Genomic DNA, 144,179 nt, shown 5'->3' with positions numbered 1-144,179 from the left:
GTTGTTTCAATTTGCATTTCTTTTATGGCCAGAGATGTGGAGTATTTCTTCATATATCTATAGGCCATTCTTATTTCTTCTTCAGAGACTACTCTCAACAAAGTTATAAGTCTTTATGAGAACAGAATCATTCAAAAGTCCACTCTTTTCTATTTATATGTTAGAATTTATGTGAAGTCATGCTATGCTAGATGAGTATTGCACATTAAACTAAAGAGGAATTTGATAGAATAAATCCTGTTAAGCCACCTAATATTTAGTAATGTAAGAGTCACAAGTGTAATATGTACATCTTGCCAGCTTCTCTGTGCCAATGTTAGTTAAAAAAACGGGAATCCTTTATGTGGTTTTGCTAATTTCCCAAAGCAATATCATATTAAAGGTTATTGGAAATATTGTGTTCAGATAGAACTAAAGACTACAGGTGATTGTTAATTGGCTGGGAGATACTGAAATTCTTCCTTATTTTCTCAGAAATAACAACTGACATGTCTTGCTCCTCTAGTTTAGTCCTGTGTTACACCTGGTCTACTCTCTGGCATATAGTTGATACTTATGGACAAATATTCCTTTTATATTCTTTTAGTCAGGGAGCATGGATTATGCTTCTTATGTTGATGAACTTATGCTTTAGAAATACACAAATATTGGCATCTAAAAATACGTTATTTTGGTTAATGGGAGGATAAATAAGAGGCACTACTATGATTTCCCTGGGGTGGGTGGTGTGACAATTTTTTTGCTAGTCTGACATGAAGCTCACCTACCATCCATGACATGCTTTGATGGCTATTCAAATTGGAATCCTTCCATTATCACTCTTTTACCGCATTCTCTCACATGAAGACATTCTTTATCTTAAGCTCTCTTGTCCACCAACATTCTTCTCTGACTTCTGAAATCTATACTTAATGTCAAATAAGCATCTATAAATCAAAACTGTTGCCTAACTGAATACAGTTTTCTTCACTTAATCTCTTTAATTAGAATTGATTCATACCTTCAAACTGTGATTTTCTGTTTTAGGGTGAGCTGACTCATTTTCTCTGGTAAGTGTGGGGAAGTGGAGTTTGTCATTATTTTGTCTTCTTAAACCTTCCTTTCTTATGGAGAAGAAATTTTTTCTTTTTTGGTTGTAGACAAAATGAAAAGTATATGCAAGTATATTAATGGGAGTATTCTCCACATGATTAAATTTTGATTTCAGTTTCTCTATATTCTTCTTTCCTACCTAAATTCTTAATATTGTTATATTTCACATGGTAGCAAGTGTATTGATTTCCTAATATGTGTTTCTATCAGTGAGACTTTTCCTGAGTTCTAAGTTTTACAATTTCATAATCTAAATATATTGCTTTAAATCTAATTTCTCTTTCATTTCTTAATATCAAGTACATAAACCCTCAAGTCAGGATACTAAGTTATATACATTTATATATATGTACATATATCTTATACACACATATATAATATATTTATTTAAACTTCTTTATGTATTCTGTTCAATTATTTTAAAATCCTATTCAATTCATCTTGTATTTGTTTATCACATCCATTGTGCATTGTATCTCTCAATTTATACTACCAACAATCTGTTGTTTATCATTGCCAGCTATAGTTCTATAATGCCTGAATTTGTTTGAACATTCTCTGGTTTGCCTTATTCTGATCTTCACCTTCTTGATGAAATGTCTTAGATAGCATTGTAATTGTCATTAGAAAATAGTAGCTCAGATAGCCTGAAAATTCTCCTATGTTTGTACCCAATGGACACACCAATTGTTTGAAGAAAGAAAACAATTTAAAAGGCAGTTATTTTCTCCATATAAGCCAAGAAATTACATGCTTCCATTCCTGTAAATGTTTCACAATTGAATCCCATTGAAATAGGTAGTGCTTAACCAATTGCAGTCCTGCAGGAGAGATGGGATTGTGTTCACATTTTCTGCAATGGTAGTGGAAGGAACAGCAAGTTATGGCTGCCACAGAGCATCACCTCCAAGAAAGGAAAGCAGTTCACTTCCTTCCTTTGCACAGGTGAAGAGAATATGTAGATAGTACTAATATTTCCAATAACTCATTGTTAATTAGTGGAGAGATAAAATTCTCTGCCTATTTTGGGTTTCTATTTGGACAGAATAGAGAGAAGGTTATCTGAACTTACTTGGGAACATATTTCTTGAGTATGTGGCACTTTGAACTTTTACTCATTGTCTTTTACCAATAACATTATTGATCAGCAATCTCTTTTCAAGCAAATTACATTTTTAAATTTTTTTCAATTATTTAAAAAGAAATAGTGTGGAAATTCACTCATGTATTAATACTTGTTATTGTCAAAATTACAATGCTTGTCTTTGAGAGGATCCACTAGCTTTCAGTAAATACAATATATATGGAGATCAATATCTATACCTATATCTATCTATATCTCTATATGGGTCCTTGAATGATATCTCAGGATATATAACAGTCCCAGTAACTCTGACCTTAATTCATAGTAACGCATAAAATTTATGTTCCTCTTCCATTTTCTCATTAAATATACCTTGGAAGAAATGAAGTAGTAGTTGAAGTGTCAGTTCAAGCATTAGCTACTCTATTAAGGGTTCCTATTCTACTTCCCTAGAGAGTTTATAACAGTTCTATGTAACATTATTCTTTATTGTTTCTTTGGTTTAGATGTTTATTTATATTAGTTACAATTTTGAGACTGATTGCCTACATCTTATTTCATTATGCTTCAATCAGCTTTAGGAGATATATTCTTCACAAGAAGAAATATAGCATATTATTTACACTTATAACTTCACAGTGTAGCACAGAAAATGATAATAAAACTAAATAATTCATTTTAATTACATAATTATGTTAGTTACACATTCCTCACTACAATCTGTAATGATTTCTGTGGACTACTGACATTTTTTCTGATATTTTCTAGCAGTTACAAAATTAATTGAATGTGTGGCTTACTTTTTCTGGAGTAGGAATGTTTGATCACATGATGAGCAAAACTGATGAAGCCCTTTCTCGAAACTTCTCCTCTGTTGGACAATAAGCAAAAAACACATAAACATAAATGTGCTGGGGAGATCTATGGATTCAGATCAGTGGGGAATACTTTTCTAAGAACTGCAATATCTCCAGTTCAATTCTAGTACAGAAAAAAAGTTTCCTTTAAAAAGTGTTCATAGAATATAAAAAATGCTAGTGCAAGGGTATAGAATCAGCTCAAATGCCTTTCCATTGGATAAATGGATCAAGAGAATATGGTATATATGCACAATGGAATTGTTTTCTTCATTAATTTTTATTATTATATACATGATATATAGAGGAGGTACAGTTACATAAGAGAGTATATTTCTTTTTTGGCAAGATCACCCCTTCCCTTGTTCTCTCCTACTCTCTCTTTAATTTATAAGTTCTGTATTGAAGGGGTAAATTATACAACACAATGGAATTTTATTCATGCATTAAAAAGAATGATATTGTACTCTTTGTAAAGATATAGAAAGACCTGGAAAAATTATGCTAAGTGAAGTAAGTCAGGTGCAGAGAGAAAAGTATGCATATTTTCTCCTTAGTGTGAAAGCTAGATTTAACTTATAAACTTATAAGTAAATAAGTTGGGTGGTAGACATGTGTATACAAATGTATTAACTGAAATAGGGAGATTCAGGAAAACCCAATCAGTCTAATTGCTTAGAAGGACAAAGTCAAAGTTCAACAAAATAAATACTAGGAAGCAGGTATTCTAAAGGGATAGGGTGGGGTCAAATGGGAATGGGTAGAATAGGAGGGGAAGAGGAGAGTAAAGTCAAGAATGCAATGTATGTCTTGCAAAATTTGCTCTAAAATTAAGAAAAGTGAGGGAAGGGGATTGGGGGAAGGGATGGTTAGGGGAGAGACAATTTGGAAATGAGTGACAATTTGGAAATGGGTTATCTTGATCAAAATGCATTGTATTCATAAACTGCCTTGTTAAATGACAACTCCTATGTGCAACACCTTAAAGATATTTTTTTAGAAAGAAAAGAAAATAGGCTTTCTATAAACAGCATTAGAATTGTTTTTGTTCTTTTTGAAACATTTTTAATATTCCGGCCTCTTAAAGTAAGCATTTTTCCCTCAGTGATAGAATTTTTAAGTGGTATTTTATATTGGGAAAATTAGAAGAGTTATCTGATAGTTTAGATTCTATAAGTAAAGTTATTAAGAAGTAGGCACATAAATAAGAAAGACATCAAGAAGATGTGATACTATACACAATAGAATTCTATGCTGCTATCAGAAAGAATGACATCTCCCCATTTGTAAAGAAATGCAAAGACTTGGAAAAAAATCATATTAAGTGAAGTAAGCCAGACCCAAGGAACACAGACTCAATGGTTTCCCTCATTTATACTAATTAGTACATCATTTATAATAATTAGTACATATCTAGGACTTTTGTAGCGGAAGATTACAAAAGTTCAAAAACCTAGGTACCTAAAGTCAAATGGTAAAAGACTAAATAAAAGGATCTCTAGGATATGGAAACAAAAGCTTTAACTTGTGTGATTGCTGTTCTTAACGTACTATGGTATTTCTCTTTTCTTTTTTTTTTTGCTCTTATGGTTCATCTCATATTGTTACTGTATCTGGCTTTGTTACCTGGCATATTTTATATACATTTATTTGTTTGCTTGAAATAGGAAAGGAAAGGGGAGAAAACAAAATGATTGGGAGGGGTGGAAGAGGGAAATGGAGACAAAAACATGAAAAGGGGTATCAATGTGTGAAAAGTAATGCAACTACTATCTGACGATTGTAACTGTAACCCCTCTATACATTATCTGGACCAAAAAAAGTGAAGTATGTTATATTCAGAATATTCATAACAATAAAATGTACAGACAAATGGAAAAAAAAACTTTTTGGCAAGAAATAAATATGTTAAAGGCATGCAAAAAAAGGGAAAAAGGGAAAATTAATTTGACTTACCTTTAATTATTATGGCTTTTCAAGCCAGTTGTGCCCATGCATCTAGGATTTTTCAGAGACAGTAGAGGATAAAGGGGAGGGGGCCAGATGGATGAAGAGAGGAAGAGTAAGAGGGTGTATTATTTTGTTTGCACAACAAAGACATTTATAGGGGCAATTCTGAGTAATTTTTTATGTCCTCATGCAGTAGCCTTTGATTTGCAATGTATGTCATCACAAGCATAACATGGTATCTATTAGATATCAAGATTACTCTCATTCCCACTAGTACCAAATCCACATGGTTTTCTATGCTACATTCTAAATTTAAAAAGTAATACAGCACATGTTTCAATTTTTGGTTCATGAAATAAGATGTGTCTTACCACACAGCAGTAAGAAACTGATAATTTAGTTATTGTATTTGAGTAGCATGGACATCTTTAGACAGTTGCTAAACAGCCAATCTAGCAAACCATGGAAAAAATAGGGCTTACTACAAAAGTAATAAATAATAGTAACTATTACATTTCTCCCTCTTACAGAGATAATAATTTGTTTTTAAAGACTTTATTAATAAAGTAATTTTAAATCCAAGTTAAAAAGGTGAATTTGTTGTAAGTCATTGGATTTTTAAAAAATTGAATGCTATAACTATGTATTTTCATCCATATATTATGTCCCCTATGTGCCTAGGGGAGTAAGAACTTATTAGGGTTCCTCTGAATGGGTCATTAGTTGAGAAAAGGCATATGGCTCCGAAAGTAATTTACTATTTATTCTGGCAGAATGCTTTTTTTTTAAATGCATGGTGCAACCTGGAAACACAATGGGAATGATTTCAACTTTCATTTTCTATTTTAAAAAAAAGAGGGAAAGTAAGGCTTTAAAAGCTGTCATTTTAAAAGTATTGTTAAGCCTACAGTTATTCAGAAATAGTCTTTACCATAATTATTACATAGAAAGAGCAATCCATTAGCTCTCACAAAAAGATGGGCTAAATCAAAATGGATTACTTCACAAATACAATTTATCCAAAAAGAACAAAGGCAATTTTGTTAGATGAACTACCCTTTCTTCAGGAGTTAAAAAAATTGCTTCTGCTTCAACAGAGATAATAGAGTTGAATGAAAAATAAATAAACAACATGAATTTTTTATTAGAATATCTCATAGCTACAAAACAATAAGTGCTTAAAATTAAAACTGAATCGCTTCAGTTATGTCAAATGTCAATATTCCCCTTCAATGTAAAATGGTTTGCTCATTTCCCAGAGCATGCTTTTTATTTTTTAAATGAATATGAAGATACTTTTAGCACAGAGCTAGTCAGTTCAGTTCAATAGAAAGCAATGTGCCTATATTAAGCACTTAGTCTGCATGAAGGAATGTTAGATGAAATGGGATAGGAAGATACCAAAACCTGACAGCTGGCCTCTAAGGGATTACAATCTAGTATGGGAGAAAAAGGCTTAAAGTAATTAACCATAAAGTAAGACATAATGTTTTAAGTGCAATAATATAGATACAATGTGACAGAAGAGTAGAGTGAAAAGGAGGCAATAATTCTGACTAGGGAAGGAAAATAACTTCTAAAAGTGTTACCAAGTTAACTTTTAAATATTCTTATGGTGAAGGAAGAAAAGTTAGAAGGAGTTAAGGTAGGTAGGAAAGTTCAAATAGAGCACAAAATGGAGGTCAGAGAAAACAGGGTGGGCGCTCCTAGAGCTGATACTGAATACCAGAAAGACCTTTGAATGCAACCATAAGGAGTTTTCACTCAGTGTAATGAGAAACCACAAAAACATTTCTAAACTAAGAATGCTACAGGAACCAGGGAAAGATAAGCTGTTAAAAAGAAAGGAGAGACAGAGAAAGAAAGAAAAGAGAGAGAGAGAGAGAGAGAGAGAGAGAGAGAGAGAGAGAGAGAGAGAGAGAGAGAGAGAGAGAGAGAGAGAGAGAGAGAGAGAGAGAGAGAGACAGGGAGAGAGGAATAGATTGCAGAAGCCACCCCAGTTTGGGTACATATATTCACAGAAATTATGTGAGATTTTACTAAAAGATTAAAGGGATACCTATGATGCAAAATATTAGAAAGCATGTGAAATCTGATTGTTCTTGACATTTAGTAAGAGCTCAACAGAAATACTTTAAAAATATTGGGGTCTGAAGTCTACTGCCAGAGACATTTACCCATGTGTTGCATCTATGTGTCTGTACAGTTTTAAGATATACTAATAATATGAACACAGGTTTAAGTCTGTATGATACTTGTGTGTCTTGTAAAGATTATTCTAATATTCAGTGAGATTTGGATATTTTTAAGAGGCTCCCTTTCTTTGCAGATTTTGCTACCGTTGCTGCTCCCTGGGATTCTGACTCTGGTCTACATTCTGGTCCAATCACATCCTTACATGTTGTCCAATGAGTTCTATCAGTGAAGTGGCAGGCATTATTTTAGGAAGTGGGAATCACATTTTAGGTGTGAACAATCACATTTGTACATAATACTCTTGAGAGGTGTGCCTAGTTCAGTTATTTCCCAATACCCACAAGCAGTATTTCTAATTTACTTATCCTAAATTCAATGATGTCACTATAAAATCTATGATCCTAAATTAATTTACCTTAACTCCAAATCTTCATTACAAGTCTCACAAATATATAATGAGCTCATAATAGGCAACTTAGGCATACAAAACTGCTCATGTCTTCATTCAAAAGCAAATGAATGTGAACGTTTCTGCCTCTCCTCTCTGGTCTGAGAGTGTCTCCAGGCTGTCTGTAGTCACAGGGTGAGTACAGGCCTTAAGCAATCCTGAATTATCTCTCTTCTACCCACTTACTGCCCCTCCCTGTGCCTTGAGCCCAGGAAACAAGATTCTCAGCCCAGGGGCATTTCCATCTGCTTTCTCTTTTACCTTCATTTGTCACCCACCACATATTCACAGGTTCCTCACTTGGGAGAGCTTTTCTTTACCTCAAGCGAAGTGATGAAACATGGCATGGAAGAATACTCTGTGGCTAAGTTTTGGCATTTTTCCTTTCCCCAAAACCAGTTCCTAATGAGATATTTGCTAATATAAGATTTTTTTATAATTTTTTATTGTAATTAATAAAAGGGTTACATATTTGCCAGATAGAAGGTGCATTAATTCACATACATTGATACCCTTTCACATGTCTTGGTACCCATCACCCTCCCCCCCACCCACCACCCACCCCCTGTCTTGGTTTTCCCCCCTTCCCTATCATATTTCAAATAATCAAATACAAATAAATTCAATACATCAGATAACAAAGTGAGATACTGTAACAATATGAGATACCCAAGAGACAGCAAAGGAGATGAAAGATAACATAGTACATTAAGGACAACAATCATTCATTATATGGCTTTTGTTTCAGTATCCTGGAGGTCCTTTCAATTAGCTTCATACTATATGGCCTTATGTATCAAGGTTTTGCTCTATTGCAGATCTCTGCTAGAGAGCCCAAGGTTTCTACTGGTTATGACAAATGAGGGAAACCATTGAGCCTAAGTTCCTTTGAGTCTGGCTTATTACACTTAATATGATTTTTTCTCTTTCCATTTCCTAACAAATGGGTCGATGTCATTTTTTCTGACAGCAGCATAGAATTTCATTGTGTACAAATACCACAACTTGTTGATCCACTCATCAACTGAGGGACATCTAGGTTGGTTCCATATCTTTGCTATGGTGAATAGTGCTGCAATGAACATTGTTGTGCTAGTGGATTTAGTATGTCCTAGATTTTGGATGGTTGGGTAAATGCCAAGTAGTGGAATTGCTGGGTCATAGGGGAGTTCTATGTTTAGCCTTTTGAGGCACTGCCATACTGCTTTCCATAGTGGTTGAACAAGTTTGCACTCCCACCAACAGTGTAGTAGTGATCCCTCCTGGCCATATCCCCTCCAGCATCTGTTATTATTCATTTTCCTGATCCTGGCCATTCTAATTGGAGTGTAGAAACTTTCTTAATAAGGACCAAGAATCACAACAAATCAGAGAAAGGCTGGATAAGTGGGACTGCATTAAACTGCAGAGCTTTTGTATGGCAAAGGGCATAGCTAGTAAGTTAAATAGGAAGCCTACAGAGTGGGAGAAGATCTTCACCAACCAAACAACGGACAAAGGCCTCATATCTAAAATATATCAACAGCTCAAAAAATTGAATCACTCCAAAACTAAAAGTAACAACCATCCCATTAAAAAATGGGCCAAAGACTTAAAGAGAGTCTTCTCTGAAGAAGTAACAAAAATGGCCTACAGACACATGAAGAAATGCTCAACATCGCTAATATAAGATTTTGCCACAATCACTGCATCACTAAACTTAGAATTGAGAACACAAAAATACTAGGCTAGCTATTCTTTTTTATTTTTCAGCTTGTAGTATTAAGTAGGAAATAATAGAAAATAATTTTGATAACTTTGCACTCAGCCTAGCTATATTTTCAGTTCTTGTATTTTATTTCCTTAAAAATACAGAAATATTTCCTTGGAAATAAAATACAGATTATCATAGCTCTTATGGGTAACAAAAACACTAAATGACAATAATTCATAAGAAGAAGTTGATAGTAAGACTATTATTTTCTCTAGTGGTCATAGTCTCCTTTGACAACCAGTGAACAGCTTTTTGTCCCCAAAAGAAGTGAGCAGGTAACACACACACACACACACACACACACACACACAGCTATGCATATATGCTTTGGAAATTAAATATCAACTTTAAATTCATGTGAGTATTAATACATCTAAAATACATTTGCATATTAGTGAATCATGGATTCTTAGTGGCTCATAGTGGTAGATAATGGTGGTAACTGCTCTCTGTAAAGCAGTCTTGGAGACTTGTCAGATGCTCTGATTAATCACCATTTCTGAAGCAGAAGTTGAGAGTATCACAGAACAGTGAATAAACATGAGACATCCAAATAAGCTCCTTCTAGCACAGCTCCATGACAGCCAAGGAACTCAGCTGTAAACTGGAGGCACTTGCTTGCCTTCTAAACTCATCAAAAAGCTTAGCCAACCAGCAAATGATAACAATAAACACCTAACCGTGCATGAAACAAGAAATCAGAGTTTTCTACTTGTATGCATGCTTAAGCTAGGAGAAATGTCAGTCAATATACTTTAAAAAAAAAAGAAAAGGAAGAAAGAAAACAAAAGTAAGTAAAGAAAGAAGGGAAGGAAGGAAGGAAGGAAGGAAGGAAGGAAGGAAGGAAGGAAGGAAGGAAGGAAGGAAGGAAGATCAGAGCAACAATAAGATGGCTACTGGAAATCTGTCAAGGACTAGGGAATGCTTCCAGTGCTCATTGTAGAGTAAGCTCTGTGGCATTGGATGGTCCTCTGAAAGTAATGTCCCGAGGAAAAAGTGCCATTGTCAGATGCAGTGTAGGGAGCTGTGTTTTGTGAGGGTTTAGGAAATGAGTTGCTTTAATAAACAGAAAATTTAATCTAAATTATCTTCTGACTGCTTTATGTGAAAGACATTTCCTGGTTTTGTTAGGCAGAGTTTACTGGTTACTTTAGTTGGGATTTTCTACTCTACTTTCACTTGTCAAGTTAATCTGCTGTTTATGGCAGACAGTTGGGAGGATCTTATTTCTGTCATTCTGACTAGGTGCAGAGTTAGGCAGAGAGGATCTGGAAGAGCTATAGACAGGGTAGAATTGAAGAGATGCCACACTCCCTTGGCGGGAGACTGGGTGGTTCTCCTTATCTCCCCTCAAGATTGCATTTTTCTCACAGTACCATTATTTACTGAGAACAGGAGACAAAAATCATGAGCGTTAGCCCTTGATTAAAGAGAAGATAAGGTTTTGTTCAAAAAGTCTGCTGCAGAGATTCCGTCTGCATGGGTAGCTGCTGCTTCTGAAAGGTTTTGATTTGTCTAATCACAGAGGTCTTTCCAGAATACTAACGAAGGATTCCAAGCAGAACAAATTCATTCCTGATGAAGTCTTGCAGCCGACAACGTGGAATAATTCGAGTCACAGACCTGTGAAATTTGATCAGGATGGAATTAAATGACTCTCCTGAAGTGATATGGCAAACCTTTTTTAACCAAGCAACTGCAGTGAAACTGGGTAGTCAATGATGGGTTATTTTTAATTTGAGTTTTATTTAGGGCTCTATATCAAGAGGATTTGGAGGTGTGGATTGCATTGGTCAGTGCTTGCTTACCTAAAGGATAGCCCTCATAGCATCCATTGCTATCGTGTACTCAGACCTTCCTAGGACTCTTCTCTGTCAAATGGCTTTCTACATGTATTGCCATTTGAGCAGAAGATACTTTCTTAGTTCTGCTAAACTTTCTATCTCATACATTCATCAAGGGTAGAAAGTACACACAAAGATTGAAAATTTGAAGCTATCATGAACTATCAGCCTCATTTGGAACAACATTTACCCTCAACCTAGAGATTGACTTTAAGTGGTATCCTGATTAAATAACTTGGATCCCTCCATGGTCTCTGCTTGCCAGTTGAGTGCAGTCAGGTGGGTCTCTGAGCATAGGGTAGAGGGTGAGAAGGTCAAACTGAATTTGGAGAAAGACTCATCAAATTCTCTATATGCCTGTCAATTCTGCTTTAAAAAGAAATAATTTCAGAAAAATGCTGATAAACAATTATGAAAATACTAGAACACAAAAAATGGAAGATTTGAAGCATGTTTTTAATGTTCTATTCTAACACCTTGCTTCTTGGACAGTAGATATAGTGGGGAAGCTTATACAGTGTGCTATAGACAGTGCAAATAATTAAATCTTAGTACTGTGTGGTACTGTGTGGTAGCAAGTATGAGATTAGCAATGTGACAGCCAACTATAAAGGAAAGATGTGGAAAGAAACATCTGAGATGGAACACACACACACACACACACACACACACACACACAGAAACACATCATTTGCTTTCAAAGAAAGGAAATAAACAGAAGGTTTAAGATGGCTGTTAGGTGAAGATGGTCCTGCTTTTATTACTGATCGATATTAAATGTCATAGAAGTGTGGTAAAGAGAAACATTATTTGTAGGGCCAGAGTTAAGCAGCTGCAGGCTCCTCCCAGCACATGCAAGGCGCTCTCTTCTTATTGTTCCACCAGTGGGTTTCAAGTCAGTGTTCATTATGACTTAGCTAGTGACAGTAACATTGCAGACACAGGTCAGAATGTGTGGCCCTTACCTACAAGTTTATACAAAATGCCCGTCTTCATTTAAAAATTTTTTCTAAATTCAGGCAATTCCTTTGAAAGTGAGCTTTTGCTCTTCTGAAGTATTGCAAAATTGTCAAGGTAAAATGAGAGATCTACTTCTTAAAACAGAATTCATTATGCAATAATGTATTCTGATATTCCACACCAAAAATGAGAAAATTGTGCCAATTAATATGTAGCATTTTTCTGTTGCATTGTGTTAAAAGGGAAGATGAGAAATAAGTTAGCTCATTGTATTTAAACTCATTCCTTTTCTTCAAATTCAATGGCATAAGTAAAGGATGCCACAACCTTATTCTAGAGCTTCTGTGCTATGGCTTCAAATTTTTAAAAAATCTGTTTTTATATAATTAAAATTCAAACATGTGTTTTGTTTTGCCTTTTAGAATGAGTTTGACACAGCCTCACCTGAGCCATGTCTGCAGTACTTTTTATTTTTTGCTTTACTGTAGTTAAGTTTCAAATACAGTTTTGTGATTTTCTTACCCTGGCTCCTCTTGAATTGTGACCCTCTTATGCATGCCCACCACATAGCTAGGTTTCAAATCTGAAGACCATGCCTCGCTTATTGTGTGAAATGGGCTCTTCCTACTTTTCTCTGGGTTAGCCTCTGACTGTAATCCTCCTACCTCTGTGTCTGAAGTTGCTATAAAGTTTTCAATGCATTCAGTCAGGCATTCCACTATTCTGAACTAATAAGTCATAATTCTATTTAAGAAGTCATGCCATTCTTGCCTGCAATACATATATTATGCACATATATTTCACAATATTTCTGTGGGACATGACATTTGTACAGGAAATGAATAATGAAAAGTGCATATTGTTGAGTCATAGTACACTGAAATACTAGAAGAAGATTCTCTCATCTACTGACTTCGTAAGTCAGTGTCAATTTAAAGCAAAGAAAGTTGATTTAAATAAGTTTGGAAGTCATTATTAGCCTGTGGTTTGTTGGGGACTGAAAGTCTGTGTCACTCTTGGAATCTTTATGCTTAAACTTGACCTGCAAAGTGATGGTATTGCTAGAAGGTGAGGTACTTGGGATGTGATTAAGTTACAAAGATGAAACTTCCTTAAGTGAGATTAGTGCCCCAAGAAAGAGTCCCTGATAGGTCATGGCAAAGAGTGAGAGACTCAACCCTGTGAGGCTATAGTAAGAAAGCAATTTTCTGCAAAATAGGAAGACCTTAACAGATTCTTAATCTGTACATGCTCTGATCTTAGATCTCTAAACTCCCCAATATCTTAGCCTTCAGAATGATAGGAAATTGTTTAAGCCATCCAGGATATGATCTTTTACTATAGCAGGCTGTACTGAAATACCATTATATTTATTTTCAGTAATGTGCATATTTGTTTCTGATTTACTGGAAGGAGTGTGGGAAGTCATGAGGCATCTCCTCAGATTGAAAGTATGCAGCTGGCTATAGACAGATGGATATCACACAATTCAGAAAATATTTACATCTCCAAAATAACATTATTCATTTATTTTCTTCCATACATTGTGATTCACATCAAAACAGAAAGTCTTGAGTTTTCGTTTTTGGAGAAGGGGGAGAGGTTCTTATTTTTAAATTCAATCCATAGATACTATTAGGGATAAATTGAACAACTTACGAATATTTCAAAAATACTTAGGTAGGCCTGGAGCGTATGGAGCCCTGGATTTGATTCCTTGGTACCATATACACAGAAAAAGCTGGAAGTGGTGCTGTGGCTCAAGTGCTAGTCTTGAAAAAGTCCAAGGACAGTGCCTAAGCCTCAGTATTGGCAAAATAATAAATAATAAAAAGTAAATACTTAGTATTATAAAAATCCCTGGCAAACTGATTCTAGTCTCTAATATTGCCTTTAGGCATGATAAAAAGTATCTGATCATATCTTAAAAGTTATCAGATCATACCTTAAAGCACTCTTCCTTCAAATGCTGAGAAGTTGTGTTTTCTTTGATTATTTTTTCCACTGACTCAGCCTTGTTCATTACCTGATACAGATCCTCTTTCTTCTTTTATTCTGTAAATTTGGCCTGGAGAAAAGTATGCATTTTCTTTCTCTGTCCTTTTAACTTTATATAGTTTGTATATCCATGCATCCAAGTTTTACTACTAAGTTGAAATTTAATCATTGTTTTCTTCCTTCCTTCCTTCCTTCCTTCCTTCCTTCCTTCCTTCCTTCCTACCTTATCCTTCCTTCCTTCTTTCCTTCCCTTTTCTTTCATTTCTACCAGTGCTTGCTTGAATTCAGAGCCTTCTTGCTGCCCCGTAACTTCTTTGCTCAACTGGTGATAAGTGTAACCTTGCTTTGAACCCATGATCTTCAGATCTCAGCCCATTGATTAGCTAGAATTACAGGTATGAATTATCATTTCACAGCCTAGACTAATTTCTGTAGGTATAGATTTCATTCTGGTTTCCCATAGAAATTTTAGCTCTTCACCTATAGGCTCTATGACTGCATACTCAGTGCTATTTTTAACATGGCATTTCTTGACTATTTTAGATTGGAAAATATCTTTACTTTGTTGCATTTGCTTTGAAAGTGCCACTCTTGAATACTGAACACTTCTCTAATTAAACTCTCTTTCTCCCCTCTCCCTCCCATCGTTCCTCCCTCTCTCCCTTTCTGCAGATCAATACATGTAGTATATTCAGCTGATTACGTAATAGTCCCAGGCTAATGTCAAATAGGTATAGTAACTCAATTCATTCGACACTTGAGTTATTGATCCACTACTCTCTTCATCTGATCCTTTTTAGGTAACTCTTCCCTTAATTAAGGATACCACTTTACACATTGTTTTACTACCCAGTAATGTGCTGTAGACCTGTCAGATCTAACAAGTAGTGCTCTCCACCATAAAACAGGACATTTAACAGGTGTTAGTGATCATTAATAAACAATATTTTCTAAGACATAGTTCATTAGAAGTCTAGATATTGGAATCTTAAAAAAGTAACAATTATTTATGACATAATTCTAGTTTGGAAGATTCAAACAAATTCTTTTAATGTTCCTATGAACTATTCAGAAGCAAAGTTAATTTTTGCATAGTCTTTTCTATATTATATAAAGTACATGGTAAATGATATATTTTAAAATACATATTACTGTAATTCACAGACTGATTCTAGAGACATTTAAATTAATAAATGTCATCATTCAGGCATATCTTGTAGATAATACAACATGACTCAGGGAAGAGAAGGAGAAAAACAAGATGATGGGGGAAAGGAAAGGGGGAGAAAACATGAGAAGATGTATATCAAGGTTCAAGAACCAATGTACCCAATACCTGACAAATGTAACTGTAAGCCCTCTGTATGTTACTCAAATACAATTTCCAAAAAGGAAAAAAATAGAACATGAAAAAATAGAACTGTTTGATAACACCACTCTTGTTAAGACCAGGAGAGACAAGAAGGTATGACAGGGCCTGATGGACCTTCCAAATCACTTACACCCCTGTTTTATCTTCTTAGAGAGAACACATGAATCCATTTAGCTGTTTGAATTTGAGGGACTGTGAATCTGTCTGAAAAATTCAATATATTCTCCAGTGGCAAAATCATCCATGTTTCACAATTTTTTTGCCGCATAAAGGAAAACAAATCACCAAGTGAGTACATACACCACAGTCAGTTTTGTTATGCTTTCAGTTCCATTAGTGGGAAGCCTATTGAAAGGGATCTGCTTGTGAGAGCCATGAGTGTGATAGATTGTACCATACATAAAGATCCTAATGCACCTGCAATGGCCAATGCATTTGTGGAACCACAAGTACTATCTGTGCCTGGTAACATTATCATGGTTTATTTTGTGGTAACTGTTGGGGACAGAAAATATCTCAAAGAGCTCATTTTGTTTGGAGGTTGGAAGGTGAGTGAATGCTGGTGTTTAATGGGACTCTGGGTGCCACTACATAGTATTTCCCAAATACGATAACTGTACTCATAAAGAAACATTGCTCAATTCCCATTAGAAAGGGAGCCTACAACAAACTGTATCTGAAAACGAGGCCACTCTCAGGGCCAGGCATCAGGAAAGCTCTCCTAGGATGGCCTCTGTCTGACTTTCACAGACTAAACTTCTCAGAACCATTCCTTTGTCAGTGGCTGATGGCTCCTCAATTTTCAGCCTCTTTCCTTTCTTGCTTGTGGAATACCTTGTAATGAAGACTGTGATTGATTACAGTTAACATCTTAGCCTGTATAATTGTAGTAGTTACAGTGTTAGATAGTGCTGTAAGTATTTCATAGAGTATTATATGCATTTAGCATCATATGTAAGTCAGAGATAGTTTTCAATTTTTGAAAGTTGATGGGATTTCTGTTTTGCTACCAGAGAATAATAAGCTGAGGGACAAAATTTGAAAGCATGCTAGATATGATTTTCCTACAAAAACAAGGCTTTGTGTACATTACCTACTATTTCTCAAGATCAAAAATATTCTAGGGATTTAATAATGGATTTTTGAGGGAATTCAAGGAACATGATAGAAAGACTTCTGAAAGATGACCTATGTCAAAGTAGAAGGATGAGCTAGGCATCAGTGGCTCACATGTATAATCCTAACACTCAGGAGTCTGAGGTCTGAGGATCTCAGTTCAAAGTTAGCTCAGGCAGAAAAGTCTCTGTGAGACACTTATCTCCAAATAATAGCACAAAAACCAGTAGTGGAACTGTGGCTCAGTAGTAGAGCCCTAACCTTGAACAAAAGAGCTCAGGGACATATCCCAAGTCCCGATGTCGTCTCATGACAAACTTAAAAAAAGGGGGGCAGGAGTATGGATTAGTGGTAGAGTACTTGCCTAGCATGCAGGAAGACCCAGGTTCGATTCCTTGGTAACTCATACATAGAAGAAAAAGCCGAAAGTGGTGCTGATGCTCAAGTGGTAGAGCTCTAGCTTTGAGAAAGTCCAAGGACAGTGCTCAGGCCCCGAGCTCAAGTCCAGGACTGGCAAAAAATAAAAAAAAATGGATAGGGCTGAACCACGGAAATAAAATAAGTGGCCTGTATAAGTGAGTTGGTTTAAAAAAAAAAAGAACTAAATCTTAGGCTAGACAGGGAGTTTATTGAAGAGGAGAATAAAGTAGGATGACAAAGACACATAAGGAAGATTTTATAAAGCAAGTGGAGATCCTTGGATTTGTACAAATATACACGGTGTGAATATTGTTAGCCTGACTTGGAATCTACCTTTGTGTGAGAATGGAGTTATAGATTTAGCAGATCTACATAAAGGGTTTTATTGTTTTCAAAGTGAAAAAATACAATTCATGATTAATAGTGGCTAAAAGGCTTGGAGAAGAATGTATATATTCAAAAAGTATTTAAGGTTTCATGACTTTTTAATTAATATTTGACTGTTCATAAGGCCTGAAGAAGATAGATGACTCCAATTATTGGTCTAAGTAACTGAATGAATAATACCTGTTTAGATTGGAAACGTTACATGAAGGAATGGAATACAAATGGGAAAAGACTTCAGAGGCTGTTATATATGTCAATAGGCAGTTGTGGCTATGAGTCTTGAAGAGGCTAATTTGGGCTGAAAAGGCAGCTTTGATGGACAGTAATACAGAGGACACCATCTTAATCACAGAAATTGAGGGGACTGTCTACAGGGAATTCCAGCTCAAGAAGAAATGAGGGAAAGTTGTACTGGTATCAGTGCATTGCTCACTGAACTCAAATGCACTTATTCAATGGGACCCAAAGTAAAATTTGATTAAAATTGTATAAATACTTCTTAGATTAAGGGCTTTATAAGATCGATTATAGACCTTTGTAGATTAATCATTTTTTGAGTGAGTTTTGAGTGCAGGGCTTCATGCCTGCTGGCTAGGTATAATACCACTGTGTCATACCACCAATGCTGTTTTCTTATTTACGTTCACAATAATGTCTCACTTCTTCCGATTAGTATAGGCTTCTCATCATCATTCAGTGTCATCTAGCTTCCAGTCATGTGAACAGTCTCACAATTTATTTTTTTCTAATGAAGGTGGCCTTGACTTGTGATTCTTCCACTAGCAGCCTCCCATTTAGTATTAAAAACAAAAATCTGTAATTGCAGCGTTTGACTGAAAGATTATTTTTGTTAATCAATCATGGAGCTTGAACTCAGGGCCTGGATACTCTCCTTTTTTGCTCAATGCTAGTGCTCTACTTTGAGCCACAGTTCCATTTCTTGTTTTCTGGTGGTTAATTACAGATAAAAATTTCACTGACTTTCTTCCCCAGGCTGGCTTTGAATGGAGATTCTTAGATCTCCACATCCTGAATATCTAGGAATTCCAGTCATAAAACAACAGTCTCCAGAAAAAAAGTTTTAAAGATTGATGTTGGCCTTGAATTTGACATGGCCTTTCTCTGTGATGCAGCAGTTCGCTGGCAATGGCTAGACTGTATGTCACAGCTTGAAAGGCAAACCACTACTGTGGTCTGGGCACAAATGTCTTGGTAAGAAGTACCTGCAGAAGTTAGATTCTTCAGTAAACTATACCTTCTTGAAAATAATAAGTTTATGATTTACTTGATATTTAACACTTAATAAATGTTCAATGAATAAATAGGTGCCTGTGAGAATCTCTGTTTTGGTGACTTTAGTCAGACAAGGAGGAAAGTAGAAAGAATAATTTGACATCTATGGAAAATAGAAAATAATTCAAACATGCCAGATAGAAATGACAGGGGAGATAAAAGTTCCTTAGACCTGAAACAAAAAGTTAATCATTGAAATGATTCCTCTTTGGGTGTAAAGAATATCATTATTATAACAAATCTTCCTTTAGAATCCATTGCTCTACTACACAGTAATTTTATTCACAGTTTATGTTACCTCTATATTATTATTTCAAAGTGTTACATGCTGATTAATTTTTAAACTCTGTCAGGTTTTTCTTGTCACCTCAGAAAATAGGTAGCCCAATTACCTCTTGCCCATGTTATTGTATCTGCTTTCTTCTAGAGGGACTGCCATGGCAAAGCAGTCTCCTCTGACACCCCAGAAACACATTGCACTCCCCAGATTCATGTATTTAAGATGTCTTAGACATTCCAGTACACCGGAGGACAACTTTCCAATGGTAGGCAGCATGCAGAAGCCTGTTGTATTTTCACACAATGCAGGCTTTGATTGTGTTGTCACTTGCCATGAAGAGACCCTGATAGAGGAAGTTGACTTTATCTGGGAACCAAGGAGCTCTTTTAAGGAAAGTCACATCTTGAATTTCCTAACCCAACAGAGCGACATTTTCACAGTCTACAGAGCTACCACACATTTTCCAAGTGTTGGAAAAACGGGGTAAGAGAAACAACATCCACACTGTCCCTTTTATTATTTCTTGTTATAGAACCCCAAGCTGAAAATAGACTCAGGTTGATTTATCTTTTAATGAAAATCACCAGGAGGTTTGAAGTCAAATATTCTTATCTTCTTTCTCAGGCCTCCAGTGGAGAGCTGACCCGGCAGTATCATTCAAGAAAGAGCTACCATGACTTTGTGGACTGACTCCATTCACAGGGGACATTTCAAAGACACAATGAAGCCCCATGTCTCCTTCAAATCTGCTCTGTCTGGGGTTGTGTGTGTCAGCTTTTCCAGAGAGCAAAAGTTAGACAACTTCAGTGCATTGTGTAAGGAAGAAAAGAGAGGAAGTTCTGAGGACAATGGTTAGAAGCTGCTCCCGCCTATACCCCCTAGTGCTAGGAGGATATCTGCAGCACTACACTGTGGCTTCAGTGGCCATGTTAGCTGAGGATGGCAGGGTTGCAGGTCCCTGTCACAGATGCTCACATATTCACGTTGCCACTGCCTGCACACTGCAGAAAACAATGAGGAAGCAAAACCCAGAGGCAGCATTGCATTTTTGCTTGGCACATTGCCATGTAAATGTCTCTCGCAGCCTCAGGACATCTGATATGAGCTGAAAGAAATGCCTGAATATAAGAGATTAATTTCACCAATCGCTTCTATTTAATTTGTCTTACTTGCTTTTCTTAGGCTTCTTTTTCTTCATGGCTTCTTTTCATACCAATCCCCAAATTCACAACTGAGAATATGTGTTGATGTAGGAGAGATGAATGCAAATGTTAGAAGGAAGAGATGACATTTAAGGAAAGATGGTTGTCACTCCACATTTTGCAAATACCTCTGAAAACAATTACACTTGGGATATAGAGTAACGAGGATTTAATGTCAAAATGATTGTAATTTTGTGTCTAAATAGATTTGACATAACCAGGAATTCTCATAATCTTAATTATAAATAAATGGAGACATTTACTTTTATGTTGTCTAAACAAAATAGTTTCTTGAGTTAACGCCTTTTCAGAACAACAGACAATGGAGAAGCATGGTGACAACACCCACTGTGATTAAGAGAATAACTAACTCCATGCTGATCTCTAAATGCCCTGAACAAGATAGACCTCTCACCACATCCAGAAATATGTGAAATTCTGCTTTTGCTGCACTCTTCAGCTACATTTTCATGCTTAATTAGAGAAAAGGTTCTCAGAGACTTTCCAGCTTGGGATGGCTTCAAAGCATAACCTTCAGATCTCCAAATTCTAAGAATCTGGGTCTGGAAGCATGAATCACACTGGCTCTGATGTCCTTGACTTTCATTTTCTTATTTTTATTTTTAACCAGGTTATTACTCACATACAGAGAAACATAGAATTGTATGTTTATTTTGGGTGGTACACCTAACTGAATTCAATTAATCCAAAAATAATCTGAGTCGCTTTTTTTCCCCTTTGGAATTTCTGCTTGTAGGTGTCATGTCATCTGCAAATAGATTTTATCTTACTTCTTTGGTTCTGGTTTGGAAGTAATGTATGCCTTTTGCTTGTCTGATTGCGTTCCATAGCACTACCAGTGCTATGTTATAGGAGTGCTGAAAAAAAAAGAAACAAAAGAGTAGTTTTCTCTCATCAACTATATTGATAGCTGTGTTTTCATAAAAAAATCTTTATTATGCTGAGAAATTTTTTAATTTCTATCCCACCATCCCTCATGCTCTCACTGAGTTTTCTTGCTCATAGCTGGTGCTCCAGTATTTGAGCCACACCTTTAGCCTAGCTTTGTGCTGGTTAATTAGAGACAGAGTTACATAGGTTTTCCTATCCGGGATGTCTTTGAACCTCAGTCTTCTGGGTCTCAGTTCCTGGGTAGTAAGGATTTCGGGAATGAGGTGTTGGCTAAGGTTAGGAATTTCCTTCTTGATATAACTGTGAAGACATATTATCAATAAAGAATAATAGACTTTACCATGTTCAGATACAAGTTAAGTGCAGCCCCTCTCTCCAAGGTTTTATGTGCTAGAATCTTGGTCCCCACTGTGGACATCTCAGAAGTGATGGAATCTCTGAGTTAGGTCCTAGTGAAGCTGATGCGATGTGAATCAAAGCCTTGGAACTGCTGCTTCTTCAGGATGTACAGCCTCTCTGATGGGTTATAGTCCTTTGATAGTTTGCTGAGGGTCTCCAAATCAATACTTGGCATTGCTTGGTCATTTTTTTTCTCCCCCTCTCCCCAAAGCAATCTTACTTTTGTGATGTCTATACAAAATATCAAGCTAATGCTGACTTAATAAACTGAGTTTAAAAAAATTCTCTCCAGTTATATTTTTGAAGTCTTCACTAGGTATTTTTATTAGTTTTTTTTTCCATGAAAATTTGGTAGAACTTGGATGTAAAGTCATCACGTACTAGGATTTTCTTTGTTGAGAGGTTTTTAGTTACTCCTTCAATTTCTTTGTCACTAATGTCTTCAGAATTTCTTTTGCTTCCCAATTCACTACTGGTAGATGTAGTGTTTGAGGAGATTTTTAGGGAATTCATTTATGTGACTATGACATTTATTGCCAAGTAATTGCCATATAGTTTCTTATGAACACTTTCTTTACTGAGTCATCTGATGTGATGTTCATATTATCATTTTCAGTGTAGCTGAGATTTTTCTCTGCTTTTAGAAGAAACAAAAAGTTGATCTAAATATGTATTAATTTTGTTTTCATAACTGTTATTGATATTTATATGTTCTCTTTAGGTTATCATCATTGTTTTCTTAGTTTTGCAAATTTAATTTAGTCTTTATCAAGTTCCATGAAGTAAATGTTAGGTTGTGCCCGGTGCCTGTGACTCAAGCCTATAATCCTAGCTACTCAGGAGGTTGAGATCTGAGGATCAGGGTTCAAAGTCAGTACAGGCACAAAAGTCCATGAGACTCTTATCTCCAATTAACCACTGGAAAAATGGAAGTGGTACTGTCATTGACTAGTTCAATCTATTATTTATAGGTAAGGACTTACTATTGTTATTTAGTTCATTGATTTCTGATCATTTTTAATATTTTTGTTCAGTCTTGCATCCCAGGTTATTTTTTTTGTTTGCTTACTTTCTCCAGCACTAAGTTTTGATTCCTTTCTCTTTATCCTTTGAATATGTAATAACATTATTTATTTTTAAGTTAATATGAAATTTACTTCAAATATTTCATGCTGATAGCAACCCAATTTCACTTGCTTAAAAACTCTAAATTTTTATTCTCCCTCACACAATTTATGTTTATGTCATAATAAGGAATTTTTGTCATTTGTAGTATTTGGAGGCTTCTTCATACTAATGAAGTACATGGTTTACAAAGTATCACACCGATGCTAGAATTTTCTGTGAATATTAGGCTTTCTTGTATTTTCCTATCTGCAATTAGCATTCCTTTGCTTCCACTTCAAGAATTTCTTTAAGCATCTTTGTGAGGGGGCTTAACATCCAAGACACCACTGAAACTTAAATTCCATTATGGCACAGAAATTATATTCACAACTAGCCCATATTGAAAATGTTTATGCTTCTTAGTTGAAGACACATGTAAACTTTTCATCATACACTGAAATTCCCAGGACATATCTGTATAGACAATATTAGTTTTGATACTAATACATCTTAAACATATCTAAAAATAAAACTGGTGATAATATTTCTACATAATTTAATTAAGTCCGCATCTTTTTAATTTTTTCACGCAAACCATTAGATACTGATTTCTACACATGTAGACTAGTGTGTAATGTGGTGTTCTTCATGTATAAGTAGCAGATTTCTGTCCACTCCTTCAGTATAAGTCTTGAGGACTGGGAGATGATATCCATTATTAGGAAAAAGAAACATATTGCTAAGGTAAATACACTTTATATTGTCTCGCATTAAAATCAAAACATTTAAACATTTATATTTTCTGTTTATTGCTCTACTTTAAAAGTTGTTCATGAGCTCCTTTTCTCTTTTTCCTTCCCCTCTGTCTCCACAAACTTCCATCTCATGTGGGCAGGCAGTTTGCTCTCCCACCAATGAACTTTTAAACTCTTTTCTGCCTGGAAAAATGAAGTTGTTCATTTTATAGCCCTATGTGAAGAGATGAACATGTGAATGAATATCTTCATAACTTCTCAAATTTAATTTATGACTATGGCTATGTGGTGAGTTCATGTAAATGTAACATTTTAATGAAAAGTTTTAGATGCACCTAAGTAAATATCAAATTGCACCAAATTTCTATGTACACAATTACTGAGTTTTAGTCATAAATAATGGGATTGTTGAAATAGTCACATGATACTTTCCACTTCATTCCTTTTTATTAGCTACTAGAATTATGGATCTGAATATTATGGTATCCATCCCTAGGATTTACATTGGTTTTAATTTCCTCTTGAAATCTATTTTATAGCCTCAATTATGTTCTAGGCATTGTTTGAATTGCAGAAGATACTGCAGTAATTAACCAAAATGAACTTCTAGCTTTCTCAAAGAGAAGCCAACAACACATAAAAACTAAGTAACACATAGTTGTTAGCTCATCATGAGTGTTAAAGGGAAAATGATGCAGGAGAGAAAAACTGGGTCTAAATTTAATGTAGTGTAGTTAGGACAAGCTCAGTGAGATGATGAAAGCAGACAAGTGTACAGGAGATGAGGAAGCGAGACATGAGCTGGCCACACTGGACAAAACTCCAGGGGTGGATAGAACATTTAATGCTCTGTGTGGAACTGGGCCTGGTGGGTGAGAGGACAGGGCAGCCAGTGTGGCTGTCCTGGAGTAGAGGAGGATAGTAGGTGGTTGGGCTCAGAGCCCTGAATGTCACTTGTAGCCTCAGTTAGGATTGCCCTGTTTAAGTGAGATGGCAAGGTTGAAACTTTTACTCTAAATAATTTATTTGGATTTATGCATTTTTTTACTATTTTTTATTTGAGTCTCCCTCCCCCTTCTTTCCCTCTCTCTTCCTCTGTTTCTCTATCTCCTCCTCCCTCTCTCCTTTTCTTCCTCTCTCTCTCTCTCCCAGTCCTGGGTCTTGAATTTAGGGCCTGAGTGCAGTCCTTGAGCCTCTTTGTGCTCTACCACTTGATCCATAGCACCCCTCCTGGCTTTTTCTGAGTGGTTTATTAGAGATCAGTCTCACGAAATTTTTTTCGGTATAGAAGGGTTACATTGTATTCACCAGATAGAAGGTGCACATACATTGATACCCTTTATCATGTCTTGGTCCCCATTTCCCTCCCCCACCACCACCTCTCATCTTGTTTTCCCCCCTTCCCTATCCAATTTAAAATAACAAAATATGCATATATACAATATATCAGATAACAAGGCGAGTCTCACAGATTTATTTGCCCAGCCTGGCTTCAAACTGTGATACTTAGAGCTCACCTCCTAAGTGAGTCACCTGTGGTGCACAAGATTTTCTCATTTTTTTGCCGTGAGTTCAAAACAAAGCTATTCCCTGAGTGTTCAGCTCAGGCATGTTAAGGCATGTTGTCACCAATCCAATTATATTGAAAACATAGATATTGCAAATGAAGGAAAATGAAATTCAAGCAAAGTAGTTGATGGTATAAATTAGATTCAGAGTTTTTTTAATGTTGAAAATCATGGCTTTCTTACACAGGATACTGATAAGAAGACTATGGAAGCCATGCTCATGTCATCAGGAATTTTACCCACAACTGGATCTGGACCTGAGACCAAAAATGGGGACAATCATATGGAAGTAATAGCTCAGAGTCAGAAAACCTGCACTTCCTACCCAATGAGCTGTGAATCACCTAATAAGGTATTGGTAGGGGCCTTTATCTCCTGGCAGAACTGCAAAAAGAGCCTGCAATATCAATTTCAGAAGTAATGATGTAAATACATAAACACACATGCATATATATATTTAGTTTCTTACTTATAATTGAAAATAATTGAATGTAGATTTGTTTTTTTAATTTTTATTGTATTTTATTGGTGGGGTAATATATAAAGAAGCTACAGTTATACTTCTCAAGTAGTGGGTACATTACTTCTTAAATATTGATGCCCCTTCCCAAGAATACAGATTTAAATTGTACTTTTTCAGTATTGCCTAATGGTCCTCATCAATGTGAGATTGCAGATTAGGAAATTACTTTTACAGTAATGTGCTAATTGAATTTTATTTGTTAATTTGAAATAGGAAAGGGAAGGAGGGAAAACAAGATGATTGGGAGGGAGAGGAGGAAGAGAAATGGGGACAAAAACGTGAGAAGGGATATCAGTGTCTGAGAAGTAATGCACCTACCATCTGGCAATATATATTACCCAACAATAAAAAATTAAAAAATAGATTGAAACATTGGAGACTGATCTTATTATTTTTCCAAATATTTTACAACATAGGAGTTCTGTATTTTTTATATAGGAAGAACAACAACCTTCTATGTGTAAAGTCTCTAAAACTTTTAATTATTAGTTGGATAACGCTAACCAGATTTTCAGTCTCAGCTACTAAGATTTTCTTTGCAATTTGATATTATTTACAGATAATGCTTTTCATCAAGTATGTTGAGTTCCTTCTGATTAAATTTTGGAGTGTGACAATTTATAATATTCAAACAAGCTAATGTTGCATGAAAGAAATATTCATAACTTGCTTTGAGAACTCAAAGGTGACAGAAAGAATCTAATCAATACTACTTTATAGTTATTAGCACATCTTCACATGATTATTCTTCTTACTATTTATTAAATGTCAAAAGAAATGAGAAAAGATAATTTCAATCTTCAGTCATCTTAATCACCCATTACCATAATTTTTGTAGAATCAAATCCTCAGATGTAATAAATATATATAAACTTTCCCATTATTCTGTCAGTATCACCAATGTTAAGGAGCACTCAGATTGAGAGATGTCAAATTATTAAATGTGTGTGACACTTGTATTTTGGAGTCAATATAACAAAATCATTAAATAATTCATCCAGTGAAAAGTATCAAGGACTTACTGTGTGCTAGGTATAGTGATAAACTATCTACTCACATGAATGTGAACTGATAAAATGGAAACTAAATTCCAAAACAATCAAAAATTAGCAGTTGGGGCTGGCATATAGCTCAGAGGCAAAAACGTTTCCCTAGCACGTGCAACATCCTGGGTTTGATCCCCAGTATGAAAAAAGAAAGAGACAAAAAAAATTAGCAATCAACAAGCTCTAGTGGTTCATGCTTGAAATTCTAGCTACTCAGGGGTCTGAGATCTGAAAACCGTTGTTCAAAGCCAGCCCAGGTAGAAAAGTCCCAGTGAGATTCTCATCTTTAATTAGCCACTCAAAAAGCAGTAGTAGAACTCTGACTCAAAGTGATAGAGCATTGGCCTTGAGCAAAAAGCTCGGGGGTAGCACCCAGGCCCCGAGTTCAAATCCTATGAAAAAAAACCCATGCTGCTGTCAGAAAGAACGACATCACCCCATTTGTTAGGAAATGGAAAGACTTAGAAAAAAATCATATTAAGTGAAGAAAGCCAGATTCAAAGGAACTTAGGCTCAATGGTTTCCCTCATTTGTCATAATCCTAGTAGAGATTTGCAATAGAGCAAAACCTTGATACATAAGGCCATATAGTATGACGCTAAATGAAAGGACCTCTAGGATATATAAACATAAGCCATATAATGAATGATTGTTGTCCTTAAGGTACTATGTTATCTCTCAGCTCTTTTGCTGTCCCTTGGTTATCTCATATTGTTACAGTATCTCACTTTGTTATGTGATATATCAGATATATTTGTATTTGGTTATTTGAAATTGGATAGGGAAGGGGGAAAACAACATGGGGGGGATGGGGAGGAGGGTAATGGGGACCAAGACATGAGAAAGGGTATCAATGTATGTGAATTAATGCACCTTCTATCTGGCAAATATCATGCAACCCTTATATTAATTACAATAATAAAATAAAATAAAATATTTATCAAAAAACCCTTAGGAATAATAATAAAGTTTAGACAGTATTTTAAGAGTGGGAAAATAGGCTAATATCTGAGCTGAGACTCAAATTATAAATAGATATTAGCCAATCTATTTAGTAGAAATGAGTTAGAAAGAGAAAGGTCATGGTGATGGAGAGAAATAGGCCAGAAGCAATAGCAAGTATATCATGCATTTAAGAATTTGAAAAAAGAAAAGAAAAAGAAAGAAACAATAAAAACAACATACTGCTTACCTTTGATGAAGTTCAGGACATGATACTATCCAATACAGCAATATATCATCTTCACATTTGACAAAATGGTAGATACAGGAAGGCCCCTATCATTTTTTTCCTCTTCCTTGAAGTAGACTAAAAGATATAGAAAGACTACCCTACATTTTCTTCCTTTCATTCTAGATGATCCTCATCAGGATATATCCTATTTCTATCAAAAGCTAAGGAGCATGTTCACTATTGAGTTACTGAGACAGGGAAAAAAAATCTAAACAAATTGTTCAAGTCCCACCATATCTCAACTCTTCAGTATTAGATCATACTCCATTATATAACCATATTTCCTCATGGCTGACCACTCTTCTATCAAACTTAACCATAAAACTATACAAGTTTCCTCTTTCTTAATGTTTTCATTTCCGAAGGCTCATAAATCATGCAAAACATGGAGCAAAAGCATTCATATAAACTTGTACATTTTTCTTTGTTACAGATGTGTCAACCACGAATCTAATAATGAATAAGAAAAAGTTAATCTTTTGTCCACTATGAGCCCTAAAATTTAAGAATCAAATAATACAATTAATGAGATTAAAAATGAGCTCTTGAAAGATTGATGAGCCGAAAGTAACAACACTGCATTTAGATCTGTAATCACTGTCATTTACAACAGTCAGGATCCTTGTTACTTTCCGTGCAGGTTCTTCCTAAAGTACCCCGGCTCCTTTGCAGCAAATAGATTTAAATACCTGTGTGGTAGAAAAGTGTTTACCTGAGGAGTCACCCTATAATTAACAAAACTTCTTTTTCTTTGAAATATGCAGGTGTGCATTTGGAGACATCTTGACCCATACAGAAAAACTAACTTTGAATCTGGAGACCTGGAGTTAGGATTTAGTATGAGAATTTTTTTTGAATATTATAAGAGATGTTCAGTTTTCAGTTTTTAAATTGCTATTATAAAGGTGATAATACAGAGAAATTGTAGTTACATGTCAGGTAAAGAGTATCCTTCTCTTTGGATGATGCCACCTCTTACTTCTCCCAGTTTTTTCCTTACATCCCCCCAGCCCCCACCACAAGCTGTATAGTTCATTTCAGGCATAGTGTTTACTGAGTACCACTGCTGCATTTGTTCACTCTGTCCCTCTACTTCTGGGCCTTCTCTTAGCCTTGCAGACAGATAAATGAAAAATATGGAACATTTCATGAATCTGTGTGTCATTTTTCCTCAGGGGCACAGCTAATCTTCTCTGTATTATTCCAATTTTAGTATATGGACTGCCCAAGTGAGCATTAGAAAAAAATTTTAACATGTAACATATTCATACAGTAAAAATGTTAAATAATACTGAAGGTTTCAAAATAATGTTTAATGTATTAATATCAATATAACCCCAAACACGATGGCAAGAGAAAAATCTGGTGGTAAAATTATTTATTGAGGTTAAAACTATGAGAAATAGGGACTGGGGATACGACGTAGTGGTTGAGTGGGATGCATTAAGTCCTGAGTTAGATTCCTCAGTGCTAAAGTGGTAAAGTGCTAACCTTGAGCAAAAGAATTTCAGTGACAGTGCCCTGAGTTCAAGCCCTAGGACTGGCAAGAAAAAAACCTGATGCACAATAAACAATATATTTAGTAATACATACATGTAGGAATTTTTTATGGAAAAATAACCTACTCTGTAGTGATACTGCAGTGCATTTTGTTGTAATAGTCAAAATGTTTACATTTTCAATATCTAGAAATCTCACTGCATTACAAAAATTTTCCCATAATTTCAATTATTTTATATCATTTATTGTAGCTTAGCACATCTAAGTTTCAGACACCATGGGGTATTATTATCTCCAGTTAACAGATAAGATGAAAATCAGATTTTATAGCAAATTAGCAAGGATGCCAAAACAAGCCTGCTTTCTTGTAGCTCTGTGAACAACTTTACATAGACACTACAAGCTATGAACTTTGTAGAGCCTGCCACTGTTTAGCTGTGCTGTATCAGTCAATAGTCATTAAATCTGTGTTGATATGGACTATTATCCTGTTTCAGAAAAAGAAGAACATTTATTTTTAGAAGCAGTCATCTACATGTCAAATTCTCCAATTTAAAATTTGCCTGTTGTTGCTTTTCCTTCATCAAAGACTCTGTTTGATTTATATTTGTTGGAGTTGAGCTACTGTACTATTTATGTACTTTATTTAGGGCCTGGTTTCTCAACTTTCTGTGCCTTTCAAGTGCAAAAGAATAAGATAGCTGGATGAGACTTCTGAGGGATCCTTTAGTGTACCTACTATTTTTATTGCCTATAAATTGGCAGTAAATTTGTATTGTCTTTTTCTAGGGCAAGAGTTATTGTGCATAACAATAGGTATTCAATTCTATGTTGTACTTCTATTTCTCCTACACCAGTTGGATAGCAACAGTGTATCATCTGCATTCAAGAATGATATTTCTAACAATTCAATACTAATTTACCACAGGAGATATCTGTGTTCTATGTCCCAGGATTAATGAAATAGTTTTCCCCATTTCCAAGAAGTAGAATCTTATTACTTAATTTCTCTTCCACCTTTGATACCAATTACATGTTGAATTCTCATGAAGCAGGCACTGACATAGAATTGTACAAATTGGTTATGTTAAGAACAAACACAGAAGAGGAATGTTGCCTAGTGGTAGAGTGCTTGCCTGGCGTGCAAGAATCACTGGGTAAGATTCCTCGGAACCACATACACAGAAAAAGCTGGAAGTATTACTGTGTCTCAAGTGGTAGAGTGACCTTGAGAAAGCTCAAGGTCAGTGCCCAGGCCCTGAGTTCAAGACCTAGAACTGTCAATGCAAAGCAAAACAAAACAAAACAAAATCTAATGCTTATGAACTAGTAAATAAGAAAGAATGAGCAGAACAGAAAGTGAAATTTTAAGAAAGGTTCTCATTAAACCCCATGGGATCTGGCTAGTAAGTCAAGAACTTATGGGTTCCATCATAATTCTCCCATTCTCCCATTCACAAGCCCATGAAGGTTGTGTCTTCATATAATTTCCTCCATCGGTCAGTGAACACAGAAGGTGCTACATTTGGAAAAGGAAATCTATTTAACTGAGGTAAAAAACCAAGACAGGACATATTATGTCTTCCACAATATTGATTATTTAGCACTGCCTTTTTCTTGAGTTCTAGACTCATATTTCCAACTCTTACTTTGATGTTCTCCTTCTTCCAGCTGCTCAGAACAAAATCAGAAGCATTATCTTTGACTGATACTAAATTATATTTAAGTTCCAGAAAACATATTTGCCTCTAAATTTCTTGAGTATGTGGATAATGCCTGAGTATATCTCTCCAAAGTTGCTACTCCCACACTAGAATTATTTAAAATATTGCTCTATGACATTAATTTTTATCTATGCTCAATATGGTCTATTCATAATTTTGCATCCAAATTGATCTTTTTACATTAATTAGATCATTTCTTTGCCAATAAAATAAAGTGATTCTCCCTGTGAAAGCTAGATTATTTCTATGACCTACCAGATGATCCAAAATTGCTCCTCAACTTTATACCTAATTTTCTCCTTTTTAAATTTTTATCATCCATTACTTACTCTTATTGTCTGTATTCCAGATGCACTGTTTTTCCAGTTCATTAACTGTTTGCTTCTTACCTATTATGTTATCATTAGCTGTTTGTTCTACTATCAGTGTATAAATTGCCTTGAATCACTTGATCTTTATTCACAAAACTAAGTTGACCACATAGACATGATGGACATTATTTTGTTTACCCTTGGCTAATTGACAAACTTGAGAACTTTCATGAGGGCCAAATTCTATCCAAGAGCTCTATTCCCATGACTGAATTACCTCCTAAAGTTTCTGCCTCCTAACATCATTACCTTGGCATTGATCTTGGAAGACAAAAGCATTCAGATGTCACCAAGGTTTAATTTGACCAAGAATATGCAAGTCACACAATTAGTTGTACCAGAATCATATTTCAAGCTCTTTGATTCAATCACTGATTTTTCCTTAGCATATATTAATGCCTTTCAAGGTATTATCAAAAACCTATTGACCGAGAATGAAAATTCAAATCTGGTTCCCAGATAAGTGAGCTCAATAGATGATTGAGTAAAAAAATGTGCTTCTGCTTTACTTTTTTTTTTTTTGGCCAGTCCTGGCCTTCAGCTCAGGGCATGAGCATTGTCCTTGCTTGGGCTTTCTCAAAGTCAGAGCTCTACCACTTGAGCCACAGCACCACTTCTGGCTTTTTTCTATGTATGTGGGACTGAGGAATTGAACCCGGGTCTTCATGCATGCTAGGCAAGCACTCTACCACTAGGCCAAACTCCAGGTCCTGCTTCTGCTTTACTTAATTCTGACCTAGGTGTGGTTCTATGCACAGTGGTGATGGAGCATCTTTACAGTATACAGCTGGTAGTATTCTTGGCATTCACATGGTATCAAAGCAAAAACTGGTGTTTACTAGTTACACAGGGGCTTAGTCAAAGACTGAAGTAAAAAGGCATGTTGAGAATGTCATATGTATACGGATTAGAAAGAGGGCACAAAGTTTTTTTTTATTTTTTTCATGAGTATGTCTGTCGTATATGTGTGCTACAGTAGAAGAGGATCTTAACCACAGGCTGATCACACTGAGTTTTCAGCTGCAACAATGGGACCATGAACAGTTGGTCTAGAGTGGAAGACATAGAATTATGCATTGTCTGTGGTGTTAGTTTCCATTTTATAAAGATGATTAGCTATTGCCATTGCTGAATGGGAAATCTGTCAACAATCAAACCCTACCTATATACTCCAGTTTGTACCCACTGTGGTCAAACCATTTGGAAGCTCATCGCAATAAAATACCGTAGGATTACATTGAACCCTTTCAACAACTGCAGGAAGAGGCAATGTAACCTTATCAAAATTGGTAGGATTGTGGAGATGCATTTGCTTCCTTAGATATAGTCTTTTTGCCAATAGTACAGAATACCCAATTTATTGGAATGGTATCCTGTGCATGGGAAATTTCTTAAAGTACAAGAAGAAGCAATAACTTCATAATCATTGTCATGAAACACAGTTATCTCAACTACATCTACCATCATCATCATCATCATCATCATCATCATGACCTCGTAAATGCCTGGCGAAATGACAGCTCATCGTCAAGATGGCATGTAGATACAGAATGATATATATTATCGCATGAAATATACATTAAACTGGTCTCCAATGTATGGTGTTTGTGTTCCTCAAATTCAGAAGAAGAGCCCTGTAATCAAGACTGAAATTACCATATGCTGATCTTCCTACAGCTTTTGTTAAAATACTTTGGAAAAGTATGTTTCTTGGATTTATAACTCAAATGCTTCTAAAAGTGCTGATTACTATTGGGCAAATGCTTCCTCTTAGAGACACAATAAAGATGCCACTCAACTTGAATCCTAAGACTACACCCTCATTAAGTTTGATTTCTCATGGGAGTGAGCTAGTAGACAAGGAGAGGAGTTACTATGCCAGCATAGATAATTGACACAGGCCAAACAAAGAGTTGCATTATGGGTTATAGTGAAAGGAAGAAAGAGGATGTCTGAGATTCAAAAAAGAGTTACTTGGTGCCTCCTGAAACTTCAGTGCCCATAAATAAGTTTGAATGAAAGATTGTGCAGTCAAGTTCCATCTAAAAGCCAGGCAAATAAATGCTCAGACACCTAGAATGAATGTTTGTGCATACTTAAAGAAACAAGTAAGAGTTATGGAAATAAGAGAACGGAAGTAAGAAACAAACCCAATGTAGGCAGGAAATGACGAACACCAATCAATTTGGATCCATTGACAGATGATGGCCCTATGGTTGCTCAAAGAACTACCTTTAATCTTCTGTAAATTTTGAAGGCTTTTAAATAATGGGAGGATTGGTTAAGACTGGGATTAATGGGAGACACAAACCCATAAGGTTTTCCAGTAGACAGATAACATCACTTTGAACACTCTCTCCCTTCTCTCTTCCTCACCTATCATTCCAGCCATCAACTTGGCAAACAAATTATGCAGGAAGTTCCTTGTATCAAGAATTCATTCTCTTAACACTTCAAGAACATTTTCCTTACCTATAATGTGTCACTTGTAGAAGCTAGCTTAGAATTTATATGTCCAAATAAGAAATTAAGAGGTATGAAGACTCATGGGAAAACTCCCAGTGGAAAACGATGATGGACATCTGGGTCATTATCTCATACCTTGAATCTTGAGACACTTAAAAGGATCTCTGAGTAGTGAATACAGAAATAGTCCTGATTTCCATGTAGACGTTCCTCCTTTTTGTTATTTTTCTTCTAGCTCCTCACTTCTGTTTCAAGGAACATTTCCCAAATAGACTAGCTCCATTAAGACCCTTTCAATGAGCTGGAAATGTTCAGGTAGTACGTATAGTACCTGCTTAGAAGTTTAAGGGCCTGAATTCAAATCCTAATACCACCACCACAACGAAGAAATAAACAGAAAGCCTTCACACTCTGTCGATATGAATCCCATGATAAAATGAGTATGCATATTTTCTCTAAATAGATTATTTGATTTTATTTTTTCAGGGTATGTATATATATATATATATGCTACTGGTATGATTTGAATCTTCTCTGTCAAATAAAATATAATTTATCTTCTTACTATGGTATTACTTGTCTTGATTTCACCATCTAACTATAAACTCTGTTTAACGTGGCCCATATCCTCTGCTCAGGATGTTTCATGATTGCAGATGTTTCATGATTGCACCAGCACGGTTTATACCAGAAAATGTGATTCTTTTGGAGCAGACACAGATCTTCCCTGCAAGTCTGGTCCATGTCTTATGAAATCACGTGTGATACCCATAGATAATTAACATCTACACTGAATAGTTGTAAATATTGTATGTGTATAATAGCAGCAGTTAATAAATGCTTTTCAAATTGAATTTGCACTGGTCTTTAATAACCATTTCTTCAATACCCACAGACCAGAGACTTTCTGAATCTATGGGTCAAGATTGGTGATCCTATCTATCAGATTCCTCTGTGCCCTCGTAGCTCAGTGTGTACTACAAAATATGTTTGTCATTAGATGATATTGTTTACCTGCATACACTGATCATTTACAGTTAGAAATTATGCAAGGATTACTAATGTTTAACACATTAGTAACATATTTATATATGTATATGTATGTATATAAATACATGTACACATTCATATATACATGTGTGTATATATATGCGTATATATACATATATTTGTGTGTGCTCCAATTGAACTCAGGGCTCGGGTACTATCCTTGATCTTCTTTGGCTCAAGGCAAATACTACCACTTGAGCAACAGTAGCATGCCCAGCTTTTTCTTTTCTTTTTCTTTTTGTCAGTCATGAGCTTGAGCTCAGGGCCTGAGCACTGTCCTTGGACTTTCTCAAGGTTAGAGCTCTATCACTTGAGCCTCAGCACCACTTCTGGCTTTTTTCTGTGTATGTGGTACCAATGAATCGAACCTGTGTCTTCATGCATGCTAGGCAAGCAAGCTACCACTAGGCCAAACTCCCGGCCCATATCCAGTTTTTTTCTGAGCAGTTAACTGGAGAAAGAGTCTCATGGACTTTCTTGGCTAGGCTGGCTTTGAACTGTGGTCCTCAGATCTCAGCCTCCTAAATAGCTAGGATTACAGACATAAACCACTGGTGCCTGATGCCTGGTGCTATCAAATAAGTGCATAAATAAATGTTTGCCTTTGATTTAAAGAATTGTACGTATTACTCCAATTATTAAAATACTACTCAGTTATACCAATGGCCTTTGAAAAGCAAAACAGATTACACTTTTTTGCTAATCTTTATATTCTGAGTTAGAAAAATTCTGTAAATAAAATCTGAAATTAAAATAAAGGTTCTCTGTCTCTTTCACTCACTCACTCACTCTCTAGCTTGCTCTCCTTTTCTCTCCCTTCATTCTTTTTAAGGAAAACTGGAAAACCAGGTATTGACCTATTAGGAGAGTGATGAATATGAAATGGTGGAGCCTGTACATAAGCTGTTATTGTTCTATACCCGAGAGACAAATAATCTATTTAAACAGAATGGCCTTATGCCCAATCCTGGAGATTAAGTGACACAGAAGGCAAAGCAAAACAGCTCCATTGGTCAGGATCTTTCCTGGAAAACATCTGCTACCAGCTGAGACTGTTTACAGTTGGGCAGCAGTGGCAGATGTGCTCAGAGCTGCCTATCTGAGTGCTGCCAGTAGTCTGAGGTGAGGAAGCTGGGCTGGGCTGTCAGCAGAGGATAAGGACATGTATCAAGGTTGAGAAAATGCAAGATGGAACATCACAGCAGTGGTTCTCTCTGTTATGCTATGGGCCTACTACTAACCAAGTGAATTCAACTTCCAACAGCAGTAGTGTTCGTGGTGAGACGACTTTTAGAAATATAACTATGATTACTATTTATGGAGGGGACTAATTGTTTCTATAAGGGTTATTTAGAGAACACTTTATGTACTTGAAAATACTATTGAGATTATATGTGAAATATAGTGAAATAAATGAAAGATTTGCAAACAAACCCTTTTCTGAGATAGAATTACACTATACATTCCAATATGCAAATTCCATCTATGGTGAAGGCAAGTTCCATATTTTTGCTGCTGCTTATCTAGTATTCCCCCCTGAAGTGAAATTCTTATTTGTCCTGTGTTTTGTTGTGAGTTTGTTTCTTTTATGTTCATGAGAATATTCAAAGTTTACTCTGTAGAAGAAAATGTTATGCTAAATAAGTTATTTAAAATTACCTGTGACTCTTTGAACAGTACCAATTCATTCCTTTATTTGAAAACTTCAGCTCTTTTACTATATTAAGATATTTTTTCTAGATTTTCATAAAAGATGTAGACAGTTATCACTTATGGAGTGGATTTTTGTGGAACACATTATGAACTGCTCTGTACTTGAGAAGTTTAGAAAATAGGTATCAAGAAGCAAAATAAATAAAGAGCTACATTAATATTAATATCTAGCATGGTTCACATAGTTCTCTTATTGAAATTTGATAATATATTGAGCAGCCACGTGACCAGGATATTTTATCTGTCAAGAACAGATCTAACAATAATTTATTTTTATATCTTGGACTCTACATTAATAGGCTTATGAGCAGTGAAGCCCAAGAGGAAAGAGGAAACCATTGAACCGCCCTTTAAAAATTGAGACAAGGCAGGAGAAATAAAAAAAGTGACCAGGAAGAGAGAGTTGGGAGCTGAAAATCAATATTGAACTGATGAATTTAAAATCTGCAGAAGTTTAACTTTAAGTGATTTCTGTAAGCAGTCATTAATGGAGATGACTGGAACTTTCAAATTCAATCAAAATATTTGGATTGGAACTTCAACTTAGACACTACAGTAATATGATGAATTTTGTGGTACATAAGTAATCATATAAAAGAGACTTATTCAGGATTTTTGAATATATATCTTATATATGCATATACACATGAATACATATGCATATACATATGAATATGTATATAGATGAACATATGTATATGCACATATGTATAAATGTGCACACACACACATATATGTGAGAGAATATGTGGTAACTGGTGGCTCTCACAATCTTTTACACAATTATATATATATATAGGGTATTATATTCATATATATCATTTTATAGTTTCCAAGACTCATTTATCATTTACACACACACACACACACACACACACACACACACACACACACACATTTACAAGCTGAAATTCACATTTTTCATCATACATCCTCTAGGGGAGAGACAATGACTTAGAAGGCAGTTGTTTTCATTAATAGTCATGATAATACGATTTTGAGGTAGTAATTACTTCTGGACATAAACAAAGCTTAAGTTATATAGTTTTCATTATTTTTTTACTCACCTGTACTCCCAATATATACTCATTAAATATTGATATGGTTTGTCATTGGGTTTACCAGGGAAGTAGAGTAGGTAGGAGAACAGATTTGCCACCATTTCAAAACTCTAATTTGTTAAAAAAAAAAAAGCGGTTGTAAAACTGAATATTGCAATATTTAGCTCATAGATTTGTCATTACAATTAAATCAGTGGATGTAGTTGAATTTGGCTCAGACTGTAGCCAGTTTGCATATTAACAACATAAGATAAATAAACTGTATATGTAATGTTTGAGGGTTACTTTGCACATATTTTCAGTTTATTTTACACTAACAATCTTAAGTACTTGCAAATTTATATTCGTTTGATTCAGTCACTAAGAACTATCAAATATTCTTGAAAACTTAAAAATCATTTGTCTAAGAAAGTGAGTAATCCAGTTTGATATCTATTATAAATCATTTTGTTGGCAGACTAAGGTTTAAACTCATGACCTTTAGGCAGCACAGCTTACTTAGTTGGAAGTCTATAATTTTAGTCACACCTGTGGCCTCGATGCTTTCTTTCTGATTATTCTTGAAACGGGGTCTACTTTTTCTTGCCAGGCTGACTTTGAACTATAATCCCCAGGATTCAGCCTCTTGAGTAAGTAGCTAGGATTTGAGATGGGAGCCAACTCCTATCAATACCTGTCTTTTAAACATGCAAAGTACAATGTAAAGAAATAGAGGAATACAATAATAATACAATTTATTATTATATCCCAAAGTATGTCATATGTTTTGTTTTTACTTTTTAAGGTGAATGAAAAATATGTATGCTCACCTTTTAGTTCTAGAAAAATTATTATTAAAACAGTGCATTTTTAACAACATATTAAAGGAACAATTTTGGACATGATTTGTTACAAGAAATTTTCTATAAATGTCTTACTTTCAGAATTTGTAATATATATTGCACTGCCTTTTTAATTCCTGGGAGCATTTAGAACTGTGTGAGGACAAGTTTATTCTCTTATAAATCATTCTCTAAAGAGAAATGTGCCCATCATTTTAACATTAAACATGCATACGCATATTTCAAAACAACAAATATTTGAAGCAATATTTTATATAGATATAAGATATGTTTTAGAAACCTTATTCTAAAGACATCAAGGGTCACCAAATGTCATACTCAAATCTTATAACTTCTGTAGAATTAGCCAGTGGAGTTCTGCATAATGAGATCTGATCATATTCCCAGAATAGAAAACATGTATTATGAATCTTTGAAAGTAAATGTAATGACACCTTCATAAATAACATCTGTGTTCATTTACCATTGTTAAGGTTTCAGTATTGTTTCCAGAAAGATGCTTCAAAATGGCTTAATGTAGAATATGTGCTTATGCAATCACAGTTAAAATAGTTTCCAACCCCCCAACCCCCCAAAAAACCCCACAAAAATAAAACAGTGTAGGGTCTGAAAACATAGATTTGAAAGTGATGGAAAGCCATGGAAGAAGATTGAATTGGTTGTTTTTCTATTTCCTGGAAGGCAGAGCATAGGCAGCAGTGGTTCAAAGAAGAAATCATCAGTAGATGTGCTACCCTAGAGCATGGATGTAGAAATTTGACCCCTGCTGTCCTCCAGCCATTAAAGGTGAAGTAATTCAGTCACATAGACAGTGGGAGGAAAAGTAACATGCTCCATTCTTCCAACAACCATTGACAACTGTTAAGGATTTTATTGACATTGTTAACATCCCCATACATGCACTGAAGAAAGTGGTTTCCTCATTGTGAGGGGCTTGAGAGGATGGGGAAGAATAGGTAGGGATGAAGGATTGTTAACACTAATGATGTGATGGTCATATATCAAAGGAAATCAAGGGCTTGGATACAAAAAGTAAGAGAAGGGTTGAATAAGAAACAAATGATTTAATTTATTTTATAATTTTACAAATGATCAGTGATACCCACTGCTATACACAAACAATTGGGCAACATTCTTGAACAGAATAAATCCAACAAGAAAAGAAAAATAACCTCATTTAATTTCACACATGACATAAGAAATACTCAGTAGCGACTATCCTGTGCAGCAAATCTATCTCTGTAAACTTTTTCCCCCTTCTATATACATTTGAAACACTTGTGCTTTTGCCTACACAACAAAACCGTATTTAGTAAAAGGTGCTACTTAGATGGAAAACACAATCAGAAAATTGCTATTGAAGTAATGTTGCCAGCTGATGGTTTTTTTTCCTTTGCCTTTTTAAAATTTTCTTTCTCTGCTTTTACTTTGAGAGAATCAGACATACTAGTCTCTGTAACTCTAGGCATGGACAACGTAAAATTCAGTTATAAACTGGATTTCCCTTAAAGCAGGTTAGAAAATGAAGTCACAAAAGAACTTCTTTATTTTAAAGTGATCTTACTTCATCTTCCAAGTCATTCTCAATGCATATCCTGAAGATGCTGACATAACACAAACCTAGTGTGCACATATTACAGACTTGGTGTGTACAGACAAATACACATATATAACATTGTGTATATATGCATCACACGTGTCTATTTGTACTATATAGGTATATTTATAGCACATATAATAAAGTATCTATTTCTAGGTGGAATTTATTTGAGTTCTCTTATTAAATACAAACAATAACCTCACTCAATTTTTAAGACATTGGTATATTGATACTATTTGACGGGGAACGTCCAAAAAGTGTAAAGATAACAACTAACTATACATAATTCCCCACTCCCATTCCACAATTATAGTCCTTACAATAACCACATGAAAACAACTCTTTTATGAATCAAATACCACATTCTGTGCAGTATAACTAGCTGGCTCAATTAGAAATAAATTACCCTTGTCTTTGAAGTAGCTTAGAAACTAATTGGTATTTACATTACCCCTAGCTTTTTCTTTAATAAATCACTTCTGTAAGCATATATGTAGAAATTCCATTAACAATTGATTTACAGTTCATATGATACACAGCACATAAAGACACGGGAATGCTCAGCACCTTCTTTCAGGCAGGAAAACTTCCCTAGTAGTCTCATAGGTCCTGTGAGCTAAATCATTAGATTTGCCCCGAAAATCTGATCCTGACTCCCTTCTTATTCCAACAACTTAATTTTTATTGTAGAACTTGCTGAGTAACAACGATGGAATTGTTTCCTTGGCCTATTCACATCATCAGCGCAGTAACAACCTGAAATACCAGGAATTATATCAAAGTCAGCTGCCTGAGCATTGGCAGGGACAAAATTAAATCATAGAAAAGAAATAAAATATTACATCTGTGAAATATGACACTATCAACAGAGATAAACCCCTAAACACCTCAAGTATAATGTATGTATATATGTATATTTGATTTTGTGATAAACCCTTACACGCCAGTTGGTAAAAATCTCAAGCCTTTTTTTTTTCCCTTGCTCTTAGTCCTCAATGACCTCCTTGCCATTTTCACATAAGAAGGCTCCAGTAGACACTGGGGGAAGGGGAAGGAGCAGATGAAAATATGTATATTATTGAATTAAGTGGTCCTGTACAGTTTGTCTTCTTTGAGCATTAAATACCTTTAATTGAATTCATTCGTGAGTACTGAAAGTTCCCTGAGATGAACAAAAGTAGTTTCTGCCAAATCTCAAGCCCTTTTTTATGCTGAGCATTTTCTGTACTGGGCAAATATTTGGAGAACACAAAGCCTAGGGTATCAGAGCAAGATGAAGAAGTTGAAAGGCACTACCCAATGCATCTATGAGACAAACATCGACACTCAGAACAGTGAATGGCAGACATGTGTTTTCTGTAGCCTTAAAATTATTTAAATACATTTATTTTAAATTGCACTAAAAATGGCAAGGTGTCTGGCTGCTGCTTTTAAGGACATATTTTTAGTAAGTGTCTGGTTGTTGTTTTTTTAACCTGTATAAACATAATACCTAGATAGATGTCTTTTCTTTCTAATTCATGGTATAAAGGCTACAGGAACAGTTCATTATCAGCAAATACTCCAAACTCAGATTCCAGAAACTTCTCATTGTTTTAAGCAAATCACATGTTTCAATTTTATATTTAAAACCTATAGATATTTATATTTTAAACCTATATAATTTGTAGGTATTTTTAGCTATGAGTTTCTTCCAATACATTCTATTATGCATGAATTCTCAGAAAATATAGTCTTCTGTATCCCAACATTCTACCATACTTTAAAAAATAATACCACATATCATTAAAAATATTGATATGCATACTATTGTGATTATCCTTTCCCATAATAATAGCAGGATATATACATATAGGTGTATATGAATATAGCATGCTTTTTATTCATTTATCAGATTTTTCTTCCTAAGGAACACAACACATATTCTTCATGCTATTTCATCTTTCCTTTGCTTGCCTTCCCTAAGAAACAGGAAGTCATACAAGTTGTTTCAAGCCAAAGTGGAAGTGAGAATTCGTGCTTCTGCTTTCAAAAGAGGTTATTACCATCAGAATCAGGTACTATTACAAGTTACCAGAAAACTGGAGTATTAGTTAATTCTATTATGTATTGTTATTTTAAAACCCTTTGTGAATAATACCATGTTCCTTTGAAAAACATATTCAGTACTAACATGATTAAATATAGCTACTGAAAAATATTGGTCAACTTAATTCATTTTAAGTGCAAAATACTGACACAGTTCCATTGTCAAGCTTCATAACATTAATCCTCTCTTATGAAAATAATACTCCTGTTCTTCTTGTACTAAGAAATTTAGCAATGATATAAAGACTGTGCTGACTTTATCATTTAAACAACCAGAGAGATAGTAAAGAACTAGAAGTCTCATTTCAGATGCTGCAATCAAATATGTATTCTAAAGGGCAAACTGCTTTTACATATTTTTGTGAAATGTGAAAGGCATAACATAAAAATAAAGCTTGAATGCAGAAATTTTAAAATAGTTATAGTTTTACCTCGGTAGTATTATATTTTAATGAAATAAAAGTGATTTGCTATATAGAAACATGAATATAATCTTTGGTACCAAAAGTGCAATTTTCTGCTAATTTTACCATCTCAGAGGACATGTGACATCTCTCCTTTAGAATGATTCTTTAGGGTGAATCACTTTGGCTGGTACCTTCTTACATTATTGGAAAGTAATATGGTGGTTTGGAGTTAGGCAAAATGAAACTTAAAGTACTGGTGATTGCTCTTTTAAAAATGTAAGAAATTTAGAAAATATTATTTGATGTTTATTTTCCTTATTCACATATAGTTTCCATTTCTATATCTCAGAAAGGATTTCTAGTACCCAAACCAATGGAGTTTTGATTACAGAAGACAATCAAACACATAAATAAGAACATAAACTACATGATCAAACTCAGAGTCCTGACTAAAGGCATTTACTTGAGTGGTTTGATCTGATGTATTTCACTGTTCAAACTGTTTCCATCGAGATTTCTGTTGACAAGGATGATCTAACTTCTCAAGGACTGAGTTGTGTTTATTCGTGGGTTCCTCTTCCAATGTGCTTGGCCTTGCATTGGCAGCCAGACAGTGATGGACATATTTGCTTCATTACTTAATGATGAGTGCATTGTTGGATCTTGTAAACACTACTGATTATACATTCAGACTGTATTCTTAGTGGAAGTGGCACTTACTAGGACCCATGAAGTCAGAAATATTTGAATTGTTAGAGCACTTTGCAGGTATTTCTTCAGCTGGTCATGGATCTCACAGGAATTTTCCTTATCAATTTTTCAGTGAACAGGTTAATATTGAAAGCAAGTCTTACTTTGGATCCTATTTTCAAATCTTCAGAATTGTCTTCCATGAAGAAGTGTACGTTCTGTTTTTGGATGTATGTTTTGAACTGTGCTTTATTGCTTTATACACTTTCCTGTTGTCAGTTTAAGAGCTCCTCGATTATGCAGCACATTTAATGTTTTGAATTCTAATGGCATTCTGTGAGGACTTGCATTGGAAAAGTACCTATATTTTAAATCATCATAGTAATGGTATTTGACAGCTTTTCCATTCAAATCTTTAGGGAATGGCCAGAAACCATATAGATGAATTTCATCACAGAATCTTGTAGCAAGTGTGTACATGAGGAGCCCTGTGCTTGGTCGTTTGATGGGGACTTTATTTGTCAGCCAGTAACTAGGAGAAAAAACAAAAGATCACAGGAGTTTAGAGTGACATAAAACATACAGTATGGCAAACACGTAATGTGGAAATTTTAAATGTATCTCATGACCAAATATTTTGAATGACTATTAAAAATTAAATTTTAAACATTTAGAAAAGCTTGTGCCTTTAAACTTTTTCATCCTTCATTTCTTGTTTATTAGTAAGATATAAATATCCAGTGGACTCCAATGTAGACAAATACTGTTTTGAATATCAGGTTCAAAATGGATTGAAAATGGACACTTGTTATACAGAATAGAATCTTCTTAAAGTGTGTTAAATCTGAATACAACAGGTAGATGTCAGTTAGGTTTGATTTATTCCTCCTAGATAACATTAATTTGAAACTATATCCACATATTTTCAGAATTACAAATCCAAATAAATGAATACCTGCTTTCATTATGTCAGATGATGTTTTTGAACTGCTAAGTTTAAAACACGAATTGGGTTAAAAATGTTTAAAAGTCTGGGGCTGGGAGTTTGGCCTAGCAGTAGAGTGCTTGCCTCGCATGCACAAAGACCTATGTTCAATTCCACAGCACCACATACATAGGAAAAAGCTGGAAGTGGTGCTGTGGATCAAGGGTAGAGCTCTAGCCTTGAGAAAAGTGGAAGGACAGTGCTTAGGCCCTGAGTTCAAGCCCCACACTGGCAAAAAATATATATATTTAAAAGTCAAATTTTGGTGGCATACATCTGTAACCCCAGACACTCAAGAAATGAGAGCAGAATAATTCTGAATTTGAGATGAGCAGAGATAGAATGAATGTGACCCTATGCCAAAATAAAAGCCATGATCTGTGAAAGTGACCAGGTGGTAGAGCAATTACTTAGCATATTTTAGGTTGAAATCCTGACAACAACTAACTAAAGAAATTAAAAATATTATATTCACAAATGAAAAACACACTAATAATAATATTGAAAGGGGCATTGATCAAGATATATATACTAATAAGTTGTTTAAGTCTCATTCCCCATATACAGTGTAACACTGAAATATGTTTTGTTATGTATTCTAGTGCTGTTAAGAATTTTATAGTATTCAATTACAAAAACATTAAAGTAATTTAAAAAGTTGAAGTTGTCATTGTTGTACAAGTCTTTTTTTCCTAAAAAATATAAAAACTCTGAAATTCATCATCATCTCTACACAGAAAGGAGATTCCTTTGCTTCCTGTCATATTCATTGCCTTAAAAGCAATGAGTTACAAAGGAACATGGGCTCAATGGTTTCCCTCTTTTGTCATAATCAGTAGAAACTTTGGGCTCTCCTAGCAGAGATTTACAATAGAACAAAACCTAGAGTCATAAGGCCATATAGTATGATGCTAAATGAAAGGACCTCCAGGACATAAAAACAAAAGCCATATAATGAGTGATTGTTGTCATTAATGTACTGTGCTATCTCTCATCTCTTTTTCTGTCCCTTGGTTATCTCATATTGTTACAGTATTTTACCTTGTTCTCTGATATATTGTATATATGCATATTTAGTTATTTGAAATTGGCCAGGGAAGGGGGAAAAAACAAGATGAGGGGTGGGAGTGGGGGGAGGGAATTGGGGACCAAGACATGAGAAAGGGTATCAATGTTTATGAAGTAATGCACCTTCTATCTGGGGAATATAATGTAACTCTATTAACTACAATAAAAAATGTATGGGGAAAAACGCAATGAGTTAATGTGAAAATGGCAAAAAGGGGAAGAGTGTCTGTTTCCCTTGACTTTACCAATTGTCCTATTATATACAGTTCATGGAGTTTTGTCAACTTGAGACAATGCATACATATCCTGACATCAAAATGTAGAAAATAGTGGTGCTACTGTGCATTGTTCTTTTTAACGTATTTGTTTTTCAGTTAATTCAATATTGTTTCTTCTTTGTATTTTTGAAAAGTTAACTGTTTCAAAACAAACCAGATATATCGAGTATTGAATATGAACAAAATGAACTTGAAATGTTACTTTCCTTCTATTGCTTGTAGATATACTGTACTCCCAAACTACTCCAGACACTTCCAACACAATTCTCTATTTCTTCTCTTTTTTCTCCTTTATTCTAATCATAATTGGTCTTACATTTTCTTCCTCTCTCTTTCTGTCTGTCTCTCTTTCTGCTTCTTTCTTTCTTTCTTTCTTTCTTTCTTGCTTGCTTGCTTGCTTGCTTGCTTGCTTGCTTGCTTGCTTGCTTGCTGTCATAGGGCTTGGACTCTGGGCCTGGGTGCTGACCCTGAGCTGAAACTCAAGACCAGTGTTCTACCACTTTGAGCCACAGTGCCACTTCCAGTTTCTCTGGTAGTTAACTAGAGATAAGAATCTACAGACTTTAGTGCCAGGGCTGGTTTTGAACCTCAATCTTCAGATCTCAGCTTCCTGAATAGCTAGGATTATAGGCATGAGCCACCAATGCCTGACTCGTCTTTTTTCTTTTTTTTTCCCCTTTTTCTTTTGTGGTGTTGGTGATAGAACCCAGGGCTTTCTGTGTGCTAGATGAGCAATTTACCAATGAACAATTGTGTACCACAGTTTGAACCAATCCCATAGTCTAATCCTTTTTCTATTTGCTCTCATTTGATGAATGACATAGGGTAAATATGTTGAGCTACATAAAATGCATTGATTTTTGTAGCAAAGAACATCTGTTAGGGGTTCTTCAGATAAACAACAAGACCTAAAATCTTTCTCATAACCCGCTGGTATCTGAACTGAGTAAAAAGTAAATTTTCTTTATAGTTTAACTCAAGAAAAAAATATACTTAATCTCCATTTGAAGTCTTGAGATTGATGTGGACTGAAATTTTCTGTGTTCTAAGACACCTGCTCAGCTATTTTCATCTCTGCATTATTCACAATAGTCAGGCAATGGAAACAATCCAGATGCCCTACTGCAAATGAATGGATACAGAAAATGTGGAATATATACATATATATAATGGAATTCTACATAGCCCATAGACAAGATAAAATAATGGCATTTTCAGGGAAGTGGATGAATCTAGAGTGAATCATGCTGAATGAGCAGTCAAGACAAAAGGAACAAAAGGTGCATGGTATCCTTAACATGTGGTTTTTAGATCCAAAAAGTTCAAGAGCGAGGACTTAATATTTGCGGACCCTATGCCATGGACATAACATTGGAAATATAAACACAACTACATAGACATAAAAATCTATGACTCTATAGACATAATGTTTTATTACATACACTAATATGTATCTATGACATATAAACCCTCAGTCTAATTTTAATTATGTTCTAAAATCTAAGTGCCAATGATTGTATATAGAGAATCCCTTCTTGAATACTTGTTTGTTAAATATGTCATTTGAAATATGATGTAAAAATCAATGTTAATAAATTCTTTAATAAAAAATATAAAGTAGAAAAAAGAAAACAAGAACAGATTACAAAAGGAAAGTTTTGTGAGTATAATATGTAGTTGTAAATGTCAGATGATGAAACCAGTGAATAAATAAATGTAATTTTTAATCTTAAAACTATCTTTAAAAAATCTTAAAATTATATAGTTTTAACCATCTTATTAGTGATTGTTTAAAATTTAGCAATGATTTCAATTTAGCAAGTAATCTAGCTTTCATGTACCTATTTTTAAGGGAAAATGAGTCTAGAATTCATATCTGTAGGTGATATGAAGGTGTAATGATATAATGGACAAGAAATTCTGAAATACGATATATAACCAAGCACACAGACATAAATTCTCCATGAAAATCTGCCTCTTCTAGTTCTCCAGGTCATTGTATCTTAGTATATATTATAATCATGTAAACACACATAACTAAGCTAAATACTGAAAATAATTTCTTCCTTTGATGCTCTTTCCTTCCTTCTTTCTTCCTTCATTCCTCCCTCCCTCCCTTCCTTCTTCTTTCCCTCACTCCCTTGGTCCCTCCCTCCCTCCCTTCCTTCATTCCTTCTTTCCTTCCTTCTTCCTTTCTTGCCTCCACAATGGAGAATGTAGGTAACAGAACCTTAATTTAAGATTAGCTCTTCAAAGACCTGGAGGTAAAAGATGACACACTGAAACTTTACAAGAAGGAATAGGAGATACACTAGGCCTCCTTGGCACAGGTCAAAACTTTCTCAGTAAGGACCAAGAATCACAGTAAATAAGAGAAAGGCTGGATAAGTGGGACTGAATTAAACTGCAGAGCTTTTGTATGGCAAAGGACATAGCTCATAAATTAATTAGGAAGCCTACAGAGTGGGAGAAGATCTTCACCACCCATTCAACAGACAAAGGCCTTGTATCTAAAATATATCAACAACTCAAAAAATTGAATCACTCCAAAACTAATCTCCAAAGTAACAACCATTCCATTAAAAGATGGGCCAAAGACTTGAAGAGAGTCTTCTCTGAAGAAGAAACAAAAATGGCCTATAGACACATGAAGAAATGCTCAACATGTCTGATCATAAAAGAAATGCAAATCAACAGAACTCTACGATTCCATCTCACTCCAGTTAGAATGGCCAGGATCAAGAAAACTAATAACAACAGATGCTGGAGGGGATGTGGCCAGGAGGGATCACTACTACACTGTTGGTGGGAGTGCAAACTTGTTCAACCACTGTGAAAAGCAGTATGGCAATTCCTCAAAAGACTAAACATAGAGCTCCCCTATGACCCAGCAATTCCACTGCTTGGTATTTACCCAATCATCCAGAAACAAGGACATACTAAACCCACCAGCACAACAATGTACATTGCAGAACTATTCACCATAGCAAAGATATGGAACCAACCTAGATGTCCCTCAGTTGATGAATGGATCAACAAGATGTGGTATTTGTACACAATGGAATTCTCTGCTACTGTCAGAAAGAACGACATCACCCCGTTTGTTAGGAAATGGAAAGACTTAGAAAAAATCATATTAAGTGAAGTAAGCCAGACTCAAAGGAACTTAGGCTCAATGGTTTCCCTCATTTGTCATAATCAGTAGAAACCTTGGGCTTTCCTAGCAGATATTTGCAATAGAGCAAAACCTTGATACAAAAGGCCATATAGTATGACACTAAATGAAAGGATCTCTAGGATATAGAAACATAAGCCATATAATGAATGATTGTTGTCCTTAAGGTACTATGTTATCTCTCATCTCTTTTGCTCTCCCTTGGTTATCTCTCTTTGTTACCTGATATATCGGATATATTTGTATTTGGTTATTTGAAATTGGATAGGGAAGAGGGGAAAACAAGATGAGGGGTGGGGGGGGGAGGGAAACAGGGACCAAGACAGGTGGAAGGGTATCAATGTATGTGAATTAATGCACCTTCTGTCTGGCAAATATCATGTAACCCTTCTATTAATTACAATGAAAATATATGAAAAAAATTAACTCTTTGGAGCACAGAGTGTGGCATAGTGGAAGATTGCATGAAGCCCTGGGTTTGATTCCTTGGTAACACATACACAGAAAAAAGCTGGAAGTGGTGCTGTGCCGCAAGTGGTAGAGAATTAACCTTGAGAAAAACCCAAGGACAAAGCCCAGGCCCTGAGTTCTAACCCAGGACTGGGAAAAAAGAAAACAGATTTCCTCTGCCTTACTGTGCAAATATTTTGATTTTTAACAAACAAGGACATAGATTCCTTAGCTTCACAAGAGATTTCCTCTTACAATAGGGTAGAATGAATTGAAAACAAGGTCTATTACCTTACAGTGATTAGTGGTTTAAATAGCTATGTGGTCTATGTACAAAGGTTTTTAACATATTTTCATTGGACACAATTTTCGTAATGCACATTCTCAGAAGTGTGCTAATAAGAAGATGATTTTGGTTTCAGTATGTAATTTACTTAACCACATTTCAAAATGCCAAAGGTGAACACACTACATGAAAGGGTAAGAATTTCCAGTCCAACAATACTTCTCAAAATACTGTGACGTGTCTAAAAAATGAAATCATAAATTTGTAACCTCTAGAAATCACATGTCAATATACTTCTCAATGTGCCCTTTATCTATAGAGCTCTGTAGTAAGGAAATGCACATAAAGCTAAAAAAAATCTGGCCCTTTATATAATACAACATTTTATCAAACTTTATAAAGCTAGGCTTCTTAAAGGCCTACAGCAGTCACAGAATGGGGAAGGAGTAGGGAGGCTACAGTAGTCTTGAGAGTTTATATTTAGAAGAGACTGGAATAATAATTCTATAGTTTGATCTCTGTGTTACAGCTGCCAAAAATGTATGATATTTGTAGCTTCCTTAACTCTGAATATCTTTTTTCCTATGTGGCTATATAATGTATCAGGTTGACTGTAAATATAGTGTCAAGAAAAAAACTAGGTGAACTTTCTTTGTTTTAGTTTACCAAGTGTATCATATGTTAATAGTGAACAATAATTCACTTTACTATGGTAATTTTTGTTCATCCTCATAGTTGCAGATACTCCCAAACATTCTAATAAAATCCTGTGGATATATATATATATATATATATTATACATATGTATACCTACATACCTATACAGAATGTATATACTAATATATACATAATATTTCTCTATAACATGTATACAACAACACCTCTGTTTCATAATAGCTCAAGAAATAAATAACTTTTCTTCTTTTTGGCTAACAATTTATACATTGATATTCTGCTACAAATTTTTACTGAAATGAGTGGGTAGTAGGGGAAAAGGATTTGTAGCATTTACAGTTTTGTGGTATACATATTGTCCATCCAGCTGATTCAAGCTACCAGTATAACATTGGTGAGTGCTTAGTTGGGAAGAGATGTCATAGCTAGCTCTGGAAAATTAGTATGAACCATCGCAAAAGAAATAGCAGTGTAACTTTTGAACAAGAAAATTAAATATTCCTAAACATTCCTAAAAGAAATTTCCAGCTAATAGTTGCCTACCTCGTTTGTGAAGAGAAAAAGGAAAAGATATTCAACTTTATAAAGACAGTTCTATTACATGTAAATAGAAAATTTTAACATTATCATTTGAAGGAATTAGTTTGGAGGTGAATGATGCTTCTATTTATATCTGAAGAACAAAAGGTTGGAGTGGAGATAAATCAAAGATTTAGTGAAATTAAGTGAAGTAGTAGATGAAAATGCTTATGTAAATTACCTTGTGTATTAACAGTTAGGAAGTCACTTTGAAATTATTCTTCCATATTTCTCAAGCAAGAAAAGGCGTGTTCTTAGAAAATAAAGTACAGAAAAGTCTTCTAATGGCCTGAGCTAATCTTTACATTTGTACTGGTTACATACAGATACACCAAGTTCACATCAATCTGCCAGAGTATATTAACCTCCCAGATTGGAGTTGTGCTGAAATCCATTTCCTTAGAGGTAAGGGCAAACACACAACCCATATTCCATAATCCATTTAACAATGTAAAAATTTTGCTAGTAAAGTAGACAGACTAAGCATCAGAACGTCAAAGAGCCATGTGGAAGAATAAATATAGCCACAAGAAAACAAATTCTTAGTTGTCTTAGCAAGCATCAAATGAACAGCATGAAGAAATGAGTTATATTTAGACATAATTCTGATCTTTTGTTTTTGTTTTTGCCTTTAAAGTTCAGATGGCAAAGGGACTGCTTATCTAGACAACTGCCACATCTTTGGCACAATGTTATTACTAAATAGTTTTCTTAAGTTTAGCAAAAATGAATAAGGACAGATAATTTTCAAGAAAAGATCTACAAAATGCCACTGTTTACATGAAAACACTGTCAGCCACGTGGGAGTCAATACCACAATGAAATCCAATTCCATATCACCTGGAGTAGCTATAACAGTAATTTTTTAAAAGTAAGCATTAATGAGAAATGATTATTGGAACCCTCATGAATTGCTCATGGAAAATTAAAACGGAAAAGCCTCTTTAGAAGTGGTCTGAAGGATTTTCAGAAGGTGAATTATTGTCATTCTAAAATTGAAAAGTGCATTCCTAGCTAAATAATTAGAGAACACCTGGAGCCAAATGTTTGTTTGGCTGCTGTGAGTCCCCCATTCTCAACAAAGTCTCAACATGGGCCCTCATGGTGCATCCTTGCCTAGTCCAGTTCTAGAAGATTCCCTGCTTCACCAGTATACTGTGAATTCTCCCATTCTGCTGAGTAATCATACCTGATACAGTATTAAGTCTTTCTCTTACATGGGCTGGCTTTGAACCTTTATCCTCAGATATTAGCCTCCTGAGTAGCTAGGATTACAGGTTTGAGCCACTGCTCACGGCTTTTAGTTTTTAATGTCTCTTTAGGAAGAGGTCTATTATAGTTAATGTTTTTCTTAATAACTTTTCATTCCCCAATCTGCAATGGGTTAGGAGGTCCTACTTGTCCCTGCTCTATCCAAAACGCGTTCAGTTATATCTGAGAAAGTTTTTTTCCCTAATGAAAATGTTACTGAATGACATGTTTTTATTTAAGTTGTTTCTTTCCTATTTAGCAAGAATCTAGAGTATTTAAAAAATTCTATTCTACAAAATCTTGCACATAAATACATATATTGTTGTGATTACCAATGGCCTGAAAGTAGAAGTAACTCATATTTTATCTAGTGAAATGCACAAGTACAATAGACTACATCCCTAAAATCAATTCTCATGTGATAATTAAAAAGAAGTACATGCATAGTAAAGAGGAGTTGTGAAAGAAAGCATATTAAAAATTCTATTTATATGATATCTGGAAAAAACTAATCCATTCAGACAGAAAAATAACTATTGGCATTTAACTACTAGATTTGGAGATGAAAGCTCAAGGAATGAGGGAATATCTGTGAATAAGTAAAAGCTTTTTGTTTGGGTGGACAATGTATTCTCCATTGGATTACGTTGATGAGTAATCAACTCCATCATAAACCTGAAAAGCATTCAACTTAATTTAAATGAATGAGTTATAAGCTAGTGATGCTATTAAGTGTAAAGAAATGTGATTAATGTTATTAACTTGTTTTCAACACTCAAGAATTGAATAATTGTGATTTTTTTATTGTCAGGTAGTGGGTGCACTACTTCTCTCACATTGATACCCCTTCTCTTCCCCCCCACCCCTGCCCTAGACCTGGGCTTGATCTCAAGGCCTGAGCACTGCCCTTGGACTTTCCTCAAGTCTAACAGGCTTTTTGAATAAGAATATAACTTGATGGAGATAATTAGTTTAGTCTTCATAACAATAAACTTAAAAGGGTGAAACAAAACTTTCTTTAAAATGAAAATGTGATTGAGATGGCTTTTTGTTGTTGTTATTGTTCAAAAGTAATATTTGCATAGTAAAGCATCTAAATTACTTGTTTGGTGATTGGTTCTTGGGGAAAAAAAACCTGGAGGCAAGGGACTTGAGAGAGTGAGCCTATGAAATTGGTGAGCAAAATTTTCACCATCTGTCTCTTTGATAGTATTTTCAAGTAACATCTTATAGGCTGACTCAAATTTCTTGTATAAAATCTCATAAAGCAAAAAAAAATGCACATAAAGTGCAGAAAGAAATATATGTACAGAATACAGAGTTTCGGGAAAAGTGTAATGGCTATTTGAAAATAAACCCCACTTAATATGAAAAATTAAGCTTATAATATTAAAAAAAAGTCTTACATTGAATTACCAGTGCTAAAGCTAATAAAATAACTCTGGAATCTCTTGGTTACTAGTACGATATAATATTTCAAAATAAAGGATAAATGTAATTCTCTAGTGAAGAAGGCAAAAATGACTTTAAAATTTGGGGGAACTTATTTGTGGGAAAAATTTGTGGCCAATGTCAGATGATCCTTCATTTCAAAGAGGCATTCATTTTTGGCTTATTGTATACTACATTTAACAGAAATACAGACACTTGTTTATATTATTAAACAAAATTAATGCATAGAAACTTGAGAGGGAAGTTGTACCCAAGGTAAACCTCCTTATTCTGCTTGTTAATTAAACTGCAAACCACAACTGGGGATGAAAGATTAAAAAGCCAAACAAAACAGAACAAAAAACATTATTAGTCCACTAAATAAAGCCATGTTTTTTTTTCCCCACTGAGGAAGGTTCCTTTATTTAGAAGAAAGAAAGCAGAAGTAGTGTAATAAACATAGCTGTTATTGTATTCAAGTCATATTATTTTCTTACTCTAAAATTCTGATTATTATTAAAGAGGGGTAATTTAACTGGGGGTTAATTGAGCAAAAGAGTTCAGAGACAGTGTCCAGACCCTGAGTTCAAGTCCCACAACAAATTTAAAAAAAAAAAAAAAGAATGTCTGGGACTTTCCTGTCTGGACTGCCTTTGAATCTTGATCCTCATTCCTCCTTAGCCTGCTGAGTAGCTGGAATTTCAGGTTGAGCCACTGGTGCCTGGCATGGAGAGCCTTTAACTTTGAATTTCCAGAAAGTCTGAATGTGTGTTAAAAGTTTTTTTTTAAATTAGAAATGTCTTTATAATTTGCAAAACTACATAAAACAAAATACAATCTTACAAAACAATGTATCTCCTCTCCTCTTACCATTACAGTGGTACATTCAATGTAACAAAAGATACAGTTCTTCTGAACAATATAAAGAGCAAAGTAAACAAGTTACTTGGTTTGGTTGAAACAACCTAAAACAATTTTACAAATGCAGTTACATAGACTAAAAAAGGAAGGAGGGCATCATACTACTACATATTGACTTACCAGCATTGTTGTAATATACTCTGTCCTGGTTTCCTATTCTATCACTTGCCTATATTCCAGAGCTGACTACATAGCCCAGTCTGGGAAAACATTGCTCTTTTACAAACAGAAGTTTGACTTAAGTTTCAATTTCCACTTGATTCATCAAAACAAAGATGGTTCAGAAGGGAAAAATCTACAAATTGCTTACATCTGTTCGATCTAAAATATTATTCATGATATGCCAGTGATGATGGCTAAGCCATCTGGGGAATAAGATAGGTACTTGGGGGGGAAATCTGTCACAACGCAATGAAGAAATGACTTGTGTGATGGTCTGAGAGTCATTTCATTGCTTTCAGGGCTTTTTGGAGATATGCAAATTCTAAAATTCATATATACACAAACTATAGGCATTTGCCTACTGAAACATTTCACATAGCAACAACAAGCATACTTGCTAAGTAAATTAACAAATTACTCAAGACAAGAGTTTCTGAGATATAAAAATAAAACTAATTGTTATAGACCATTAGTAGATTTGAGGACATTTCATTCTTATTATTAAAATAAATGCTTTTAATTGTAAAATGTAGTTATACTGACCAGAAGTTTGGCCTAGTGGTAGAGTGCTTGCCTAGCACGCACGAAAACCCGGTTTCGATTCCTTGGTATCAAATATGTAGAAAATGCTGGAAGTGGTGCTATGGCTTAAGTGGTACAGCTGAAGCCTTGAGAAAGCCCAAGGACAGTGCTCAAACCCTGAGATCAAGTCCCACTATTGGTGAAAAAAATGTAGTAACATATTATATATTATTTTACATGTGTGAAATGCTTTAGTACAATTACATACAAACATATTTATAATTTTATGAATATATTTACATATGGGAACATAGCACTATGTATATATTCACATCTCACAGTCACATGACAGTTACATGTGCCAAAATACATACTTGACAATAGTGCATTAAATTTAAAAAGGTTGGGATATCAATATGATTCTTACTTGCAATACAAGCTGAATCAAATGTTTCACATTCTTTTAGATATTAGAGAAAATTTGTTGACTACCAATGCAGATGTGAAAAAGCCCAGGTAAATTTTTCCCTAAGTGAAAGTATTTTATATTATCAAATATATTAGAACCAGTTTTATTTTGGTTCCAACTATCCAGGAACTCTGATATGAAGTTATAAACAAAAATAGGCTTCCTAATTGTTTCATTGCTGCTTATTTGGGTACACCTTTAAGGTAATGAGCACTAATGACATTGTAGAAAAATGATTACAGTATATAATCTTTTTATTAGCATATATCCATTATTCTGAGGGGCTTTATTGTGATGTTTCATTTGTTCCTATAGTGTGATTTCATTAAATTTACCTCTTTTGTCTCTATCTTAAAAATATTTTTAAACTTGTTCACTGAGTTTGTGTTAAGAATATAAGAAGTTTGGAAAACGTGTTCTAGTATGGCCTAGTGGTAGAGGCTTGCCTAGCATTCATGAAGAGCCAGGTTCAGTTCCTCAGCACCACATACATAGAAAAAAACCAGAAGTGGTGCTGTGGCTCAAGTGGTAGAGCATTACTGAGAAAGTCCAAGGACAGTGATCAGACCCTGACCTCAAGCCCGAGAATGGCATAAAAAAAAAGGTGTGCTAGTATTGAAAATTTTATTGAATAGAATAATCTCATTATTTAGGAATACATATAACAAGTTTCTTCTAAATATAAGTTGTAAATGCCTGTATTTTTCTCTTCGAGGAGTTATAATGATTTTGTCTGTATTTTAGGAGGAAAACAAAAAAATGTATTGTGGCTGTGTGTGTTCACATGCACGTGTATGTGTGTGTGTGTGTGTGTGTGTGTGTGTGTGTGCCGAACCCGGTGACTGAACTCAGGGCCTGAGTGTTGTTCCTGAGCTCTTATACTCAAGAGTTAGTGCTCTACCACTTGATCCAAAGCTCCACTTCCAGATTTTTTTTTATAATGAATTAAAGATAATAGTCTAATAGTCTCCGAGAGTTTTCTACTCAGGCGGGCATGCTGATCCTCAGGATCCTCTTATCTTAACCTCATAAATAGCCAGGATTTCAGGCATGAGCCATCAGTATTGTACGTGTATCTACATGCTGTGTGCTTCCATGTGTCTCCCTCTCCCCTCAAATACAAACTAATGGGAATTTGCTCCCAGAAAATGATTGGTATGCAAAAATAATCAGCAGTCCTGGGACTACTTCTGCTCATTTCCGTATTGAATTTGTCCTGGTGAAAAGCCACACCTAACTACAACTTGAGCTGTGTGACTGTTTTTCTCTGGAGACATATATGTCTCTGTGACAGCTGCACTGCCCCACGATGCTGAAGTAGCTCATCTTGACAGCTATGCCCTGGGTTTTACATTCTGAACAGCAGCTGGGGAATGCTAGAGAGACTTATTATTATTTTTTTTTACAGTAGGTTGGCCCAGAATTGAATGAAGCCCTCCCTAAACTCTGAGATAAATTTCACATGGGACAAATTTCCCATGAGATGTATATTTATCACTCTAATTCGCCCCTAATGGCAATGATGCTCATGGCAGAATGTAATGGGCTGAATACATGAATATAGTATGGGGATCATTCCACCATCCTTCTACATTTGTTGCGTCTTATTATAGCGCACAGGTCAGATATTACAGGCACTGAATGAAGATGAAACCTATAGCTCTTAGTCACTGGTGAGATTATTACAGCTTCAAGCTATGAATCTGCATATACAAATTTATGGATAATTTATTTTCCCATTTATTGATCTAAGGGTCCTCCAAAGACCACCTGATTAGGATACTCCACCAGCAAAAAAAGAGAAAAAAAAAGCAAAGAAAAGAAACATAATTCCTGCCACCATACCTTAGCTGACAGCCTCTATTCGGTAGTGGAGGGCTAGGCAAACTCTGTAAAGTTTAAAACAAAATAACAATAAAGATAAAAGGAAAGGCCAGGAGCACGGCCTAGTGATAGAGCACTTGCTTAGCATACACAGTGTCCTGAGTTCAACTCCTCAGTTAGAATTCTTCTTAACTACCATCTAGAAGACACCCCAGCAGTCTTTCTGGCTTTTTTTTTTTTTTTTTGCCAGTCTTGGGCTTGAACTTAGTCTGTGAGGCTCTTATTTCCTATTAATTATCTAATGTCTGGAAATAGAGCTATGGCAAAGTGGTAGAGAATTAGCTCTGCGTGGTGTGTGTGTGTGTGTGTGTGTGTGTGTGTGTGTGTGTGTGTGTGTGTGTGATCTGCTATCCTGAGGCTTGAGGCTTGAACACTGGGCCTGGAAATTGAAACTGTCTTTGAGCCTTTTTTCCCCCCACTCATAGCTAATTCTCTACCAGTTTGCCATAGCTCTATTTCTACCCTTTTGGTAGTTAATTGGGAGTAAGAATCTCATAGACTTTCCTGTCAATACTGGCTTGGAATCACAATCCTCAGATCTTACTTTCTAAGATCTGAGCGTTTTATAATTGAAGTGTGAGCCACCAGCCCTGCTTCCACCTAACTCTTAAATTTTCTGCTTTTTTCCAAGTTTTTTGAAGGGATATAGATTTCATAAAAATTAGGAGGGCCAGGAGTTTAGCCTAGTGGTAGAGTGCTTGCCTACCATGCATGAAGACCCAGGTTCAATTCCTTGGCACTACATACATAGGAAAAAAACAAACTGGAAGTGGTGGTGTGGCTCAAGGGTAGAGCTCTAGCCTTGAGAAAAGTCCAAGGACAGTGCTCAGGCCTGAAATTCAAGCCCTACAAATGGCAAAAAAAAAGGAAATGAGAAATCAATATATTCAAGTGAAAAGAGTATGCTCCAAGAATCTAGAAGCCTAACTTTATTTAAAACAATGTTTTAACTCAGACAAATATTTTAAAAACAATTTATAAATTTCAAACAGAATCTATTTTGGTTTAAATATTACTTTTAATCCTTAATAGGCAGTAATTTGCAATCATAGAGACTTAATGTTTAGAGTAAGAGGGAATATTCATTTATATTTAAAGATTTGCTTCAAATCAGTTCACACTTTAGACCTTATCTGTTCTTTTCTTAGTTAATTCCCACATGGACTTTTTTCTCTAATGCTATGATAGGGCATTATGGTATCTGCAATTATCACTGAAGTATGAAACCGAGTATCTGGGACATATGCCTGAGGGAAGTCTTTCTAATACACAAAAAATATTGAAGATATTTTGGTGTCACAGATGTTTTGTTATTGAAGATATTTCAGTATCACAGATGTTTCACTTTCAAACAAGCTTTGGACCATAGAAGCTGCAATAGGAAGAGAGATTTCCTGTCCCCATCAGTGAGATGGAGAAAATTGCTCTTATTTCCAAAATGTCACTTTCCCTCCTTTCCTTAATATAGGTTAGTACAAATGTATTGGATCATTCTAAAAATTTAATACACCCCTAGAGAAAGTCAGTGTTTCCTTTTCCTGCTTTTTATAGGTCAGCTTGAGACTGTTATTAATTTGCCAAAATTTTAACAAATCACCATCTAAAATATTCATATAGGCTCATTATATAATGAAACACTAATTTTATAAAAGTATGGTTCTGCTCTTTATGTGCTTTTTGCTCAAAAATATCTACTGATTCTCTCTTTTTCAAAAGAAGGAAGGCCCTTACTATATTACCCAGAATGAGATCAATCAAGCTAGGGAATTTTCTTTTTGTTCTCATTCATTTCTCAAACTTTTCTGCTAAAGCATTAAAATGCTTTTCTTCATGCCTTTCCCTTCCACATTAAATTTTGTATACACTCAACACTCTTCCATGAAGGAAATCCACCCTCCTTTTACTGAATATATCATTATTGACCCTGATAAAAGTAATTCTTCTTCCATCACTTAATTATATTTAATTATCCATTCTATCTTCATAGTTTTTAGTTCTAATGGCATACAATACTCTTTTGCAGCAGAAAATATCATTGGACACTTGACAAGTTGGCAGGAAGCCTTGATTCACATCTTAATGCAGTAAAAAGAAACAGCTATAAATTGGAATGTGAATCAGGAAAAGCCCTTCACCATGTTCAACTGATTTTGCCCTAAGTTTTACATGTTCTTATTTACATATTCTGCATATCACCCTGCAGGAGAAATTTTCATATGCCTGAGAGCACAGCTTCACATCAGCACATAACCTTGCATGTCGAAGAAGAAATGTATTTTCTATGTTAGTGTGCATCCCTTGTAAAAGACAGGATGGAATTGAGAAAGACAGAATAAATGAGATGATGAAAGAAAACTAGTTGTCTAAATCTTTGCCTTGGCTTTTAATCCATTCCTCAGTTTCCTTGTGTGGAAAAAAAGTGATATCAGAAATGACTCTGAGTCATTTTTACATACTTGGAAAGTCACCTTAACAATCATTGTTATTGGGTTTCAGTGATAATACACAACAAAATGATTACCAAAAGTAAGTGACACTTACTCTGCCTAAAACCTTTCTTCCTGCTTCTGGGATTAATTAAAGTATCAATTTTTCCAGCAAGACTTTTTCTTTTAATCAATCTCCTAAATCAGTTCTGCTAAAAGGGTCCCTCTGAAAGCACCCATCAGACTCTGCTACAATATCCAGATGCTGATACTGTCATGATATACTATGTCAATTTAATCCATATTTCTATCCTAGAGCTAAAAAAGTCACAGTCACATTTGTTTAATAAAGACTTGGTGAGTAAGTAGATAGAAGAATTTAAAAAGTCGTTAAATAGAACAGAAAATCATCTTAATCAAATATGTACTAAAGTAAAATCCACATTTAAAATAGAATCCACATATATGAACACCACATGCATAAACACCTACACACATGCACTGTGTGTTGTCTAGTTGAAGATTTGCTATATTTTTCATATGGGCCTTGAATACTTCAAATGAAATGATATTCCTCTTTAGTCATCTAAGTAACTGACACTATTATTGCATTACATTTTTATCTCACTCTAAGATATATTTGCTAGAAAAATAAAAGTAGAAAAATAAACCAATAAAAGATCAATTTCTTTAGTTTAGGGAGCAAGAATAGAATGCTCATGCATTCACATCTTGAAACTTTCTTTTGAATGTTAGAGAACAAATATAGCTGTCTATATAATATAAGGAAATATATTTGTAACACTATTGTAATTAGAATTTGGTGTATAAATACATTATTATTTGCTTATTTTTGTAAGATGGTTTTGAGTTTATGATGTTTTAATGAATTTTTTTCCTCTCACTTTCTTATTTTTTCTCATATTGTTTCCTGCTCAAATTGGTCTATCCTTTATTGAGTATATTTTTTTCAAGGCCATAGAAGGAATAAGCTGGGGAAAAGAAGGAACTAATACTCTAATCTTCCAGTTTATGTTCTTTCTTTTATAACAATTTTTATACAAAACCTGTTCTTTTCTATTTACACAAACAACTCAAACGCAAATTGAAAACATTGAGAAGATCTTGTCTAGGAGCAAATGGTATTTTGCATTTTGGATACTGGCATTTCTTTCTTATGTCATCTCATGGATTTAGTCAGTGGTTCATAGAACTGTGAAATATTCTCACTGCCAAGAATCATGCTCCATTTTGAAAACACCATTTTCCTCAAACATAACAAACTGTGTTATGGTTACATAATTTTGTACAAATGAATAGTGAAGTGCTTAAAAATCACATTTTAAAATACTACTAACTAAACACAACTAGTTGACGTTTTAAAGTGCCAAATGCTAAGCCAGGTACTGGTGGCTCATACTTGTAACTCTAGCTAATCAGGAAGCTAAGATCTAATGATCAGAGTTTGAAGCCAATCTCAGGCAAAAAAGTTATTGTGAGACTATCTCCAATAATCACTCAAAAACCTGAAGTGGTGCTGTGGCTTAGGTTGTAGAGCACTAGTCTTGAGCACAAAGAGGCTCAGAGACAGCACCCAGGCCCACAACTGACCAAAAACATAAAATAAAAAAAAAAGCCCAAGCTAGAAAATATAACAATTAACTTCATAGAGTGCTGCTCTTATTACTCATAATACATTTTTCTACTAAATCATATGAATTCAAAAGAAACTTCTCATCTAAATGACTCTTGCCACTTAAGTTTTAAAAAAAAGCAAATTCTAAAATAGAAAAATGTATTGTCAATGCTGTGACTGTCACTTGATATTTCAGAAATTACTAGGAAAAGATGATAGAGATTAAACAACAAATTGCATAGTGCCACTTTATCTGCCACATATGGATTAGTTATATTTCTTCAGGAAACACATGCTAGAAATGTTCATGTATTATTACTATTCACCAAAATGGCAAGATAAATTTCTGTTACCTGAAGTACAAATTAAGAAAGATATATAAGTGGAAATGAAAATAAACTAAAGTAGCTGGAGTAGATTATTTTTTTAAAATCAAGGCATAAGATATGATCACTGAGTACCCCATTTCTCTTTCTAAGCAAGGCTCTTTTATGCAGACATGTACTTTATTAGAATTAACTATAATAAATATAAACTAAACCGCAGAAGAAGAGAGGTTGTGTCTAGTGAGAGAGAAATACCTGGAGAGATAAATGAACTTTTCGTAATTACTTAAGGAGAATTTACTGGATCTATTTTTCTATGAGGCAATACTGAGTGGTAAATCTAGTTTAGTATTTATGATGCCCCAGATATTATTCCAAAAATGCACTTCATACATCTCAAGTATTCTTATTCAGTAGTCTTATGATGTAGGCATTCTTAATAGCCCTACTTTACAGAGTAGGTAATTGGTTAAAGATCTGCTAAGCTGTGGAAGAGGATTTCAAATGCCATCCGGATTGAGGGTCTGTGCCCCTTTGTGCCATGCTGAAGTAGGTCTCTGTAATGCTACTGATTTAGTCAAACAAATTTTAGACAGATAATGAGTTTCAGATTTAAAATGTAAACAGTTCAAAATCTCACGATGTGATTCAGCATCAGCTATAGTACTTTATAGCCTCGTTGGAGTTATTCTGGGATAAGTCATTAATTGTGTTGGTCTAGCTGGTAAAAACACAGAGAAATAGAAATCTTTCCAAAATCTAAAGCAGAAAAAGGCTAACATTCTTTCTCCGTTATACTTAATACTCCTTACAAAGTATAACTTGGAATTAAGTGAGAAGTGCTAAATGACATGTTGACACATCCAATTAGTCAAATCAAAGTTTTTATCCTTCATTATCAAAGCAGACAAATTTTTTGAAATAGACAGCAATTTAAGCATTAAATTTGAATTATATAGTTATATATAACTATATAATTTGAAAATTTCTAGAAAAGAAATTTATAATATTCGGTTTTGATTATTATTTAGATTTGACAGACTGTGTTGATACTTGGAAAAGAATACTATCCATCATAGAAAATTGCCACTGCTTTGTGCTGACATATAGAGAATACTTGGAGACTTTCTGATTTTCATGTAAAAGTACTTCCATGTCAATTATTCTCACTGTGGATTTTTACTTGTAGAGCTCTAATGAAAGCCTGAGGCATTTCCTCATCAGTACTAAACACATACACACACATACAGCACAGCATCTTAGAGAAAAAATAAAGATTATTTTATTTCATTACTTCAACTTTCAAATTATAACACTGGAGTCAGTTAGAGATGCTTTAGTGAAATCATGTTGAACAACTCCCAGGATGAGGCTAAATGAAAGGATCTCCAGGATAGGGAAGCAAGGGCTTTATCGTATGTGATTGTTGTTCTTAATGTCCTATGTTATTTCTCTTCTCTTTGGTTGCCCATTTGGTTAATCTCATATTGTTACTGTATCTGACTTTGTTACCTGTATATACATTTATTTGTTTATTTGAAATTGGCATCGATGTGTGAGAAATAATACACCTGATATCTGGCGAGTATAACTGTAACCCCACTGTACATTACAACAAAAAATAAATATAGCTATATAGAAAAAAGTCAGAGAAAAGAGAAAGAAGAGAAGGAAGATTTTTTTTCATTGTATTTAGTAGAAGGGTTACATTATATTCACCAGAGAGAAGGCGCATTACTTCACATACATTGATACCCTTTCTCATGTCTTGGTCCCCATTTCCTTCTCCCCACCCCCCGCTTCTCATCTTGTTTTCCTCCTTTGCCTATCGGACTTCAAATAACCAAATATGCATATACAATATATCAGATAACCAATTGAAATACTGTAACAATATGAGATAACCAAGGGACAGCAAAAGAGATGAGAGATAACATAGCACATTAAGGACAACAATCACTTGTTATATGGCTTTTGTGAGAAAGAAGATTCTTGAAGATATATTTTTCATATCCCACTTCTAAAAACTGGAAAAATAACAAAACAAGATAATGTATGTGTTAGCCTGATTCTGCCATTTCCAAATTTTATCTCTGGAACAATTCTGCAACAGTAGTATACAGACTTCATTTCTTTGTTTGATGCCTTGCTGTTTGTTCTTGTACTGTCCACTTCAAGCTCAAATCCCTATGCTTTTCCAAATCAAAGCACTGAGGGAACATAATTTTTTTCCTTATATTCTATATAGGAATTATAAGAAATGGCGAGTAGAGTTTAGCAATTACTTAATTTATCCATTACACACACATGCATTTATGTGAATACACATAGACACACAGACACACAGACACACACACACACACACACACACACACACACACACACACACACACACACACGCACATTTTGGTCAGACTTTTCAGTGTCATTTATGTCTTAAGACCAGGAACAACTTATTACTAGTATTTGGTTATTCATCAACCAGTCTTAGATTTCATTGTTTCCCTTCAACCAAATTTATTTGAGTGTAATCTCTGCTTTTTTCATGCAGACAGTGCAGTTTATGGGAAAAAGTGATGCAGATACCTTATCTGCAACATTGGCTATTTCTATCACTGGACAATATTTCTTCAGCCAAAAGGAATAAAATATTTCAGAGCCAATGGTTTTAATGCATCCACATTTAACCAAATAATGAATTTAGGATGTGTTATATTAAATGGCCACTATTTTATTGTGTCACTACAGTCAAAATTATCACTTTGTAGAGAGATAATTTTTAGAAAATACAAATATGAATGATTTTTAAAGCTTATTGCAAAGGTGGTATTTCTGCTTTTTACCCTGGTTGTAAGATTATTTTCATTACAGAACAAATAAGAAATAATATTGAAATTCTCAACCAAACATCTCTAAATCAATAGTGAGAGGTATAATAAAATATCAACAGTGTTTTTTAATGATGAGTTGCTGTATTGTAATATTGTACTATTTTACTATTGTATTCTTGTTTATTTTGTGTTGTGGTATAAATCTTTGTTAATATTTGCTTTAATAAAATCTTTCATTAGATTTCTAGAAGCAGAGCTATGTGAACAGTAACTACTTATATAATTAATAATATATACACATACATATGAAATATGTATATATAAAAATGGTATACGTTTGTGATGATATGTAGCATATGAACTCACAAATATAAGCTCAGCTTTGTTATGAATTACCATACACTTATAGTACAAGAGTATTTTACTGTGATAATAGCATAGTTTTGTATAGTGTACTTTGAGCAGTCATACATACTATTATGCTCCTTTACCAGCCTTTCTCCTTGCAGCTCTTCTTACAGCTTGGTGATTTTCATTATGTTGTTATGTTTTGGAGAGTTTTGAACTTTTATAAGAAACTGCTTTTCTTCTAGAAACTTAGTTATAACTAAGGAAATTGATTAAAAATAAGCTATGAGAGCCATGACCAAATACTACACTTCTTGAGAAAGACCATGTCAAAACCCAACAAAATCACTACTAGAAAATGGGTACTTGGAAGAAGGGAGGAGAATGCTGAGAGGAGGGAAAGAAGAATGAAGGAGGGGGTTAGAGGGAAAATGCATTGTATATTCCACCCCATAACTAGGCCAAACTCCCAGTCCCAATTAACTCATTTTTTTAAGAATCTGTGTTGCTCAAGAGGTCAAGAGATTCAAATTCAATGGTGAGTTGATTATTTCCTACCTGTATTTTATAAAAGGCACAGAAATGCCAAGGAGATATTTGTATAAGACAAATCCTGGATTTTTTAAGATGGTCACTGCTATTATATTACTTGAACTACTAATAAATAGGCAAGTGCCATATGAACCCTTCATAATAAATATTTAAATATCAGTCCCAGAAGTAATATCTAATTTGTATTATTATCATTCAGATTTTAACATTAATAACCATCTATATCTAGGATCCTAGAGAAATTATATATGAAGGTACTACCATGTATCTTCATTTAATTATATGAATGAAATTAACTTAAATTCAAATTTATGACATTTTTGTAATTTTGTAGGCATGACTATAAATGTCATCATTACAGAATTTTCTGCATGTTTCCTTAAACATATCTTCATGAATATATTCTTTGATAGAATGAAAATCTTTAAAAAGTAAACAAAAATTGCCCCATGACATTTCCTCAAATTCAGAAATGATAACCTTGTTTTTCTAATATTATGTCACCTACATGAAATTCTCTAGCAAAATTGTTGAAACTGCATTGACAATCCATACCCTAAAATCAGAAGATCTTGTATTTCTATAACTTGCTGTCAGCACAGACTGCCTAAAAATTGAGAGCCCTATTGTACAAATTTCACTGATCTTGGTCTGAATAAATATATACAGTAAGTAAGGTATTTCAAATGTAAATGAACTTTACAAATAAATGGCACACCTTCAATCCATTTTCAAGGAAAGATCTTGTTTTTGCTTTGCAGATGTTAGCTGAAAGCCTAAGCCGATAAATGACTTAACTTTAATGAAATGCTTCAGTACCCACTTATAGGATTTGTGCAATCGCTTTTAAATTTGGGTAAAAATACTTAGTGCAACTCTATTTTAGAATTATTTAGAAAGTTGAGCTTGAAGTTTAGGCTTTATTTTATCATTAGACACTTCACTTACTTATTCATTCTTCTTTTCTGAGAAAAAAATCTATTTTTTTGTCCACAAAACCAAAAAATCAGAAATTGATGAAGATGTATGATAACTTATATAAATAGGAATCCATTCACTTTTCCAATATTGTCTTGGCAGAGTACAAAGTTATCTAAATCAATAGTATGACATTGAAAATCACATCAAGATGAAAGATAAAATGGCACAGATATTCTCATCGCTGGTCTGCAGAGGGACTGGAATCAGCATCTCTGGCTTGTACCACAAAAAGAATGTCAGCTTTAGAAAAATGATGAACCTCAGTAGAAAATGAGAGATTTAATTAGATCATGGAGCATGTCATAGATTAAAATCTGTCCTGCATTTTTCCATATGCATAGGAAGCCTAAATAACTGATTACTTTCAATATGTTTGATTTTTTTTTTTTTGCCAGTCCTGGGGACTGAACTCAAGGCCTGAGCACTGTATTTGGACACATTTTGCTCAAGGCTAGTGCTCTGCCACTTGAGCCACAGGGCCACTTCTGGCTTTTTCTGTGTATGTAGCATGTAGTACTGAGGAATTGAACCCAGGGTTTCCTGCATGCTAGGCAAGCACTCTACCCCTAGGCCACACTTCTGGCCCCTATGTTTGAAATTTTGACTATTCACTCCTCATTTATTTTTGCCAATCCTGGGCTTGAACTTAGGGCCTGAACACTGTCCTTTGGCTTTCTCAAGGCTAGAGTTCTACCACTTGAGCTACAGTACCACTTCTGGCTTATTTCTATGTATATACGAACTGAGGTACTGAAGAATCAAACCTGGGACTTCGTGCATGCTAGGCAAGCACTCTACCACTAGGCCAAACTCAGCCCACTATTCACTCTTAATCCTAAATTTTTGTATCCTATCCTTCCTTCTTACTGGAGAGTCAGAATTAGAGGATGTTTGTTTCATTAAACACATACCTATTCACTGTCCCACCTAGTCTATCTTCATAAACATATGTGATCAATTCTAGATTTTCTTTTAGGGTAAAAGATGGGGACATTTAAAAGAGACTATGAAACTACTTTTCAATATGTTGCTATTATGGAATAAAGAACAAGCAGTGAAAAATGTTTCCCAACAGTATCAACTGACAGTTTGATTAGAAAGTCCCCAGTCTTACCCTAAGTAATGAAAGGTCCAGAACATTCTGGGGTTGCAAAATCCCCCACACCCCTGATTCATTTCTTCATGAATCAGAATGCTTGGATGATGAAAAGCCATTAACATTCAAATACCAAAGAGGAAGCTGGTGCCCTTATACCTTGCTGGCAAGTCTGGAGAGCATCATGTTTCTGCAGCTTTATGTTTTTCTTGAGAATTTTTCCCCCATTCATCCTGCTTGTTCTTGTAACATTACTGTTCTCAGGTTACTTAAGGATGTATAAAATTCAGTGCTCCAAGTTTTCTCTCTGTTCTCTTGTCCAGTGAGCTCTAAATTCCTTGACCCCCACCTCTCTCTCTCTCTCTCTCTCTCTCTCTCTCTCTCTCTCTCTCTCTCTCTCTCTCTCTCTCTCTCTCTCTCTCTCTCTCTCTCTCTCTCTCTCTCTCTCTCTCTCTGTGTCTCTCAGAGATGCAAGAGGGACTTCCTGTGCACAACAAGTTAAATGAGAAAAACAGAAGATGAGAAATGTGAATCCTACCATATATTATGGCAGAGGTTGTCAAAAGAGGCATATATGTAGATGGTCAGGTTTTGGTCACCTTAAATTATTTCTTAACAAGTTGCTAATTTCAGTCCTATAGTTCTTCATTCTTACAATCTGTTTATGATTTCTAGAGTAAATTTTTGCATCCTGAAATGTTTTGTTAAGTGAGACATTAATACTATTATTTATTTGAATCATACAGTGGGAATCATTTTCCTTAGTTGCGTCAGAGGAATACTGGGATGTAATAGGATTATGGCACGAGGTAAGGATGAGCATGCTGATGACTTAATGCTTTACATCTTTAGCTTCCTTCAATCCTGCTTAGAATATATTCTGTGAATTTCTAGACACCGTCAGTTCAAACACCTATCAACGACAGTTCAAACATCCACCCACTTGCCAGATTAGTTTGTCCCTTTCTTATATTAACTTCTGGACCGTCAATCTGGTGATTCTGTCACTTGAGGATACATATACTTTCTTATCATGTTTTCAGCTTCAGTTTTCCTTTATCTCCTGGTATATGACTTTACAAATGTCTAGTGAAACAAGTAATGTGCTACAGCATGAGCACATAGAGTATTTAAATTTTATAAATGTAATATTATGTGATTTTTGCTGCTTTGTTAAACACCTTTAAATGGAGAAAATATGCATTTTATTTTTCATAGTTTATAAAGAATACTTTGTACATTACTCAAATATTTTTCTGCACATATATTAACTAGCTCTTTTTTAAAAATATAGCACATTAATTTTGAAACCAGAATTTGATGTTGTTGTAGACATCTGCTTCAAAAAAAAGGAAAAATGTATTTGCCTACTTAACAAACTAAAAGTAAGTAAATAAATAAATATGCTAGCAGTATTGATCATTTCCGGTGACTTTTGTTGATGGAGACATGCTGAGAGAGTATTTGACTACAATACAGGTTGATTCCACTAGATACCAAGTTACAATAAAATGCTATTTAACAAAAAAAAACAAAAAATAATCATAAAAAATGATAAAAATTCAGCCTAGCACATACAATCCAACCCTATGTCCATAATTTTCATTATTTTAAATTAGGTCTTGTTAGATATTTATAATTACCATGCAGTTTTTAAAGTGCTGCTGAGAAACATATTCCATTGTAAGGTCAGCTGGTAATATGAACATATTTTGTATGCAGCTACAGGAAGAAGCTTCTGCAGACAGCTTGCAGAATTCTGTCTTGGTCAATGGACGATAATGTAAAATTAGAAGTTTAGCTCCAAGCAATAATCTTACTGTTTGTATTCTATTTTCTGTAAAATATACTGGATAAAACAGAAATAAGAAGCTAATAACAATTTGTCAGGCCAATTATGAGAAACATTAGCAGTGTTATCATTGATCCCTGGCATTTTAGACTATTAAATATAAACAGTGGTTACATGCTTAAACTCTTTAATGTCATTTAAGTTTGTACGTTGTAAAAAATCCTTTTTTATTTGAAATAAGGAGACTCTAAATATAAACCCCATTGCTTTGATGCTAGAGCTTAATGAGTCTTGGCAAATTTCATTGAAATTGTAATGAAGACCAAGAAACTCAGTCCACAGTCTGCATTAAGGAAAATCTATAAAGGTATGTATCTAGATAGTCATAATTGTTTTATTGTGTTATCATTTTTTAATTTTTTCCCATAGGGTGAAATGGATGTTTTTACTAATTTTATCATCTATGGAGTGTAAGCAAGAGGTTTTTGTTTTTTCAGGAGTGTGCTTCAAATGAGAAAAACAGGCCATTTAAATAAACAGTATTTGCATTACAAAAATAATGTGATAATGGTGATCAAAAATTTCTCCACCAAACAAGCATTGTTTTTCCTTTGTAAGAAACGTATTGGCTAGGTAGCAATTGCCAGTCTAAGTACCCTAGAGCATGTTCCATTTGACTATGATCACTGGACGATAGTCTGGGCAGCAAATTATTACTGAGTAAAACTAAGAGCTTGTAATTCACGCCTTAAGGTACTGATTTTCAATGGTCTCATAAAACAAAGCAAAATGAGTCCACAAAAATGGAACAGGAAATATGGCTGAATAATACCATTGCTGCAGTATGGAAATCTTTGGCCAGAAAATCATATATAAAACAAAGCAGCAGGCTTTGGTCAAATACATAACAGTCATTTGTGCCGCATTTTGAAAATGAATTTAACTCTGATTCCTAACCATGACTCAGTTGTATAAACATGCACAATGACTGTTTTGGTATGAGGAATAGTGGACATAAGTAGCTCAGTAGCTTCACATATTTCCCATGTCTTACCCCTAAATTACCGAAATTTATTCCCAAGTTCTTTATGACTACTTTTCTTTAACCTTAACTTCTTATTTAGCCTTACATTACTTACATCTGAATGTATATTTTTTATTCTTTGTCTTAGATATTTGAAGGTTAACTCTTAATTTCTCATTGAACCAAAACTTTCTAACTTAAAAGTAACATCTTTTGACAGAAAAAGGATCTCTCAATGCATTTATAAAAATTCTTTGATGTAACTGAATACCTAATGACTTATAAATAGTAACAAAGACTCAAGTTTCTAAGATGTAATTTAAAAAACTGCTTTTCCTTAAAAGCTGAATAAGACAAGATTTCACTTGCACTTCTACCCCCCTCAGCGATGGTTCCAGCATAAAATCACTTGAGGAAAATGATTAGACTCATAAACACTTATCCAAAAGCAGAGAAAGATTCACATTCTAATATTGCAATTTGACTATGGGTATGTGGTTGTCATTATTTTCTTGTCTCTCTGAATATTATTTTCTGATTTCTTTCACCCGTTGAGTGTAAAAATATGACTAGTTTGCATTCAGAGGTAGAGATGTGAGAGATCAAGTACAGGTGTCACTCTCAAAGTGAATAAGAACTAGCCAAATGGTCTTGTAACTCTTGCTTTTGTCTAAGAGTAGAACTAAAAGAAATTGTCAAAAGGGAATTAAAGTATTTTGTAGTCAAAATGTTCAAACTTATTTTTTTTAGAATCTACTTGCACAGTCTCCACTATATGGAGACTGTGGCCTGAGGCTCTGTCCATGTTAAGGACCACAGAGGATCTCAAGGTTGCTGATTGACTGTGATCAATCACATGAAAAAAAAAAATAAGGTTAGTTATTGCTCTTATGTTTAACCACATCTATTTAAAGGATATTAGAAGTGTTAACTTTTAAATTATTTTTGATGTCTTTAAGTCAATGATATTTCTCTGTACACTCAATATTTAGTAATGTAGAAATATAGTAAACATATTTGCCTTTTAAGTTCATAACTCATGATTTTAATGTAAGTAATCTCTGAATGTAACTATTATGTAGTTACCTGGAGATATATTACAAGAGCTTTGTGCCGATTAATTCATCACACATGCTGAATATTGATTACTGTTCCTCTTTTTCCTTGAAAGGTCAGAAAAATGGGAGCTTCTGGGGTTGATTGAGAAGAGTGAGATTTTTCAGAAATAAAACTAGAACTAGACATCGAAACACGAAAGGAAAACTGAAGGCATACACTGAACATAAACCTATGAAAAGAATTAACATTTATGCTGTGGTTTTTGAACAGAGCCATATAAAACTATTTTTGATTAGTAATTTGTCTTCAGGTGTTTAAAAAATGATACAAATAAACTTATTTCCTTGACTAAAGTATATATAGCAATCATATGATAAATGAATATTGCTTACAAACTAAAAGTGAAATTGTCAATCTCTAGAAGATAATCCACTCCACATAAGAAAATTAAGTTGTTAAACTATATAACTAAGGTGATATTCTCAGGATGACAGGAAAAATTTGTAGATGAACCAGTTTAACTGTTTTCATGAAGATGATCCCTTTAATACCATAGGTGGGTAAAAAAAATTCTAGTAAGCATTAATTCACAATTTAATATATACTGAGCACAAGCTGACAATATCAGTTTAATTGCTACATTGATGGAAGACAAACTATCCAGTTTCTATTCTGATTATTTGGATTTAAACCTTTCTAATAAGTTGGTCTCCGTTTCTATAATGCTCCATGGAGAATGCCATTTCTAGTGTTTCTCCAATTGATAAGAAACTTTTTTTCTTGATTCTACTTATTTGCCTATTTTATTTTTTTCCTAGCTTTTATTTTTTCTTTGAGAAAAGATGTCAAAGGTTTACCATGAAACCCACATTTCCATCATGGAGAAGAATCTCAGTTAACTGGAACCACACCAGGACCTTTCCTTGATTTCTCTGAAATATAACTGAGCTAAATGCAGTGTTATCCACCCCTGTGCACCTATGTCCTTTTCTTCAACATAGCATATTTAAGAAATCCACGTTTCTTATTAGTCATATTGAGACATGATTAAATCTGTTTTTGTTGTCAAAAACTTACACATGAAATTCACAGAGATGAATATTTTGCATGACTCCTCCAAAACAGATGAACATCACTTATGAAAAAAATAACAGAAACACCTCATCCAAAGTCCTAGAGTCAGGACTTGCGTAGCTTACTTTTAAAGTGAGAATGAGGAAAGAGTAAAATGGATATATGCAAAAGAGAGAGAAGCAGGTATCAAAGAGGAAATTCAGAGTAAGCCAAGGTCACAGAAGAGCCCAGATTTCACCACTCCTTAAAAGCAATTTTAGGAACACTGCAGACTTTTTTTTCCCACTACACATGACTAATTAGACAGTTCGTGCTCTGAAAACAGTATGGGCATAGAAGCTGTTGTCCAGCTTGAAGCCTGTGTATTTGCGAATATCTTCTCAGATGTAAACCAACAGCCTTTTCACATTCTTGAATGCAAAATAAATAATGGGAACTTCTGGGAAATAATGCTAAAAATATACAGGAGCTGGTGGATCATGCCTGTACTCTTAGCTATTCAGGAGGCTGCAATCTGAGGATCACGGTTCAAAGCCAGCCCAGGCACGAAAGTCCAGGAGACTTATCTCCAATTAACCAACAGGAAATCAGAAATGGTGCTGTGGTTCAATGTGGTAGAGCACTAGCCTTGAGCTCAAGAGTTAAGGATAGTACCTAGGCCCAGAGCTCAAGCCCCATAACCCCCATCCCAAAGTTCATGTCAGAGTTGTCAATACAGAAAGAAATATTCTATCATATCATGTAGTTTAAAAGATGCACTCTACAAGTATCTAGCTGCTCAAACACATTAAACTAGGACACACATTTTATAAGGAAATGTTACAGCTGTGTTGTTCATAGGTCAAAATAGAAACCATATGGGAATGTTTTTAGCAGAAGGCTATATTTAAAACAAGTAAGCCATTTTTGGAAAGTACTTAGAGTGAATATTTCCATTTTCAAAGTTTTTTAATTGTTTTTCCAATGTAACTTTGGATTGATTCTGTACTCCAAAATAATCTGAATGCATTTAAAGAAGTCAATTTCCTGAGGCCAAGTGATGATATACTTCAGCTTATGTTTTTACTGGGGATTCTACCAGAACCTGATATGATTCATATTTCTCTGTAAGTTCACGGCATTCACACAAAATTATCTTGCAGAGAAAGGCTCTAATTTTCTTTTTTTTCTTTTTTGGCCAGTCTTTGGCCTTGAACTCAAGGCCTGAGCACTGTCCTTGGGCTTTCTCAAGGCCACAGCACCACTTCTGGCAATTTCTATGTATATATGGTACCGAGGAATTGAACCTGGGTCTTTGTGAATGCTAGGCAAGCCCTCTATCACTTGGCCATATTCCCGGCCCCAAAGACTCTAATTTTCATATAGTTTTTTTTTTAATCCTGGTACATATGAAAACAGGAAGAACTTAGGAATTTAAACCTGAAAAAAAGATGCTTTGTTTGCTTGTTTGGCATCTTTTTTTTTGGTTATCTATAAACTAAAATGATTGATGCTGGAAATCACAAGAAAACAATTTTTTAATTATGTAAAAATCATGTTTATTAAAATAGCTAACTCATGCTATCACACTTCTAGTTTTAAATAAAACCTTTCCTAATAAATAAAATATTATGCAAAATAGTGACCACTACCCAAATTAAAACATCTAGAGATGTTGGAACATAACAATTATTTTAAATTTAAAAAAATTACTTGAGGGGCTGGGAGTTTGGCCTAGTGGTAGAGTGCTTGCCTAGCATGCACGAAGACCCGGGTTCAATTCCTTGGTACCACATACACAGAAAAAAGCTGGAAGTGGTGCTGAGTCTAGCCTTGAGAAAAATCCAAGGACAGTCTCAGGCCCTGACCTCAAACCCAGGACTGGCAAAAAAACAACAACAACAACAAAATTTACTTGAAAGTATACTTCAGTGTGTTGTACCTATTATAATGATCAAAATTTTAGCTAGTCACATACCGTAGATCCAGACAACGTATTCCTGAGAATGGCTGAGAAAATTAAGCAAAACATTGTGTGTGGCAGTTTAAATATTCCCATATGTAAGAAAATCCGAAGTATAGGTCCAGTAATATGTGGAGCCCCAAAACATCTAAGTGATTATTTATGTAAAATATGGACCATTTGTGGCTTTTGAAATTCCATATAATTTTAATGAATTCTTTTAAACTTGCATATATATATACATATATATATATATATATATATATAGTGAATCATTGGACTTGAACTCTGGGCCTGGGCGCTGTCCCTGAGTTGTTCTGCTCAAGGCTACCACCTTACCCTTGAGCCAAGCCCCACTTCCCATTTTCTAGAGGTTAATTGGAGATAAGAGTCTCAGGTCCCTTTATGCCCCAGTTGGCTTTGAACCTTGATCCTCAGATCTCAGCCTCCTGAGTAGCTAGTATTACAAGCATGATCCACCATGCCTGGCTATATTTTCTTCATACCCATTAAGCTACTTTTTCTCTATTTTGCAAGACTTTTTACATTATGAATCTAGCAAGATATTTTCTTCCTAGTTTGGTTAATAAGGCCTCAAAAAATGATCATAGGTGGAAACATTCTCATATGTCATTAAGTTTTGTAACTAAAAAAAGTTAATTTTTAAAACCTCTACAAACAACAGCAATAAAACCACAATAACAACATCAAAAATACCCAAGATCATGCAACTGTCTAGAGTTAATAAAACTTTATAATTTCTAAAAAGAAAAAAGTGAAATAATAAAACCTGATTATATGATAATTACCAAATGATCCTGTGTTCAGGAATCTTAATTTCTATCGTCAGTTGAACTTTCTATTTGCAATTGCAGTACTTGGAAAACCCCTCACATTTTGAGACTCTGATCAGGCCAACCCTAAAGTGCATCTTTCAGAAAAATCAACAAATTCAGTAATAGGTAGAGGATATGAAACCATTTTGCTAAACTCTATGAACCACAGAGTTTCAGAGAACTAAGTAAAAAAAAAAAAAAGATGTAAAACACATTCTTGAAGGACAGGTCCTTGGGGAGGTTGCTCTGGCTTTCATTTCATGTAGATCTTTGTTTTGTGAGAGTCCACACTTCATTATTCTCTTTGAGTTCTACCTACACATTATGCTAAGATGACATATTATTTGCATGTGTGTATATGTGTATATATATATATGCATATGCATATATATGCATACACGTTTGACAGAGCTAGGTAACTCTAAGACTACTTATATACTTGCCACATTTTAGAACTCAGTCACTTACTTTACAGGAGACTGTGGTAGCTATCTGTAAGTGAGGCTATGAGTTGAAATTTTTCTATAGTATTCAAAATTATTCAGGTCAAATAATACCATATATTAAACCAGTGGTATGTTTGGCTTTATTGCTTTAGAAATACAATACTTCTGAACTTCCTAAATTAGTATATATTGAAACATTCATGATGGAAAACAGACTAATACAAAATAGGAGCACTGAAAAGCAAATACAAAGATCTGCAGATTTACATTCAAAACTAGCTCGGTTGGTATACTGTATATACCCATAAGTCCAGCTACAGAAAAGTTGAATCAGGGGGTTCAATTGACCCAAGAATTCAAGGCCGTGCTGGACAAGAAAAGTTGTTAAAACAAAACATAAGCTCATATATAAATTCACTTTGGTTAAGCACTTATAATTTTACTGAAATAACTTGTCAAGAAATACAGATTGGAGGAAACAAAAGCCATATAATGAATGACTGTTGTTCTTAATGTACTATGTTATCTCTCATCTCTTTTGCCATCCCTTGGTTATCTCATATTGTTACAATATTTCACCTTGTTATCTGATATATTTTATATGTGCTTAGTTAGTTATTTGAAATTGGAAAGGGAAGGGGGGAAATCAAGATAAGGGGGGGTGGGAGGAAAATGGGGACCATGTCATGAGAAAGAGTATCAATGTTTGTGAAGTTATGCACCTTCTATCTGGTGAATATAATGTAACCCTTCTATTAATCACAATAAAATAAAGAAATACTGATTGGAATCTAGTAATTCAGAAGAATGCTATTTTCTCATTTGATTCCTGTATTTGGAGAATATTCCATACATTTGTCTTTAACTCTTAATGAACTGTTACTGGAATACATATATAAGATGATAATCAACATTAATATTTCAAAGTATTCTAAATGTTATGTATTATACTGTAAGCTTTGTTAATAATGTACCATTCTTTTCAAAGTCAGCAAAATTTTAATTACCAGTGTTATTTATAATTTTATTGAAACCTCTTATATTATGAATATAATGAATGGTGATAATCTTGATCTAATTAAAACAAGGCAATTTACCTGTGTGGACTAAAACAATAGAAGAAAGTATCTGGAGTTGAAACATGAAATTGCAAGTTCTTGCAGGAAAGTGTCTCAATAACAAAACAAAACAAAAACACCTTAGTTCAGTATTCGTTACAGAATAAGAAGCAAACAATTTTGCACTCTGGGTCTAAAATTCTTTCTCTTTTAAGAATTCTATGCCTTGTGTTTAATAGCTCCCCTGAACCATCTTTTTCCTTCCCTGTCCATGATTCTGTCTTGTGTCTTTATTATTCTGTAGCAACTATAAGACTAAATTCAGACATGAACCACAGTACTTATAGGCTATATGTGTTTCCCTTCCCAACTTTTCTAAATTATTTTCCAATATACTACAAAGAGCTGCATGTGTACATAATAATTTATTTGTCTCCGTTCCTTCAAATGAGGCTGTAGCAACTCCTATTATTTCAGTCCTTAGTTTTCAATCTTATTTTTTTCCCTTGTATGAATGTCTTGCTTTGTCTTTGTCTCTGTGTCTCTGTGTCTTTTCTATTTCTCTAACAATTGTTATTTTATTTTTTAAAACCAGTTTAAATATGAAATCCACACTTCTTTGTGAACTTGAGGAAAAAATAATTTATTTGTACAAGCATTCCTCCTTATTATGCCTTACCATTATATTTGTTTCATCTTATTTTCTTTTCCTCCTCCCATTCTTTTATTCTCTCTTTCTCTCTCTTTCTCTCTCTCTCTGTGTGTGTGTGTGTGTGTGTGTGTGTGTGTGTGTGTGTACTTGAAATCATGGCCTCACACTCAGCATTCTTCTTTTTGGCTGGCACCCTACCAGTTGAGTATGCCTTAAAGCATGACAGTCTGCTGGTAAATGGGATATAGACTATCACAGAGTTGTGTGCCCAGCTGCCTTCAAACTGCAGTCATCCAAGTCTCCACTCCCTCAGTAGCTAGGACAAGCCTATGCAAATTTTTGCCTGTCCTGGGCCTTGAACTCAGGGGCTGAGCACTGTTCTCAGGCTTTCTCAAGGCTAGAGCTCTACTACTTGCATCACAGCAACATTTCTGGCTTTTTTTGTGTATGTGGTACAGAGGAATTGAACGTGGGTCTTCATGCATGCTAGGCAAGCACCCTACCTCTAGGCCAAACTCCTGGCCCCAGACTATGCATTTTTACCTTAGTGAGCAGATGGTGTCTGTTTTTCAGTCTGCAGTATCTGACTCTTTATACACATCCTATAAATACACAGAATTATCATCCATCAGGTATACTTTCTATACACTTATTATATAAGTGGTTAAATTTGGTCTTTTGGTCATTTATCACTTTTAGACAGGAGATTTCTTACCACATGTTATTAAACTTATATTGACAAGAGAATCATCTTGACTTGTGGAAGTGATTTTGGGATGAAGTATTGAATTGAACATATTATCTCCGAGACCTTCTTTGACACTAGAAGCCTCTTAGCTGAAGATGAATTCTAATTACTCCTTAAGTACATCTTCCATTTATACTCCCACAATATTGCCTATAACCCTTAGCATTTCTGTCTTATGTTTACTTATTACTTATCAATTTTACCATGGATTCTTATTACTCTGCAGCCTCGCTAAATGTAAAAATCAGTGATTGGGGCTGAGTGCTGGTGTCTCATGCCTATAATTCTAGCTACCCAAGAGGTTGAGATCTCAGGATTGTGATTCATAGCAAGCTCCAGCTGAAAAAATCAGAAGACTCTTACCTCCAATTAATCACCAGAGAACCAGAAGTGAGTACTAGTACTACCCATGAATGAAAACAAAAACAAACAAAACTAAATGGCAGCTCTGAGGCCCATAACCAACAAAACAGAAGAGAGAGAGAGAGAGAGAGAGAGAGAGAGAGAGAGAGAGAGAGAGAGAGAGAGAGAGAGAGAGAGAGAGAGAGAGAGGCCCATGAGCAGACATAAAAGATGAAAAGCTTGACAACTGCTTTTTCAGGAGGATGAATTAATATCACTACACAAGAAAAGTTCATGTTTATGAATAGGGTAGCCATTATAAAATGAAGGAACCTCTAGCCACATGGACGTTGTACTGAAGCTCCTCCATATAGGCAAATGTGTTGTTATGAGTTCTTCTGTACCAAGGACAGATTTGTTCTTTCCAGTCACTTACCCTCTGACAGCATGAATAAGTCTCAGTGATGGATACGCAGTACGCACTTTGAGTTTATTCTTAAGGATTAATGCATTAACCCATTCCACGTGCTTCTCTCCTCCTTTGACCATGAAAGCAGGAATCCAAAGGACACTGTCATTCAGCATAGACAGTCTATGCACAAATTTTTCTCTGTCACTCTCATTCCGAAAGCCTCCAAATGCTCTTTGCACAACTGATGGGTTCATGGTAATAAAATCTGACTTAGTTCCCACATCTGCAGCAAACTCCACCACAGGGGCTAGATTACACCTGAAGAGAAAACAATTAATGAACAAATGAAAAATAAATATGAAGCAGTCCCTTGTAAAACATGAATAAAAAGAAGAATGAAGGTCTACCATGTTAAAAAATCCAAGTATAATGTTCATGGTAAATTTATATTTTGACTAAATCACCACATATTTAGGATGTGCATATCAAGTATTGGACTCAAAGTGCTATTTATATTTAAATTGTTGTCTAAGAATAATCTTTATTCTTATTTTCACAATGTTATAAGATATGAATTTATAATAAGCAAATTTACATTGTTGAATTCACAAAGGCTCAGTTGGTATGCCAAAAGCAGTCTAAAACATATGCCATTCTGTAAGTAAAACACATTTGAATTGCTATTCCAATCTCCTCTGCTTGTCAAATGCAACTCTCTTCATCAACTTTACACACAGATCTGAATGACTCTGACTTTTCTATACTCTGAAGCTAGAGAGAAAGAACAGTTCCTGGCAGCAGTTTCCACAAACCAAGTTTACAAATGTCTGCTATGGACTTGTAAGGGGAAGAAAATGGAGATATCATATTAAATATGACTATCTGAGACTTTTAAGGCAAGTAGTATAGTTCTTAGTATGAGATAAAAATATTTCCCTTTCTGTTCTTTTCAAGGAAATCCTCAGGGTACCCACTTTTCCTGTTAGGTCATTTCTATGGCTAGAAAAATGCATAAGTAAGAAAGATAGAATTTGTGGGACTGGTCTTTCCACAGAATCACATGAACGTATTAAGAGCCTGGACCTAATTTTGTTCATAGAGCTTGATTCTACTCTTGTTTTAGAGAACTTCCTTGAAAAGCACCTTAAATTTATCTGCTATTAATTTGTGATGTTCTTTTGATTCTACCACATTAATTTTTGACTACATGATTTGAAATTGCTTTTATAAACACCTATTTTGACTTGATTTTAATCAGATGATAAATTTTTAAAAGAATTTAAACAAACAAAAAATTCCCGTCTGAAAAATGTCAATCTATTCAATTTACACTTTATAAAACATACACACACTGAAAATACACTTTTAACTTTCCTTTTATCAATCCTTCAAGAGAATGCAAATTGAATAAATGTTCTATTTAGGCATTTTAAAGGTTGAGTTGCATTGAGACTTCCTTATATTTCTTTCCTTCGATATTTTGTTGCACTAACTGAATTCTCAAGTTAAATTTTAATGAAAAAGTACAGGTGTGCCATGTTATGGAATTCTACCTAGCCTTCCTTATCTCAATTAATTAATACAACCTATTATTTTCAGTTCTCTTCATCGTTTAGTAATAACAACAAATTTCTTTCATCTCACACAATTAAAGTACTTCTATATTACCTAGAATATGTTACTGAGAAGAAAAAATTTAGCAGATGATATATTTGTAAATTAAAGCTTAATGAATATTGTATTAAAGACTTTTCAATTTCCATATCTTCACATACATCATACCATAAGATAAAAAGAACTTTTTCCTACTAAAAATCCATTTCACTGTTTGATATTTGATATTAATCTTTTCCATTACCACAGCAATGGAGGAAAGGACAGTGATAAACCATTGCTGTACATGAACATATGTCAAAGTATATATTCTCTCATGAAATCGTGGGATAGCCAAGTTTCAGTGATATTTGAAGCAATAAAATATTCACCACACAAGCACTGAAATGAATTTGAAGTCCTAATCAAGCTGATTGAATATTGAATTTAATTTCTCTGAGAAAAATTATATTCTAAAGGTCTTATTATGGATTGTTCTTCACACAAAATTTGTGAAAACTTGTGCACATTGACAACTAACATGCCACCCAGAGAGAAAGAGAGAGATAGAGAGAGAGACAGAGACAGAGAGACAGAGACAGAGACAGAGACAGAAAGAATACACCACACATATTTTTGTGTTACAACCTTCAGTAATTGCTTTTAGAATAGTTTCTCTATAGAAAAACATTTATACTTCATATTCTCTATAACATAAAAATATGCGAGTGAAAGCTACACCTGCTTGGTTATCTTTTCATGACTAATATGTACTTATTTGCCATGCTTTTACTTAATTTTGCTTTTTTTGGTCAGTCATGGGGCTTGGATTCTGTACCTGGGCGCTATCACTGATAGCTCAAGGCTAGCACTATGCCACTGGAACTACAGTGCCACTTCTGATTTTTTCTGTGTATGTGGTACCCAGGAATCGAACCTAGGACTTTGTGTATACTTAGGAAGCATTCTACCACTAGGCTATGCTCCCAGCCTGATCTCATAATTATTACTAGCAGCAATTCTGCTGATTGAGCAAGAATCTAAATATCATCTCAATCATTAAATGTTAACCTTTATGAAAATTTTCTTGGAGATTATAGTACTCAAAATTAGCTGGAATGTGTGTCGAGTATTTATGAAATGATATGCAATTACTCATGTTATTCTTAACTGTATAACTTAGAGGAGCATCCAACTTCAAAATAATGGACTTTTATGAGGCAAAACTGCTGAGCACACAGATTAGAGAGTCATTGAATAGACTTATTCTATGTTGTGTTTTGCCAAATTCAATTTTTTTGTGCTACAAGCTACTTTTGAAAAATCAACCCTATGAAGTTGAATGTGCTAAGCAAGCTTCTCATTTACTCTTAAGTTTTCAGATCTGTGTTGATTCCGCATTATTGATTAAACTCCTGAAAAAGTGAGGACATTGATTGTAGTCCCAAATCACATGCAATAGCTTCATAATTCCTTTCAATAAGGTTGAACAGACTTTTCATTTTTCAAGGCCACAAAATATTTACTTTTATAAAATGAAATTAATTGTAAAAGGAACTTTCATTGTGATATATATATACATATATACATACATGCATATACACACAAGCGTATAGATAGATAAATAGATAGATAGATAGATAGATATTCAATTATCCACATCCCTTTTTTTCCCTTCTTTCCTTTTCCTCAATTCCTCTGGTTCTTCCCTCAAACAATCCTGTTTCTACAATCACATCATATTATTTCTGAAAGATTAGATGCCACAGATAAGTGCAATACATACGTTTGTCCTTCTGAGCTAGGCCTTGTTTGCTCAGTAGGATGATCAGGAGATAAGTAATGCTTGTTGCATTTTTAAATTCAGCACAATCCCAGATTTCTCTAGCCAGAAATATTTCTGCGAATTACTAACATTCTCTTCCCCCTTCAATTATATTTCCATGATTTAAAAAAGTTGGGAGTCTCTCATTTATTCATTATAATACAATATTACTCAGAAAATGCTCAGAATGAGCTGGGCACCAGTAGCTCATGCCTGTAATTGTAGCTACTCAAAAGGCTGAGATCTGGGGCCGGGAGTTTGGCCTAGTGGTAGAGTGTTTGCCTAGCATGCACAAAGACCCGGGTTCGATTCCTTGGTACCACATACTTAGGAAAAGTCGGAAGTGGTGCTGAGGCTCAAGTGGTAGAGCTCTTCTAGCCTTGAGAAAAATCCAAAGACAGTGCTCAGGCCCTGAGTTCAAGCCCAGGATTGGCAAAAAAAAAAAAAATAAGTCTGAGATCTGAGGACTGTAATTCAAAGCCAGCCAGGCACGAAAGTCTGTGACTCTTATCTCCAATTAACCACCAGAAAAATGGAAGTGGCGCTGAGGCTTGAAGTGGTAGAGTGATAGCCTTGAGATGAAGCGCTCAGGGACAGAGTCCAGGCCTAGAATTCAAGCCCCATTACTGACAAAAAAATAATACCCAGAATGCTTTCTCTGGCTATGTTACTATTTAATTGTCATACAGTTTTAAAATATAAACTTGGTACAAATTATTAATAATATCAATGAGATAATCTTACGCATTTTGGTGCAGAGGCCCATAACTACAATTCCATATCCAGAAGGCAGAGATTAAGGAGGAAGTTTGGGCTGGCCTTGGACAAAAGCAAGATTCTTTCTCAACAAAACAAATGAAGGAAGCATGGTGGCATATGTCTGTAAATCCAGCTATACAGAAGTTATAGGTAAGATTACAGTCCAATATGGGTTCCAGACAAAGTATACAGTACTCTATGTGAAAGATAGCTATAGCCAGAAAATTTAGGAATGCGGATCAAAAGTTAGAGCCTCTTTCTAATAAGTATGTGTTTTTTGAGTTCAAACTTTAGTATAAATAATAATAATAACAACAATAATAAATTTTAACATATTTGTCCTACACAACTGAGGAGCTATAATAGTGGTAATTATGCCATGCCACTCTTTATATATACATCATATAATAAATTATAGTCTGAGTGGATTATAAGTTAACTCCTTTGTCCTCTTCATCCGTGATCAATATCCAAAGTTCTCACATAATTTTTATCCTCTTCTCTTCTCACTGGTTCACCATCTTTCCTTGCATTAACACTGAAATCCCCAAGCCAAAATCATCTTGATCATTGGAATATTTGCCAAACCACTGGAAAGTAGAAGAGAGACTCCTCTCTCTTGCTCCCAAAGGAAGTTTGTGGTTCTGACTGCTTATACAGTCAGCTTCTCAGCTTGAAAGGTCAAAAGAACAGGGCCACAGAGTCCTGTCTATTTTCACGTTTGTGATTGCACCTGCAGTACTTTTAGGGAGGAGCTGCAATAGGTAACTTGTAAGTCTTTGGCTTTCCTGAGGTGAACAAGGTAGGTTCCAAATAGACCTAAAACCCCTAACTTTGCCTTGTGCCAAGGAGAAGCATTATTTCTACTCAAGATGAACAACTATAGTCACTGTGATTAGAAACCATATCCTAGCCTTGACAGCTTCTAAAAGGACAGTCTAGTTTTCAATGACTCAAGAATAGGAGTTTTAACCCAATGTCTATATATATGATTTTATTTCAGAATTATGGGAAATGTATGTGGAGAAAATTTTTCTAACATTTAGAGCTAGTTTTTAATTTCAAGCAGCCAAGACTTAAAAACATTACACAATGGCCACTCACTTCTGACATTCCACAAATTCCAAGTAGTGTTTAAACAAAGGATTTTAAAAATAGATCATTAATGCTTCAGATCTTTTGAGGATAAGGGTTCATCAAATGTTAGCAAAAGCATTAGAGAACTTCTTGATAAGGCTTTTGTTTGTGAATCATTAGATTAAAATAGGTTTACAAGTGGAACGCTAATTTGTCATAAAGAATGTATAAGAAATAAATATGAAAAATCATTTCAAGGATTTTAATTTTTAATATGGTTAATAGATACAAACATGTACAGTAAATGCTATGTTCACCATTAAGATTAACAATTGATAATATTCTCAACTTGATATAAGTAAATGCAAACAATTCACATCACATAAAAATAATTATGTGACTAAATGCAAGAGGAACATTTTTTACGAACCAGATTTGTTTTCATTCCTGGCAAAGGTGGGAAGAACAGCGTGATATAATTTCTCGGGATTTCCTCAGTGTGAAAATAGAAATCACACTCATCTGAGCCAATTTATATTATCAGGAAATTATGTTAGGCTGTCTTTCCCACTCTTCAAACAAAACAAAAAGACAAGCCGGGCCTGGTGGCTCATGCCTGTAATCCTAGCTACTCAGGAAGGCTGAGATCTGAGGATCAAGGTTCAAAGTCAGCCAAAATGACCTGAGACTTCTATCTCCAATTACCCTCTAGAAAAATGAGAAGTGGGGCATGGCTCAAGGGTAGGATGGTAGCTTTGAGCCAAAGAGCTCAGGGACAGTGCCCAGGCTGAGTTCAAGCTCCAAGACCCCCCCCCCCACACACAAAAAAAAGACAGTTCATCAAATTTACTTAAATTGCAAACATACTATGGAATCATGTAGATTTGGGCAGGAATGATAAATAAGGCAGAATTGTGTAAAAAAAATGGATAAGTTAAACAAACATGTGCTGTTTTCCCCAACTTCTGCTTAAACATTAAAGAAAACAGCTTCTTTTCTCTCCTTAGTCATCTCTGTCAGTAGCCATTTGGGCATTGACATTCCTATCCCAGTGTACATGACCTCAAAGTAATTAATTAAGCTGTCTAATATATATTTTTCTTTGCTTTTCTTTATTGAAGTAAAATTGACCAATAAAAATATGTCTGACATTCAACTTTTTCTGTAAATGAGAATCACAATAATTATGAGACATGAAATGAAATATTGAGAACCTGAAATGAATTGAATTTCCACTTAAAATTTCTTTCCCTACATTAATAATACATCCTGGGCTGTGCTGCTCTCTTTTAGATCATCCTCTTTCCTTTTACAACCTACTGTAATTGTAAATCTTTTTAAAGACTTGCAGCCAAATCTAAATGGAAAGATATACCAAATAGAAATATCATTCTGAGAAACACTGCAGAAAATCCTAAACTTTCTTTATGACACATTTGGCAAATTAATTTGAATGGAATTTAGTTTTAGGTTCCTAGAAATTGGAGCTTAGATGACTGATGGAGCCAAACTGTCATGAATTTAAATATTAAACATATAAATTTGATTCTACAGGGAATATGAGAAATTTCAGACATATAGACATGATCAATTGTACTTAAAATGAAGACTGTGAGTCAAATATTCAGGAGAATAAGATTATCAAATTAAAATTTCATAATACAATAACTCATAGGTAATGACTGTCTTCTTCTATGACTATGAAAGTTACTGTTTGACATATCCAGAACTAGATGTCATTTGGCTTGAATACAGTATTGTATTTAATTTGTACAGTAAACCTCTGTTGTTATATTTTGGCTTTGATGGGAGAAATGAACTGAATTACAAGTAAATTGTTCAAGACTATACAATTGGTAAATGGTAGATGCAATTTTGAAACCCAGTACCCTCGAGCTTCAAGTATCATTTAATCCACTTAATTCCTTGGAATGGAGAAGAATCACCAAGGCAAATATTTGGTCACAAGTTTAGCTGCTTATGGAGGTGATTTGGCTGTGAGTTCCATCATGTACAGATCCTAATGGCTACTCTGAACTGAACTTCTACATGCTGAAAGGGAGAATAAACCTTTCTTCACTCCCCAGAAGTCACTCCTCACAGATGGGGCAGAGGACGAAGTTGTCCTAGTTGTGGAAGATGAGAAAAGCATTTTTATTGAGGTTAATTGAAGTACATATACTAAGATACATAACTCTTATCTTTTTTATTTAGAGGCTTATATTTTACTCTAACTGTACACATTATTAAAATGAAATATTATTGCCAGAAAGATTGGTCTTCTTTAGCCCTAGATCTCAGATTTTCTAAATAATAAGAGACTAAAAAATTACATCAAGATATTCAGAGACTATACAAGGTATTATATGCAATAAACCTAAATGGTTTATTAAACTCAAACATATTCTCTAATATATCACAGTGGACTAAAACAAACTTACAACTAATTCTTCCAAGGTTCAATAAAGACTTGTCTTCTTTTACAATACCCTTATTAAATCTATCATGCTAAGACATTCAAGAAGAGGTATTATAGCCTGAATGTCCCATTGCAAATACACATTTTTAATCAAACTCAAATGTTTCATTTATCAATTTTGGCCTGGGAGCCTATTTAATTTTGAGTGGTTTGACTAATTACACGTTAGCATATGTTTTTTTCAAGAAAGAATAAAAGGAATAGCAAGTAAAGCAAAATGAAATTCAAGAATAAGAGGTTAAAAAAAGACATCATAAGGACAATGATTTGTAGATTTTAGATATTTTTTTCTTAGTTTAAAACTCTAACAGAGCTGGGAATGTAGCTTAGTCGGAGAGTCCTTGCCTAACATGCACGAACACCTGAGGTTTAAGCATTTGAAATCTTTTTTTTTTATTGTTCTTTTTGCCAGTTCTGGGGCTTGAATTCAGGGCCTGGGCACTGTCCCTGAGCCTCTTTGTGCTCAAAGCTAGCACTCTACCATTCAAACCACAGGACCACTCTGGCTTTTTTCTGAGTAGTTTACTGGAGATAAGAGTCTCGTTGACTTTACTGCCCAGACTAACTTCAAACTGTAATCTTCAGACCACAGCTTCCTGAGTAGCTAGAATTGTAAGCATATATAATTAGCTCCCACAAGTTTTGAAATATTTAAGAACAACTATGTAATTATATACAAGTAGTCATACTTTACTAAAGGGGAAAATTGGTAGTTTTCAGTTCTTTGGATCTTCAATTTATTGCAAACTATGATGCAAAAACGCTAAATCCAAAATTAATCTCGCAGTATTTCAGTTTGAACACTGGACTTCTTAGATAAGTGATGTACACTGAGCTAAATTCTCATTCCTTCAAGCCATCTTAAGTGTCCTAAATACTTATACCACATAAATAAAAGCAAAATAACAGCATCAGCCACACAGGACACCTGAGAATGAATATGTAGCAATAAAGTTTACAGATTCTAAGAAATTGAGTGTGAAAGTAGTTAAAAACAACAACAAAATAACAAAGAAACACGATATGGTCTGTATTATCCAGTGTTGGAACTGAAGTACCAACCTAGATGTTATTCTTAGAATGCTACACTTCCCATGTGTGATGATTCAAAGGTCTTCACATTTTTTAAATAAATACTTAATTAAAATTATTTTTGTTCCAAATTTGGATGCAGTATCACACACATGAAGGTGTGTGTACAGTACACACAAACACAAATATACTCATATATAGTCACACAAACATCAAAAAGAACTCTAACAAAAAAGATAGAGTAAAAGAATAAAATTTAAGTCAAATTTCAAAAATAAAAATTTTCTGTTACCATTAAAATATAATGATTCTAAACCTTTGGTACTATATACCACATACATGTATGCATATTTTATGTAAAATATAATGTTTAGACGACTAACATATGTGGAATATGACTTGACGATTCCCTTATGTAGTTTCAGGGGTTTTTGTGATTTCACTACCAAGTAGATACAGCTATATAATAGATACAGTCTGGGTGCTATGTTATGGTTTATCCCAAAATTATACTTTATAATATTGAGGTAAAATGGCTTTTCTTTCTTTAGCAATATGTGAATTTACTGGTTCTTCTTTATCACTTCCATTTAACTGTGAATTTCTTAAGTCTTGACCTTATCACCTGTATTTATCATTAAAAATTGGATTTTTCTTTGAGTAAGAAAATATACACTCCTGTTGCTTACATTAGGAGGAAAAGAAGAACTCTTGAACTAAATGAGATAAATGCTAAATTAGAAAACATAGTGATAAGTGTTTGAATCAATGGTAATTCTATAAGTTCATGAATTAGGAGGCAATTTGTTCATGAAATAAAGCAACTAGAAGGAAAAAATATCAGTCAACAATGGAAGCTAACTGGATCTATTCCAATGGCATTCACTAGCTTATAAGGAAATAGTCATACAATTTCCGAGTCACAAAGGAATTTAAGAAGCCATTTAGTTCAATTGCCTCATTTGGCAGTCAGATCAAGGAACTAAAGTTCAAAGTGGCTTACATTTCATGTTCTAAATCATAAAAATCTGGAGGAAAACCCAGATTTCACTGCTCCTCCCAGATGGCTGAGATATACATTCTGCCCGTCAACAATGACCTTTCATTGCTAATTTTTACAACTTATTTACAACACTAGGAATATACTAAAAGTTAATCCTAAATCATCAGAAGGAAAATTACTATATTTGTACTAGACACTTGCACACATAGTACATCACGTGCTTCAGAACATTAACAAAAATAAAAGATACAGTTTCATTGCCATAGAGTATATAAACGAAATTATGAGTATAGAGATTCCCTTCTTGAATACTTGTTTGTTAAACACATCATCTGAAATATGATGTAAAATCAATGTTAATAAATTCTTTAATAAAAAAGAAATCATGAGCTTAGATAAGTCATTTAATTTGATTTAAAGGGGATAAGGGGAGGCACAGAAATGATGAGACAAAGGTGAACTACTTTAGCAGTGATACTCACTAGACACTATGTTGGAAATGAACACAGTGGGAGGAAGGAGAGGGGAGGGAAAAAAGCTGGGAGAAAATGAGGTAAGAAGTACACTATTCAAAAAGAAATGTAATCACTACCTCTCTGATGTAACTGCAACCTCTCTGTACATCACCTTTAGAATACAAATTTTAAAATAAATTTTTTTAAAAAGTAGATCAAAAGAAGCCAGGGGCTGGTGGCTCACCTCTGTAGTCCAGGCAACTCAGGAAGTTGAGATCTAGGGAACATGGTTCAAAGCCAGCCTGGGCATAAAAGTCCATGAGACTTTTATCTTTAGTAAACTACTTAGATAATGGATTTATTTGTATTTGGTTATTTGAAATTGGGTAGGGAAGGGGGGAAAACCAAGACGGGGGGGGGGGGTGGAGGGGAGGGTAATGGGGACCAAGACATGTGAAAAGGTATCAATATATGTGAATTAATGCACCTTCTATCTGGCAAATATCATGTAACCCTTTTATTAATTACAACAAAAAAATACAAAAAAAGAGAAAAAGCTTGGAGCAGCACTATGGCTCAAGTGTTGGAGCCCAGAGCTCAAGCCTCTGCACATGCAAAAAGATAAAGGAATTTGAAAATCAGATCTAAAATTTTGTATTGTTTGCTTAAGGGGTTAAATTACTTAAGAGAAAGGGTTGTGAATTTTTTTTGCCTTAACCACATTTAAAAAATAAAAATACTTGGATGGAAAAAGTGGTCATTTTAACTCAACAGGAGAAACTGTATAATATAAAATTGCTTTGTGTTTTTGACTTTGGATTCCTTTGATGCTTGATAGATTGTTAGGTTTTGTTAGTGTACATTTTAATAATCACCGGTACATTGTTAAAATAGGTAATAACATGGGTTCTCCCTTCTGTCTGTCATGATGTCATCAAATGTGGAATACACTTAGCCTCACTTAGCCTCGACATACTATATGTGCTTGAATGAAATGGGGACTGACAAAAGTAGCTTGGAATAGATTAGCAGGGCATGGAGGGTGAGGGAAAGTGATAGCAGGGATGAGCCCATCATGGTACATTTTGTGAATATAGGGGCCTGTTTAGTGAAATGTCCTTGTGAGACTAATGGATGCTAATGAAAATGTAGGGAAATGAAAGATCTGGAGTATACTCTATGAAAGTTTCTGATGGGAATGGTGGGGGTGGGGAAGGTGGGGGGGGGTAGGAGGATCAGAAGTTCCAACCCAGCCTGGGTTACACACAAAAAATTAAATTGTTTTTAATGTTTCATAGAAAACCTCAAAGGAATCTGTGAGAAACAATTTGGGTTCTTCTGGATTACCTCTCTCATTGCCATGTTATCAAACTGTAGTGCATTTTCTAAAAGTGGCATATTTTCTTGGTGGCTATTTGCACAAGAGTTCATAGTATCGCTGCCTGTTTGGTTCTCACTTGCTTCCTTCTGCCCATCCCCAGCTCACAAGCTGTCTTAGTTTATTTCTTGCTATCACCACTCACAGATTGTTTTCATGATTACAGGCAGAGCATTCCTAATATGAAAATCCAAGACTTCAAATGAAAACAAACAATGTTGTTGAGAAGCAACCTGAATCCACAAAGGATGCACCATTGTCCAACTGCAGCTGTACTATACTGTTGTATAAAACTGCCTTAAGCCACATCCAAGGTGTGTATGAACCTAAGTGAACTTTATGCTTGGAATTCTCATCGCAAAACTATCTGATAAATATCTAAAATTTTATGTGCTGGCAATCCCAAATATTTCATCAACTTTCACTCTATGTAATGTATTATTTTATTCCCTTAGTTCTTTTACTGAATTCCTCCCTAAATACCTGAAAAGCAAGTTGTTCCCTCTCAGTCAAGAATAATGGGTACTGCATTTTGTTTCTTATTTCTGCCCTCTCCAACCTTCCTTCTACTATTCCTTCTACTATTCTTCTGTTCCAGCACATTAAGGTTACTCTACATGTCTGTGGTTATACAAAAACATGTGCTTCCATGTCAATGTCCCTTTGCATGTCATACTTTTTATTTATTACTTCAGTTCTTCTAACTATGAATATATTCCTTTATATAATTCTGAATATATTAGTCTTCTGATCACAGCAAAAAGTAACAACAAAATCCAAACAAGAAGAAATGAATATATGATCTCTACAGGACATTATCGGATTACTGCCAAAGTCGATGAAAATTCTCCGCATTATAATTCTTTACAATCAATATACAGAAAATTCATGTTGTTCTTCATCTCCAACAAAATAGTAGAGTGGTCCTGATTGTCTTAGGCCAAATCCATGGAATACATTAAGCTTTGTGTTTCATCCTTTCCATAACCCGAGATTTCTTATCATGTGTGCAATGAGTAATTACCAAATGTATCATGATTTACTGACTCATCCTTCCTGTTATGAACCTCAGCACTGTGTTTGTATTGTAAGCAATTGTTTCCCTCTTGTAAGGATCTCCAGAACTGGAAATAGTAACAAAGTAAAAGTCATGGTAACACATAAAGGCTCATGGTAGACTTTGCCAACTTTATTTTTGGAAAACTCATGTCAATTTAGATATTTAAGAAATTTTACTGTATGACCAATATTAATACAACTTTGTGCTAGATCAGTAAGAAAACCTTTGTAATCAATGAAAATTTGTAATTATATAGAATTCTTTTTCAGAAATGAGTGGATATTTTAAATTTTAAATTAAAAAAAATTTTTTTCGGGGGGCCAGGAGTTTGGCCTAGTGGTTAAAGTGCTTGCCTAGCATGCATGAAGACCCGGGTTCTATTCCTCGGTACCACATACATAGAAAAAAAGCCGGAAATGGTGCTGAGGCTCAAGTGGTAGAGCTCTAGCCTTGAGAAAGTCCAAGGACAGTGCTCAGGCCCTGAGCCCAAGCCCAGGACTGGCAAAAAAAAAAAAAAAATTTTTTTCGGTTGGGCCTAAGCACTGTCCCTGAATTTTTCAGCTCAAGGTTACCTTCCTATCCCTTGAGCCACTGTGCCACTTCCAGTTTTTTGGTGGTTAATTGGACATCAGAGTCTCTCAGACTTTAGTGCAAGGGCTGGCTTTGAATTGTGATCCTCAGATCTCAGCCTACTGAGAAGCTAGGATTATAGGCAAGAGCCACCTTACCCAGCTAAAATCCTTTTTTGAAGAGTAAGCTAATTAGAAAAGATAGCTGTGTATTGCATAACTCCATAGCAATAACCACAGCAATTTTCTTATCTAGTGTTGTTTAATATTTTAAAAGTCAAATTACAATCCATTTTGCACATAAGACATAAATTTTATAAGTAAAATTAATTGAAAAACTTATAAAGATTAGCTTTCTAAAACTAAAAAGGATTCACAGATCAGAATTATTTTTTAAACAAAAGTAATATACACATTATATCACACAGGTATTGTTAGTATCCTTAAAACATAAAGTTGGGGGCCTGGTGTGTGGCCTAGTTATACAGGGCTTGCATAGCACACATGAAACCCTGGGTCCAATTCCTTGTACTACAAACACAAAAAAGTCTAGAAGTGGTGCTATGTCTCAAGTGGTAAAGCCCTAGTCTTGAGAATGTCTAGGCCCTCAGTTTGAGCCTAGGACTGGCAAAAAGGGGGAAAAAAAGCAACAAAAATCAACAACAAAAATAATGTTGCCGCACAGGAAGAATTTCAATACCAAACTTTAGACTCTGTTACAGAGCTTTAGTGACCAAAACAGCTTGGTACTGGCAGAAGAAGAGGCCTGAAAAAAAATGGAATAGAACTAGGGACCCAGATATTAACCCACAGACCTATGGCCATCTAATCTTTAATAAGTAAGCCAAAAAAAATAGAATGGAAGAAAGACAGCCTCTTCAACAAGTGGGGCTGGCAGAACTGGTTAAGCACCTGCAGAAAAAACTAAAGTTGGAGCCTTCTTTGTCACCCTGTTCCAGGATTAACTCTAAATGGATCAAAAACATCGAGGTAAAGGCAGATACAATGAAAATTTTACAAAAATAATAGGAGATACACTAGGTCTCCTTGGCACAGGTTGAAACTTTCTTCATAAGGACCCAGAAACACAACAAATCAGAGAAAGTCTAGATAAGTAGAACTGCATTAAACTGCAGCGCTTCAGTATGAAAAAGGACATAGCTAGCAAATTAACTAGAAAGCCTACAGAGTGGGAGAACATCTTCACTAACCATACAACAGAAAAGGCCTTATATCTAAAATATCAACAGCTCAAAAAATTGAATCACTCCAAACTAATCTCCAAAGTAACAACCATCCCATTAAAAGATGGGCCAAAAGACTCAAAGAGCGTCTCCTCTGAAGAAGAAATAAGAATGGCCTATTGACACATGAAGAAATGCTTGACATTTCTGGCCATAACAGAAATGCAAATCAAAACTAAGATTCCACCTCACTCCAGTTAGAATGGCCAGGATCAAGTAATCTAATAACAACGATGCTGGAGGGGATGTGGCTAGGAGGGATCACTACTACACTGTTGGTGGGGTGCAAACTCATTCAACCACTATGGAAACCACTATGACAGTTCCTCAAAAGACTAAACATAGAGCTTCCCTCTTACTCAACAATTCTGCTACTTGGCATTTACCCAATCATCCAGAAACAAGGGCATACTAAAGCCACTAGCACAACTATGTTCATTGCATCACTTTTTACCATAGCAAAGATATGGAACCAACCCAGATGCCCCTCAGTTGATGAGTGGATCAACAAGATGTGGTATTTATACACAATGGAATTCTATGCTGCTGTCAGAAAGAATGACATCACCCCATTTGTAAGGAAATGGAAAGACTTAGACAAATCATACTAAGTGAAGTAAGCCATACTCAAAGGAACTTAGGCTCAATGGTTTCCCTCATTTGTCATAATGAGTATAGACCTTGGGATCTCCTAGCAGTAATTCACAATAGAACAAAATCTAGATAAATAAGGCCATATAGTATAACACTAAATGTAAGGACCTCCAGGAAAAGGAAACAAAAGCCATATTATGAGTGATTGTTGTCCTTAATGTACTATGTCATCTCTCATCTCTTTTGCTGTCCCTTGGTTATCTCATATTATAACAGTATTTTACCTTGTTATCTGATATATTGTATATATGCTTATTTGATTATTTAAAATAGGATAGGAAAGGGGAAAAACAAGATTAAGGGTGGGGGTTGGGGGAGGAAAATGGGGACCAAGACATGAGAAAGGGTAACAATGTTTGTGAAGTAATGCACCTTCTATCTGGTGAATATAATATAACCCTTCCATTAATTATAATAAAAATATATGTAAAATTAATGTACCCACTACCTGACAAATGTAACTGTAACCCCTCTTTATATCACCCTGACAATAAAATGAAATTGAGATAATAAAATAAAAAAGAAAATTAATGTTGCCCTTGTCTAAATAAAACTTTACAAAATTATCCTCATTTCCTCTATTTGACTCTACACAACCTCAGTTGTTTGGTGTTTACTACTGAGCTAAGAAAAAAGTATGTGAAGTGTATGTTTGTGAAAGCAGAATACATTCTTTGAATATAAAGAAACACAAATACAGAAACATATGGAAAATCCATATTCTTGTTTAGAAAACATAAAAAGATTTAGCATTCATGGATATCCAAGCCTATGATGTAAATTTTGTGACAATTTATCCTCCAGTGAGAATGAAAAAGCAATTGAATTATAACAATGCATTGAGTCTGTCAACATAGTCAATTTCTCCAGTTTTCCTGAAATAGATCATCCTTTTTCTTTGGAAGATAGATCATCAAATAGTAAGTCTTCTTTGTCATACTATTTCCTGAGAACTTATATTTCTTCTTAACATTTATAGCTAATGTTTATATTTAGATTTGTTGATACTGTTGTTCATTGAGCAGTTTCCTTTGTTTCTTATATTATGTTTTTGTTATTCAGTGACAGTTAATTCCAGTTATTCAGTGCCACCTTAATATACACTTGATGTATGTAGTTAATCAATTCAATTAGCTTTATAATTATATCAGGCAATGAGAATATTTATTCCTAATCAATTGACTTCCCTTTGGAGACTGTTGAGCAAGGTAGCACTAAACTACATTTTTACATTTTATCCTAAATGATAAACTTTAATTAAATTCCATTCTTTGTGTGTGTGTGTGTGTGTGTGTGTGTGTGTGTATGTATCTAGTTAAATATCATTCTTCATCAATTGAGTTTTACAATTACATTTCCTACTTTGTACATTTTATGATAAAATCTCAGCTATTGATAAGACTTATAATTAATATCACTGTACTATGAAATTATTTTTAAATATCTAATTTCTAATCAACTCAGTTTCGTTTTCTTCAAAGTCTCTGAAACATGTCATTGGATAATTTCTCATATTTGTGAATTTTTTGTGGGAAGTTGGGTCATCTTCCTTTATGTTTGACACTATATTTGGATTTTAATTTTGGAATTAAGTAATGCATAAATTATGAGCTGGCCAATATATGAATAAAATCCAAATTTTTATTAAATCCTATTGAATTTCTTCATTCACTCAATCATTCAATACTATATTCAATTCATGCTATATACTTTAATGTGCCAGTTTTATTGCTAGATCCTATTATAACTGAATTGGATATGGTAGAGAAAGCTCCACCTTGCCTAGAATGTACTGTCCCAGTCTGAACATCCCATATGTGAGAACACACTAAAAACCTGAACACTGTGATTAGATGCAGGTTTTGGGTCAACAAGCCTTGTTCAAATCTTGAGTTTCTATATTTCTGACAAGTTTTCAGTTAAGGTTTCAGTTTTGGATCATATACAGTCTGGACATTGTTCTATGAAAAAAATGCAGAATATGTTGCTTGTCACTTCCCACAAAAAATTCCAAAAGACTTTGCAACATCTGCTTTTATGACACATTTTAAAATTAATGATTATATATAGTGGAATAAGTATTAGGGAGGGTTTGGAAAGTGATGGAGTTCTTTTATTACATGATGTCAATAGATAGGTAGTCAACATGCAAAGTAATACTGTATATCAAAATCAAACTTAAATTAAAACAATTAAATATAAAGAGAATAAAAACTTTTATCCAGTATCACCTACAGTTAACTGGGATTAGCCCCTTGCATTCCATGTTAAGCTATGGTTTTCCTGTGCAGGCATATTCTTAACTCATATTCTCTATGTGTGTATTGATCTGTCTCTATATCATCCATTCACCTATCACCTTTCTGGACTTTTAAAATTTTTTCAATTACAAACTCACCCATCCATCCATTTATCATCTATCTACCTTTTTATTTTCAATATACCCCTATGTATCTAGTATATTTAAGAAATCAGACTATAAAAACATGAAAATATGTTACAGCACTAAATTTTATATCTAATTTTCCCCTTATTTCTGTTTGTACACCTCATTTCTATTGATATCAGAAGTAAAGAATCAATAGGAAAAATACTTAGAATTTCTTGTTTATTAGTTAATGTTTAAAACTACATTACATAAAATTAAGCCTCTCTGTGCTTTACAATAACAAGATGTGACAAGATGTGAGTGACTTTTGAAGAACTGAAAAATTCATCCTCAAGAGGAAAAAGAATACTTGAGACACAATTGCATATGCAAGTTGATTTTTGTACAAATAATGATCTGTGCCTACTCCTACTGATAAATCTTATAGAGGAAAATCATAATTTCTTGTAGTTTCAATAAAGTAAAAGCCAGAGTACTCACTCAAACTTTCTGTCAGTCTTTGAAGAAATAAATCTGGGAAGCTGGGCACTATGGCTCACACCTATAATCCTAGCTACTCAGGAGGCTGAGATCTGAGTATTGAGGTTCAAAGCCAGCCCAGGCATGAAAGGAAAGTCCAGGAGACTCTCATCTCCAATTAACCACCAGAAAAGAGGAAGAGAGGCTGTGGCTCAAGGGGTAGGGCTGTAGCCTTGAGCTGAAGAGCTCAGGGACAACGCCCAGGCCCAGAGTCCAAGTTCTAGGACTCATAAGAAGAAAGAAAGAAAGGAAGGAAGGGAGGGAGGGAGGGAGGGAGGGAGGGAGGGAGAGAGAGAGAGAGAGAGAGAGAGAGAGAGAGAGAGAGAGAGAGAGAGAGAGAGAGAGAGAGAGAGAGAGAGAGAAAGGAAGGAAGGAAGGAAGGAAGGAAGGAAGGAAGGAAGGAAGGAAGGAAGGAAGAAAGAAAGAAAGAAAGAAAGAAAGAAAGAAAGAAAGAAAGAAAGAAAGAAAGAAAGAAAGAAAGAAAGAAAGAAATCTGAAAGGTCATCATAAAATACTATTTCCTCTCTTGCTTCAATTGGCTTGTTTCATCAGCTAGGTGGTAAATGCTCCACCCATATGAGTTATTCTAGCCAAATATTTGCTAGTTTCCCAGACAAATGGTGGATTTGCCATCACAAGGCCTTCATCTCATTTTATGGACTACTATTATCAGAGAAGATTATAGGTATAAAGGAATATATCCTCAGTTTAGGGCAGCTGTGTCAAAAGACTGACTTTATCTTCCTAGTTTCGTCAAACCTCCTCCTGTACAACCTGACATGTACATAATGAGGAATCAATCACCTACTTGTATCTAGAAGTGTAAAAATATAAAAATACCTTGATCATAATATGTTTAATTCTCTTGTTTGAAATATGATTTTTTTGGAACAAGAGATTCAGTTTGTTATTCTTTTTTCATTCTATGTTATACTCTGAAGTACAGGTAAAGATGATAGGATTTCATTTCTTTATATCTGTTCCATTTCATAGAAAAGGTCATTCTGAAGTACCAATTAATACCAAATAAATTTTTTTTCTAAAAATACTGCTTTGGTTTAGAAATAAATAGGTCAACTTGAACATAATGCATTGTTGGATTGGGTTCTGGGAAAGTTGCTCCATTAACTCATTCCCTCACCAACCAGAGCAGCTATGTCATTCCTCTTCAAAACCTTGCATCTTATCAAAAAAAGGAAGAAACAGAAGAAAGGGAAACTGAGGGCCAGTGACACAGGCCTGTAATCCTAGCTATTTAATAGGCTGAGATCTGAGAATGGCGGTTCAGTGACAGTGGGGCAGAAATGTCCCCTTGAGACTCTTATCTCCAGAAGTGGCAGTGTGGCACAAGTAATAGAGTACAGGCTTTGAGCAAATGCTCAGGGACAGCATCAACCAGGCACTGAGTTCAGGCCCCAGTACTAGCAAACAAACAAACAAACAACAAAAAAAATCCAAACCAAAAACCAAACAACAACACAATTGCAAACACACACTGGTCATTACAAGCAGCCAGCCCATCATACCTACAACTACAAGATATAAAAATATGTCTCTGGAAAAGTAAGAAATTTGAAAATTTGCCGGGTGCAGTGGCTCATGCCTATAATCCTAGCTCCTCAGGAGGCTGAGGAGATCTGAGGATCTCGGTTCAAAGCCAGTCCAGGCACTAAAGACGGTGAGACTCCAATTAACCAAGAGAGATGGCAGTACCCTTGAGCTGAGGAGCTCAGGGAAAACACCATGGTTCCAAGTTCAAGCCCCATACCTGATCAAAAAAAAAAAGCAAGAAATTTGAAATATTCTATTAGTTTTTGCTAAAAATTTGAGATAATTCCAACATTTTTTAGATGGGTAGCAAAGTATTTTAAAGAATGAGATTTTGTTAAGTTAGAAAGCAAATATTCTAAAGCAAATATGGGCAACAAAGAATTTCAAGAAAAAGCTGGATGCAGAGGCTCACGCCTATAATCCTAGCTACTCTGGAGGCTGATTTATGAGGATCAATATTCAAAGCCAGCCCAGGCACAAAAGGACCCGAGACTCTTATCTCTAATTAACCTCTAGAAAGCGGGAAGTGAAGCTTGGCTCAAGGATAGGGCAGTGGCCTTGAGCTGAAGGGCTAAGGCACAGCACCCAGGCAGAGTTAAAAAAAAAAAAATCAAGAAAGAATGAGGTTTTGTTAAGTTTTAAAGCAAATATCTAAGTCCAATTAGGAGACTGGAAATATCCCTTATGATGTTTTTGGACACCCTGTATCCATAATGAAGTGATTTATTGTTGATGTTAATAAGCTACATTAAAATTGTGGTTTTAGAAGATTATTACAAGCGTCAGGTTACTAAGCAAAAGCATAAAATAACTGTCAAAATAGAAAATTAGTATTCTAGAGAAAAGATAAAACATCTATAATAACTTTAAAAAATCTACCAGGTGAATATTTAATTTGTTAACTCAACCTCTGGTAGCTGTCACTTTTGCATTGCATTTAAATCAATCATAGTCATACTTTCCAACTATTCATTATAAACCATCAACCTCAAGATGAAGTCAATTTACTTTTTACTCAAGGAAAAATGGGTAACACTAGATTCTGTTTTATTCTGGACAGAATTTCATTGATCTCAGAGCTTTCTATGTCCTTTAATTAAGCTTTTAAAAATAACTAAAATACAGTGTAGGCACTGGGAGAATAGAGTTCAAAATTAACATTGCCAGAGAGAAGAATGATTTCTGTGGCTTATTTGTTTAGAAAATATTCTAATTAACAAAATAGAGGAAAATGAATCATGTACCAACTGACAAGAAGAAACAATCTTTATTAAGAAGTGACAGTTTTCATACTCATATATTCTCATATTTTTTGCTCATTTGTTTTTCCTATTTTGAATGACAGTCTTTTAGTGCTAACTGAACTTTGTCACCCTTTACTATTCAATTGTAACCAACTGCTAGTGTCTTGTTTACTGCTTGAGTAAAGAAGGTAAATTTTCAGCATACAAATATTGAGAAGAGCTTTTAAATATTATAGAATGTGCTGGTGAGCATTCATAAATTCATAATTAAAATGATAATGTGAGTTCCAAAGGAATCACTCAATTAGATATTAAAAAGCAAAGATGGTCTTGCTGGAATGATACATTGTATACAAGAGATACTTTTTATTTTTCCTGACAATGTCAGATTTCTTCACAGGAAAATAAAAAAAGCAAACAAATTTGAGTTATATTCCTCTGGTACACATATTAATTGAAAAAACACCTCTACTTCTAGTTTTGGAAAGTAGTACAAATATACAACAGAAAATAAGATGGTTGTGACAAATGTTGTTATGCCTTTATTAAAATGTTTTGCCTTGCTTCTATACATGTTAGGCATTCCATAATGCAAGCATAAACTTGCAGGTTTGGTTGCTACTTAGTTCTTATGAAACTTAAGAAATATCGTAGCTTGGACAAATACAAAGAGATATCTAAAGTTCTAGTTCTAGATATCTAGAGGTTCTAAGAACCCTTACCATTAAAACATTCAAACAAAAACCAATGGTTTTCATATTGCAAATTGGTATAGGAAGGTTTAAACTACTTGCTTTAAAAAATGAAAAATTTAAGATCATAAAAATTGATCAACCTGACCAATAGATTTATTCCTTATAAACATAAAGAATAATATAACAGGAATGATGAAAGTTTAAGAAACAAGATGGGTCTAAAAATACCATATTTCACATAGAGGACCTGCTTTTCTACGTAAACAGCATCTCAATGGATTAAATTTTACTGTAGGAAAATTGTCACATAGTTCTCATAAAGTTTGTAGTACAGACTATAATGTAATATATGGAGTTTTGTTGTACTATTTTTTCTTTTTTTTTTGTCGGGGTAATATATAGAGGGTTTACAGTTACATTTGCCAGGTAGTAGGTGCATTACTTCTCACACATTGATACCCTTCTCATGTTTTTGTCCCGATTTCCCACTCCCCCCCATCATCTTATTTTCCCTCCTTCCTTTTCCTATTTCAAATATACATATATACAATATACCAGGTAACAAAGTCAGACACAGTAACAATATGAGATTAACAACAGGGTAAAAAAAGAGAAGAGAAATAACATAGTACATTAAGAACAACCATCACTGAAGATAAAGGTCCTGTTTCCATATCCTGGAGATCCTTTCATTTAGCCTCATCCTATATGCCCTTATGTACTTAGGTTTTGAGCTATAGTAATCCTCTGCTAGGAGAGTCCTAGATGCGTATTAATTATTACAAATGCAGGAAACCATTGAGCCTATGTGCCTTTGGATCTGACTTACTTCACTTAATATGATTTTTTCCAAGTCTTTCCATTTCTTTATGAATAGGGCAATGTCATTCTTTCTGATGGCAGCATAGAATTCCATTGTTGTAGATGTGGTATTTATGCACAATGGAAGAACAACATTGCCCCATTTTTAAGAAAATGGTAAGACTTCGAAAAAAGCAGATTAAGTTAAGTAAACCAGATCCAAAGGAACATAGGCTCAATGGTTTCCCCCATTTGTCATGAGTATAGACCTTGAACTCTTCTAGCAGAGGTTTACAATAGGGCAAAAGCTAGATACATAAGGACATATAGGACGAGGCTAAATGAAAGGACCTCCAGGATATAGAAACAAGAGCCATATAATGAGTGATTGTTGTTGTTAACGTACTATGTTATTTCTCATCTTTTTGTCACTACTTTGTTATCTCCTATTGTTACAGTATCTTACCTTGTTATCTCATATATTATATGTTTATTTGAAATAGGATAGGGAAGGGGGAAAACAAGATGAAGGGAGGAAAATAGGGACAAAAACATGAGAAAGGATAGCAATGTTTGTGAAGTAATGCACCTTCTATCTGGCAAATATAATGTAACCCTTCTATTAATTACAATAAAAATATATTAAAAAAGAATTTCATTGTTGTACTTTTGTAACAGTCCTGTGGCTTGAATTCATGGCCTGAACTGAGCAGTGTCTCTGGGACTCTTTTTTTTTTTTCCTCCAGGCTAATGCTCTACCACTAGACCTGCACCCCTACTCACTTCCACATTTTTAGTGGTTAATTGGAAGTAAGAGTCTCTTGGACTTTCCTGACTGGCCTGGCTTTGAATTGCAATTCTCAGATCTCAGCTAGGATTATAGGTGTGAGCTACTGGTACACAATATTTGTTTTTATTTAAAATAAATTGAATGAATGAAGAGTCAGATAACTCACTTTGTTCCAGATTAGATAGTAGACTACAATCCAGGTAATGGCTAGATTAACTGTTTACTCAATAAAAGACATCTTGAAGGCTTTTGCATTAGTTACAAAAAGAAATTACATCCTTTTCTGAGACCTAGTTACCAAAGGTTTGCAAAAGATGACAAATGAAAAGGTGAGAGTTTTAAAGGAGAAAATGTGAACCTATCTTTCTAGATACCCAAGAATTATTTGAAAGCAAGACTAAGTGAATTCTATATAAGTAAGTTCCTTTCATGCAGAGTGAGTCTGTTCCCATCCATCGTTCTTTATGCTCCCTTCTTTCTTTTCCTCATTCCCCCTTTCTTCCATCTGTGTTTATTGCCTGTCTTCTTGCCTACCTACCTTATACAAATATTTACATGACATATAAACATGGCAGATAAATTCTCAAAAGACTAAAATAATGCATTGCAAATGTATCTCTCCTGCATTTTATTTAGGGGGAGATAAACAATAAAGCTATAAATATGTAATGCAAAATGCCAAAGGGAACAGTGACAAATTCTGATAGTGGTAGAGTATATTTCAGTGTAATCCAGGAAGATTTGGGCTATAGAATAAAGGCATCTGAGATTGGGTAGATGAATTAATAAACTATTGTAGACTTCTAAGAAACAATGTTTGGATAGCATGAAAAATCACCAGATTTAGAATAAACTTTGGAAGGTAATTTGGTAGTTACTTCTAAATAAGGAGGAAAAAGAATCAAGGCTATTTTCTGGTGATTATATTTTTCACCATGCATATGTAACCTGAAGAGAAAATTAAATAAATATATGCTCATGGGAGGAGATGTAACTCTGGAACAAAAAAATAACCAATAATTTATGTATGTCTGGGTTCAAGTTTCATATATAGGCAATAATCATATAAGGAAGTAGGTAGCTATGGAATAATCTAGCAGGTTGTAAATTTACAAGAATGTGTTGAAAAAATGTAAAATGGTGTTCCAAAGCCCCCAAAATATACTCGAACACTTAAAAAAACTAATTTTATTTGTGAACTTTTGTTAATGTAACTCTCGTTACAAATTATAAAGGTATGTTTATTATGAATGGGAACTATGTTTTCCGTACAATATATCTGTATATTACAACTTTTGTAATTCCATATTAATCTGCTGTGAAGTAACTATTTCTCTATTACTCAAGAAAATTTTCAAAGTGTTTTTCCCATACCACTTGTTTTTGTTTTGTTGTTTCTGGTTTTTTGTTTTGTTTTTGTTTTGTTTTTGCTAGTCCTGGGGCTTGAACTCAGGGCCTGGGCACTGTCCTTGGACACTTTTTGCTCAAGGTTAGAGCCCTGCCACTTGAGTCACAGCACCATTTTCGGCTTTTTCTGAGTATGTGGTACCAAGGAATTGAACCCAGGGCTTCCTGCATGCTAGATGAGCACTCTACCACTAGGCTATGCTCTCAGCCGCACACCACTTGTTTTTGTCAGTTATGTAGGCAAAAAATTTTATGTTTAAAGTTTGAACATGTGGATAATATATACTCAGTAATTCTGAAAACAGATAAAGAGCCCATTAAGGTTGAATATGTTGAAATGTAACTGACTGAAATGAAACTTCACATTCAAGTTCTCAAATAGGAAGTTGCAAAGTTAGTACTCCTGCTAAAGCATGTATTGTCAGTTGGTAAGCAACACTAGCCCTAGACCACATAGCAGAACTGAAAATCCACTGGCCAGTACTGTGGTAAGGCAGATTAAAGTTTTAGAGATAATAGAATATACCATTTTGGAGGTAAATAGTATACTAGAGAGAAGTGATGGAGACAGAATTGGAGTTATTGTCGAAATGATCAAAAAGCATTCAAGGTTAGAATTTGAGTTTAATGATGTAAACAGATTATATTTTGTTTTGTTAATTTGTCCTTCATGGGGCTTGAACTCAGGGCCTGGGTGCTATCTCTGAACTTCATCTCCTCAAGGTTAGTTCTTCCACTTTGAGCCATAGTGACACTTCCAGTTTTCTAGTGCCTGTGTTATTAAAGACTGAGAGAGTTGTCATGTCCTTAGATGCTTGGTACTTTGCTGAATGAAACCCTGAGTTGATTAGCAGGTAAATACATTCTCAATAACTTGTAAAATTCTGTTGCTATAACTGCCAGGTTGCCCAGTGTTTTTATTTAGCCAGTGAAAGGGAGCAGAGTTCTTATATGAAGAGGAAATAACAAGAGACAAGCAGTAGGATTTCATGTAATGGGAATTTTTCTCACTAATAGACTAAAGCCCAGCAATCTATAAACTTACAGCCTAGCCAAATGCAATTGTAGGAGAGAGATATAAAGTGCTGGATGTCTGAATGCAAGGAAAATGAAAAGAAGAGACTGATGTAATTCAAGGAGTGCCATCAGGCACTTTTAATATGGGAAGGAGGTAAAAATCTACTTCTAAGGGTACAATATAATTTGAGTAAATTCATTTTTTGAACTGAAAAAAATGCAAACAATCCAGTCCATAAACCTTGCAGCAACAGAGCCAGAACAGAAAGTAAAATCAAAGAATGGCTCTTAAACTACGATTTTAAGCTTCTCTCATTGCCCACATGTAAAAGCAGTGTTCAGTGTAGAGTCAGAGATGATGTTGAACTTACCAGCTTGGGCAGACCCCAAGGCCAACGTTAAGAGAAACACAGAATCAAGAAAGGAGTCATGCTTAAATCACTGTTTTCTAGCACCAATAACATGTTAAAACTATCTTCCTTACATTGCAATGTCTTTCCATGTATTTTAACATGCATCTTTATGTGTGTGCTTTAGTTACTGCACAAACTCTAAAAGCCTTACAATTCCTTTATAACCAAATGTTACTCTGCCATCCATGTCTGAAGCACTCTAATGTTTATAGTTACTTTTGTAATACAATTGTGAGTTTTTCAAGTGTAGTACAGTTTTTTTAAATAATGTATTAATTGTGATTGATATATTCACAATGTATTACTTTCTTTTGAACACTAGGTCAGAAAGATTTTTTAAGATTTCTATATTCACATGTATTCCAGTGTGTCTATAGGGATTTCAAATATTCACCAAATATTCATACTTTCCCTCTTATCTTTACCTTATGAGACAAATTTTATCTTTATATTATACATATATGATTCAGCACAAGTCTCATTCATTCGGCAGTCCCCCAGAAGCAAATTGATTCAAAAACTTTACAAATACTTGAATTAGTATCAGCAGTGTAACACAAATCTCATTTATCTTATCAAATACCATACTTCATAAAAAGTTAATAAAACAGTGGTTCACACCTATAATCCTAGATACACAGGAGGCTGACATCTCAGGATCGCCAGCACGGAAAACTCTGAGACTCTTATTTTCCAATGAACTACCATAAATATGGAAGAGGCTCTGTGGCTCAAGTGGCAAAGCACTAGTCTTGAGCTAAAGAGCTCAGGGACAGTGCCCTAGACCAGAGTTCAAACCCCAGAACTGACCAAAAAAAAAAGGTTAATAAGACAAATATTTCAGCAAATGTCTTTTGCTTGTCAACAAAAAAAGTACGTAGGTATGTTTAAATATGTGAAAAACTCAGTCTAAAACTTACGAACATACTACAAATGCCACAAATATTGAATAAGAATGAAGGGAATTTATCAAAGAAAATGAAACATATGCTTGATAAACTGTGTTCCTTGATTCTTCCAAGTAATTGTGAAAAAAATTATAAAATTGGCTTACATCTACCACCCACATCAGTACATTGCAAACTTGATTTTCAATTGTTCTAATAATGATTATTACATTAGGGTTTGAACATAGGGCTATGTGCCAGCTTGTTTCACAGATGCTCTACCTCTTAAGTTACATGCTATCCCTGCTTTGCTTTGAGTTCTTTCCAGTTAGGGTCTCATGATTTTGAATTGAGACTTGCCTGGGATCATAGTTTTCATATCTATGCCTGTAACTGCACTTGGAATACAGATGTGAATCATCATAACACATTTATTTGTTGAGATAGGTTCTGGCTAACTTTTAGCCCAGGTCGGTTCTGAACTGTAGTTTTGGTTTTGTTTTGTTTTGTTTTGTTTTAAATGTCCACCTCCCAACTAGCTGGGATTACAGGCAATGTACAATGATGAACTAAGTAACAACCTGAATCGTCTATGCCATTTGAAACGGAGTTTTAGATGTGAAACATCACAGGGCATCAAAGATAGATGTATAAGTTCCTAGCGTTGAATATATTATCAACAAACTGTAAAATGAGAAGGAAACTCACCTTATTACAAAATTGTGGCTGTCAATCTCCTTTCCACATCCGCTGTCTAGAAGAATGCCAGAATTTCCAACAACCGCACAGGTCTTAAACCTGCGATTTTTCATTGGTGACACTTCTGGTAAGAGGCTGTGCAGATCTTGAGAAATGTTGAGGGTCCTGCGTCGGTCCAGCACATAGTGGATGACATCACCAGGCTTGAAGCTACTCTTGACCACTGAGACGTCACGCTCTGCATCTAGGAAGCGAAGAATGTTCTTCCTGCAAAAATCCAAGCAAAGCTTCCTATTAATGGCAACAGAGCCAGGAGCTGGCAACTCCATTACAGAGTAACATATAAAACAGATTCATAAATGACTAATTTCAAGTGGTCATTTAACCCTCAATTCTATAGGAATAGACTCTATGGGAAATGGAATGGGCTTTAAAATATCTCCCTTGGGCTGGGAGGTTAGCCTAGTGGTAGAGTGCTTGCCTAGCATGCACCAACACCCGGGGTTCCATTCCTCGGTAGCACATACATAAAAAGAAGCCAGAAATAGTGCTGTGACTCAAGTGGTAGAGCTCTAGCCCCGAGAAAGCCCAGGGACAGTGTTCAGGCCCTGAGTTCAAGGCCCAGGACTGGCAAAAATAAATAAATAAAATACCTCCCTTGAAAGGTTTACAATACTTTTATAAAAGAATAATATATATGCCTTTTGTGATAGGAAAACATATTTCATTTATAAATAAGCTAAAGATTAGTTTATTGTCTAAAATACAGTTAACATGAATAGAATTTGCATAATTAAATATTCTGCTAGTGTTATTCTACTTGCTGTAATCATTTTTAATGCTGCCTAGTTAAGGTAAATGGAAATAACTCAAAATTATGCTGAATTAGACTGCAGTGAACACTACTAAAAAGATTTCCCAGTGAATGCAGATTTTTGCATCTTGTAAATATAATTAAAATTGTAGCACTAAATGTGTGTGAAAGCTTTCTTCCAATCTTGAGAGTAGAGGAAGTAATTTGGGCAGAGTCAATGAAAAGATGGGTAGAAATAGATTTGGATTATATATCGCAGAGATAGCTGTTTCTTCTTACCTTTGTACCCTCTTTCTTTTCAGTCTTTGACTCTAATATTTTCCCTGGGCAACAGAAAATTTCCAAGGTTTTAAACCCAAGTCCATTGAGTGCATTATGGAATGGTCATCCAGTTGGTTTTCTTAAACTCAAGTAAACTCAAGTGACATTAAGTTGGGGAAGGAAGGGATAGATTACAATAATTAGAGTAAGTAGTCTCAGCTACTATGTACAGAAGGAATCTTTGTAATATATAAAACTAATGAAATCACAAAACTGGTGAAAATACTATCTAACACCATCACAATTTGTTTTAAAAGTATACATACTACAGGAGAAATAGTGTTGAAATCAGCAACTATGGGTTTATAAATTGAAAAATGACAGAAGTCATTCATTCTGGGAAGAACACAGTGATTCCACACCCAAACTGGGAAAAAAATGTAAAAAGTAGGAAACAGGGCCTGGTAGTTTGGCCTATTGGTAGGGTGCTTGCCTAACATGCACGAAGACCCAGGTTTGATTCCTTGGTAATACATACATAAAAAAAAAAAGCCAGAAGTGGTTTTGAGGCTCAAGTGGTAGAGCTCCAGCCTTGAGAAAGTCCAAAAACAGTGTTCAGGCCCTGAGCTCAAGCCCAGGACTGGCAATAAAAAAAAAATAAAAAACAGAAACTTTCGTAGAGATTCATTAATTTCCATTTATTTGGGGGGGAAATAGTTAATACCTGTCACCTGTAAGTCAACAAAAATTTGTTTCCTGTGAAAACGACAAAGCTGGCTCTAGGGTCGAGACTGCACGGATGTGGTTTGATTGTGAGCTAGATGATGTTATCAATTTCATTTGAGCAGAATTCAAATGGGTTGCTTTTGAAGGTGTATTCAACCAGTATTGGTTTGGCTGCAAGTTTGGGGTGAGCAGGATAGAGATGCAGATAGAAAAGAGGATTTGATAGCTTAGAAATACAGAAGAGAAAAGCCCTTTCACTCTGTCATAAAAGCAACACTGCCTGTCAATTAGTAATGAGAGGGACTTTCCAGTAACAGTGGCTTTTCTGTGACATAAAAAAAATTAGCAGCAAAACACTTTAAAATATGTCTTATAAACACCTTAGTTAAGCATTTTTATTGAATTCATTCTTAGAAAAAATGATGTTAAAAGAATACTAAATGAGTTTATCAATTTAAAAAATACATGATTCTAACTCTTGGAAGAAAATAGGTCCCTTTTGAGTAGCTCCTAAAATGGAAGTGTATTATGAATTTTTCCAATGTAGCTACAGGCTCATCAGTAGATTATGTTTTTAATAGTAGCAGCAACCATGGCAAAAGTGCCTTTCAATGTAACAGCACTGTGAATATACAACAGCATATCAAAATATAAAAATCAAAGGTTTAGGCCAAAAAAATACTGTAAAATTTGCCTTGTTAAAATGACAAAGGAATCATGCCAGTATTTGTCTTTCTTACATATAACAAATCATTTAGTCCATAAATCTTTACATGAAAAATTACCTGAGGTAAGTACATGGAAGATTGAAAACAATTATTATCAGTAGACAATATTGTGACAAGTAAATAATTTTTGAAATTATAGAGTAAGGCTAAATGTTTTTTAAAGTTATAGATGTATATAAAAGCTCTGTGAAATGCCAAGCACCGGAGATATATGCCTGTTATCCTAGCTAAATAGAGGGCTGAGATATGAGGGTCAAGGTTTGATGCCAGTCCAGGCAGGAAAGTCTATAGGATTCTTATGTCCAACTAACCACAAGAAAACTGAAAGTAGAGGTGTAGCTCAAAGGAGTAGAGCACTACCCTGAGTAAAGAAGCTCAGGGACAGCACCTAGGCCTTGAGTTCAAGTCTCATGAATACAAAACTATGTTCTATGAATTAGAGAAGTCCAGCTATTCAGACTATAAGTATGTGAAGAAATAAAAGGATAAAAACCCTATACTCCTGCATGAAGCCCTGAGTTCGATTTCTTGGTATCACATACTCAGAAACATCCAGAAGTGATGCTATAGCTCAAGTGGCAATGCACTAGCTTTGAGAAAAAGTGTTCAATGACAGTGCCTAGGCCCTGAGTTCAAGCCCCAGGACTGGCAAATGTTATGTTATTGAAAACATGAAAAATTTTATACCTAAAACCTATGAACCGAAAAATTCCTAGCTTCACTTAAGTATGCTTTTGCTAACAACACAATTGTTCTGAATTCAGTAGCAAGCTAAACAAATTATTTCAGAACTTAGGAACTCAACTGTACTCCAAAAAACTATAATCAGCAAAATCTAATACCAACCATACAGGCTCTACCTGTACATGTTTACCTAAAATGTGGTCAAGTTAATGACAAATATCTAAAGAGACTTTTCATGTGTGACATAAAAGAGCAATGAAAGATTACTGGTAGGTGTGTAACTGTCATTTGATCGCAATGCATATTTGGAAGTCTGTATAGATAGCAAATATCTACATCTAGCATCTGCTTCAATGGCGTAGATATATGAAACCATCTAAAGAGACATTTCACTCTAAGTGAGACCAAAATTCTTAGTCATAATTAAATATTTGTGAGGCACATTGGCTTAAACTGAAATGGTGGTTTCAACTGTTACACTGACAGGAATAGATTCTGAACAGAAACTTTTCAACTGAATTTTCAAATAGAACTTCCCGTTACCATAACCCATTACCCACCACCAATAGCAGCTGCAAATCCTGGACAATTAGCTTACTACACAATGTTTTCACTTAAGAAATGTTAAATATAGCTACCCTGTGACAAGACACTACTCTTTCCTCTCTGTAAGTTAGTTGTCAACAGCAAGCACACATAGGCTAGCAACAAAAATTCAATTTAAAAGCATTAACCCAGTTAGAAAGCATTGTGTGACCTATCTTAGATCTGGCATGTATCACAACCTGGAAAGCAAATAAGGTTATGAGCCATGTATTAAGAATCAGTACTTGCACACTCTAGGCAGTGACTGAGAACAAAAATAATAAAATTAAGTAAAATGCAGATAAAATAATAATCACTAAATGAGTTCAAATGATAATTGCATACAATATAAGGAATACCAACAGTTTTATTATGTCTACAAATAGATTGTCCTAAAAGATTGTCCTGTCTGGGGCCAGGAACATAGCCTAGTGGTAGAGTGCTTACCTAGCATACATGAAGCCCTAGGTTCAATTCCTTGGTACCACATACACACAAAAAGCCAGAAGTGGTGCTCTGACTGAAGTGGTAGAGTGCTACCCCTGAGAAAGCCCAATGATAGTGCCCTGTCCCTGAGTTCAGCCTCCAGGACTGGCAAATAAATAGATAGATAAAGAAATAACTTCTGAAATTTGTTCTGAAAGGAATTGGGAAATTGTTTATGATTTCTGTTTGTAGGGTCTTAGCTATTATAGTAAAATATTGTATTACTGAAAGTCACACTGAAAGAGAAATTCATGCTTGAATGCCATTTACTTCTTGGACTATCATCTGATATTTGCTCCAGAATTTGGTAAAATTTGATGAGCAATGTATTTTGCTATTTCAGATTTTAAGTTGGCATGTGCTCCATACAGATGTGCATTAATTGTTTTTCTTTTCATTGTTAAAACATATACTTCCAAACCAGTGACTTTTTCTCAGATAAGACTCTGCCTAATAGTCAAGCAGGAATGAGTTTGAATCATATCTGCCACTAAATAAGCTAGATAAGCTTTATGCCTCAAGATAAGTTCTAGAGATCACTTATTTATTAAAAAGTAAGTAAAATATGGTTTCAAAATTGTGTGGGGACCTTTCTCCAATGTAAATCTGTGATTGTATTATCAAGTTCTTTTTGTCATAAAGCCTGTATTAATTTTCAGTTGTGTTTAATTAACCTCTAAGTCTTATATGTTAAATAACTCTGATATGACACTAAGAACTGAAAATATTTTTCTGACTATTCATGTGACTGCTGTTCTGAAGCAAGCTGAGCTCACACATTTCTGTACTTCTGTATTTGACAGTTATAATTTTTTTGGTTTTTATTCAGTATATGAAAAGAGAGACAAAAGAATCAACCTGAATATGGAAAATATGTTGTTACTTACACTTGTTAAGTCAAATAACTGAAGTATAACCTTCACTGGTTTACTCACAGTGAGTAATGAATATTAATGTGTCATTTTTTAACTTATAATAACAAAGGGTAAAGTATTAACTGTAAATCAAAACTTAAATCAATGTAATTATTTTAATTGTAGGGCTAGGTGAAAATACATTAATCCTTTAAGTGTTGATGTCTTCAAAGCACAAAGCAAAATGATTTAGTATATGAGATGTTAAGAATCAGTGCTTGAAGGTCAGGAGTTTAGACTAGTGGTAGAGTACTTGCCTAGCATTCACAAAGACCCAGGTTCAATTCCTCGGAACCACATATACAGAAAAAACTGGAAGTGGTGCTGTGGCTCAAGTGGTAGAGCTCTAGCCTTGAGAAAATCCAAGGACAGTGCTCAGGCCCTGAGTACAAGCCCCAGGACTGGCAAAAAAAAAAAGAATCATATTTGTGTGGGATATTTTGGCTGAAGGAATTAGTAACAGAAAGAGAAAATTATATTTAGGAACATAAAGAAAGATATCTTCAGTAACTATTAAATCACTACATGTCGATAGACAATAGTTTACTAGAAATATAATAAGAGTCTTATTATGTTTAATGATTTTTAAAAGCATGGTCCAATCAGATAAGATGTACAGAAATTAATTATAATGGATAAATAAAATATTGCACAGTAGAATTTGAAAAACTTCCACAATATACATATGTCCCTACATACACTGTCTCTCTCTCACACACATATACACAGATTACAAGGTTTTTCTTAAATGCTGCAAACACAAAGAAAAAAAGGAAAAATACAAAACTCTTGATGACTATTAGTGGGATTTCAAAAGCGTGTTTTAAAACTAAGGAAATCATCTGAATATTTTCTTGCTGTTTAATTAAACTGCTTTATCTACTAAATCAAACCCAATAAAAATTAGCTAGTATGGAATGACGTTTCATTCACATTATCAGCTATTTTAACTGGAAATAGTTCACTTTCCAAGATATAAATGCAAATCTCATTAATTCATGAAATTGCAGTAAATGAACTACTTGGGTCAATTTACATTTAACACTTTTATTTGGATATATTAATAATAAATAATGTGTTTCTGGAATCTTAAGAATTTTTACACGATTTGTTTTTATATAGACAATAGGAAGACACGGTTAGCTACATTAATCAAAATAGCATGAATTATTTCTTTAATATACTTGCTAAATTTTAATTATCCCTACATATCACTGTTTGCCTAGATATAATAACTAAACTAGTATATTTCCTATTTAAAAATACTTAGACATATTTATTGAAAAAAATCTCTTAAAGCAATCATATTTCTCTCTTCCTAGTGTATCTTTAAAAGATAGGAATCATTAAATTAAATGCTGTGTCAATTTATGATCCTACATAAGCCCATTCCTAGGAGGCAAAGTGGGTGAAAAACATAGGAAGGGGTAACAGTGTTGGAGAAGTAATATACACACTAACTTATGAATGTAACTGTAACCCCTCTCTACATCACCCAGATAATAAAATAATTTTTAAAGGCAAAAAATAAAACAACAACCTAAGTCCATTCCTTCTTAACTGGTTCATTTCTCACAGATTTTTGAAATTCAGGTGAGGCACTTGAAGGGAGAAGACAAAGACAAAGTCACCATACACTTATGAGGAGAGAATAAACCGCAAGTGTAGAGATGTCTATCTGCCAGGATCATGCAGTCTTCATGATTGCAATTGAGTAATGCCTTTTTGGAAGAATACAAAGCTGGAGTTGTCAAATCTTTCCATTTCTCAAGAAATTTTGTAATTCTATACCATTATAAGAACTCTGTTGTTTTTGTTTTTGTTTTTGTTTTGTAAGACCTGGGAACTGAACTCAGGGCCTGAGCTCTGTCCTTGGGCTTTCCTCAAGGCTAGTGATCTACCATTTGAGCCACAGCACCACACCACTTCCGGCTTTTCTGTGTATGTGGTACTGAGGTACCTGGGTCTTTGTGCATGCTAGCCAAGCACGCTGCCATTAGGCCAAACTCCCTTCCCCCCAAACTGTGATTTTTAATCCAGGATTTTTATTCTTGCCATCCATAGCTATACTCTAGCCTCAAAATATCACCTGATAAAGCCATCATGCCTGATACTTCTCATTCTTGCACTTGGCTTCCAAATGAAAAAAAGCATACCCTAAACTAAAAGTAACCAAACATAAAGCAATCAACGTTGCTGTGGATAGATTATTGGTTCATCTACCATCACTTCCAGGTCCTAATACAAATTAGCCCACTCAATATTAAAATTGTCTGAGACTCCTTTCTATTTAAGTTTCCAGACATTCTTTCAAGTAAACTTCAACAGGTAGTGATTACTTTGCTCAAATATATTCTATGAGCTGTTTTGCATAGTCTTTATGAGAGTGTAATAAACTTTTCTTCCTAATTGTTTCTAACCCATGTTATGTGTAGGTATGAAGTGCATGGAATCTGGCATGGTAGCAGACAACTATATCCCTAGAAGAAGGATAAAAAATTCATGGCCAGCCCAGGCCACGTTAGCCAGGTAAGACCCTATCTCCAAAGTAGCATGGATAGGGATGTGACTCCAGTGGAAGAGTGCTTTCATAGTATGTGCAGTGAGGCCCTGATTTTAATCCACTAGATGAAGAGGAAAAGAAAGTGAATAGATAATCCAGGCAAATAGCCTGGATTCTGTTATAAAATTTTATGGTAATAGTCAAATATTGAATAATTAATATTTTTCTAATGCTAAAAACTATAATCATTTTATTATGTACAGAAAAACTTTTCCTGAAGTTTTAGAATTCTGATTTACAGATATAAGTCTAAAATGCCTTAATTTAGATATGGCTACCATCAGTGATGTAATAAAACTAGAAAAAAAAGATAGCATGTTTCCTTTTTCCACAATTAGGAAGATATAATACTAATTTTCCTTATTAATAATAGAATTATAATAGAGGAAATTATTTCCCTGGATATATATATGTATTGCATGTTATTTTAAGAGTTTATTTCACCTATAATATATACTCTGGAAAATGTATACTATGTAGACAGAAAATGTATTATCTTACTTTTACCCACATTTTACATAAGCTCACAGAGACATCATCCATGGATAGATCAACTCTACTTAGAATATCAACAAAACACAAGCTGATGATCTGTTTCATCAACTTGAGAAAACATAAGATCAGAATGAAAACTCCATAAGAAAAACTAAAAAGCAATTCTCAAAATACATGCACATGCTGAACAAATTAAAATATTTCAGATATTAGTAGTCAGATGAATATTTTATTCCACTAGTATAAAATATTATATTCAATATTACCATATTCATCTTTAATTGTTTCATCATATAATGATCTATTTTATGGTTTTATATTCTTTAGAGAAGGACATGAAGTGGAACTGGTTCACTTTTTATTAAAGCATTGATACTTAAATTATACATCACGTGTTCAATATGTTTGACAGATCCAACATACTTGAGAAAATGATGTGAAATTTATTATGCCTTATTAAAGAAACTCACCTTATCTCCAGGACCAAAGAGGAATTGATTTTCCAACCTTCTGTGGAGTGCTGGAAGATTGATGTCCCAGCTTTTCGAGTAATTTTATCAGAGCTATTGACAAGTGATCGGCTTAAACTGAGTTCACCATCTCTGAAAGAAAACAAAATGACAAGCTTTGTGAAAGGAAGAAGTGTTTTGTCTAACTAGCACAAGGCATAATCACATTATGGTTTAACAAATGAGACAATGTATTTTTCTTCAGTTAGAAGGAGCAATATAAGCACCAGAACAGTTAACATAATTAAGTGAGATCAAGGGTGATGGCTCTTGCAAGCATCATTCTAGCTGCTCAGTAAGTAGAGATCAGGAGAATCACAGTTGAAGGCTGGCCCTGGTAAAAGAGGTAGCAAGATCCTATCTTAGACAGCAGCTGAGTGTGATTATACTTGATTCCAGGTAGGGAAAAGATACAGGTAGGTGAATTACGCTGCGAAGCTGGACCTGATCACCAACAAAACTATGGGACTTTAGCTGACAAGTAACTAGCTCAAGAAAGGGTTGAGGACTTCATATAAGCTGTAGAACACCTGTCTAGCAAGCTTGGGGCCCTTAGATAAATTCTTGTGAGTCCCTCATGAGAATTAAATGAATATGATTGCATTCCAACATCCTTTTTCAAACAGAAATTATTTTTATATAAAAAAAGCTCTCATGATACTTAAAGAAAATAATTCTTATCCAAGCCCAGTTTCCTGGCTATAGCCCCACCCCCACAAATAAGTTTGCTTGAAAGAAAAAGTATCTCCTCTAAACTGTGACATCCAAGATGATTTTGTTCCCATAAAAGGCACATATGCATAATGCAAAGAAATATTGTTTTGAATTATGGATAGTTTGGAGTATCAAGAAATCCGGGTATATTGTTGATTCTAATGTTTACTAGCTTTGTGTTCATGACCATTTTTCTAGATCACACTGGCCTAACCTTAAACTTGACAATCATAACAACATGAATCCAATATGAAATGACATTAGGGATTAAGTGGTTCTCTATAAAAAATAACTTGTGAAGTATTATTAGTGTTAATTTTTAAAGTTGGCCTCAGAACCAGTCAAAAATGAAGTAGTTCAGGGGAAATAGATGGGAGTAGGAGGAACAAAATTCATTTGGTGACCATCACTCCTAGCATTTTAGTCAGAAATGAAGCACACTTTTAAAATCGGTTTTATCAGGATCATGTACCAAGTGAAGAGGCAGTATTGGATGCTATGATATTGGTGAAGATAAGAGAACAATGATGACACTTATATCATTAGGCTATTTATAGGTAAGTGATAAATTACTCAATAGACTATTTTATTTGTAATTTATTGATGGAAATCCAGACTCTAAGAGTGAAATAGCTTACTATTTAGGATGAATGCACAAAACTCTTTGCCATTTCAATATGTGCATTTATTCCTTTCATGTCAACTTTTAATTTTCAGACTCTCATGATGTGGCTGTAAAGTAACATGATTATTTGTTAGTCATAATGTCTAAATGTGTGTTTATTATGTAGGCAATCCTCTCTGACTATCCATGGAAACATTTCTTGTGTAACAGCTGTTGGATGAAGTCTGTAATTGGAGGCTTAAAGTGTGGTATTTTGGTTCTCATTCTTTTTTAAACATGTAGTTTAAATTTGTACCAGCTCAAAGCATCGTATCAAGCTACTGTCTGTGAAGTTTAGAGCTCTATTAAAAATTAGTATTTTAAAACATCCTACCAATGAAAATATATGTCTCTGGATAGCTGACAATAGTCACTTCATAGAGGTCATCAAGAATGTGAGGAAACATGAGGTGGCCCAGATGTCAAATCTTATATTACACATTTAATAGTAATAATTGCATGTGAATAAAATGTAAATACAATCAGAAGTTAACCTGTACTCTTTTCAGAATGAGTTTCATCAGTCTTTGGGAAGGGAAGGGTCTTTGCAATTTCATACCACTAATAACTGTCCTGATAATATCATTGTCTTTATTCTCATAAACTGCTGTGATTATAATAATAATTTCTGCCTCTCATAAGGTTCTAAAAGATTTCAAACATTGTGGCCTGCCCAATGTTCATCATGATATTGGTGTAAGCGTCTCAAAATGTCCAAAATTTTTAAACTGACTTGAAAAGTTCACATCACATCATGAATATGACACCCCCATGTTTACTACTGTAACTATCATGTTACTATTGATGTTTGAATTGTTTTTATTGAACTGACCATGGGTCACATAACAAGCTTTTAATCACGAGAAAGAGCTTCGAATAAAAGCCTATTTACCAGTCAGCACATTTTCCGTTATCATCAATGGGATTCATGTGTGAGAAGGCCAAGCCAAGTGTTGTCTGAGGCTCTAGGGAAGTTTTTGTATAAACTTAAACAAATACCAAAGGATTTTTCACATGTGATCTTAGTAGCACTCTTGTCTTAGAAAAGACTTCCTTCCTGTGAGTGTACAGCATAAAGGATGTTTCCACCCCCTGATTGTTTCTTATTTCAAATCTGCCCTGACTTTTGAACAGCTGCACTGAAAAAAAGGACTATCTATAAAAATATTCAACATGCATTCTTAAAGGGGAAGAACAAAAAACACTTCAAAGAAATCATTCAACATAAAAGCAATATATTACATAGTCCTGCTTATATGTAAAAAAAAATCTACAAAGACCATTTTTTAGATACCAGTGGCAGAAAAAAATTGTTTTGTTACTTAGTGTTTACTAATAGTTTCCTTTCTCTCTTAGATACCAGTCCAAGCTTCACCTCAACTTATTCTGTCAAGGCTGCAGTACACTGCAAATGTGATTAAATTCACTGCTGGAAATTAGATCCCTAAAGTCCATTGATTCCCATGGAGAGTCTACATGACTTGACTTGGAATGAGTATGCTCCCTTTGCACTAAGTTCAGGTTTTTTCACAGTGTAAAACTTTATGAAAGTAATCATAGTAATCATGAAAAAAAATACACACTAAGTCTGCACATAAGAAGAAAACAACTGTGTGTTTTCATTCCCCAAGAGTAAAACAACTGAAAGTAAAGATGAGATGATTTATCTGAACTTGTGGATTCTAGTACAATTGCAAACAAAATATCTGAAATAAAGCCCAAATCCTGGATTCCTGCTTTACAAAACTGTGGTCTACTACTGCAGATCAAACTGAAACTAACTTGTTGACGTTTGTCATATGCTGAGTGCTTATCACTTATCTGCCCTGCCAGTTTTATTAACTTCCAGGCAAATGCTTGGGTTACTTAATGAAATAAACTAATGCTATAGGATATTTTTTGAAGGAAACACTTCTGGATACTAATAAGGGTAAGCTAAAATCTCATTTGTGATTAACCAGGAAAAGAGTTTTAAGGTAACAACTATTTTTAGAAACTGAAATTTGTACATTTTTGTCTTTATCTCATTAAATGAGATACAGATACATCTTACATGTGCAGATCTTAAAACTCATTTCAATTATAGCTCCAAAGGGCACATAGACCCAGTGAAATTATAGACTCTAATTCCTACTCAGAAAAAGAATAGAAAAAGCCAAAGTCATACCCCTCCATACTCCCAAAGCATTCTGAGTTATACTTTATGTATTAAATACTTGCAGCAACTCTTAAGATTTATGAAGCAAAAGATTAGTTTTGGGTGTTCAGTAATTCTTGAACTTTGGGCCTGGACACTGTCATTTAGCTATCTCAAGGCTACCACTTGAGTCACAGCACCACTTCCAGCTATTTCTATATATTTGGTACCAAAGAATAGAACCCAGGGCTTCATGCATGCTAGGCAAACACTCTACCACTAAGCCAAATTCCCTGCCACTCAATAATTCTCAAACTATTATGGGATTTTCCTTACAAAGCAACAAGAAACAAAACAACAAAAACCTGCTAGTGTTCCTGTAGAAATATGAGAAGTGAATGTTAGGTGGAAAAGTTTTGCTGGTAATCTCTTTCTGTTTAAAACCACCATTTAGCATGCCATATAAGAAAAGTATTGCTACACTGACTGCAGATGGAACTTTCCATGAAGGGAGGACAGAGGTCAACGACATAAAGAAACTGCTTTCTTTTTGAGGAACAACAACAAACCTGCAAACAACAGGAAAGCTTAATCAAAACGTAGGAGGGATGATGCCATATGACAAAAGGATTATAGAAGAGAGGAGCTCCTGACCACCTACAAGGCTCGCAGTGCCCCCCAAAGGACAGAACTTGTCTCCTTCACTTTTTAAGTGCAGAATTGAGCACAGCTCCAGACCCCAACCTTCACCTCTACCGTAGTTATCTCATCTCAAACCTGGGCTGTCCACCTAGCTTCGGGAAGAAGAGAGTCAATGACATAGTGAAATAGTTGGATGAGTGGATTCCTGAGTGGGGAAAAGGAAACACGAGTTTTGCATCACTAGCCTTTCCACTGACTGTTTCGTCCGGGGGTGGGGGCAGGGAACGGACATTAACAACTTAGAAGCCCTTCTCTTTCTCAATATCTGGATATTTGCTCCAGGCAAGGCTAAGTCCAGACAGGAGAAATAGACTGAGGGACAGTGCAGGCTTCCCAAGGCTTCCAGGCAGAGGTGTGAGAAGGGGAGCCAGCTTGCTGCCTGGCTTTTATAAAGGGCTACAATTACGGGCTTTAATTAAGGAGGCGGAGCTGGGTTACTCTCTTAGCAAGAAAAGTGATTTTTTTTTTTTGCCTATTTCAGACGAAACGATTTTGCTTTCTTCCCCAAAAGGCAGTTCTGCTGCTTTATCACCCATTCTTCAGACTCGCTGCTAGCATCCCGGGATGAAGGGATGGGACTTATTGCGCATGGCTCTTCCTGTTTGGTTCATTCAAGAGCCCGCCCCAAGCCTTCACTAAAGAATTGGGAAGAAACCACAACTCAGCTGGAGAAGCCTGCAGGCTGAAGCCCCAGCCCAGACAGCCCTCCACCAGCCAGCTGTTTCCTCCCAAGGCTATGAAAGGCCACCAAGAAATGCCGCCTGTGAAATGTGGGTGTCCTGAATCTGGCCATTCCTCTGGAGGGACTTCTAGTGCGCTCCCACGTTGGTGTCCACAGTTTAGGGGGGCCCAGGGTGGATATAGGGGGAATCTAGGGGGGGAACCCTCCTCTTCCTGCACCCACCCCCAACCAGCGCCCTGCCCACTCTTGCTCTCCAGGGTCCCAAGTCAACGGCCCCGGTCCAGTGGAGATGGAAGCTCTTTGTTCAGGCTCATCCTTGGAGCCCACTGGCTCAGAAGGGGAGGAACAAAGGGCCTCTACCCTCACGCCCAGCCTCCGCCCCTCTCACTGGGGCTCCCACGAGCTCCCACGAGCGCGGGTCCACCACCTTCCAAAGACGCCTTTGTCTACCTGACATCCACAGGTCTGGCGGGGTACATGCCCACGCCCCCCTCCCAACACTTCCTTTCTGACAATTGATTGGCAAGGCAAGATTTTCAAATCCTCCACGTCTGGGTAAAGGACCCCTTGGCGTGTTGTTATTTATTGTTTCTTTTGGTCAAAAGAGACCCTGAAAAAGTCTACTGGTGACAAAAAGAAAAGAAAAGAAAAGAAAACCCCCCAAAAGCCTGTCCTCGTTCGCTTGTCCCCTTTTTACAGTACTGCTGCTTACCTGATGCTTTACAGAAAAGCGATTCCTTGGGTGAGGACTGACTGACCTGCGTTTTGCTCACTTGGATGGGAGGAGCAAGAATACTAAATGGCATGCAATAAGTTGAGCCAGGAGCTTACAAACACACACACAATGACAGCGTCATTCTCCTTCGTTTTAGTAATGTCAGAGAAAAAGAAACACGAGGGCGGCAGAGTTCCCCACGGTGGGTGCCTCTGGAAAAGGGCGGATCACAGCTACAGGACTTCCGAACATAGTTGACTACTGGGTTTTGCATCCTCAGAAAGCACTCCCTAGCTATTCAGCAGCACAAAGTCGCACCACCCACCCCCTGGGTAAACTTCAAAGGCTGGGGGAGCAGGGGAAGAGAGCGGGGAGGAAGGAAGTGTGATATTTAGAGAACTTAACGGGGCAAGGAGATTCTGAATTCAGCTAGGCGAACTCAAGAAATAGAATTTAGCATGTGAAAATACCAGCCACCAGTTCCTTCTAAAACTGTAACCATGACACCAGCGAGTTTTAGCCGTGAAAGAGCAAATAGGGAAGAATCTTTGGCGCTACTGTCATTTCCAACTCAAATTTAAAAATAAATAAATAAATAAAAATCTACATATTTACCACCGGACCCCGAGAAAAGAGCAGAAAAACCACAGGAGACCCGTGTTGTTCTTTTTCTCTCTATTTCTCTAGATAAGGCAGTTAGAGAGGGGTGGGGGGAGAAGCAGCCTTTTGGAGAATAAAGACATCTCGCTCGAGTTCTGCCCACTGGCTGGAAGCCCCAGAGGACACACGTTCTTTGTTGGCAGTTCTGCATTTACTTCTCCTTGGGGGAGAAAAGCACCCAGCGCCAAAGAATAAATAAATAAATAAATAAATAAATAAATAAATAAATAAATAAATAAAACAACTGACTCTACCACACTGGGGCAAGTAAAACTACCAGAAGCAGCACACTGAAGCCTGCATACCACAACAACAGCCTTTGTGATGGCATACATGACACCACCACACCAGCCACACACACACACACACACACACACACACACACACTCGCATCATCACACACCTACTATCCCATTACCGTCTGTGAGCACATTTCATTGATGGCGTGACTTTTTTTTTTTTTTTTGGTTATATCCTGAAAGGAAGCTTTGCATTTACCCGACGAGTTGCGTTTCCTGGCGCTCCTCAGTTCTTGCTATTTCTTTTGTCTTATAAAAGATCAGGAGCAGACTTATGGTGCAGATCGTCCACCTCTTCCTAATGGAGCGCATCTTGACTGCCCGGGAAAGTCCTGCTTGGCCCACTTCCCGCACCTTGGCTGGATACAACAGCTCCGTTTTTGTGGGGTTTTTGGTTTTTGTTTTTGTTTTTAGGGAAATAGTCCACTGGAGTGGAGAAAGGGATCGGAAATTAAAAAAAAAAAAGATATGCGAGGAGAGCGTGGAATGAGGATCCCAACAGCAGGTCGTAGGGTCCTCTCCGGCCGAGCTCCTCCCCAGTCCGCGCCGCCCGCCGCCGGCCAGCCGCTCGCTCGCTCCGCGCCGGCCCGCGCAGCTCCGGTCTCCCCGCGCCGCCTCCCTGGGGCGCAGGTTTCTTTTCAAATGTGACACCTTGTGCCTCGGAGGTGGCGGCCGCTTCTGCAGCTGGGTTCGGGGGCGTCGCTGGCCTTTCCCTCTCGCTAGCGGGGAAATGATGAGCAAAAGCAGCCAATCGCCAAGCGCAGGGGGCGGAGGCTGCTGTTGCCTTGCGAGGCCTCCGGCAGCTCGGATAGTAACGTAGCAGGCTCTGGCTCAGCGCTGTGTGGAGGGAGGAAGCTCACATTCACACGCGCGTGCTCTCTCTCTCTCTCTCTCTCTCTCTCTCTCTCTCTCTCTCTCTCTCTCTCTCTCTCTCACACACACACACACACACACACACACACACACACACACACACTCTTCTAGGTCATCAAAGCGGCAGATTTCTGCACCTAGAAACTCTAGATTCTCTGAAATAATGTGGCTAGTGTATCTCATCTGGGGGAAAAAAAAAAAAAAAAGATGAGATGAGAGTCGCATCCCGTGGGAGGAATGCTTTGGATAAAGCTGGGAGTTCGGGGCTGGTTGCAAGAAGAGTCACTAGCTTTCCCCTCTAGCTTCTCTGCTAAATGTGCAAAGGCGTCCAGGCAGCCACACGCCCTCCAGTGTCAAGAGGAAGGGGTCTGGGAGGAGGAAGGAGCAGAACGCTGGTGATTCAGTGCACAGACCAACCTGGTAAGTACCAACACGTAAAGGAGTCAATGAGAGGGTGTGTGGACTGGCTGGAGGATGACTTGCTCATGAATCTGCAGACAAACAAGTGAAGTCAGAGGTGTCATCCAGAACTTTATGGCATATTGACGTGATTCTGTGCTTTGGAGAACTCATGAAGAAGTCAAGACAACTCCAGTGTCTTCCACACTTCACTGCACAGACAGAATTCCCAGGAAGAGCAGCTGTAGCAATTTATCTTGCAACCACTTCGCACCTCCAGTCCCTGGAATTCAGATTTCCCATGTTGTTCTGCTCTAGTCTCAGGATCGCTGAGGCTCCTGATCCTCTCTGGAACTGAATTCCTATCTACTCAAGTTGAAGAGTGGTTCTAGCAGTTGTCGACTCTTGGTTTTCAGAGTTAGAACCTTCCAATGCTTGAAAATGTGAGGCCCATGGCCCATCTTCAGCAAGCATGGGACTACTGCCTGGGTAGACAGCTTAAAATAGCAACATCCCACATCATTGTTTCAAAATCCCAAAGTTCCAGGGGCTGGAGATGTGGCTCTGCAATACAGTGCTTGTCTAGCTGTGGGAAGCTCTGTGCTGGACCTGCTGCATTGAAAACGCCCCTGAAAAGGAGGGTTTCCAATAATAATTGCCACATCTCACTTAGGGTTTAAAAAGTTTCAGCTATCCCAATTTTCAAAGGCTTTGTCTTTACAGAGGAGTAAAGTAAAGGGTTGGATACAAAATGCCCCAAGGAGCAATAATTATAAGCCTTTATCGACACTACAAGTGGCCCACTGGGAGTCTTTGAGTTTATTGATGTCTAGACAAATAGCACTTGCATTAACGCATTGCTATTACTCCTCAACTAGCTGAAACTGCAAGGTTAAAGTGAAACTTCTTTCTTAAAGGGAGCTGAAAGATGAAGGGTGTCATGGTTAGGATGCTAAATACTCTAGCCTAAATGTTGGACTTTCAGCAATATGCAAACATATTTTGGACTTCAGATAAAGTATAGCTCTGACTACAATGAAGTCATATGTATAATGTAATTAAATTCTCCCCGAATTTCTTGAGCAACTGCTATGTGTCAAGTGACAGAAACATAGGGATGAAAAACATGCCATCTAAGTAGACAATGCAAGTTCAAAGAAGAATAGCTTTTAACAGGTAATTTTCAACATGGCACCACGAACTAGATTATATAGTTGAAAATTTACACTTGGTATCTGGATAAGTTCTTGTGTAGAATAAGATAGATTAGCTGTTTTAAGTTTTTGCTAGCAGGGGAGAGGAACTTCCTGGTAGACGGTACAAAGATTTTATAGCTTTCTAAAAGCTTAAGAGTAACAAAGGCAGAAAGGTTAAATTAGTGAAGGGAAAGAAATCTTGTACAACCTCAGACATGACTAAAAAAAAATCACCCGTTCTTGGGGCAGGTCAGCATTGTTAAAACAGGAAGTGGGAAGGAAAAGCATGAGGTTCATTGTGACCTTAAGATGTTACAGTAACATACTTGAAACAGTCCCCACAAATAAAGGCCCTGAAAAATCTTCAAGAAAAAATATGATTTGAATTCATGGGACAGCTCTAAATAACACTTACTTCGACCAGATAGGAAAAATTCAAATCCAGCTGTTACCCTAAAGAACTCCAAGAACCAAATATGGAAGTACATAAGACAAAATTAAAGGTCAGAAGAGAAACAGTTGTTGTATATGAAATTGATAAGTAGAAAGGCATTTCTGTTGAAGTAACCAGTTCTGAAAGATGATAATGACTCTGGGAGACTCAAGGATTTGAGCTTCCTATAGTGATAATATCATGTTTTAATTATGGTGAATTATAAAATATGTATCTACATACATAGCTGTCATTAAGCCCAATTCTGAAATTACCCATCTTGTATAACTTAGCAATGCATTTAATGCTACTTTATCTTTTTTTTCTTTTTGTTTTTTTTGTTGTTGTTGTTTTTGTTTTTGTGGGTCATGGGGCTTGAACTAGGCCTGGGCACTGCTCCTAAACTCTTCAGCACAAGGCTACTACCCTACCCTCAAACCAAGTCGTATTTCCTGTTTTTCTAGAGGTTAATTGGAGATAAGAATCTCAGGATGTTCTGTGCCCAGACTGGCCTTGAACCTTGATCCTCAGATTTCATCCTCCTGAGTAGCTAGGATTATTACAGTCATGAGGCATGGCTATCCTTTTCCTTAATGCAAATTCATATTTTGTTTGTTGAACTTTGCCCTCAAATTCAGCTGGGGAGAAATGGACAGTTTTAATCTCATTGGTGGGGTTTAATGACTCATCACAGGTGTTTGTTTGTTGTTCCTTTGGTTAGTTCTGTTTATTGAGACACTGAGTTCAAGCCTCATGACCCACATACAAAAAAATAAATAACAAGTTTATAAAAAGCAAGAAGAACAAAACAAACATTTCTCTAATACCCAAATCTGTAACTATTGGCCTCCCTTGTGATCAGTGTTTATCTATGTGATGTAAATTATAAATATGATACATAATATATACATATATTATGTACATACATTTGATTATCTCCGTATATTATAATTCACATGAGACAGTTTTTTGATCTTGTAAATTCTATTTATTTTTGTTGAATGATGACATTTATCTGCTATTACCTAATACTACAATGTAGTTTCTCTGTCATAAAATGTCTCTGTTGTTTGGCCCCAGTCCCTCTCCACTGCTAATCATTTTATGGGGGTAAAATGGCAATTGTAGTTACAGGGTAGACCCGCAGTTTCTACAGACCTTAACAAAATGTGGGGATTTGAGTGATAGTAATTGTTTCTGAGAGTCTAGCTGAAGTGAAGAAAGACACTTGCTATTCCCCTTATGTTAGACCAGGATGCCAAGCTTGTTCTATTCTGAGGCTCAAAAACCAGAAATAATCATAATTCAGAGAATTTTCAGGGTAAAAGATGATCACCATTGGTAGTTGTGGAGAAGAAACATGTCTGAGTTGGTTTGGAAAAGAAGTTTGAACAGGGGGAGCAGCAAAAACTAGTTGCTGAAGACCATTATTTTTTCCAGGTGAAAAGAAAATCCCTATTCCTTGAGGATACTAAACCAATGAATTCAGATTCTGGGTGCTGCCTGGAATTGCCTACCTGTATTGCCTGCCAGGTGAAACTCAGAATACAGAATTTATGCTCTTAAAGTCACATGATTTACATAGTTTGATTTAGGACTGCTAGGACAAATCTGAAAGAACCAACTCATCTCCTCATGTGTTTGCCTGAAGGCTCTACCTCCATACTGTCCAAATCATATGATGTCCAGATCCTGCTTTCAAACACCAGGATGTTTAAAGCCTTGCAGTTTAAAAGCAATAAGACACGTCTCCAGGAACCATTTACAATGTATCTTTGTTGCCAGGTAAGACTCAGAGCTCTAAGGTCAGACTCTCAGAATGATGTAAGATTCATTGCCTTCCCCTCAGGGAAGAAAACATTTGAGTGAATCTGAGAATACAGAGACAGGAAGGTAGACTGTCTGGGTCCCTTAGTTCTCCCTCAGCTAGTGAAGAATAAGTGTCCTAGTTAGCACCCCCATTTTACAACCCATTCAAGGAACTCCCTTAGTCTTAGGTGCTTGTGATTTCTGGCAAATGCAAAGGAAACCTGCTCAGTCACAGGTTCTAAAGCTGATCACAGGTCAGCAGCAGCTCGAAGCACTTAGGAAGGGAAGTTTTCATATTGAAAGGAGCTCAGAAGTGGACAGCTAACTCTTCTTTGAAAAGCTGAAGCTAGCTTGATCATGACTTGAGCAGAGTTAAGGGTCAGCTCCATTACCCTGAGAAGTGCTAGTGCTTGGTTACTGTGCTATATACCTCTCCACTCTGCCACCAAAGATCAAGGACAGAAATAAGATCTGTCCCCAGGCATTATACTTCTCTCCTTGGATATTGACAATGCTTCAACTGGAAGATTAGAACTGATTAAATATCTAAACAAATTGCTTGACATCAGATGCACAGAATTTAATTCACACTAGAAATACAAAAAATAATACATGACACTTCCAAAAGTCAGTTATTGCGGGCCCAGGAGTTTGGCCTAGTGGTAGAGTGCTTGCCTAGCATGCATGAAGACCCGGGTTCGATTCCTCGGTACCACATACTTAGAAAAAGCCGGAAGTGGTACTAAGGCTCAAGTGGTAGAGCTCTAGCCTTGAGAAAAGTCCAAGGACAGTGCTCAGGCCCTGAGCTTACGCCCAGGACTGGCAAAAAAAAAAAAAAAAAAGTCAGTTATTGCACAATACCAAACACTTGCGATAGTGAAATGTATAAAATTTCAGAAAAAAGCTATAAAATAATTCTAAGAATGATCAAGCTAAGGAGGACATGAATAGGAACCCCCAAATAAATAAATAAATAAAAACCAGAGAGCCTGGGGCTGGGAGTTTGGCCTAGTGGTTAAAGTGCTTGCCTTGCATGCACGAAGACCCAGCTTCAATTCCTTGGTACCACATACATACAAAAAGCTGAAAGTGGTGCTGAGGCTCAAGTGGTAGAGCTCTAGCCTTGAGAAAGTCCAAGGACAGTGCTCAGGCCCTGAGCTCAAGCCCAGGACTGGCAAAACAACAACAACAACAAAAAAAAACCCAGAGAGCCAAATGACATAAAGAAAATGAAATACACGAAGAAAGAATCTTTATAAGAATACAGACATTCACACAAAAAAAGGAAATTCTTGAAGTGAAATACCCAGTACATTAGTTGGAAACTACTGTAAAGGGAGATAATACCTTGAAGATAATGTAATACCTTGGAGATAAGATAATACCTTGAAGACAAGGTTAAATTCATCACAACATAAAGATGAAGACAACAAGTAAACTAAAGAAGAATGAATGAAACATGAATTGAACCTCTTAAAATATCAAAATTAAAAGACTATGAAGAAACAAAATCTAAACATTATGAACATAGAAGAAGGAAAAAGTATAAGCTACAATCATAGAAAATATAGTCAATAAAATATAAAAAAAAAACTCTCCAGGACAGAAATGTGATATAAGTACAAGCTATTCTTAGTGCTCCAAACAAGCAAGATGATCAAAGAAGCTCGCCAAGGAATGCATTCAACAGTATGTCTACTGTTTACATATAGAAAAAAGGACAGAATACAGAAAATGCAAATCCATTTAGAAAACACAATATATTTCTCAACAAATTCTTTAAAGCAAAATGAGTCTTTGAAGTCTTAAAGAAATACAACTGCTAACCTAAATTATAAGATGCTATCCTTCATAATTAAAAAGAAATAAAAACTTCTCATTATAAAGAATACTAAAGCAATTCATTACTGTTAAAGTAGAAAGGAAGAAGATGTTTAAAATAAAGGAAGCTAATGATAAACAGATACACAAGTGTTTTCAAAGCAAATACAGGTTGAATATAGAAGTGACTACATTGATAGTATTTCTTAAAGAAATACAACTGCTAACCTAAATTATAAGATGCTATCCTTCATAATTAAAAAGAAATAAAAACTTCTCATTATAAAGAATACTAAAGCAATTCATTACTGTTAAAGTAGAAAGGAAGAAGATGTTTAAAATAAAGGAAGCTAATGATAAACAGATACACAAGTGTTTTCAAAGCAAATACAGGTTGAATATAGAAGTGACTACATTGATAGTTTAAAAACACAAACTTCAGACTAAACTGGTAAGGAGAGACAGAAAGGTCACTTTCTATTTATGAAATATCATTTAAGATGATATTTCAGTAGTAGAACATATAAGCAGATAAATTGGGGCACCCTATTTCACTTTATTTTATGAGCAAACATTTCTAAACACTGGATCATAGCCCGTAACACAATAATAGTAGGTGATTCTAATCCTTATTCATATCAATAGATAAATCATGCAGAAAAAAAATCAACCAAGAACTTTAGAGTTCTGTAAATAAAATGGCTCTAGCTTCTCTCTTCATAATATTTCAGAACTGATCCTCAGAATACACATTCTTCGCAGCATCACACAAAATGTCCTAAAAAGTCTACCATGTGTCTGAATTTTAAACTGTAGAGACCCCACAGACCCACCCCCTTCAGAACAAAACCAAAAAACTACTCTCTGACAGTTGAATGGGACCCAGCTGGCTTGAGAACTTTCCATCAGTTTCCACCAGCCAGGGAAGCTCCGTGTCTCACTCTACCACCTGATAGGTGTAATTTTTGCCTTTAAAAAGGCTGTGTAAACCCTGACTATCAACTCCTCCCAGCCTCGCTGCCAAGTGCCTGCGGAAGAGTTTCCTGCCTGGCTTGTATCCTGCAATAAACCCTTACTGTTGCATTTCGGGTGCCTTGATTTTGGTGGTCTTCCTTGGGGGACCCTCCTCTGGGCACAGCAAAACAAATGTTAAAAAAATTTATATAGCTTTATCAGGACTCAAGGAATAATACTGAAAATTAATGAACAAGAAACTGTATAGAAAATAATCAGATATACTCACTACTGAATGAGATGAGTTACTAAAGAATTTTTTTCTACATTAATGTAGAATCAAGCCAGGTGCAGTGGCTCACACTTGTAATTCTAGCTATTCAGGAGGCTGAGATCTGAGGAATGGGGTTCAAAGCCAGTCAAGGCACTAAAGTCAGTGAGACTCTTATCTCCAATTAATGACTAGAAAACAGGAAGTGGCCCTGTGGCTCAAGGGGTAGGGTGGTAGCCTTGAGCTGAAGAGCTCAAGGACATTGCCCAGGCTCAGAGTTCAAGCCTCATGACTGACCAAAGGGAAAAAAAATTGTACAATCAAAAATGTTAAACATAGCTGGGCACTGGTGGCTCAGGCTTGTAATCCTAGCTACTCAGGTCAAGATCTGAGGATGTAGTTGAAAGTTGGCCTGAGAAGAAAACTCTGTGAAACATTTATATATGATTAACCACTAGGAAACCATAAATGGAGTTGTGACTCAAAAAATACTTTGAATAGAAAAGCTCCAAAACAGCTTCTAGGACCCAAGTTCAAGATCCAGGACTGACAAACAACAAAAATGACAATAAAACACATTAAACATAACCTGTTGTAGCTTTTAGAATATCTTTAAAGTTTTTTTTTTCAAAGTTTTTCTAAGAGAAAATCTTCTGTCTCTAGGTTCTTATACAAAAACAATGTCAAATAAAAAGTCTGAACTTTTTGATAAATAAGAACAAATGTAATTTAAAAAGCAGAGTTGGAAAGTAATAGTAGAAAGCAAAGTATCAACTAACTGATAGAAATTTATGACTCTATGAAACAAAAAGTTGATTTTTTGATTCTTTGCAAGGATAAACAGTGGCAAACACATAAAAGAAACAAAACAGAGGATGCAAACCACAAAGTGAGAGTTAAAGAAAAGTGATAAAAAAAGAATTGCAAATGAAATTCCAAGGATTATTAAGGAATACTTTGAACACTTATGTTCTACTTTGGTACTGATGGCTCAGCCTATAATCTTATCTACTCAGGAGGGAAGATGCTAAGGATTATGACTTAAAGCCAGCCTGTGCAGAAAAGTCAGTGAAATACCATCTTCAAAATATTTCAGCCAGAAAAATTCAAGCTGCAGACATCACTTTTCTGGTACCAGAAAGCAAAGACATGAAAAAAAAATAGCGATTATATCCTCTTATATCCTAGTATATTAGAAAATCTCAATTTCCTTGATTTTTTTTAGATCATCTAACAAATGTGAAGCAAAAAGGCATATAAAGCATCTATATATGTATAATAAGAAAAATAATTGAAAGTCTCCCAACAAACGAAAGTGAGCACCAGAGGGATTCAACGATAGTAGAGGGTTTTGTAACGAAATGAAAAGAAAAACAACACTGAGTTTAGTGGTTAATTCTATGATGAGAAGGCAGAGAGAAATCTCATGTAATCCTCGCTACTCAGGATGCTGAGATCTGAGAACAATGGTTAAGTCAGCCCTGGCAAAAAAAGTCCCCATGAGACTCTGAGACTTCTATTTCCAAAGCAGGAAGCCATGCTGTGGCTCAAAGTGTACAGCACTATCCTTGAGCAGAAGTGCTGAGGGACAGCACCCAGCCTCTGGGCTCAAGCCAGTAGACACAATAAACAACAAACATTAACCATGTAGATTACTTTCAATGGTGATTATTTGTAGTTCTGGGCTTTTTGTTTTGTTTTGTCCAGGAGTAAATACACAGAAAATAAATAAGTATTAAATGAGCAAATACTTCTGTTTAACTATTAAGTAACTCAGTTCCTTTTTTATGTGTATGATTTCTAGTTTGAACATTTATCTAAATAAATACATTTATCCTCCTGTGTAAATACATAAAATTTTCATGGATTTTTTTCTATATCTGTGAATCAATCTTCTCATATATTTTTCATCCTTATGACTAGATATCAAGAAGTTTTCATAAAAGAGTAACCTTGGCTTTAGATAGAAGACACAGACATCTATTTAATATAATTTCTGGGACACGAGAAGATATATTACTTTTATTTTCTATTCTGCCTCATTGTTTGACACATAACTAACAATATTGTCCTGTGCATTTGAATCTGATTTTTAAATCTTGAAATCAAATGTTACTAACAATTAGTTGAACATTCATCAATTTGTATTATTTTGAATGTCCTTTGAGGGCTTTTTAATTGTTGAATGTATATACATGTATATATTAATTGGCAAAAGTCAGTTACAGTGTTCTTAGTCCAAATTTAATAATGTATGAATCTTCATATAATAAAAATATAACATGCACTACACTACACATGTTTTGGGAAATCCTAGCTTTTTACTCCATGACACATTATTTTGTTTTCTCTTTCTTTGTCAATTTCTGATCAAACATGACAAGAGGAAAATGCTGCTAGGAACAGATCAATCAGCAAGCTAATGGTTCTCCAGCCTGTTTTCCTACTGAAGAGAGCTAAAAGAAGAATAAACAAGCAAACAACAACTTCAAAAAAGGGCTGGGTTGGAGCTGAACCCCAGAACCAAAAAACAAAAGACAAAAAATAATACAGTTGAACAGTGGAAGGTGTTTATGGTTTATGGTTGTTCTCCCTTCAATATAGACTTTCTAAAATACTCTTTTGAATTTCATTTGATCAACTCTTTCCTCTCAGGAATTTTCTTTTTCAAATTTCCCAATTTAATTATGATCTTAATTTCTGCTTTGTGTAATTCATCTCCCTTTTATATTATCTTCAATCCATAATGTGATAGGAGACAGAGGAAACAACAATAAACATTTTCTCTTTACAGGTCCACACAGGTCATAACTGCTTAATAACTCTAAAAGTTCCTAATGAGTATCTTTGACAAACATTGCTTCAAGATATATGCCAATAAATGAACTAGTCTTTTGGAAATTAAAATTTGTAAACCAGGTAACATTTCAAATGATATTTTGGTGATTAATATCTTAAGGCTTTAAGAAAAATAATAGCATACTCATATAAGCTGACAAGCTAGTGACCAGAGTCCTCAGGAGACTTAGTTTGTTGAAAAGTGGATTGAAACTAAATATACATGCATGAACACAGACACATACCCACTCAGACACACACTCATCTTCAGCAATTTAAATGTCTTAAAATTACCATAGAAATACTTAGTTACTATTTTGGTGTGATAATTAGGTAAAAGTGAGTAGCAATTGACCATTTTACTTTGTATGTAACTTTTGCTTCTTCCAGTAGTTTTATCCATTGCTTTATTTACATAATAGTTTTCATCCTGAATGCTTAAACAATTATATTAGAGAATGCCATTTATTGTTTGCCTTTTTAATATATTTAAATCATAATAATATCAAGTTTTGTAAAGTGAGAAGTTAAACAAATAACTCAAGAATTTGTGATTTAAATTTGAAGGCTAAGCCTAAAAAATGCGTAGTGTGTCAGCAAGGGAAAGTTGCTCTGGGAAAAGTGAATCAATAGACACTTATTGGAGAGAGCCTGTGGGAATAAAAGAAAAATAATGAGTCTATTTCACATCTGACCCATGCCTTCCCAACGTAATATAAATAATTGATCTTCCCTTTGCATTACCACAATCACAATTCCCTGCATTCCACCAGAAATCTTTATGTCAATGCCTAGGGATTGTAAAACCAATGTGGCTAAACCCAACAGTCTCACAAGCATAGTTTATGTAAATTTTAATCATTTATATGAGCTCAACTTGTATTCCAGTCACTACAGAAAAGAAAAAATGCATTTTAAAATTGCTCACGAAAGATATAATATGCCTTGATTTTTTTATAATTCTTGTTTGACCTAACCATAAAATGACTTCATTTTTGAATGCATGATTTAGCTAGAAATATGTGAAGGGAAGAAAAAGCCAAGAGGATATATTCACCTTCTATATTTTTGACAGAAGAGTAAATGCATCTACAGTGAGTTCTCAGGAGATTGTAACATTTATTGTGTATAAAATTCAAAGAGTGCTACCCTACAACAGAGGAAAACTTTTAAAGGAATCCTCAGTTTCTTTTGTGAACAGTCTGTATGGAGACAATTATACTTGTCCATAGATGCTAAAGGTTCTTTCTGGATATACGAACCTACAGAAAAATATCAAAACTATCCCTTGTCAGGTATTATTTCATTAAAATGGCAAAACTACACTAAATAGATACCACAGATTACCAGTCGATGCATGTAAACCACTGAATCTCTGGTATAGCGATTTGCAAGTTGTAGTTAAGGGGTTAAAGAGAAAGATAGCATTTCAAAGGAGTCATTGGACCTCGTTCACTTTTTGTTATCACAGTTTATTGATTAAAAATGAACTAAAATGGTATCTATAAATTTGAATAAGGTATCAATTATTTTGTTAATAAAATAGTTGAAAGCAGTTCATACTGTTAGGCATTACTCTTGGCATGGAATATAATGTAGAATACACAATAGTTCCTCTTCTTTAGAAATTTAATCTGAAAGAAATGAGGGAAAATGAAGGTCATTCTATTGTTAATTAGTGCTCCAATGGAATCGGCAGAGCACTGTACCAGAGAGTGATAAAGTTCTTCTCAAAATAGAATTTCCATGACCTTCTAAGGACTTGGTATCCTAATTCAAAATATGGGAGTAGCTATGTACTGGTTGTTTATACCTGTAATCCCAGTTTCAAATACATATATATATATATATATATATATATATATATATATAGCGCAAAGGTGATGGACAGATGGGGTTACAGTTAAATAAGTCTGGTAATGAGTACATTCCTTTTTTAATGGAAAATATGTTTTATTTTTAAAATTATACTTAAGTATTTGAATAACGAGGTTTCAATATAGCATGTCAGTTTGTGAGTACAATGAATCTTGATCAATGCCATTGAAATATTTATTATAATTTTTTAAATTTTTATGTTTTCTTTTTATTATATTTAAGTAATGGTACAAAGGAGTTAACATATAACAAACCTTTTTATGCATGCAATGATCAATGTCACCCCTTAGTGTCATCCTTCCCTCCCTCTTTCCCAGTTTTTCCCTTCTGTCTCCATCTACAAGTTGTGTAGTTCTTTTTCAAACATGGTGTCTAATGAATAGGCTGTGTGGATTCCCTCATTGTAGTAACTAAAATGAGCTTATCCACCTACAAGTAAATACATTGGATGGTAAAACACAAAATAGACACCGGGAAATGGTGAATTGTACAGATCTCTAGACATTTACACAGTGAGACCAAAGGAGGATATTTATAAGAGAAGATCACCAAGGCTCAATAGCTGCATACGTACGAGCATATAAAATAATATTTATCGAAATGAACTCCAAGAAATTGAAACAAGATTATTTTTCTTTGTTGTTGTTGTTTTTTCTTTACCTTTTTTTCTTGGTTGCAAATTTATTTGAAATCCTTATTTCTGAGAGGCTAAGATCCAGGCAATTGTATTCAAAGCCAGCCCACTCAGAAAATTTGTGGGGCTCTAGCTCTAATTAAAAGCAAACATCTAAGCTAGAGAGCTAGCTCAAGTAATAGCCAATCAAGAGAAACCTAAGGAATGTGGTGTTCTGAGATCAAACCATTTATACTCATAAAAATAGAAAGACCTATGAAATGAGAGGGAGATAGCCAAGGACAGAAGTAGGAAGATGTATTACTAACTGAACACTATAAATTAAAAGTTCCAGAAATGGAAAATGGCTGTAAGAAAATTAACACAATGAAGTTTATTATAATCAGCATACTAAAAGGAAAAACATATAAAAGATTTGTGAAAATGATTTTGTAAAATATTTATGCAAATTCTAAGAAAGGTAAGTTGTGAAGGACATGTAATATTTTATGCTTCTCTCTCTGAAGCGTAAGGACATGGATTTAGAGACTTACTGTTATATTACCATGACTTTTCAACTATACAGGATTTTTTGCCACTTAACAAAGCAGTTTATAAATGGAATACATCTTTATCAATGTCATTCCTTTCCACATTCTCACCCACCCCCATACAGGATTTACTTATGTGTGTGTGTGTGTGTGTGTGTGCATATGCTTTAGCTGAATCACTCTTGATTTGATTTGCATTTTCTTTATTGCCAGAGATTTATTCATATGTTTATTGGCTACATACACACTCCACTTCCTTCCAGAACTATTCACAATATTTAAGTCATGGAAATAAACTACATGTGCTAAAACCAAAGAGTGGATCGGCAATATGTAAGATAGGGACCAGGAGCATGGCTTAGTGGTAGAGTGCTTTCCTTCTATACATGAAGCCCCAGGTTCAATTCTTCAGTGCCACATACACAGAAAAGCTGGAAGTGGTCTGTGGCTCTCAAATGGTAGAACTCTAGTCTTAAGAAAGGTCCAGGCATTGAGTTCAAACCCCAGGACTAGAAAAAAGGGAGAAAAAGAAGAATAGGTAAGATAGATAGATAGATAGATAGATACATAGATACATAGATTTTAGAGTCAAATTTTAGTCACTCATCAGGAAGAATAATATAATGTCATTTGTAAGAAAATGGATGTTCATGAGTGAAGCAACTCAGGCTCAGAGATAAAAAGATGCACATACTTTCACTTTTGTGCAAATTAAACCTAAAATAACAACATATTTGAAAATATCTATAGGGCCATAGGTATATTTGCAAACTCCAACTGGAAAAAGTTGGTATAGGTAGAAGTAAGATTCCATGGTATAACTTGTATGGACTATTATGAGGCAATTCAAGACTATGAATACCAGGGAGCTTAAATATGTCTTAAATGATGAAAGTGGGAACTAAAAGGGCAGGTATATGGGTAAACACAGCTGTGATAATGGGCCCATTTGAAAACTGATCTAAGAAATTGATAAAAGAAGAATCCACTGGTGAGAGCCTGCAGGAGGAATAGATCTCTCTCTTAAAATGATAAAATATAAGGATAATTTCATGGTAAGAGAAGTAATTTTCATTACTATAGCTAAAAATGAAAGAAACTAAACATCAATAACTTAATTGCAGAGCACTCTTTTCTGTTTATATGCAATTTATGCTGCTTAAAAGAAGCATTTAGGTATTGTCCTTGAGCTTTTATTTATTTTTCTTTTTTTCTTTTTTGCCAGTCCTGGTCTTGAGCTCCAGCTTGAATACTGTCCTTGGACTTTCTCAAGGCTAGAGCTCTACCACTTGATCCTCAGCCCCACTTCCAGCTTTTTTTCTTTCTATGTATGTAGTACCAACGAATCAAACCTAGATGTTTGTGCATGCTAGGCAAGCACTCTACCAGTAGGATAAACTCCTAGCCCCTTATATTTTATTTTTATATTTTAGTAGTTTATTGAACATGAGAATCTCATAGATTTTTGTATCTGGGCTAGCTTTGAACCAAAATCCTCAAATCTCAGTTTCTTGAGTAGCTATGATTACTGGTGTGAGCCAGTGGTTCCTGGCCAGAGCATTGCTTTTGATCTTGTACTTGTGTGAATTTTTAAATAATTTTCTTTTTCTTTTTATTCAAATTGTGGGTTATTTTATTAGACACATTCTAAGATTGACTCTACTTTGTAATTCATACTTGTTGCTAAAATATTTTATTTTGAATGTTTTATTTCTTAATGTAGCATGTGAATTGGCTTTAGTAATAACATTGCCCAAATCTAAGATTAAGAACAAATAACATCAATTTCTTTGACACATGTCTGCGCCTAAGGAACAAATTCTGTGACTGTTCTATTTGTCTTCCCAATGAAGACTTTGGCTTTAGAAAAATCTTTATTTCAAACATCCAGCAAGAGATCTAGCAGAAATTTTTGAGGCATCATCACATTATTTTTCTTCTCAGACGTTTCTGTATATTATGTTCTTCACATTCTAATGGCTGGAGCTTGAAATGTGGATGAAAATCAACAGACTAGTAATGATGCAGTTCTTTTGTTCAGGAGATTCCTGCATGACATGTCTTAATAAATGCATCTGAATAAAAGTCTTACACGGAAGACACACTAAATAGAAACAAAGTAAATGAAATAAAACAGCTCTACCTTTGGAAAGATATATATAGTCCTCCATACCAGATAGAAAAAGATAATACTTAAATATTAAAAAAAAACATTTAAGAACAACTACCAAGTGCTTTCCAATGATCTGTGGTTTTGCTTTTTCATATTTTTAATTGCTTAAGAACAACCAGATGACAGAGTACAATTTACCCAATTTTACACAATTTGATAAAGAATAATTTGCTAAATTTTCTTTTGTGTTTACTGCATTTTATGCCCTAAATGCTGATATACTTTTGTATATCTGTATATCTGCATATATATGTAGACACACACATATAAAATATACATCTCTGTGTTATCACCTATTTATATATATACATAGGAGTTTAAACTTACATATTTTTTTCAAGAAAATAGTCTTAGGTACACATGGATGTTTATTATCCTTTGCAAATTATTTTTTAATATCCTTTGAATTTTTGATCAAAGGCACCTGTACAAGAAGATTAGAAAAAATTCATATTAAGTGAAGTAAGCCAGACTCAAAGGAGCATAGGCTCAATGGTTTCCCTCATTTGTCATAATCAGTAGAAACCTTGGGCTCTCCTAGAAGAGATTTACAATAGAACAAAACCTAGATACATAAGAGCATATAGAATGATGCTAAATGAAAGGACCTCCAGGATATAGAAACAAAAGCCATATAATGAGTGATTGTTGTCTTTACTATGTTATCTCTCGTGTCTTTTGCTGTCCCTTGGTTATCTCATATTGTTACAATATTTCACCTTATTATCTGATATATTTTATATATGCTTAATTGGTTATTTGAAATATGAGAGGGAAGGGGGGAAATCAAGTTGTGCAGGGGGAGGAAGGGAGGGAAATGAGGACCATGACATGAGAAAGGGTATCAATATTTGTGAAGTAATGTACCTTCTATATGGTAAATATAATGTAACTCTTCTATTAATTACAATAAAAAATATATGAAAAAAGAACAACCAGTTTCAGGTCATGGTCTCACTGTATAGACATACAAATTACCACTATCATGAGAATATGACCACTTCATAATAATAATCTTCCTGGGGCAGACATGTAGCATGTGTCTGTTAAGAATAAGAGCACAGTATTCTCCCATTGGGTCACAGGAATCTGAATGCAGACTCCCAGCCCCTTGTGATGAATCATCTATAAAGGTATTCTCTCCTCATAGGAATTTTTGTTTTGTCAAGTCATAATTTTTGAACTATGTAGGAGCTGAGCCTCACCTTGGACCAGTGTTCTATCTTCTATTCAGGATTCCATCCTCTTTGCCTATTGATAATGTAAGAATTTTTCCAAATCTTGCTACTTGGACTTCTGGACCAACCTTGAAATCATTTGTATTATTTTACATTATCAGACAGGCATTACCCAAGATGGAATTATGTTTTGAAATACTTGGCAAAAGTTTTTGTGAAGAAAAGCACTGAAAGAAAGACAATACAAGACATAGATATACAGAAAGAAACAGAGAAATGCCACAGGAAAATAGAGGCCTATGTGAAGGGCAAAGGGGAAAATAGAGGGTTTAGCGGGTAATGTAGTTCACGTAAAGCTGCTGAGCTAACCACTCAAATGGAAATCAAGGAGTTAAAGAAGTCCATATATGATTTAAAACAAGAGATGTAAGGCATCAAAAATGAGCAATTTGAAGGAAGGGAGATGAAGAATAAAGTAGAAAGTATTGATAGCAGGTTAGATAATGCAAAAGAGAGAATCTCCGGGATTGAAGATAATCTAGCTGGTATAGAGAAAGGACAGAAAATGAGTCAAATCAAATCTAGGAAATATGAGAGAATGCTTCAGGAGGTCCAAGATACAATTAGGTCTAGTTATTTTTTCTTTTGTGTTGTCCAGCTCTAGACTACAATTTTCCTATCTGGGCCTCCCCAATAATTGAAATTATAGACATTTGTCACTATTCCTAGCTTCTTTACAACAAATTATGTTCACAATTTTAGTCCTAGACGGTCTTGAATACAGATTCTCCTATCTCTACCTCCCAAATGTCTGGGAGTAAAAGCACACCTGGTTTTCAGGAAAGCTTTAATCAAGATAACAAGTCCAAAACTCTTATCTGGTGAGTCTTTTGACACACTACAAAGGTCCAGTCAGTCACTGTCAGAAGCTGTAGGAAGCATGGCCTCAACATGATCATGACATTGAACTCTGCATGCAGCAGCTGGGTCTGTCAGTCAGTTATAATCTCTGCACAGGAGATGTGTGTGGTGCATTCCTTGGGTGCTGGAAGAGTTGTTTGCTGCCTGCCTGAAATGCTCGAATACAATTGCTTTTACGACTTAACAATTTTTTACTGTTACTTATTTTGAGGAGATTATTTGGTATCCCTGTACTCTCTTCAAGCTCAAAACAGAAGCCTGCCAAATGCTTGTGTTTTGTTGCTTGCTTATGTTATTTCAAACATATGTTATAGCATAATTGTGAGAAGTCAGTCTTGAAGTGTATATATTGTGAAACTCATCTTTGAACCAAATCACACGCGTTCCTATCTCTCCTTTGTAAAACTCAAGCCGGGATTGATAGTTATCTCCCCTTCACAGGAAGCACAAGGGATTAGAAAGACCATCCTATCTTCCCTTTGCTCTGTTCTGGTTTTTCCTTTACTTATTTTTCTTGTAATAATTGCTTGTTCATCTAATGTAATCTTGATGTAATAATGGAATATGAGCAAAGAAATGGTGCCAAAATCACTCCAATTGTAAAATATGGAAGTTATATGTACCATGGGTAATTCCAACCAAACATTAACAACAATGATGGTTTCTGGAGTGGTAAAATGTTCTTTAAGTTGAAATTATGGGTGGAATGTATGCCTTTCCCAATTTTATTTACTGAAATCTTCTGCCCCAAATGATAGCATTTAGTCCTGCCATAATCATATGTGAACACAGAAAGGGGACACATAATTCTATGAAGCAAGTGTGTCCTCACCAGACAGAAAAGCTTCCAGTTTCTCAAACCTGATATTCTCAGCCTCTAGAACTGTAAGAAATACCTTGGTTGTGTATGGCTCCCCATCTGTGGGCATTTTATTATTATGTCCCAAGCAGACTGGTGATTGGGAAAATATTTCTTGGAAGACTATGAATTCTTGACAGGCTGGGAAAAGGAAAGACTATAGGACAGGGAGGGAGAAAAATGACATTATCTTGGAGAACTATATATTATTAGAGAATGTGTCAAATACTTCAGGCTGCCCAAAGCCTAACTTTATATCAACAATGATCAGCGTGTACCATCATAAAGGAAGTATTATAGATACACAGCTAGGGTTTCTGAGGGCAGAATTGGATGAGAACTCTAATTCCTCATTGCTAATACTGTGCTAGAAACCTCCAAAAATCAAATCAACTAAAAATCAACAAAATCAACTACCCTGCTGACCACAAATGGTCTTTGAAGTAGCCTGAAATGATAATTGTCATGTTAGTATGCTTGCTAATAAAGATATTCTGGTTTTCCTTATGTTTATATTAGTTGCAAGAAACATAGTCTGATATGAAGATTATGTATAATCTATCTATCTATCTATCTATCTATCTATCTATCATCTATCTATCTGTCTGTCTATCTATCTATCTATCTATCTATCTATCTATCTATCTATCTATCTATCTACCTGTCCATCTATCTATCTGTAGAATCAATCTGCACCTTTTGTGCCAATGTTGGTTATTTGTATTAGTGTGAAGGGATTAAGTTTGGCCAGAGAGATGACAAATTGCTTTGGTCTTAAGAAAAGGACTTTGAACGCACAGTAGAGGCTCTCAATGTGGAGGTGTTCTTAAATATTTCCCAGCCATGAAGCACGGGGATCTGAGTTCAGTCTTATTCTACTGACAAATTGTTAGATGTAGATTGTCTCAGGGTTCATATTACCCTGAAAACCAAGAGGGAATTTCATATGATAGGTTCTGAAGGTGTCTCTAGATTTTTCACAACTTGCACCATGATCTACTTACTCTTTGAATTACATTAATGAACATTTTAAAACCCAATTGCAGACCATATTTGTCTGATTTTTTTTGCCAGTTTGGGCCTAGGCACTGTCCTTGGGCTTTGTCAAGGCTATAGCTCTACCACTTGAGCCACAGCACCATTTCTGACTTTTTCGTGTATGTGGTACCGAGGAATTGAACCCGGGTCTTTGTGCATGCTAGGTAAGCACTCTACCACTAGGCCAATCTCCCAGCCGTGATTCTTATTTTTTCTTTTTAAGAAAATATTTAAGATAATTTTCATTTCATAGACAAGTGGGACTGCATTAAACTGCAGAGCTTCTGTATGAAAAAGGACATAGCTAGCAAATTAACTAGGAAGCCTACAGAGTGGCAGAAGGTCTTCGCTAACCATGCAACGGACAAAGGCCTCATATCTAAAATATATCAACAGCTCAAAAAATTGAATCACTCCAAAACTAATCTCCAAAAAAACAACCATCCCATTAAAAGATGGGCCAAAGATTTAAAGAGAGTCTTCTCTGAAGAAGAAACAAAAATGGCCTATAGACACATGAAGAAGAAATGCTCAACATCTCTGGCCATAAAAGAAATGCAAATCAAAGCTAAGATTCCACCTCACTCCTGTTAGAATGGCCAGGATCAAGTAATCTAATAACAACAGATGCTGGAGGGGATGTGGCCAGGAGGGATCACTACCACACTGTTGGTGGGAGTGCAAACTCATTCAACCACTGTGAAAAGCATATGGCAGTTCCTCAAAAGACTAAACATAGAGCTCCCCTATGACCCAACAATTCTACTACTTGGCATTTACTCAGTCGTCCAGAAACAAGGACATACTAAATCCACTAGCACAATGACGTTCATTGCAGCACTATTTACCGTAGCAAAGATATGGAACCAACCCAGATACCCCTCAGTAGATGATTGAATCAACAAGGTGTGGTATTTATACACAATGGAATTCTATGCTATCAGAAAGAACAATATTGCCCCGTTTGTAAGGAAATGGAAAGACAGAAAAAAAATCATATTAAGTAAAGTAAGCCAAACTCAAAGGAACATAGGCTCAATGGTTTCCCTCATTTGTCATAATCAGTAGAAACATTTGGCTCTCCTAGCAGAGATTTACAATAGAACAAAACCTAATTACATAAGGCCACATAGAATGATTCTAAATGAAAAGACCTCCAAGATATAGAAACAAAAGGCATACAATGAGTGACTGTTGTCTTTAATGTACTATTAGCATGCTATCTTTCATCTCTTTTGCTGTCCCTTGGTTATCTCAGATTGTTACAGTATTTCACCTTGCTATCTGATATATTTTATATATGTGTTTTTGGTTATTTGAAATCAGATAGGGAAGGGGGGAAGACAAGATGAGGGGCGTGGGTGGGGGGAGGGAAATGGGGACATGAGAAAGGGTATCAGTGTATGTGACATATGCACCTTCTATCTGGTGAATATAATGTAACTCTTCTATTACAATAAAATTATATGAAAAATAATTAAATTAATTAATTAAAAAGAAAATAATCTTCATTTCAGTTATAGTAGGGGAGTGAGGAGTTGTAGGTTTCCTTTTTTAGCATAAATGACAGATGCTTTAGGATTATTTTATTATTTTTTTATAATACATAGAGGGGTTACAGTTACAGTTTTTAATGTATAGAGGGGTTACAGTTGCAGTTTTATATTACTCAGAAAGGATGAATCGTGAGGTTTAATCCCAACCTCACTTCTGTTGACCTTAAGAATAACTTTATCTAACAGAGGACTGTCTTCCGTTGAAGATTTTTCCTAAGTGTGTTGTAGTGCAGAGGCAGATAATGTTCAAGGTCTTCCTTCTCCACTGTGGGAAAGAAACTCTTACATGATCACAAATGTCACCAAGGGAGAGAAGCTGATACAAGGTGGTGGTGGGTATTACATGAGTCATTTGCCCTGTAACTTATTTTTTTATATCTTCTCCTTCACATTCCTGATCTAAGATTTACAATTCCCATGTCATAATATGATAGGTTTGCTCTGTATGTAATTGAAGGATTTGACATTGTTCAACTCATGAGAGGCATTAAGACTGTTAGTCCCTGAGGTTTTCCTCCTTTCTTTCCTATCTTTTTTTCTGCCTTTCTTTTCCTCCTGCCTTTCTCCTTCCTTCTCTTTTTCCTTCCTTCCTTCCTTCCTTCCTTCTCTCCTTTTGTTCCTTTCTGTCAGTGGGATCTATGGAAGACAATGGGTTGAAGTTCAGGACCTGGGAAAAGAACCAAGAGCTGGCCATATTTGTAAATTGGTAAATTTGTAAAGTTCATCTGCCATGTTAGTTTTCATATTTTTATTTTACATGCATTAAGATATTGTGTTTATTTAAATGGATAAAAGTTTCATTAATCTATTACAACTATTCACTCTAATCTTTGTTAGAATGTCAAATCAAATGCTTTGTCCTGGGATGGTTTTATTTCATTAATAAATTGTGGAGTCCTTGTCTAAGCGCATATT

The 144,179-nt window shown here is 35.2% G+C and overlaps 1 protein-coding gene and 1 non-coding gene across 2 annotated transcripts; both read right to left on the bottom strand.

Moving 5' to 3' along the window:
• Positions 1–28,926: 28,926 nt before the first annotated feature.
• Positions 28,927–29,031, bottom strand: LOC150064162 (U6 spliceosomal RNA). Its single transcript, XR_016535358.1, has one exon. It is a non-coding gene; the product is annotated as a U6 spliceosomal RNA (small nuclear RNA).
• Positions 29,032–39,572: 10,541 nt separating this feature from the next.
• Positions 39,573–122,550, bottom strand: St8sia4 (ST8 alpha-N-acetyl-neuraminide alpha-2,8-sialyltransferase 4). Its single transcript, XM_090331582.1, has 5 exons — positions 122,103–122,550; positions 115,292–115,423; positions 106,575–106,832; positions 79,050–79,343; positions 39,573–43,840 (listed from the first exon to the last, which is right to left on the bottom strand). The coding sequence occupies exons 1-5, from the start codon at positions 122,213–122,215 to the stop codon at positions 43,558–43,560; spliced, it is 1,080 nt and encodes a 359-aa protein (XP_090187708.1). The 5' UTR covers positions 122,216–122,550; the 3' UTR covers positions 39,573–43,557.
• Positions 122,551–144,179: the final 21,629 nt, after the last annotated feature.

The sequence above is a fragment of the Megascapheus bottae genome, chromosome 4 (genome assembly GCF_031878675.1).
Source record: "Megascapheus bottae isolate mThoBot1 chromosome 4, mThoBot2.hap1, whole genome shotgun sequence".
NCBI classification, from domain to species: Eukaryota; Metazoa; Chordata; class Mammalia; order Rodentia; family Geomyidae; genus Megascapheus; species Megascapheus bottae.
The sequence above is the reverse complement of the archived record's forward strand: the minus strand, read 5'-3'. Positions and strand labels throughout refer to the sequence as shown.

What these genes read in the sequence shown, in the direction of transcription:
- St8sia4 (XM_090331582.1), bottom strand. Translation starts at nt 122,215, where the DNA reads ATGCGCTCCATTAGGAAGAGGTGGACGATCTGCACCATAAGTCTGCTC. An exon ending in CAGGAAACGCAACTCGTCGG is followed by an intron (nt 115,424 to 122,102) that starts GTAAATGCAAAG and finishes GTTTTCTTTCAG; the next exon opens with AGATGGTGAACTCAGTTTAA. An exon ending in TCTTTGGTCCTGGAGATAAG is followed by an intron (nt 106,833 to 115,291) that starts GTGAGTTTCTTT and finishes GGATTTTTGCAG; the next exon opens with GAAGAACATTCTTCGCTTCC.